The sequence below is a fragment of the Colossoma macropomum genome, unplaced genomic scaffold (genome assembly GCF_904425465.1).
Source record: "Colossoma macropomum unplaced genomic scaffold, Colossoma_macropomum, whole genome shotgun sequence".
Classification (NCBI taxonomy): Eukaryota; Metazoa; Chordata; class Actinopteri; order Characiformes; family Serrasalmidae; genus Colossoma; species Colossoma macropomum.
The window spans coordinates 31,211,018-31,347,278 of record NW_023494798.1 but is presented as its reverse complement, the minus strand read 5'-3'; the positions used below and the strand labels follow the sequence as shown (position 1 = coordinate 31,347,278).

Sequence of the window (136,261 nt, the reverse complement as noted above, 5' to 3'; positions counted from 1 at the left end):
CTGGACAGCACAAAATAAAAAAATAAACCTAATGCTAATTCAGGTTTAGGAGCTATATAAGAAAATTATCCTCCATCAGCTGAGCTGGAAGAGATCCTAGGCGTCTGCAGTTGAGTGAAGTGATCTGGATGGGCTGTAATGCTTCAGCAGTTTAGTGAAATATGCTGGAATTTGGCTATTAAAGGCTTTAAATGTCATCAGCATGTTCTTGCAGCCAATGCAGAACTTAACAGGAAGTCTGAATATGATAAGTATGAATAACACACTCCAATATTCAGGCTGCTGCATTCTGAGCCAACCAGCCAGTAACACATTACTATAGTCTGATCTAGTAGTTTATACACAGTCGAGTCACATTATTATGACCACTTCCTACTTTCGACGGCGGAGGCAGGGTTATGGTCTAGGGAATGTTTTTGTGGCACTCTGAACTGATTAGGGTATGAATCCATTCTTGCAGATCACGTACACCCATACATGCTGACTGTCTTCCCTGGGACGGATGGGATCTTCCAGCAAAACAATGCAAGATGTCACACGGCTAGAAATGTCTGACACTGGTTGGAAGAACATAACCAGGACTTCCCAGTACCACCCCGGCCCCCTAATTCCCCAGACTTGAACCCGATTGAGCATCTGTGTGACCACCTTGATCATCGTGTTAGCTCTATGGATCCGCCCCCACGCCCCCTCCAGCAGCTGTGGGATGCACTGCAGTCAGCAAGGCTCCAGATACCTGAGACAACCTACCAGGACTTTACTGAGCCACTCCCAGCCCGTCTGGCTGCTGTCCGTGCTGCACAGGGCGGTCACTCTGGATATTAGCTGGTGGTCATAATAATGACTCGATGGTGTAAAAGCCTGAACCCATTTCTCAGCATCTTGTACGGTTAGCATGTGTATATTTTTGTATATGTTTATTCTCCAGGGTATATTTTGGTTTGTCCATCTGAATTTACATGACCAAATCATAAGGCAAATTATTCAGTAACTGCATGAAATAAATGTACATTTTTATTTTATTATTTTTTTTTTGGTAAAAGCTCCCCTCAAATTTACAGAAAATGTGTTTTATGATCACACATATTGCTATATGCTTACAATTTACTGCTGAAAGCCAAAAATCTTAGACGCTCTTTGTATTTTTTTATAAAAATAATTTTTACAGAGCAGATCACTGAAGAGACGCCATCTGTTTATAGTTTACAGCCCAGATTTGTGAAAAATGGGTCGACTTTCAGTAGAAAAAAAAATTGTGAGTTCAGCTTTTTTTATTATAAGGGTTTAAAATTACATCACCCGTATATTTGACTGGAAAGAAGACAGTTACAGCTCTCATACGACCCCCACCTTTTGGATGTAGCTTATGAAATATGAAAGTTATGAAGAATATGACGAAAGTGCGCTATGGAACCACTGGTGATCTCAAGGAGTTGAAGAAGTTAAGTAATAAAACGCAGTCTTAGAGATATTACTGATATGAGACTCAAACTGAACTGGAAACCAGTGTCTTTAACTGTAGCTTTAGGTTACACTGAAAAACTATTAAAGTCAAGAATGAAATCTGCAACCCTATTTCAAGCGGACTTAGGACCCAACAGCAATACCTCTGTTTTATCAGAGTTTGGCAGGAGGTCATCCAGACATTTATGTCATTAACACAGTTGCAGTTTGTGCAACTGCGTCACTGAATCTGGCAGAACTGACACGTATAACTCATAAAAGTGAAAGCCAACACTGTGTTTATGGATTATGTATCCAGTGCCCATTTCATAATGGCTGATCATACTAAGTTCATACTTTCATTTACACTTCTATAGGGCTTTACTGGTGCATAGTGCAGTGTCTTATAAGTCATTCCCCAAGAATTATGTAAATGAAATGGACAATAAAATATTCTGAAAAGCTAGACATCCCCAAACTACTGACACGCAGTGTGTGTGTAAGTGTATGTTCATCTGTAAGAGTTTGCTACTCCAAGTTAGGTCTCTCTCTTACCTTAAGGAAAGTGTCAAACTTCTTGATGTCTCCACACAGCTGGGACAGATAAGAAACGAAGCAGAAGCCTTTCTCATAGGTGAACAGATTCATTAGACTACTGGGGTTAACACCTGGGTAGAGGGAGAGAGAACACAACGCATTACATGAATCAAAAGTTCAACACATTTGCAATGCCGTAAAAAAAAGTATTTGCCCTTGATTTTCTTCTGTTTTTGCACATCTGTCACACTTAATTGTTTTAGATTTTCAAAAACATAATGTAAGGACAAAGACAACACAAAGTAAACACAAAATACAGTTTTTATATCATCATCTCACTTATTAAAGAGGAAAAATAGTTATTCAACACCAACAAGCCCTGTGTAAAAAAAAATAATTGCCCATTTGGTTATTAACCATTCAGTTATTAAGACCACTGGGATCAATTAAACTAGACGCACAACGTCCCGACTTGAACCCCATCGAAATGTTAAGACAGATGCTCAAAAGCCCCCCAAATGTGGCTGAACTGAAGCAATTCTGAGTGGGCCTGAATTCCTCCATGGCGATGTGAAAGACTGATCTTCAGTTATGGGAAGCGACTGGTTGGAGCTGTTGCTGCTGAAGGTGGCACAACCAGCTATTAAGTTAAGGGGGCAATTATTTTTTCACACATCACATGGGTGATATCAGTGTTGCAAAACCATTTTCCTTCAATAAGTGACATGATTATGAATTAAAAACAGTTTTTTGTGTTTCCTTGTCTTTTTTTACATTCTGTATGATGTTCTGAACCCAAGGCGAAAATAGAGGGAAACAGGAGGGGTCAAATACTTTTTCACGGCATGGTATTATGAACCCCCTGGTGATGCGTTAGTGTTTTAAAAAATTCAGAATGGGATATTAGCATCTTCTCAAAGCCATTTCCGAAGTAGCTCAATATAAGATGAGTGAGAGTACGCCTCTCGGCGTAGTTAGGAAAGTTATGCATGGCTGAAGCTACCTGGCTCAAACTTGGCCTGCAGCTTGCTCACAGGGTTGTTGTCTCCTAGGAGACGCATCTGTCTGTGCAGAGCGTCTAGACGAAACACCGTCTCCAGACAGGTGAGGGCCTCTCCTGCAAAGACAAAAATCAATGAAGAGAAAAAGGGAAACTACTTTTGAAGAACTTCACTGTTTTTACGAGTTTGCGAACACCAGAACAGAACACAGCGCCCAAGAGCACTGGTGTGACTGTGTTTTAGGTACTTCAGGTTTTATCAGATGACTGACCGGTCACTAAACCACACCTGCTTGTTTCTACACTCCATACAGAAGCACTTTGTAGTTCTACAGTTACAGACTGTAGTCCATCTGTTTCTCTGCATACTTTGTTAGCCCCCTTTTACCCTGTTCTTCAGTGGTCAGGACCCCCATGGACCCTCACAGAGCAGGTACTATTTGGGTGGTGGATCATTCTCAGCACTGCAGTAACACTGACGTGGTGGTGGTGTGTTAGTGTGTGTTGTGCTGGTCTGAGTGGATCAGACACAGCAGTGCTGCTGGAGTTTTTAAACACCTCAGTGTCACTGCTGGACCGAGGATAGTCCACCAACCAAAAACATCCAGCCAACAGCGTCCTGTGACCACTAATGAAAGACTAGAGGATGACCAACACAAACTGTGCACCAACAGATGAGCTACTGTCTCTGACTTTACATCTACATTGTGGATCAACAAGGCAGGAGTGTCTAATAGAGTGGACAGTGAATGGACACAGTGTTTTAAAACTCCAGCAGCACTGCTGTGTCTGATCCACTCGTACCAGCGCAACACACACTAACACACCACCACCACATCAGTGTTACTGCAGTGCTGAGAATGATCCACCACCCAAATAGTACCTGCTCTGTGAGGGTCCATGGGGGTCCTGACCACTGAAGAACAGGGTAAAAGGGGGCTAACAAAGTATGCAGAGAAACAGATGGACTACAGTCTGTAACTGTAGAACTACAAAGTGCCCCTATATAGTAAGTGGAGCTGATAAAATGGACAAACAGCAGCAGATTCAGCACGTGTGTGCATGTGTTAAGGGGGCCTTTCAGCCTAAAAAAAAGAAAAAAGAGTTTAATATGTTATTTGTCATGTCATGAAGTTACACAGCATTGCATCTGTCTGCCTTTTCTGTCTGGCATAAATTAATGACTCATATAATATTCATTCATAAATGTTCTCTCACTACAATACTCAGCATGCATTACACAAATAAGTTACACAACAACTGACTGATAGTCTAGCCACTAAAAATATCTGTGTCTACAGTTGTTGAACAAAATGGTAAAGAAAGCATCAATTCTATCTGTGTTCAGCACGAAACGGATGTCAGAGACACATTTTTACCCTTTCAGACCGAGAAATGAAGTCAAACTGAGGTGTCTAGACTGCCATGTTGCTACTTTGCTAACTTTAGCTTTTAGCTTGTTGTCCTCTTCATCTGACCTTCATTTCTGTCATTTCAGTCGTCCATTCTATCCATCCTAATGATGATTTGAAGACCACAAGTAGATATTCAGCTTCCTAGCAGAAATCTGTCTTTCTTTTACATTCACCAGCTGATGAAAAAATTCCCCAAACATTTCAAACAGCCCCCAAAAATCCATCCCAAAGCAGCTGTGGTTTTTAAGTTCCTCCCACCTTCAAGATACACCTGAACAGGGGGTTTCCTAGGCTTTAAACTGGAAAATCCTCTGGAGACTATTGTGGCACCGCTGTAGGATGCGAGTAAGCATGTTTACAACAGATGTAGCGATGGTTTTGTTTTTCATTTTGGCCGGAACGCCCCTTAAAGTAAGAAAAACTACCCGCAAAAGTTCTGTTAGCTTAAGTCAGCATGGTACTCTGGGTATATTTAGCTTCAACGTTCAGCTTCATGTTCATCAAAGTGTCTACCACTGTATGAAGAGCAGGTTCTGCCTTTGTAAAACTTGTAAATTTAACGTGAGCTTTCTTTTCCAAACTATTACTAAAAGCACAGAACAAAACCTCGTATCTCCACAATGGTAACTTTACAGGAGGAAGAAAAAAAACATACTTTACTTTTAATGTAAGTCAATGGAACCAGAATTTTCTCCAAGCCATTTTGGGTCGTTTCTTTTGGTCTGTTTATCATGAAATTTACAAACAATGTAAAGAGCAACAGGTATTTTCAAATTATGTCAAAAACTGAAAAATGGAGATACGAGGCTTTGTTGCGACAGCAGCGATATGCTGAAACACAGACTGAACACCTGGAAGGTTTCAGTGCTGACGAGTGCCAACATCACAACATGTAAATAAAAATGCTTTTTTTTTTTATTTTATTTTTATGCCTGGCCTTTGCCATTATTGGTCTTTTTTTCTTTGCCAACTTTGGGCTTTTATCAGTCGTTCCTTCCGTTTTGCAGTTTTTGCAAATAAAAATGGTAAAAGCCAAACAACTTTTAATTTAATAGGTTAAAGCTGCACTACGTAAGATTAAGAGAATAAAAACAGGCTAAAATATGGTGAGCGTGTGCTGCTGAGAGTCGCCCCATAAAGCCTGAAATAATCATTTAAAAGTCAGAGGCATTGGGTCGGGGGTTCACGGACCACATCATACGTCTTTATGTCACACACACAGATTCAAAAAGAAGGTCTGGCTCGATGTTCAGGTCTCAAATGCAAAATCAACATTAAACTGATGAAGATGTGATGACAACAGTACATAATTCACTCACATCCTCAGAAAACACATCCTTCAAGTTTTGAGTTCTCTTTGAATTCTCTTTCAGTCATCAGATTCATCCGCTTGGGAAGGGGTCTGAAGCACAACCCACGATATAAAATGCTCTTCCGCACCTTGTGGGCCATTACACATTTCCCCCAGAGAGGTCTCCAACACCCCAAAACTTACATAGTGTAGCTTTAGGTTATTATTATTATTATTATTGTTGTGTTGTCGCAAATCAATAAAGAAAACATGACCAGGAAATCTAGCTGTCCTAAAACCTTTGATTAGTCGTGTATGCGTGTACCATAGGCCTCTGTAGTGATTCGTCTCTGTGCGTAGGTTGCCAGGCCCTCGCTGAGCCACATCTCCTCCCAGGTGGCGTTGGTGACGGCGTTCCCGAACCAGCCGTGAGCGATCTCGTGGATGACGTCGATCAGCAGGAACTCCTGACTCTCCAAGATGGAGGAGATGATGAAGGTCAGACATGGGTTCTCCATCGCCACGATGGGGAAAGAGGGGGGCAGGAACACAATGTCGTACCTGCAGGAGAGAAAGACAGGCTTTTTCACTGATAATACAGAGGGCTAAAGTACAGTAATACAACAATAACCGCACCTTTATAAGGTAACGATAAAATCTTTATTGAGTACTGGCACACCAATAGGTGCCAAATCCATTCAGGAAATACAGAAGCACAGTTCAATTCTGTAATCTTGTGTTCCAATAAACAAGCTGTAGTTGATCGTGTGTTAGAAACACGGATAGAAGGACACTGACCTCCCCCATACGTAAGGCCCAAACAGCTCCTCGGCCACATTGAGGCAGCGCTCCACACTGCCCCCGAGCTTACTGACCGCACAGGTCAGAACACAGCGCTCAGCCCACACACGGCTCCTGTAAAAAATCCCCACCAGGATTAAAGGAACAGTTTGAAAAATATATATATCTTACACAATTTCCTGTCACTCCAAAAGAAAAGTGTAGCTTCGAAATGCATTAAAAGCCTTTTTCATTGGGAGTGAGCTCTACAGTCACAAAACATTTCCGTACACACACATAAACATGGCATAGGTGAGAACATACGCTGTCATGAGTTGTCACAACAGATTATGTCCAGTAATATAACAATGCCATGTTACCGCTACCATTAATTATCATAGTAGGTGTCCTAGTGTTAACGTCATGACAGCTTCTGCTGCACAAGTACCCTAGTTAGCAGTCATAACATCAAACATTAAGACATCTGTCATGGCAATTACTGGAAATGGTGACATGGTTCCCCAAGTGACACTTGGCCCCTTGGAACTGAGTTACAAGGGGTAGTGGTTGAAATCTTCCCCTACGAAATGGGACCCTCACATAAAAGAGCATTACTTCATTAACAGCTGGTCTGTGTTTAGGTCAGTTCTTGTTTTTGATTGTGCTGCGGGAAAACATCTTTATAAAGCAAACGCTTCTTTATTAAGCCTTGCAATGAGTGAAATGTGTGGCTGGTGTTTGTTTATGCCAATTTGACGAAAATGAATCACACAAATTGGAGAAGTTGTTGATCTGAGAAGATCCATTTAAAATAGCTTTGTTTTTCCAATATCTTGAATAAATAACTCTCAGGATTAGTACAAAATCCTGTTGTATCAAAGAAGAGCTACCTGAGTTATCCACCCGGAAGTTCTTCGCTGTTGTGACGTTATGCTGATTTGTCCTTTTTATGGTTATGGCATGGTTATGTCAATGTTATGTAGCAAGTACTGTGTTACTGTAATTTCAGTGCTATATTATGACATTACAATAATTCTTCATTACAGTTTTTTTGTGTTAAATTGAGGTTTTATTAGAATTTTATGTGTAATAGCATTGTGCGTTTTGGAATGAAACTTCTCAAATGAAGCCTGAATTTTGTCTGTTCTGTGTTTACAGGTGACACTATTTAACGCAGTGTCAGAAACAACATAAGCAAATCTATTCGTTTGCTGAAAAACTTGACATGGTTTGAGGCACGAATGTGATGCAATTAGTACAGTGCTAATTGGTGGGGAACAAGCTTCCACTACTTGTTAGCAAAATCATTATTTTAAAATTATTTTTGGAATTATTTCAATCGCTGTTGTCAGTATAAACCACCAGTTCTGATTAGTTAATGATGGACCAATAGAAATGGTCAAAAAAACTCTTATAATAAAATATTTTTACATTAAAAGAAGTTTATTTCCCCCAACTCTTCTCTAAAGTTTCTATTTTGCTTTTGCTCCAACAGCATCATGACCTCCTCTTCACACTAACCTGGGCCCGATGTCAGCGTGCTGTAGGTCTCCGGCCACCAGGGCCACCAGGTATGCCGGGACAGGATACTCCATAGAGAACTGAAACAGCCGGTCCTGCTTAGAATACGCACTTCTGGAGGCACTCATCAACACTGTCACTCCATCTGGAACCTGTCAGGAAACGCCACACACACACACACACAAACACACAATACAGCAGAAACTGAGAGGATCGTATCAGCGCTCAGTGTGATGATATGAGAAGTGTGAGAAACACTGAGTAGGATGAGCCACTAAAAAGAGGTTGAAAAGTTGAAAGGAGATCAAAAAAGAAGACGACGCATTAAGAAAGTGAAACTTAAGATGTGGTTTAGTTATTTACAGTAAATAAAATGCTGTCTTGCAGGGCTGCACAAATAATCATATTTTCATATTTTCATCTGAAGATTTCTGGCTTCTTCAGTTAAAACAGTTGACTGCAATATTGGTGCACTTAACTTTGTTAGCTTAGTTAGCAGTTAGCTAACTGCCCAACGTTAAGATATTGTTATTTTACTGGCTGTTAACTTTATTGATTTTTTTTTACATCATATTTTTGCATTTCTGGCTAAATCTTAAGGCATAATGTGACTGTCTTTACTGTGTATGACTAATCTTTTCTATTTGCATGCTGTGGTGGCCTTTATTTATTTTGAGTCTCATTTTGTTTGCATTCAGCATTCAAATAACACACAACATTAATATGATTTCATTTATATATTTGATGGACTATATGAAAAATAAATTGTTGATATAAAAGGATGAAGTACAAATAAAACTATTTTGTTTAAAATGAAGCTGAATAACTACGATAAATAATTTCAATATTGAGCAAGACAATCATTATCATTTTGAGCATCTCTGCTAGATTAGGAGTTTTATTAAAAAGAAATTTCAGATTTTTTCATTGCTGAGATATAAATAAAATAATTAAGTGGTTTAATGTGAAACGCTCCAATTATGGTACCTGCACTACTTTACCATCTTCAACACTACATACAAAAACTCGTGTAGGTTCACTGGTGGTTTTGGATCGTAAATAAAATGGATATATTTGTGTTGTAGTCATGGTGACCCCTGGTTTCTATCATCACGACTGAGTCAGTAAATGTCTCTACAATGAACCACATCAAACCACTCTGAATGACTTTGTTTACATCTCAATAATTTATGCAGAAATTTTGAATAAAACAGTGGATTTCCCCTTTAATGATTAGTTAAAAGTGAGATAAATAAAAAAATACATAATAGATGTGATCATCTTTTAATTGTACTCACCCTGACGGTGGCCGAATAGGTGCTTTTGACAGCCGGAGTGTCGAAGCAGGGAAAAAAGGAGCGATTGCACACGGAGTGACCCTGAGTGAAAACCAATGGTCGTGTCTGCCCGCATGTTAGCTCTGTGTCCAGCCACCAAATCTGAAAGAAAGACCAGGAGAGGATTAGAATAGGAAGGAACTAATCAAACTACTGTCAACTGCACAGATATCTCAGGACACTGTAATATGCAAATGAGCCACCTCACAACGTTAATGTTTACTGTGTGCTCTGAGCGTCCTGACCAATCAGTTCCAGACGAGCTTCTGTGCCTGTTTTGATGAATCGAGTCATTAATCTGATCCAACAAATGTAAATTATGGTTTAAATTAAGGTTTTCACTATGAAATGCATATGAAATTGTGATGAACAATCATATACACACAATTTCTAACAGCAAACATTTAACTGTACTTGATCTACTCAAATTCTGTAGCTACAAATACGTGTGCATTAGTGAGCTCCTGCTGGTGTGGGTTTCCTCTCTTTCAGTGATTCATGCAAAAGCAATCTGAGTGCTAATAACTCCCCCTTGTGGAGAACATTGTTACTGCAGATCACAGCTGTATAACAACCTGCAGATCGCTATAAAATTAAAAATCACTGTTTTAAAAAATCAAGTAATGAATTTAAATCAAGACACCTTGACAGCCCTAGTTAAAATAATGAAGGCCAACATTTAACCCTTATACTTTTGCAAGGTACACTTGCATAAAGGGCTCTAGATAGTACCAAAAAGTTTTTTTGGCTCATGACAAGAGCAGAACTCTTTTTAAAGGGTTCTTTAACGAACCTTGTACAACAGTTTTCCATCACAGAGACGAACCATTTAAGCATGCAAAGAACTATTTATGCATTCAAAAGGTTTCGTCACGCTTCTACAGTCATATGCAAACTTCTGAACGTGCTCTGGTCAAATTACATTTTGTTGACTTATAAATGAAAATGAGTTCACTCGTCCTCTACAGGGAAGGAAAGCGGTATTTTTATGCTAATGTTATGCACAATTTATATTTATTTGCTTTGATTAGGAAAAATATTGGAAAAAATGAAGGCATAAAACATGGGCCATAACTGGAAGTGGGCGATACAGCAAAAATGTAATATCACGATACCTGTAAGTTTTCACAATACTCGATATGACACGATATATGTTTTTTTCTGACATCTGATAAGTTAGAACACACAGGTAATGCCATGTTTTAAAAAAAAAACCTAACAAAAACTATAATTACAATAGATTATATTCATCATTTCACATATTGGGCTGCACCAAATCCAATTAAATGACTACTTTTGCTCTCTTTCTAATGAGACAATATCCACAATATGCTCAGAAAGGCATATTATGACATATTGTGACATATTTATCACAATCACAATGAATATTGTCATACTGCCCAGCCCTAGCCTTGTCTTCTGCCACATTTTTGTTTTATTTTTGTACCAATATGCTAAATTAAGCACATAATCATTGTGCCTTACAATATGCAGAAGTGTGTTCTCTGTAGAGGACGTGTTCACTTTTTTGCACACGACTGCAAGTAAGTAAGAACCAAAGCGTAATTAAGCCTAATCTACTGCAGTGCTAATGGTGCTTCACCAGCGAAAAGTATTTTATTTTATTTTGAAAAGTATTTTATTTTATTTCAGTTCAGTTTAATCCAGTCCTGGGAAACCACAAGGAAAACAAGTAAAGCAGATATTTGGCTCGTAATTCAGCTCTACAGAGAGACGAAAGACTCCGCAGTCTTTTTGAGGGAACGGTTGTGGTCTGTATGCGGAGAGAGACAGGGGGGCACAAAGAGGGAGCCCACAGTAAATATGAGCTGGTGCCTCCCTGGCAGTCCCTTCAGTGTTTTTCTATGTCACTTTTCAAGCTTTTTTTTTTTAACACTGAGTTCTAATTGGTTAGTGCCTTTTTAAGCCCAGCCCCAGGACTGACCCTGAAACTAGGTCGACTTAGCTTTCCAGGAATGCGTTGGTGTCGTCAAAATCACGGCCTGAGCAGCTCAGTTCTCAGTAATTTGCTAAAGGAACACGTCAATCCAACTCACCCTGCTGTCAAACATGGAACCTTATCTACAAGCCTGTATTTGTTGTTCTGAGTCTAAATGCTGTGCCACCTGAAATATTAAGATCAGAATGACACTAACTGTTCTTTTTAAAGGTTAGTGTGAGCTACATTTAGTCGTGGGATGAAACCTTGCACTGACTGATACGCTCTGAACAATAGCCATGTGCCACGCTGTTATTAATAGCAGGCATTAATGTCACATTGTCCGCCATGCAGCTGTCTCCCCTTCGCCCTTACCGCAGGCCCATCTGTGGTAGTGTAGCGAATGGTGACCCGGAAAGCCCGGTGCGGCCGGATCACGGCAGCAGGTAGGGTGATGTTTAGGGAGGAACCGTAGTCGGTGAAGGGTTCGACCCGGTAAGAGAGGGAGAGGAAGTGATCGGGGCCGCCGGACGCCCCAGGCACTTTGCAGTCAATGGAATGGATCAATAAAGAGGGGTGCGTGTCCAGTATCAGCGACCGGACGCCCGGCTGAACGGGCACCAGCTCCAGGACCTGCCAACCGGTCATCCTCTTTAGAGCGAAGTTGATGTTGAGGTCCAGGTGGAAATGCCTCAGTCTGAAGCTGTGGAAGTTGGAGGCAGAGGCCACATCCACCAGGTGACACTGGCCCAAAGCCCGGGGCGCCTCAGTGGGCTTAGTGGGCACGGTCAGCACCTTCCGACAGCAGCACAGTGTCGGGCGCTGCAGATCGGCCATGGCGGTTCTGAGTGGGCCAAGAAAGGGTCGAAAAAACAACCAATAATGATAATATGTGTTAAAGAAAAAAGGTCACACAAAAAAGCAAAGTCACAGATTCAGTCATAGTCAAGTGGAAAGATTCCTATGGACTTTCTGCATGGCTGCTTTGGTTAAAAAGTGGTCGAGCTCAGCCTGTGAAAGTAGAAAAGATGTTCCAGAGATGTTCCAGAGACGTTCCAGTAAAAAAACACAGCCACAAACAAGCAAACAGGCAAACAAGCAAACAAATCTACGTGAAATCCATCGAGTTCAAGTGAGTCCAGCGGCTGATCCCCCATTAAAAGCGTGTATAAAAACGCAGAAATACGTTTCCAATAAGATGTCCCGCCGGTTTGGTGCGAAACTAAAGAAAAGCGAGAGAAAGAGAGCAAAACCGAAATGAAAAAGTGTGTTAAAGACCTCCTCAGAAAACAGGAAGTGAACAGTCGGGGAGGAAAGCAAAGTTTGGCAGCCGCTAGAGGCGCTGCGGAGCCAGCCGGGGCAGAGTGAACCCAGCCGGGCTGCAAACCGGGGCAAAACAGGGACAAAATAGGAACAAAACTGGACCAAAAAGCCACAAAACACCACGAATCTACAAATATAGAGGCTAAAGTAGAGCCCCTCCGAACGGACGCGTCCCAATCGTAATCATAGTGCACTAAGTGAGTTGGCCACGTTAGGAATCCGGCACTGACACTGTGAGCTAGGTTAACTATGCTAGTCAGTCAAAAGTCTCTTCACAACTCCGCCGCTGCACGTAAAAAAACGGGCCACCGCCGTCTGTCACACTGCTCCTCTAGTCGTGTTTTGTTTCCCTTACTGTCCTGGACCTGTTCGGACTGTCCTTCACTCGTCCACAGGCAGAGAAGTGTTGTTGTTTGGGAAGGGAGGAGTCTGTTGCTACGAATTGGTCGGTTTCCGGGGCGGTGTTCCGAATCGCGCTCGGTCAGAGCAGTAGTGCACTATAAAGGCTGCCTGCTGTTGACCATGGATATACATACCTAGATGCCGCGTTGAGTCCAGGCAGGCACGTCAACGGCACCGCCATTTTAGGGCGGTCATCGTCGCTGCTGTACTGCATTCAGTACCGTTACAGAGCGGCAGTTTGAGAAAGATACTGTCCAAAATTACACTGTTTCAAGAATATTGCTCTCAGAAAGTAGGATAGGATTATATAACGGAGGGAACGCAGTGATCCACACTCATATTTGTGTGATGCGTATTGTTTGTGTGATGTTCAGATATGGCCGTGTGGTTGGTGACGCGCAGAGAACCTGTTAATGTGATTGTTTTTCCTCTGGATTTATATTAAGCTTATTTCATTTAATAAGCCTTAAACTCCTTAATCCGTGTAGATATTCATAATAGATTAGCACCTTATTGCACAAACCTGAAGTTAGGTTCTTATTTGCCATCTTCTTGTTCAAATCTTCCCGTTCCACCTTAAATGGTGCAGCTTCAGGCACCCGAAAGTGACTGCTGCACCATTTAAGGTGGAACGGGAAGCCAACTTCAGCTTCGTCGTTCTGTGTGTAAAGATTAGAAGTGATTCACACATTGATGGATTTGCTGATTGTGTTTTTACCGGAGCGCTAAACTCACGTCAGGTTCAGACTGAATACTTTCCTGCTGGTCCGGACGGCTAATTAGCACGATCAGTTAATAAAAAAAAATAAAGGCTACCCAGAGCAGATCCGTGCAGCCTGGATTAATCTGTGTTTGAGGATTATAACAAAACAAATTCGGTAAAAATCGTTTGAGTAATAAGGAGGTTGTGGCTGATTTAATCCTGAGACTCATCATTTTTCAATACAAGTGAATTTGTTCACAAGTGGATCTCGACCGCTCCAACATGGCGGACGTGCAGACGTATCACCTCAGATAGAGAACAACAGGCAACGCGGCATCTAGATGTATATCTTTGGTGTTGACGGCCGCAAATGTAAATGGAGTGATAAACGACCGGTCAGCGTTTATATCTAAGCTGAATTTGAGCATTACATGGTTGCTTTGTGTTCTTCTTGTAACAAATCAGCACTTAAACTGCTGAACGTGTACAATGAGATTGTTAGCTAATATTTTCATACTTGTTTTTTAAACCCCTGAACGTTATTTCTTTTAATTGGTTGCTGCCCATTACGTCTTTGTATAGTGTGTGTCGATGGGTTAATATAAAAAAGGGGTCAAATTCTCTAGTGTAGCAGTGAGGAGCAGTAAAGCTGACTCCCCTTTAGTCCCACAGTGACCTGCGAATTGTACCACATGTTCACACCGGTGGTTTTGGTGGGTTTGTAAGCACCTCCATTACCAAACACTGCGGTACAACTTATATCCCGCAGTTCATTTTGGAAATATTGGGCAAGAATCATAACAAAGTCTGTAATTCAAAGATATGATACACATCTGCACACCCGCAGTCTTTTCCTAAATTGTATAAATAATATGTCACACAAGTGAGCACTTCAGAGAAAAGCACAACCCACAAGTGTGCATCGTGCTACAGACGATGGCTGTGCTCCAATATGTGCACTTGTGTATAGAATACTTTGCCAATGCATGTTTGTGTTCTAGAATGCATTGCTAGTGCTTGTTTGTGGTCTAGAATAATTTGCAATTGCATGCTTGAGTTTTAGAATGCATCCCTAATGCATGTTTGTGTTCTAGAATCATTTCCTAGTGCATGTGTGTTCTAGAATGCTTTGCTAGTGCATGCATGAGTTGTAGAATGCATCGCTAGTGCATGTTTGTATTCTAGAATGCATTGCTGGTGCCTGCTTGTATTCTAGAATCATTTGCTAGTGCATGCCTGAGTTCTAGAATGCACCACTAGTGCACGTTTGTGGTCTAGAATGCATTGCTAGTGTATGCATGTGTTCTAGAATGCATTGCTGGTGCATGCTTGTATTCTAGAATCATTTCCTAGTGCATGCTTGAGTTCTAGAATGCATCGCTAGTGTATGTTTGTGTTCTAGAATGCATTGCTGATGCATGCTTGTATTCAAGAATCATTTGCTATGCATATGTGTTCTAGAATGCTTTGCTAGAGCACACGTGTTCTAGAATGCATTGCTAGTGCATGTGTTCTAGAATCATTTGCTAGCGCACGCTTGTGTTCTAGAATGCATTGCTAGAGCACACGTGTTCTAGAATGCATTGCTGGTGCATGCTGTGTTCTAGAATCATTTGCTAGCGCACGCTTGTGTTCTAGAATGCATTGCTAGAGCACACGTGTTCTAGAATGCATTGCTGGTGCATGCTGTGTTCTAGAATCATTTGCTAGCGCACGCTTGTGTTCTAGAATGCATTGCTGGTGCATGCTTGTGTAAGCAGTAATCCTCAGTTGATGTTTTTATTTACCAGTTTGTTTCTCCACTGTATTCTGCTGGTTCTTGGTCCATTTGGACTTTAACTCGCCACTTTATTGTGACTTGTTAATAAAATATCGAATTCATCTGTAAGTCGTAGTTTTGCCTCCCTCGCCGGGTCATTGCTGGGTTACTGAGACGGATTAATCTGGAGTGTAGCATACAAACCTGTGTTGTTTCATTGGCCGAGTTAGCTAGATAGGGCATAGGGAGGGAGTGAACGAGTGAGCCATTCGGTATACAGCCTGGAACCCAGAAGGCGGGGTTTAATGAAACGCCCGCCTCCAAAGGCGAGCATGTGAGCTCACGGTCATCCGCGACGAATGAGGTGAGAGAGAAAACGCTGAATGTACATCCATCATATTATCGCTCACTTATGCAGAATATAAAATAAATAAATAATTAAACAGCCTTATTTCAAATTCGGCACCTCTGCAAAGGTGCAGTCCAGCTTATTGAACCCCCAGAGGTGAGTATTTACTCAGTTATATAAAATTATATATATATTTGAGTGCATTCAAATGGTGAATACATACATACATCTTAAAGGGTTCTTCATTAAAATTAATGGTTCTGTTTAGAACCATGACTAATACACAGAGCATGCAAGCATGAAATGGTTCTGTATAGGACTTAACCATTCTGTTTCTAAAGAACCCTTGAAGTAACATCTTTAAGAGTGTATATTTGCTAGGAAATGCTAACACTTTCTGTGCAGCTACATTTTCCCAAACTAATTCCTTTTTTAGGTTTAGTTTTGTTCTGTTGTCTGTTCCGCTTTGCTGTTGCTCTCACTTCTCATTTTGGAGCTTCGACATTTTATTTTAGACCAACAATGTCCCAAGAAAGGGGAAAGTAGGGCCTGATAAACCTCACTTCCTGTGCTGATAGATGCTGGATGCATGAAGAAGCTCCATTATAGTTCTGTAGGGGAATTTAGAACTTTTTAGCTGGTGTTTTTGAGTTTAGACCGTGCCTTTAACATGGCGGTGGTAGTATGAGGGAGGACTGATTGAGGGAGGGGGAGAACTCTGAGAACTTGGGCTGGAGTTCTGGGCAGCTCCTGACTGTATCTAGAAGGCCGGACCCTCATAGCTGATGTAGGACTGAGGAACAGGGATGAGATGGGTTGGTGGTGGGGATTGCGAACACTTCGTCACAGGAACGGAAGATGAGGATGTGAATTTATAGGGCGATAGATTGGAAGCAGGAGGGGTTTCAGCCATGCTCCTCCCCCAAACTTCAGTTCTAACTACATTTGCTTTGATTTTGAGCTGGATTTTGGTACTTCAGTCGTTAACCCACTGCAATGACAGCACATTGTATTTTGTATCTACTCTATTATTTGCTGGATTCCACAGAAGAACCAATTTTAGTTCCCTCAATGCAAAAAATAGTATCTTGTCAAGAAGAATTATCTTAAATCTAGTCGATATATCCAGTATGTCTCCTGTTGAGATTGTTGTAAGCTTATTTTAAGATTATTAAACTTTACAAACATTTTTACTCATTTTAAGTGATTTTGTTAAGTAAAATTGTCACTATATTGGCAGATAATTGTGCTCGTTTTAAGAAGTGAGCGTAGCCTCTTATACCCCTTGAGACCACCGTTGGTGCCAAAACACACTTCGTCATATTGTTTACTTCACAACTTTCATATTTCATAAGCTACATTCAGAAGGTGGGGGTCGTATGAGAGCTGTAACTGTCTTCTTTCCAGTCAAATAGATGGGTGATGTAATTTTAAACCCTTATAATAAAAGAAGCTGAACTCAGTTTTTTTTTCTACTGAAAGTCGACCCATTTTTCCACAAATCTGGGCTGTAAACTATAAACAGATGGCGTCTCTTCAGTGATCTGCTCTGTAAACATTATTTTTATAAAATAATACAAAGAGCGTCTAAGATTTTTGGCTTTCAGCAGTAAATTGTAAGCATATAGCGATATGTGTATGATCATAAAACACACTGAGGGGAGCTTTTACCAAAAAAAATAAATAACATAAAAATTTACATTTATTTCATGCAGTTACTGAATAATTTGCCTTACAATTTGGTCATGTAAATTCAGATGGACAAACCAAAATATACCCCGGAGCATAAGAGGTTAAAACAAGCTGAACTGTCTGCCAGTTTAGTTTATAATATAATAATTTTACTTAATAAAGTTACTTAAAACAGGTAAATACTGTCTAGAAATGGGCTAAATAATATTATAATAAGGACACAACCTTCTCAAAATAAGAAATATTACATAAATTCACTAGAATTAAGAATTTCACTTGACAAGACACTATTTTTTGCAGTGCTGAAAACCCTTCAGTGGATGTTCTTTCAGTGGAGAACCAATGTCAAGTTCTCTGAATTAGTCATGAAGCCCTTGCCGACTAGCTGACGAGTAGCGTTCAATGAGGCGGACCGAAGTCTGCAGTGCACGAGGACTAGAGTGTGACACGTGTTCTGTGGCGTCACTCAAAGGAGCCTTTGTGGAACCTTTTTAGGAGTGTAGTGTGATGTTCAGGGCCTGAGGCTGTGAAAACTTAAGAGACTGTAAAAGACGCGCTAGTAAGAGCCAGTTATTTTAAGACAGGGCCGAGGACTGCAGTGTGGGGGATGGAAAGCAAATAATTCTGTGGTTAAGGACTCGAGGGAGCGCACTATTTAGTGACTAATGTAGGCATCACTCTCATCTTTGCTCATAATTCATAAGGAGCAAACACACAAACAGAAGTGATAAACCTAAAATATTTATTTTATTGACACAACAGAGAGTTTTATCCTCTCCTCTGCTCATCAAGGCAATTAAGAAATCATGCTAAGGCTATGGAAAGTAATGGAAACGACAGATTGACAGACTTTTCTCCAGGATCTGCTGAGGAGGCATGTACAAAAACTGATTCACCTTCAACCAGACAACAGATGACCTTCACCACCTGATACAGGAGTTTCATTCTGATTCATTCAGAGGGGTCACTTTTCACAGCTTTGCTGTGATGGACCCATATTAAGGAGGCAAAAAAAAGAAGAAAAAAAGAAAAAGCGTGCTCTGACCAAAAAGAACTTGGTCCATTATAGATACACAGATTGTGCTTAAAAGCATCTTTAAAAGAGGGGAAAAAGGAAGAAAACAGTCAGAGATGCACCAACAGAGGGGGCTGGTGAGTCTTCTTTCTGTGTGAAAGTGCAAAGACAAGCCAAAAAACATCCGGGATGATAAAAATAGGTACATCATCGGATAAAATGATAATAATACTAATAATAATAATAAAAATAATAATAATAAACAAAAAAATCAGAAGGTAGAGGCAAAATGTAACAGTGGAAATAGGCTGTACATGTACAAGGCCTCTTTGCTAAAAATGAGACTGTATCCTTGTTGTGTGAAGCAAGGATTCAGCGAATAAGCAGCACTGTTTTAATTCTACTTAAAAGTCCCGTCTACTCAGTGCCATCGAACTAAAATATCAAAATATCCCATGGACAAAATCAGAGGTTCAAGTCACGAGATGTCACACACGTACTGAAGTCAAGTAGGCAAAAATAAAGTTTCTTAACATTAATGGTTATGATACAGTGTACATGAGACGTTACATACACAAACAGAGCCAGTGCAAAAAAGAAGGACTCTGCGTACACCCTTTTTCCCCCAGTGTAAATATAGAATCATATATGTATAGATATATATACTCTATGAAACAACACCAGTTCGCATGAATGGAGCTACATGAAAACCGATGTCCTCGTTTATATATATATATAATGCAAAACATTATTACAGTATCAGTGTTTGGTGACCTGACCATTTCAGCTGACGATTAGTACGTTTGAACAGACATGTTCAGCGGACAGTCTATGACTCAGTCTCCATGGAGACACAATATTGCCCCTCCGCAGACTAGAGGGGGTGACAGTGAAGCACCAATGGCTGGACTATTCAGTGAAGTATGTTCCCCTCTATCCTAATGAGCGCGTGCTTTCAGCCTCTCACGGAAATCTTGTTCTCCACCGCGGCCAGCATGGCGCAAAATCTGGAGTTCTCGTTGGCCAGCAGTCTGGACGGCTCGTCGAATTCCACCACCTGCGTCGAAACAGGACAGATTCGGTGTTAAAAATGACTCTTAGGAAATCCTTTAATCCTATTAACTGGGGAAAAAGCTGCCCCAACTGTGAGATGGTGAAGAGCTTTACTAATACAAATCAGCTGAATTTTAAATTGGGACTCAAAATCTGTGATTCAGGGCAAAATATACACAAGTTCCAGGTTACCTGGCCCTGGTTGAGCACCATAATGCGGTCACAACTGAGCACGGTGTGTAGCCTGTGTGCGATGGTTAATGTAGTGCAGTCTTGGAATGAATTACGAATCGTCTCCTGGATCAGAGAATCCGTCTCTGTGTCCATAGCAGCGGTTGCCTCGTCTAGGATCAGGACCTGGAGGGCAGAGGTCAAAGTCAGTATGAAGGTAAAAGGGGGAAGTGGAAAATGACATTCTTGGTGGCGAAATCAAAAATCAGAAGATTACAGGCGAAATTCTTTGTCTTTTAAAATATATATAAGACATGAGATGACATATAATCCATCCATCCATCCATCCATCATCTAAACCGCTTATCCTTCTGGGTCACGCTGGGGTGCTGGAGCCTATCCCAGCTGTCACTGGGCGGAAGGCAGGATACACCCTGGACAGGTCGCCAGTCCATCGCAGGGCATGACATATAATATGCCAGTCAAATCAATTATCAACCTTTATTTAAACTCATACAGTGTACACTGTATGAGAGTATATTGAGGGAGACTCTCGTTTACAATGTCACAGTGCCAGTTCAGAGATCAGGGATCAAGAAGTTACATAGTAAAAACATAACAAATGCTAAAAAGTAATAATAATCAAAGTAACAAGTAAAAAAAATTCAAATCAATCAACTATTAAAATTCCAATAATATAGTAACTTAATAAATAAGATAAAATAAGGATAAATAAACATATAATTAATGAAATAAATAAAGAAATAATAGATGTAAAACAATAACTGTGCTTAATATGGCCACACATGAAGTAACAGGGATAAAAAAATTCAGTATTGATTTGAAATGTCTTAAAAAGAGCACACAGGGGTTCTGAGGAATGACACTGTGATTATCACAGAGGTACTCACTATTTGTGTGATCACCATCCAGACGTCTGGAGATCTACCTTCCCACAGAACTGAGTTTCAAACTGATTGTTCCAAATAATAATTCTGGGTTTCGGCAGGAAAGCAGATCTCCAAAAGAGGAGGATTGATTTATACCGCTATACGTCATGACATAATCCCTGGTGGCCCCACAGAAGGACTTCAGGTTGACAAAACAAGGTAAACTCTGTTTATTAAAAACAGGGGGATATGATGGGATTTTTGAAAAAGCTCACCTTGCACTGTCTAAGCAGCACTCTCGCCACACACAGCAGCTGCCTCTCGCCCACCGAGAAATTCTCCCCGTTCTCTACAACCTCAGACTCCAACTTCAAGGGCAACTGAGACACCTGCACATGGAAAAGTGGACAAAAAATTACATATATGGACAGAGGAGAAAGAGAGAGGGTCCATTCATTGACTATGGAGGGTCTGAGTTTTGCCTGGTGACTTACACACTCCTTCATGTGCGTCTTCTCCAAAGCATCCCAGATCTGCTCCTCTGAATACTGGTTGAACGGATCAAGGTTTGATCTGATGGGAAAAAAAAATATCACAATATTTATATTGACTGAAAATTGTATAACAAACATACGAATAACATCAAATTACAACAAGAGGGAAATGGAGTATTTAACCCCCTAGGCAGGGGTTCTCAACCTTTTCCACCCCAAGGCCCACCTGTTTGTAACCGTACAGCATAGCGGCCCACAAAAACACTAAAATCAACTTTTTTTAAAATATTTTTTTTTCTTAATTGCTCACACTGAAAACCTGTGAATTAGCACCTAAAAAGATCAGATCGTCGATTTTACTTCAGTCACAAAAACCTAAATTTGTAGTCATGTTAAAAAACCTTATATTTGCAGAGATGTCAAAAAAGAAGAAAAAGAAAAAAGATGGATTGTGATTTAGAGCTGCAGTCCATTGCGTTTTCACTGCAAACACTCTTGTGGCTCCCACAGGAGTCACTGTTTGGTCTGGAGTCTCTTTAGTTTTGAGGGTTTTAGGGCCTCATTTGAAATAAACCCACTCCACTCAGTGGGCTTTTGGATCAGCGTCATCACAATCAACAATAATAATAATAATGATCCTTACATGATATCTGCTTCCGAGACCCACGGGTTTTGCCTAACTGGCATCTGATGCAGACCCGAATACGTGTGGAGTGTTTAAACACATCGAAACGGAGCGAACTAAAGAAAAAAAACCAGTCCACAGCGAACAAAGTAGGAGAAACACCCTGAGGAACCTCTCCATCTCTGGCTAACTCTGCACTGTGCGCCCGCGGCTGCGTCGTCTCAAACTGATGACGTTTAATTATCTTGCGACTGCGGTGTTTTATTTATACATCTCTACCAGCCCACTACGAACGACTGTCTCCCCCTGAGTTCAGGCCCACGGACCTCTAGAAGGTGCTCCACGGCCCACTGATGGTCCGCGGCCCACAGGTTGAGAAACCCTGCCCTAGACTACAGATTCATTAAGTTATCAATCTTTAGACTTATTATTTAGCAACTACAGTGGCGCGAGGTTAAGGTTAGGGTTAGGAGTAGGGCCAGGGTGAGGGTTAGGATCAGGTTTTGGGTTGAGGTTAAGGTTAGGGTTAGGATTAGGGCCAGGGTGAGGGTTAGGTTTTGCGTAATGGGAGTAACATATTAACAAAACATCTAATTAATGTAAGTAATGTATCAACAGAACATCTACAAGATATTTACTTCAATGTATTCAGGTGCTTCACTGCTGCTACTTCACTAATATGTTGTTGATGTGTTACTGATAATCTGTTAAGAGTTTATTAATCACCTACAAAGGACACTCCAGATAAAGTGTTACCATAACTACTATGAATTACTCGGTAAGTACTATCCTATGAGCAACTGAAATGGGGACCCACATATGGTCTAAAGGGGCTCATGTAGTTCTAAAACTGTAACAACTCCTCAGAGGATGAATGGACAAAAAGAAAAGTAGAGCACTTACCTTACAGTACCACTAAAAAGCACTGGTTCCTGCGGTATGATGGAGAGCTTGCTGCGTAAGTCAGCGAGGCCAATGTCACAGATGTTGACACCATCGATCTTAATGCTGCCGCCACATGGCTCCACCAGACGGAAGAGAACCACTCCTAATGAGGACTTCCCTGAAGGATAGATCAGACACGAGAGCTTACGTAACATACAGCAGCATGGGCTTTGTGTCTGGGCTAGAGACACTGACTGCAGACTAATAAGGGACCGCAGACTAATAAGGGAAGACATCTCCACTGTTTTCGCTAGACCTGTCATCATCATGAAATATTAGCTGACAAATAATTGCCATATGAATAACTGTAACTTTATCTGAAGGACAATTAAATCGTATTAAAGTATAAGTCAAAAGTGGCCAAATTGGCTAATCTTAATTAACTAACTGCTGTAACTTATTAGCTCCAAACTGACGACAGAAACAGCTCAAGCTAAAATAAACAAACATAACTCACCCCAGCCCTCTAAAGGTGTTACAGCGCCAGTCAGACGTTTTAATGTAATCTGCTTTCTTTTAGGTACACGCAACCAGAGCTGGGCAATTCAACTATATTTATTGTTTTCATGATAAATCACAATATGTCATAATATGCTTTTCATACTGCATATTGTGAGTATGGTCAGTACTTAAAAAACACTTCCCAACTGCATGTTTGATTAAAAAGAAAACATAATTAGTCCTGTTTAATTAGATTTAGTGCAGCACAGTGTGTCAAGTGTTGAATACAAGTAATTGGACTCATATCTGTTGGTGGTATTTTAAAATGTGGGACTACTTTTTCTGATCTAACTTGTCAGATGTAAGAAAAAAAAAATTTGTGACATATCGTGTGGCGTAAAAACTTCCTAAAACATTATATTTTGCCATATCGCCCAACCCAAAACTGCACCCAATTCACACTCTGCGACAGAAACATATAACCGGGAAAGCTAACAACTGTGGAAAATAGTTGCGGTCATCTTAAATAATTGCAATCATCTCAAATATCAGGCAGGCAGCACAGACAGATACAAAGGCTCAGCTTCAGTCCTCATATCTTGAATCTCAAATTTAAACAGGTAATATTAAAGCTACAAATCAAACTCCCCAAATTACAGTTGATCAGCTAATGTACAAAACATACTGATGCCTAAATTTGGTCTCTACTTTTGTCCGGTAGACGGTATGTCATACAGTTTCAGAAAACACCTGAGCTACACATCTATTTGAGATTACTTAACAACTCGACCTGGATTGACACAACTGTGTGATGATTTAGGCACACAGTGTTGACTGGTGCGGTGTAAGCTTCTATTACTTGTTCGCTACGTTGGCCTTGTAGCTCCACCACAAAACTAAATAAGCAGGACACCAAACATGTCCGAAATGAGAGATCCACTGACCTGAGCCTGTTCGTCCCACAATCCCAACCTTCTCCTTGGGCCGTATTGTGCAGGACAGTTTCTTCAGTACCAGTGGAAGGTTCTCTCTGTACCTCATCTCTACCCCATCAAACACCACCTCACCCTCTTGTGGCCATTCTGGAGGGGGGGCCTTGTTCTTGACCCTTGCAGGGGCTTCAAGTGACAGAGACTGTGGAGATAAAGGGGACAAAAGAATGATGTTCCGTTCCGAAGTCTGTCACCTGAAAGGACAATTCTGGACAATCGTCATCAGGAGATGGTATGTAAATTAATAAGAAGTCCCATTCAGCATTAAACAATACGACGGCGTTTTAGGGCCACTGTTAATAAAAATAAGTCGTAATATTTTGAGAAAAAAAGTCATAATAGTTGGAGGATTAAGTGGGCTAACTATAGGGGGGCTGCCATAACGCGTTGGGGTCTCGGTTGCTGTACTGGCGACGGAGTTCCACTCACTCCTGTCTCTCTGTGGATCATTTTGATCATCATTCTCACTGTCTGTGAAACTTCATGCCCTTTTTGAATGGGGGGAGATGTAGCCCCCGATAGCCGTGTAGACGACCCTGCCTGAGATTCTCCTTCAACAACACAGACAGACAGTTTCCTCCGAGTCCGTCTGGCTCTTTATTCTAGATAAACACAGTTTCCTGCTCAGCCGTTGGTGCTGATGTGCAGGAGAGACAGGGAGACTGAGTGTTTCTTTATGGGTGAATTGAGATGAAAGTGTAACTCCACCAACTCAACACCCCTCATTTAACACGAGGAGGGGCTGCCTTCACTTTGCAAAGCCTTTGGCCACAACATTACGACTTTTTTCTCAAAATATTCCGACTTTATTCTCAAAGTCTACTATTTTTATTTTTATTAACAGTTGCTCTAAAACGCCATCGTAAAATGAGGACTCCAGAGATGTCAATAAAGATTAGTACCTTGATGTAGTGGTGGATCCTCTCAACTGAGGTGAAGCGAGCTTCAGTCTCAGAGGCCAGACGGACGGTGAACTGGAACAGTCCTGTCAGCTATGAAAGAGGGAAGAAAGTGTTCTTTTCATGTGTCAGCGACGTTAACCCCTTAACCCCTTAAAAGGCCATGTTATTACACACTTCTATAGAATAGCTCAACCAGTTTGCATTGAAGCCCCTGTAGTTACTGAATAATAAGCCTTAGTATGTAATAAGCCTGGGATTTATGGGGTTAAACGTAGTGGAATCCAGTGGTTTTGTGCTTTAACACTCTGGCAACTCCGGGAGAGGACAGAAGAGGACAAAAAAATGGATTCACTTACTAATACTGACAATGAATTTATAATTTTTCTGTTAAGTATTGCGACTAAAAGGTGCACACAGTGAGTACACACTATTCTACAAAATGACTGCACATCAACAGATCATATCTATGGGCTCCTAGATAACCAAAAACAGTTGCTGTGTCATTTGATCATCATTCCCAGCCTTCCAGCTGTGATCTTCCATATATTTTCTTTACTCTCTGCATTTGTATAGTCAACGTTTTGCATGGTTTCTAAGTTTTTGTGCCCTGCCATGACCAAAATGAGCTTTTATGCTGCCATTTGTTTGGACTGCAACCATGACAACAGAGCTGTGATTGGTCAGCATGATTTTTAATGCATGCATACAACACAGAATACAGTAATAAAATGTTGTGCATCATTTTTGACTCAACATAAAAGACAGCATTAATATCTGCATGTTCATTTTTTTAATCTGTAAAAAACAGACTCTGTACTCCATTAAGTATCATAATATTGCAGAGTAAAACAACATGGCGTTTACAAAAGAAGACAAAAAACCTGACTAACATGTTTACCCAAGTACACAGATACTGAAGCTGATATATACTGAACCATCCCCCTTTTGCCCTCACCTGCACAGCGTAAGATATCGCCAGGCCTGCGTAGGCAGGGGGGATTTTTCCATGCATGAGAACGATCATCAGAGCCGTGATGCTGATGAGAGCCACGCTGATCACATCTAGACGCACAGCCAGCCAGCGCATTGCACAGCTGAACAGGTAAAAAGGAGCCTGGTTCTGATCCAGCAGCTCCTGATATCTGGAAAACAAGCAAACACACGAAATGGATTCAGGCAACTTGCTTACGTGGGTATTCATTACAAAACACTGCAATTTTGGAAAGACTTGTATGTACATAGGGAATAGACTACTATAGACTATAAGTGTTCCAGGAGAGCCAATTGTTTTCAGTGCTCTACTACACCTGGTTACAGTCATGAAAGACTTCAGATCATTAGATGCTGAAATGATCCAGGTGTATTGTCATAAAAGCAGAAGCTACACTGAAATACAATGGCCTTCCAGGAATTCAGTAATGGGACAGAAAATGTGCTAAAAAACACCAAATTATTACTAATAATGTGCTATTATTATTATTATTATTATTATAGGCTATATATTATTATTACATAACACCAGGGCTATAATCCTCGAATCCGGGCAATCTGTGGGAATTTGCCCGATACTTTATTCTATACCAATTGGTCAGCCAAATGCCGACAAATGACATTACTGGACCTCCCCTGGTAAAATGAATCCAACTCCAATAGTGCTCAAGTCTAACCTGCGGAGGAACTCGTCTCCTTTCCCATAGGCGTGCACTGTGTTCAGGCCCTGGATGCTGGAGGCGATGTGGGAGAGGAAGGGTGACTGTGTGATGTTATCCAGCCGTTTTAGCTCCCGTATGAAGACTCGTGAGACGGCGTGCAGCAGTGTGAAGAGGAGCACCAGCGGCCCCACGGCCACCAAGAACCAAGGAAACACACTGCCGATCACCCCCAGACAGAAGAGCACCAGGATTACATTCTGGATGAACATCTCTGCTTGGAATGGCAGACGCGTGTCCACTGAGACGTGAGAGGAGACAAAACAGAGACGTTAAATGACGAGACAGAAGAGTGCAGGACAGTATTTCTCAATTTTGTGGCTATATTTTCCAACATAAATAAAATAGCTTTGCCCTGCCTTAGACCACAAAATACATAAAATACATAGTAATTCCATTGCATACTAACCACCATACTCCTGCAAGTCCTAGAGCAGAGGTCTTTAATTAAAATTCAGTAAGGTCCAGTCAAAGAAAATTTCCTCTAGCAAAGGTCCGGAACAGCATAATGTCTAACTTGCATAATGATTCAGTGCCATATACTGTTTACTGAAGTAGTAGTTATACCAACATCAGCAGTCAACAACTGAATGTCGAATCAAATAAAGTACAATTCAGTAATATTTCAACAACATTTATAGTCATTGTCAAAATGATTTCTTTTTAGGTCGCAACATGTAAAATAATCTGGCTCACTTTCTTCTCCGACTGCTGTTTTTCGCCTCGTCCCACCCCTGTGTGTGCGCCACTCACTCAAGTCTCAGTGCTCAACGTAATGCACAGATCTGATTGGCTGAGTAGCGTCACGGGTGATTTTTACAACGCATGCGATTGGTCTGTGAGTTTTCCGGGCCGCTAAAGCGAAACCGTAAAGGCTATAAAAGCTACGATGATTAAAATAGGACCACCTGGTCTAAATTAAATAATTCTCCTTAGTTTATCGCTTACAGGTCCAGGTCCGCATAGGCCAGCGTCTGGGTCCGGACTCGGACCACGGTCCGCCTATTAGTGACCTCTGTCCTAGAGGCTCCCCAACCAGTCCACATTTTTATTTCATGGTGGTGGTAGCACAATAGTCAGAGCAACTGGTTAGTCAGAGGCTTGAGGCCTAGCTCTGCTAGCCACACTGCAAAAAATGGTATCTTGTCAATTATCTTAATTTTATTCGAAATATCTAATATTACTCATTTTGAGATGGTTGTGCACTTATTATAAGATTATTTATTTATTTTTTTTACCTGTTTTAATTAATTTAATTAAGTAAAATTCTCTCACTATACTGGCAGATAATTAATAAACATTTCTTAAAACAAGCAAAATTATCTGCCAATACAGTGAGGTGGTTTTACTTCATAAAATTACTTAAAACAAGTTAAAAATGTTTGAAAATAAGATAATAATCTTAATTATTAAAAGTTAATAATCTTAAAATAAACTCAACAGGAGAAGAATTGGATATACTGACTAGATTTAAGATAATTTTACTTGACAAGATACTGTTTTTTTTTGCAGTGCAACAAGCACCCAGAGCTCCAGGTCAAAGCTGGGCCAAGACTACACAATTTTTTTCATGATTTATAACTCTGATTTGCCGCTTCTGTCAAATTTTCTCCATCAAAGTGATTTTCCAAGCTGGAAGCTTGATCGGAAGCAACTGACAGCATAGATGATCTGGTAGTGAGAGGGGAGATAAGGTCATCTTTAGCCATCAGATCTATCTCCGAAGTGCTCAGAGGCCTTCATTCGATCTTTAGGACTCAAAATGGCCCTGTAGTGTGTGATGGTTAGTGACATAACTGAATGAGTGATTCAGACAACAGCCAATGAGAGGTCAAAGAAAGAGGAGCTGGATGCTAAACACAGGCAAATAAGAGCCTTTGTCATGTTCCTAATGTACAGATTCAGACGTCTAGACACTCTCTTTACAAGTCAGTCAGATGCCTGTTGGTAATAAAATATTTCTCCAGCTCACACTGTGATATTTGAATTTCTCAATCAAATATTCATCCACAATGTGTGTTTTCACTGGGCTGAAACTTTAAAGAAGATGCCCGGTGCTGATGTGCTCCAGTGATCACGTACTCTGACCCCTCCTTCTGTCTAAATATATACAAGAGTGCTTATTCAAATAAGTCAGGGTTGAAGAATTACAAGCTGTGACAGAACCCTGTACAAGCCTAAAGGTGATGATGACTGCAGAGTAAGGGAGGAGCAGTGGAATGGAAGCCAAGGATGCTGATTCACGCTGTACCTTCATCCATGTCCTTGGCGAATCGGTTGAGGATACGGGCTGTGGGTGTGGTGTCAAAGAACTTCATAGGGCTGCGAAGAATCTTCCGGAAGAGTTCCTCGTGAAGCCTAGAGGAGGCACGCAGGGTTCCCTAAGAACAAATACATGCAAATTAGTATCAAATACAGATGGACAGAGAAGATAAACCTGAATGACGGTGAAATAATGTGTCTCTTTATTGTAAAATGACTGATTTCAGTGTAGTCTTATTTGTGCAAGTCATAATTATATAATATAATTATATATATGTGTATATATATATATATATATATATATATATACACACACACACACACACATACCAAGCACATATAAAAACAGACTTATGTGATCATAAGTACACCCCCACCTTGAAGATATTCTTAAGCCACAGTCACACTAAATATTTGCAGTTTCTGTTCCGTTATGAAATGGTTGAATGGAGACGAGACCAGAAGACTGGTGACAAAAATCCTCTGTAGCTAACTCGCTAACCATAAACTGAACAAAATGATACACTCAAAAGACCATAAGGCTGATCTGTAGCAAAAAAATGCACAGACATAGTTGGTGACACTGGAGTGATGTGTGCAGCTGTGGTTAGCCAGGGAGTTAACATAGGAGTTAACAAGCTGACTAACTCGCCCACCATAAACAGTAAAAATACCAAAGTGAGCATAATTATATCAGATATGTAAATACTTGCCAGTGCTGCACCCTTGATGTAGCACAAAAGTGTAGGTAACTACATGGTTGGTGGCAGTGGGGTGGCTGCGTTTAGCCAACAAGCTAACATCGCAGTTAGGAAGCTAATCCGCCTACTAAAAACAGTAAAACCACAAAAGTAAAGAAAATAATACAGTCTACCCACTGACTGCGTGTTACGCAGACTCTCTTTCAAGGCTTTTTTATAGCCAGCGAGAGAGAAATGTTAAGGTTCCCGTGTATATATGGAACATGGTCACTGCGTCGTCACATCCAGCTGTAAATAGTAGTGTTATTGAACTTCCGCCTGCACCGTTTAACAGAGTGGCAGTAGAGGGTCTCCGGTGTTCAGCATCCCTCAAAAATCGTCCTTCGGTCCAGCTCGGTTAATAGAAGAGCAGTTTGCATGTCTGGTAGTTCCTCTAACGTGAGCAGAAAGGCTAGTCTGACGTGGCTAAAGCACCTCACGCAAAACTTAAAACCATTTGAGCTCTGTATGAATCTGCGCATCTGCTGCTGTGGGCTGTTTTACCACTGTGTGGAGCTCAGGGGGAGTCCGGCAAACATAGTATGCTGCAGCAGAGAACGGGGCCACGCATCCCACACCTGAAAGCGCATCTCCATGTCAAAGCAGGTGTATTTAGTGTATTTGTGGAATGTGTTCCACAAAAATCTGCGTCGGAACCGTGAGGAATTTGCCTGAGACGGGTTTTGCAAAGTGGAGAAGGTGCGGATTATTATGTTCAACACCTCATCAGACATCCCTAAACAGATCTGCACTCACTGTGCTTTGGAGGGGAAAAAGTCCAGCAGGTTTAGTTTTTCCTACTCGGTCCATGTAAACATTAGCAACATTAGAGAGTGTCCTGAACACCATAACCAGCTCAGAGACACAGCATCGAGAGTTTCTCAGTTTCTCAGGGTTTTTAATCAAACCTCTGTGACGACCATCTCCAGGATTTTAAACACAGCAGTGAATGAATGTCTGTCTTGGAGCTGAGGAGCATTTTTAATCACAAAAGTGAGTAAATCTGCCCTACTGTGTAGCCTGTATTCACTCTACAGCTCAGTTTTACTCTCTTTTTGATCAGCTACCTCGTTAAAAGTGACACATGACGACACTTAATCGAGTGGAAATTCAGCTGAGGCTGTTTAGTTGAATTATTGGTGCATTAGGAACGCAGCAATGATTTCAGGCAGTATCAGCCACTGTTTACAGTGCAACCAGAAGCTGTTTAACACTACTATTTATTCTTCTGCATTAACGAACACGGAAGTGTGAAAATGGTCTTTTAGTCTTTACCTCTATTTCGGAGGTCTGTTGCCGCTATAAGAAGCCCCTTCAGAGGTTAAAACAGTAGTGCTTCTGGTCAAAGACATACATTTGCGTGCCAAACGTCACCAAAGTTGAATTTGAAATGAAATTACACACACGAAACATATTCGCCCTGAACTTAGGGACATGGAAGTGTTTACTGTGGCGAATCCCATTGAAATTAATGTCATTTTGTTACATTTTTGGCAAATGCTAGTGTGACTGGGCCTTCAGTCCAGATCAACCGAATCTCACCTTCACAAAGACGATGCCTCTCAGCAGTTTGAGTAAGAGCGTAATGCCCATGGACATGGTGTAGACAGCAGCGTAGTACTGCATCAGAGGATTGTCCCGCATGCTGTCGCTCACCATTGAGCTGTTCCCCACCAACACTGTGGTGTTCTGCACACAATGGAAGAGATCAAGTTGCACAAACACACCACACATCGTAGTGGTGATTACATTCTGTAAAGCTCGTTACTTTTTTCAATAAGCATAAATTACACATCCCCCACTCAGGTGTACTACAGAAACTATGGCAACAGTAATGCCAGTGTTTACACAATAGAAAGGAACATCCACGACATGCCTGAACATATTTTCCTCTGCATTGTTCTGTAATGAAGACGTAATCCAAGCTGTAATGAAGTAGAGGTGGGTGATATGGCAAAAATGTAAGGCTATGATATTTCAAGACGTTATTACGATACGTAGAGCTGGGCGATACGGCCAAAAACGTTATCACGATAAACAAAATTCATATCGTTCGATGGCGATACATTTCGCGATAAATGTCAAATCATGATTTCTTTCACGTTTGAAGGCTGATTTTGCTCCTGGGTGGTTAACTGTGGTTTTAAACTATCACTTATGGTACGATCATGACAAACACTCGGCAAACAGTGGAACATTTCACTAATCTGTCTTGGGACAGTGGGAGAAAGTTTCTGAGCTGTTTTTATCAGCTTGAAAAGCACAGCTGCAATTTTTGTAATAGTCATAATTTAAGAAAGAAAACAGATTATTTTAGCTGTCTGGTGTCGAGCGCTCGGCTACCCCGCTACAAATGATAAACAAGTGGCCAACAACAGAGCTAAACTCTTTAGTTTCTCAACAACGTCAACTCGGTTCGGGTGGTCACTGCGGTCACTCCTACCACATCCATGTCAGAGCATATCACAGTATTCAGACACCAGCTAGACGACTGGGTTTCTCTATGCTACCGTAGTAGTTTAAGGGGTGAACCGCAGTGTATCTGACGTTCGCTGTGTAAAAGCATTAACTGCAGTGTGAATCTCTCACTCCAGACACAGAGTCCTCCTTTTAGGTATGTTTAAACTGAAAGCGGTGATTTTGTGTCTTGTTTGATCTACCGTATCATCAATTCACCGTGTTGTGCCGGAGCGCTGCTTCAAGTTAGCCAGCAGCTAAAAACAGCTAGCCTGGAAAGATAGCTAGCGCTCTCCCGCTTCCCAATGCCTCACAGCTTCCTCAGTTTACTTTCGTTTAAATCAGGGCTGTAATTTACATTAACCCACTTCTTTCTTTCACTTTCGTTGCTCGAGAACACACTAATACTAAAATATGACGGTTTGGCGCTGTAACACGGCGCTGCAGTCGTGATTTAACACCGCTAAAGTTGTTAGGATGTTAGGAAAGAGGTGAGTTCACCGTAGGGCAGTACAGTTACGTCACTGACCTCGTCACTCGGTCACAGGAGAACAGATCGCCGGCCGCTCCACTCAAACAGGGACTGTATAACTCCGCGTTTCAGCCGTTGCTAAAGTATATTTGGCGACCCTTTTTTTACTCGTGGCCCCCTCCCTCTCTAATCAAGTCGAAAAACTCGGAAGTGCGCCCTCTCCTGGCGACAGCAGAGTAGTGTCGCTTTCCTTGCAGTAGAAAACGCCACCGGGGCTTTCGGTAAAACGTGGAAGTGTGAGAACGGTGTATTATATCGAACATTTATCGAACCTGTCTTATCGCTCTATCGAGGAAAAGTTATATTGCGATACTTATCGCTATCGTTTTATCGCCCAGCCCTAACAATACGCAATACACTATATGAACAAACGTATAGGGACACACCTCTTAATCATTACATTCAGGTGTTTCATTCAGTCCCAGTTCCACAGGTGTATAAAATCAAGCACCTAGCCATGCAGTCTGCCTTTACAAACAATTGTGAAAGAATGGGTCGTTCTAAAGAGCTCAATGAATTCCAGCGTGAATTGTGTGCTTCCAACTTTGTGGGAACAGTTTGGGGAAGGCCCTTTTCTGTTCCAGCATGACTGAGCCCCAAGGTCCATAAAGGCATGACTGGGTGAGTTTGGTGTGAAAGTACTTGAGTGGCCCTCACAGAGCCCTGACCTCAACCCCATCCAGAAAGCTCCCCAGAAGAGTGGAAGCTGTTATAGCTGCAAAGAGGGACCAACTCCATATTAATGCCTATGGACTTAAGTTGAAACAGACTAAGTATTGCCACATTTACAAAAATACTAACAAAAACTACAAACAATGATTTATATTCAACATTTCACTCCCTGCTGCACTAAACCCGATTAAACAGGACTAATCATCCTCTCTTTGTAATCAAACATGCGGTTGGGAAGTGCTGTTTAAATACTGATGAAACTCAGAGATACTCAGAGAAGCATAGTGACATTTGTCACAATTAATGATAATTATTGTCATACTGCTCAGCCTATGCTAGCACTTCTCAAAGCTTCACACAAACCACAAGTAAAGGACTTTACACATTAAAAATGTACATGACCTTCTCTCCTTACACCTCCTCTTAGATCTCAGCAGCTTCTCTTCTTCACACAACAAAAGCTGTTTAAAAAACCCCATCTGAACAGCTATATTTAGCAACGTCTTAAAAATGGGCTAGGAGACTAAATATGGACTGTGTGATGATATTCACAGCATGTTGTCAGCTTCTTCATACCCTTAAAAGGAGAGCAAGGAGAATAATACATCACTCATGGACATTAACCCCCTCCAACTGCTAGTGTTCTCTTACCCCACTGCCCTGTTTGATCCAGTAGCTCAGCCACCAGTTACTGAACGCAGTGCTGCCCACATTAAGCATGAAGAGGGCCAGGATGAAGAGGAAGACGGGCAGGCCGCCTAAGGCTTGGATATAGACTCCGTACACGGCACAGGGCACTGAGCCTTTACCCCGCTCTTCAACCTGCATCAGCTGACCTGGAGGGGGGAGAGAAGGAGATGCCCAATCCAGACACATTCATTTTAATACTTTAATAATGCTTTGCATAAAAGACTGGCAATCGTTTTTGATAGGAAATCAACAGTGACATACTGTTTAATCTTTATAGATATGTCATATCATATGTAATATCATCCAGGAAACATACTGAAAATGTTGCATTTTGGGATAAGACTGCCTTCTTTCAGTCTAGATTGTGGACTGAATACAGAGGAAAGGGACCCTTGAGACGTGCGGCTAATTTTCAGCGTCGTGTGTGGAAGCGGGCAGTTAACCAGCACAGTGTGGACAGAAGCAGGACGACACTTGCGTGTAAATCCCACAAACAAATGAATAGCCAAAATAAAACTATAACAATCACTTGATGAATGGCATTTATAAATAACATCTAACAACAAAATAGCAAAAAGTAATAAATTCTAAACACAACAAGTCATAAACTAGTTCTAAACAGAAGCAACCAATCACAGGAACAATCAAATGATTGGCTTTCTTGTAGGCTGCAGAAATGCCGGAGCCGGACAGGCAGACGGCCAAAGCTGTGGAAAACGCTCTTAATAAAGGCTAATCCACGACAATAAAGCAGACTAAAGGCAAGTCTATCATGTGGCAGTCATTTTTAGTCATGACTAACGCAGATGGAAACCAGTTGTACAGGTCTGCGGGCGGGAGCGGGACAAACATTGCAGATTTTTCTGTGGGAGTGGGATGAAGTTTTCAAGAGTGGGACTAAAAAATAGGTCCCATGCAGACCTCTAATACTCAGAGGTTTTGAGAAGAGGGCTGGCACCTAATCCGCAAAGTTTCATGAAGAACAAATATAAAATACAATAAAATGTAGCATCTGGCTGTATTCCTCTGTCTTGTGACATCACTGTATTCACTTTGTGAATGGAAATATTAAAATACACTCTGTGTACTTTCCAGTTTCATGAGAGATCAGCCATCATAAACCATAGATGAAACATTCTGCTGTATTCCTGTGTAAGCTTACTGACTTGAAGATGATCAATAACTTTAATGTGATCACTAATATTAACTGTGTAAAAGTGCATAGACTAATACAATCGCCACACACAACCCTGCAGCTGGAAAGCGTCACATGACTGAAACAGATGAATATTCATGTAGGACGCACAGACAAAACCTACCGTCTTCCTTGCTGGGAGGTTTCTCCTTTTTCCCAGATCCTGCCTTGGTGTTGTCAGAGGGTTTCTTAAGGGAACTCCCAGAGGTCTTGTTTGGTACCTATTAAGGCACAAGATAAATGAATGTCAATATGTGAAAACGTTTTAGCGTAATTTATACAGCTGTCACTGTGTGTTTTATAATAATCATATCGCTGCTATCAGGACAAAATCTTATATCTCAGTTTTTTGTCATTTTTCATTTTTTGACCTAATTTGAAACGACCAGTTGCCCTTTATGTTGTGTCAAAATTTCATGAGGAACGGACGACCAGAAAAGCTCCAAAATTACATGGAAAAAATATTTCTCCATTTACTTCCATTAGAAGTCAAGAACATTTTTTCTTTCTCCTGTAAAGTTACCTTTTTGGGGATATGAGGTTTTGTTCCGACAGCAGCGATATGCTTAAAGGGCCCATATCTTATATTTTTCTTGTATTTTATTTTTCCCCTGATATTCTTTTATAATCTTTGTGGCTTTATATACTAAAAACGGCCATAATTCATTTATACATGATGATTTTTCAACATTTCTTCGTTCCTTAAAATTACATGGGCTGTTTTTGTTCCTGTGCCTTTAAGGCAGATATATGCAAATGAACTCTTCTCTTATAGGCCTCCCTTTATTGTCTCTTATTGTTCTTCAGGCCCCATTACTTCAACGAGAATGCTAAACTGCTGTAGGCTGAAAAGGTGGATGTATGTAAGCAAGTTGGTTCTTGTAACATCACAGAACCAGTGAGTTCAAAACAGGCTGCTTTTGCAGCTTCCTCTCTATTTATGGTCTGTATAGACTGAATATCATTTATTCGTTGAATGAATATTTAAAGAGAGGGAGGTTTGGTTTTCCATGGTATGGAGCCTTTAAACTTTGTCACAGGTTTCTCTCTTCATCTCGATCCTACCTCGATCAAAGGAGCTTCTCCAAGCTGTAGGTTGTTGAACATGGCCGCATAGTCTCCGTTCAGGTTCATCAGGTCCTCGTGGCTGCCTTGCTCCGTGATACTTCCCTCCCGCATGAAGATTACGTCATCACAGTCCACCAAGTACTTCACACAAACAACACAGTCACAATTATAATTAATACGCTGCATACCTGTAATTAAAAGATATCAAACTGGACATCCTGAACTGTTGGGGAAATATCTGGAAGATCTATTCTTTGTGTATACTTGCGTATGTCGAACAGGGAATTCTGAACGTCTTCCATACCTGCAGCTGGTGAGTGACGAAGATGATGGTTCTGCCGCGCAGTTGCTTCCTGATGGCGTTGTTAAAGATGTGGTTTCCCACATGGGCGTCCAGAGCACTCAGAGGGTCATCCAGGACGTAGATGTCTCTGTTACTGTACAAGGCACGGGCTAGACTTATCCGCTGGCGCTGGCCACCGCTCAGATTAGCTCCTCGTTCACCAATCTAGAGGTAAAGGACGACGATGCTTTTCAAAATCAGGTTTTTATTTCATTGACGTGTTTGTGAATCGAGGGAGCGCAGATTTGATTCCCTTTTCTCCTCCACAATATTCTAAATTCTTTAGCAAATCAAATGAATTTTACAATCTGAAAAAAATACTGGGCTATTTTTTAACTATGACCAGCAATGGGCTACTCACTGCATCTCATTATTACTGTAGGGGGGTTCAAACTGTTGTAAAATGATCTTAATACACAAAAGGTTTAAATGAGGAATGCGTATGGGTGGCCTACCTCAGTCAGGTCAGCATTAGGAAGTATGGCCAAGTCTGGTCTCAGACAGCAGGCGCTCAGAACTGTCTGGTACCTATAGGAACCATAAAAGGAGAATTTACTATGAGATGGAGAGGTGCTAACATACAACACTACATCTCTACCTCTACAGAAACACTGCAGAGTTTGTGGACCTTCTTGAGATCTTCTGTATTTGTCCTCAATGTGATTTTAAGTACTAAAGGTATCTTAAACTTAGTCTATATATCTAATATTTCTCATGTTGAGACTGTTGTAAGCTTTTTACTGAGTTATAATGAATGACAAGAATGCCTAATAGTTTAATTATTGTGAATGGCATTTATAAATCAATATATTTGAAGAATTTTATGTACACTGCAAAAAATGATGATTATCTGAAATCTAGTAGATATATCTAATCTTTCTCATATTGAGATTGTTATTAGCTTTTTATAAGATTATTTATATTTTTACATATTTTAGGTGAGTTTAGAAAGGCAAATTATCTCACTATGCTGGCAGATCATTTTGGCAGGTCATATATGCTTAAAACAAGCCAAATGATCTACAGTGAGACAAATAAAAATAAAACAAATAAAAAGTCTAGAAATGATCTGCCAATATAGATAATCTGACTTTCTAAAATCAAAAATCACCTAAAACATGCAAAAATATAAACATAAATATATATATTTAAAAAAAGCCAATAACAATCTCAACATGAGAGATATTATATATATCTACTACATTTAAATTAATTTCACTTGCCATGACACCATTTTTTGCAGTGTACATAAAATTCTTCAAATATATATATATATTATGAATGTCACTTACCATAATTAAGCTATTTGTTTTAGAGTGTTATAGCCTTGACTGACCAACTGACTAATGTTTTGAGACGATTTTAGCCCCAATTTTGGTCGCAGACAAATTTTTGAGATCTGCGACAAATCGCTGCGCACATCTGTGACGACTGCTCAGGTGAAATTCTCTCCGATTAATCTAGTACAACAAACAGTAGGAGGAGCGATGAGCAGCAGCCAACGAGAGGGCGAGAGAAATCTCTCAGGGAGTGAGGAAAAACCAACAAAAGCAAACATGGCAAAGGAGTTAGACAAAAAAAATCGGCAAGTATAGCCCAAGGCTGCTGCTCTCTGCCACTTCAGCCGTGTCTGGAGCAGCCTCCGAGTGAATGTTCATGGCAGTTTTCTCCTCTGTGCTGGCCATGTTTCACCAAATGTGTTGTCTGCAACCTCCCACAGTCTGTTTGGATTATCACAAACCAGTGTCACAGACACCACACCACACATCACACAGAGGACTGGTGAGTTTCCAGCTCCAATACTCAACCTGGTAATTAACCAGTTCACCAGTTCATTCTGGTGAAAATCAAAACAAAAACTACACAGCACCGGACCCCAGCCCTACACTAAAACTCACCTCTCTTCCTCATAATCCTTCCCGAACAGAATGTTGTCACGTAGTGTGGCATTGAGGATCCAAGCCTGTTGGGCCACATAAGCAAAATCTCCATCGACAGCCACCGTGCCCTCCAGAAGAGTCATCTGAGAGACAGACAGGACTCGGTTAAGCAGTGTCTTACTCAAATCCTCAATACATACAACAAAAGCAGCCTTTATGGCTCATTTTTAGTATTATTACATCTTGTTCCTGTTATTCTGTACCGTTAAGTCCCTCTGAACCACTGGAAAACAGGTGAATTGTCCGTGCCTTACCTGGCCAAGGATGGCTGAGATGAGGGAGGTTTTTCCACTGCCCACACTACCGCAGATACCGACCAGCTTACCCTGTAGGAAAGAGGAGAAAGATTAAAAATAAAACACCTCAGTGGAAGGCTCTGTAGTCTAAGTTGCTTTGAAAGATGTTGCATTTAACATGGAAATAAGGTCTTGTTTGCTATAAACCTCTTATCTAATCTTTTAAATAATCATAACGGCTCATATGCTGATGCAAAAACTACAGTTACTGCTACAGAAACAGCCCCTAAACAATCTACAAACAGTTGGACAATCAAACTACTCATCTACATGACTCGTCTTGATTCATATTGGCGCTCTGTTCACATCAAACTATCAGCAGGTACGCTTTACTGCACCTTTGTCCTCTTCTTTTTCTGTTAAATGTTTCTGTATAAATAGAACATACTATTATAACTTTCATTATTATGTTGATTTGAACCTTTTCTATGGAGAGGTCAATGCAGTGCAAGGTCCTTTGCAGCCGTTGGCTAATGGTGGGCACGTGAAGGGTGTGGTCTTCTGCACTTGAGGGCGTGTCCTCAGAGTTGTCAGTCAACAAATGCCCGTGCTGCATTTCTGCCATATCACAATGCCTTGTGTCCCCCTGCTGGTGCCGTTTCTTGCGTGCCACTCTCTGACTCCGCCCCACGTAAGGCGTCCCGCGGGGCGTGGGCTGCGCGCTGTTGCCCGTTGTGTCCCAGGCGAAACTCGCCCCACTCAGCTCCACGGCCAGACTGGGATTCCGTGGCTTCTCGTGAATCGTCTTAACCTCCGCCATCAGGAGCACACTCTAAAACACAGGAGAGATGAAGAGCGCAGAAACATTAGGGACTTGAAGCATTGATAGCCGCAGGGACGCTAAAGTGACCGCAAAGAAAATGTACTATTTTGTGCTGATTTAATTTAGCTAACTAGTAACTACATTTTTAATGAAGTTGAATTAAAACTTAATTTACAACACTATTTTTTCAATTCATTCATAGCAAAATAGATACTAAAAAATAAATAAATAAATAAATAATTAAGACACTGGCTTATTAAATTAATTTTCCCATTTTTACATTTACATAAACATCATTTGCTTGTAATGTTATAAAAATTATCTGAAGCTTGATATTCTCTAGACATTTATATCCGTTTATAAGCACTTCGTTATTTAATTTATAGGGTCCTTATTCTACATATTTCTTGTATTTTATTTTTTTATTTTTAATCATTTACATATATCAGTCGAAAAGGTACAGTAACAAAATCAGCCTGTTTAATAGTAAGAAATAAAAAAGAGGAAACCTCAGAAACTTTCAGGGAAACGTTTCTGATTGGCTGCCCTGTGTTATGCACTGTTCAAAAAGCAGTCCGGGTTGAAACACTTCTTATAACTTCACAGCAAATGGGTGGGGCTAAAGTGATGTAAGCCAAATAGGAGAATATACATAAAAATGTGTTTGTTTTTATGACATCTTGAAAACAGTGAACTCAAAATGGGCTGTTAGTGCAGCTTCGTTTCCATTTATAAACTGTTTGGATTGGGGTTTTAACATTTTCAACCAGTTTTAAAACTTTAGCAACATTTACATACTAAACCAACTCTTGTTTTAAAAACGTGAGAAAATGTGGTCTTCAATCATAAAAGCCCCCTAAAAGAAAACAGTAAACATATTTGATTGCAAAAGACTTACTTCCTCAAAAGCTAACTAGATAGTTGGTTAACAAAAGATTATCGAGAGGACAAAAGAACATAATGTGGTTCTTTGTAGATTTTTTTTTTAATTGAATTTTTGTTAGAATAAGCTGTAAATGCTCTCTCCTGTCATTGTCCTAGAGGTATTAGGTGTCACTACAGCTGTCAACATTTAAAGTCCCTGCTAGCTGGCTACTAGAGAGATACAGGACATCTTGTTCTACAAAGTCCCAGTACATTCTGAGATTTGACTGTCATCCATCTAACCAGCTATGCTCTGAAATATCATCACCGTCGTTTGTACATTTCTATCAATTGAATCCCCAGAGAATCCCCACCACCCCTCGCTGCCATGGCAAACTGAGCAGTCAGCACTGGCATTAGCGGACCCTCTCCTTTCGACGTTTGCGTATGGACAGGGTGTGTACAGTGCGTGTGCGAACTGGAGGGGGACTGGCAGGTCTTCGAGTTCGAGACGAAGCCCCTCCGAGCTTATTCAGCACATTCCCGAGAGTCACCAGCCTAAACCAGAACAAATACGCAGCTCTCCAACACTACCTGCCCAATCCAAGGATTTAGGGGACAGGATGACCGACAAAGAGGGGCTGCCAGCAATCCCAAACCCTAAACTAACACGGGACAGGCAGCAGAGCAGAAACTGGGCCAGACCCAGAGGAAAATTTTATTTGTCAAATGTTGCTCTTTGAGGTCTCAGGAGACTCAAATATGATTCTCCTAAAATTCCTTAGAAGAAAAACCTAGAAATGAGATACAGAGAGATAAAGGAGTGGCAGGAAGTGGAGAAGGGGTCAGTGAGGAGCAGATTATTCAGAAGGAATGCGCTCTCACTCCGTAGGTTAGCCTCAGGGAGCTAACTGGCTAGCCATGCAAACTTTGCAAGTAGTTCATACGTCATTAAAGTCGGTCAAATCGGCGCCACTCTGATGAATAAGCGCCAGTGTGAAGCTTTATTGAGCTCTCTACTAAAACTCAAGCGGAGACGTGTGAGATTACTGGGCTCTTCTCTCAGGAGAAACATCTGAGCAGCAGGAGAGATTTAAAATTCTAGATTGTCTTTCCATCTGACCTCACTGGCTGTGTTTACATGCAAAGATTTTTGCTAATCCCATTGAATAAATTCCGATTATAGATCAAGACTGAGCTGTTTATTCTCACTCTACTCAACAATCTAATGGAAATCTCCGTTTACATGCTCACTACAAGTAATCCAATCCAAAATTACACGCATGTGTAGAGAATCACTTAGTGTAGACGTTACCATGACAACCAGCAGCAGTGAGCAGTGCTTGTGTTTTTAATTGCTTTAAAATGATGTCAGACTCAGGAAAACGTCCTTCACATGTCCTTATTAAAGAAGGCAGAGAGGAAGACGTCGTGTTCTGAGACACATAAGATGGACGTCCGTCCCACCGCCGTCTTTTAAAGATCAGAGCATAAACTTCGTCTCCTCTGCAGACCAGTTTCTGCTCCGCCATGTTGAACGGTATAAACTTTCACTATGACGTGACGAACATGATCAGAACGGATTTAAACTTTCCGATAGGGAATGTAATCAGATACAGGCGTTTACATAGATATTATTCTTCTATTTAACAGATTATTTACTGGATTACCCACCTCGATCAGTCAGATAGAAATTGCGTTCTGAATGGCCTCAATTGGACTAGACTATTCCGACTGATGTGTTTACATGGACGTATTCTATTCCAATTGAGCTATTAGTCGGATTATTAACGGATTATTATGCTGCATGTAAATGTGGCTACTGAGCTATTAAGGAGATTTTTCAATGGGGAATTTAAGATTAGTGATACGAGGTGGTAGGAATTTGCATAAAAGATTAAAAGATAAAGACTTGTGTAGCAAAAAAGAGGTGACTGCACTCACCCTGAACCTCTCCATAGCCACGGACGCTTCAGAAAGAGACTTGACTGAGAAGGGGGTGACCTTTAGGGCAAAGGTCATGGCATTGAACACAGTCACGACAGTAAATGCCTGGAGAAAGACAAATGTCCAACATTACTGCATAATCACTACAAGTATTCAGGACTATGGCTGTGAAATTGTATATACTGACACCAAGTGAAGGAGCTGACCTGCGCAGCAGTGAGGTCATAACCCAGCAACATATGGGTGGAGAAGGTGGCCACACTAGCAATCACCACAACGATGGGAGCAATGCCCACGGTTATGCTTTGGAAATATCCTGTGCGCTCCAGGATCTGGCGCTCTTCATCTCTTATTCCTGCCAGATAACATTCAACAATTTACACAGGCGCCAACAGGGGTCAGTTCAAAGGGGAACTCCACTGATTTTTTAAATTTCTGCCTAATTAAATGATTAAGATGTAAACAAAGTCATTCAGAGTTTTTTTTTATGTGAAACACTCCATTCTAAAGGAACTTAGACAGTCAGAATTGTTCACAGTGGTGGTGGTAGGAACCAGACGTCTCAAGAGTTTAATGCCTCTGAAATCTCCCTCACAGAAATGTGTTACATGTACACTGTTTGATGTCTGAGACATAGTTTTTGGCCTAAAGCATATTTTTCATCCGTTCATGGCGGAGGAGTACATGCAGAATTTACCACTATTTTACCATCATCAACATCACATATAAAATCTCAGAAGACACACGTAGGTGGTTTTAGATAGTAAATAAAAATGGCTGTATTTGTGTCGTAGACATCGCGATCCCTGGTTCCCATCACCACCACTGTAAAGAAGTGTCTCTACAAAGAGCCATTTCACATCAAACCACTCTGAATGACTTTGTTTACAACTCTGAATTGTGCAGAATTTTGAAAAATTTGTGGAATCCCCCTTAACAATTTTAGGCACAGACATTTGTAACAAAATGGAATAGTCCACTATAGGCAGGGTGGTGCTGCACTGACATTCCTGAGAGTAATTACTATAATAGTCCATTACAACCAATTTGGTATGTTTAATATATCCTTATAGGTTATTTCACATAAATACATACATTAAAGTTATAATGTTACGAGACTTCTTGGGTGCCTATTGTACAGCTCACCCCTAAGCATGAAATACTCTCAACCACAAATCTAAACACAGACAAAAAGACACACCAAACTAAAACAGGCCCTTACTTCGCACGGCTTGTGAGAAAGCCTTGACCCAGGCGTACATCTTGATGAACTTAATGTAGTTCAAGATCTCATTCATCTTTTGAACGCGCTGGTCGGTAACAGCTACTCCCTTCCTCCTGAAGTAGGCCGTCAGTCTGGAACTGAACATCTAAGAGTGCAGGAGAGACAGTTGAGCCACTGTGCAAAACTCCATTAAAGAAGTAATTTAGTCGAATTGTGAAACTGCTTGAAAGCGAAAAGCCACCTATTAGATTTATGGAAACAGAACCATGCTAACTGGTGGCTGCTGCTGGCTTGCATTCATAGTTGTCACATTAGCAGGTTTGGTAAAGCTGTTAATCAACGACACCACATTTAAAAGTGAGTTATATGCAGAGCTGCTTACCATAGTAGGGTAGAAGAGAATGAACACAGCAGAGCCTAACAGAGAAGTGGGTCCCAGTACGGAGAGATTGTAGACCATCCCCAACACGGCCACTAGGGGGCCTCCTGCCAGCAGACTGCCCACTGCTGCAGCCTCAAACATGCGCTGTCCGTCAGTCGAACACATGTTGATCAGCTGGACACAAGAGTGGATGAAGTTGCATTTTCTCAGTATCAACATAAATTGTGTATATGTACAGAACTAAATCCACAATTGCTGATGTTGCTGTATTCAAGTGTAACAACTAATTCCTGTCTTCAATTTATCAATTTATCATTACAACTACCTCTGAATAGTCCACCTATTCACAATTCCAGGCAGCTCAAACCCAGCTCAGATGTTTATTTGAAAAATGTTTCTTTTCAAAAAAAAGAGATGTGTGATACTATTGATTTTCTACAAATCTGCCTGGGTTTTCTTGATTGCAGTGAATGTTTACTGGCTCCGCCCAGCACAATCCAATAGAGTCTGGCTGCAGACGTGCACTCTCAGACAGAGGCACTCTCAGACAGAGGCACTCTCAGACAGAGGCAATCTCAGTCAGATGCACTCTCAGACAGAGGCACTCTCAGACAGATGCACTCTCAGACAGAGGCACTCTCAGACAGAGGCACTCTCAGACAGAGGCAATCTCAGTCAGATGCACTCTCAGACAGAGGCACTCTCAGTCAGAGGCACTCTCAGTCAGAGGCACTCTCAGACAGAGGCAATCTCAGTCAGATGCACTCTCAGACAGAGGCACTCTCAGACAGAGGCAATCTCAGTCAGATGCACTCTCAGACAGAGGCACTCTCAGTCAGATGCACTCTCAGTCAGAGGCACTCTCAGTCAGAGGCACTCTCAGACAGAGGCACTCTCAGACAGAGGCACTCTCAGCCCCAGTGACGTCACATGCACTCTCTGCCACAACAGCAGAAGCAGCCCATTAACTTTTGACTGCTGTTGCTGAGCGATACCATCACTTAATCCATTTTTCGTCCATAGCACAACTAGAGGATTACATTTAACAGACTTCCTGTTGAAAAAAGTCATGGAAAACATTAAAAGTGTCTGTTGGTTCCTGGTGGTTTTCAGTAGTCCCTAATGGTATTCTGTGTTTTCCTACTGGATTCATATCACAGTTTAAAGGATTCTGAACGTTTAATCAGGTGTTTTGGGACTGATACCACATACATTTGATTGTGTCCTAATGGTATCTAACGGCAACCATCAACCCAATTCCCGCTAGGAAGCAAAACCATCAGGTTTTATTCCTAACAGCTCTAATCGTCTTCAGCATGGCTTTAATGAGTTTCAGCCGTAGCCTGTTTTTTTTTCTTCTTCTGCGAATAAACCTGGCATAAACCAATAACCTGGAATAAACCAATATATGTTCAGTGTAGCCCTTGTTGGCCGGCAGTACGTGGTTCGCTGTTTTTCCTCATTAAACTGACAAAAACACTCGTTGCAGAGCAGCACTGACATCATTAATAGGCAGGCGGTGCATGTCAGGCTGAGAGTGCATGTCTGCAGCCAGACACTTCTCGCACAATCAGGCCACAGCACTGAAACCAGGGCATATTTTCAGCACAATCAATCCTTTAATTAACAGATATCCAGCTCTACCAAGCAGCTGAGCTGTTAGAAAGTGTGCCTAAAGGACAAAAAGGTGAAACAGGCTACATTATCAGCAAAATCCAGATCTATTTTGTCATTTCGGTGTTACCCAATCTGCAACTGGCTGCAAATCAGCAGCAGAAAACCATTTTTTCTACTCTTACAAAATTATGGTTCTTCAAGGGTTCTTCAGTGAATGAACACTCAAAGAACCTTTTGCATGATTAAAGTGTTCTTCAAGTTGATGGAGAATGTGCTGTAGATGGTTCTATATAGAACCTTTTTGAAAATGGTCCTATACAGCACCAGAAAGGGTTCTTTTATTATCCAGATGTCAAGCCTGTAACAATAGAAGAACCCATTCTGATGCTAAATAGAACCCTTTTCAAAAAGGTTGTATATAGAACCATCTACAGCACATTCTCCATCAACCTGAAGAGCCCTTTAATCACGCAAAGGGTTCTTTGAGTGTTCATGGTTCTATATAGAACCATTTTCTTTCTTGACGAACCCTTTAATCATTTTTAAGTGTGAACACAAACGGGGTCTGCTTCTCATCAGCACCACAGCTCTGGACGATACAGTGATTTAAACAGTTTTTGTTACTTCATGTACAATAATGGACAATGTCGTTTTTATTTGATAAATTAAGGATTTTAGATGTTTAGTTAAATATATTTAATTTAATATGTTTCAGGCATCTTCATTCTCGATTATAGTGTCTTTTTAGACTCATCTACAGCAGGGGTGCACAGCTCCGGTCCTGGGGGGGAGTTGGGGGGCAGTGTCCAGCACAATCTGGTGGTTCCACCACTCAAACACACCCACTAGACATGGCAGTTAACAGATGAGTGTGATTAGCTGTGTTTCAGCAGGTAAATCACCAAACCGTGCTGGACACTGGCCCTCCAGGACCGGAGTTGTGCACCCCTGATCTACAGCTTCCTGGACAATTATTCTAACCAGTGAAACTACACAGGACTTATAAGGCATATTAATCCTTGTGTGGTGTTCGATGTGATTTTCAATGTTTACCAAAAGAGAAAATTATCCAATATATTATTATTTCAACCTCAGATTCTTGGCCTTTGCTCATTTTCTGTGAAGAACATATAAAATAACCCATTTTCAGGGTCTTCACTCTGTTCACCCCCCACACATTTATATTACACATGTGGTGCTGGGTGAACCCGCAGGGAATAAAAGTGTGGAGGTGCTGTGTCCTTCACTCTGTTCTCCTCCTACATGGCCTGCTGTTAGTGTGTGTATGTGTTTGCATATGTGTGTGTGTGTGTGTGAGGGTGGACAACATGGACAGGCTGCTGACTGGCTACAGCTGCTAAAGGAGAACCCTACGCTGGACACTTGTGGTATTTTAAACATATGGTATTTGTACATAAATTGTTATGGCTGTATTGTATAAAAAAACAGTAATTCGAGGGGTCAACCAGACCACTGAGTAACAACAACATGAACACCACACAAGGGTTAAAATTATTTTACAATTTAATTTACATATTCATATCACTGAAAAAAGGGCACTTTTGAACATTAGTAAGATCAGTATGAAATGCCGCTCACCTCTCCGATGGACTTCTCGCGCAGGCTGCGCAGCCGCAGGATCTTGTGGAAGGCCATGGTGAGGATGGCTCCACGCAGGCGCGTACCAGTGCGGTAGTTGAGGGCCCAGGTGAGGGCCAGGGACCAGGAGCGGACCATCTCAGTGGTCAGCAGGCCCAGCACCAGCAGCAGGCCGAATGGCAGGTCCGGCTCGCTCCGCTGCGTGTACTCCAGCAACCGCCTGACCACAAACGCCTGCGGAGAGGGAGGACGAGCAAGGGGGGCGACAGGACACAAGCACGCGTGACTGAGGGCACACACACACACACATGCCTGCAGCACTGCGAAATCATCGACAGCCCTACCATCATCATCATCATCATCATCATGATCATTACGATCATCATCCTCATCTCTAACTATTATATCCGAGAGCAGGAAGGGTACAGGAATGCAAATCACTGAGTGCACTAAGATGCAAGATTCTGCATGATAATTGTTTAAAAAAGGCAGTGAGCGAATAGCAACTTCTACTGAGAAGAAAACTGCAGCCATTTTTTTTGAAATTGTGTTCTAATCGTTTACCTTAGGTGGCCCTTTTCTCTACCCTTTGAAAAGAACAAGAGAGACAATGAAATAGTACCAACAGCGCCATTTCTGGGACAAATAAGAGAGACAATGCACTGCTAACAACATGTATCACAGACATCCCCTTGGCGGATGCAAAGACATTTTACCTACAGTCACATCAGGGTGGGATACGGGACGGAGACGCACTTTTGTTTTAACACCTGAAAATCGATATTAATTAAATCAGTAATTAGGAGCAAAGAGCAAAAAAAAGCATAGGACACACATACAAAGAGAGAAAACCACCAGAACAGCCAAGGATACACTTCATTAAATGATATAAGCACCACACGCGCACACGCGCACACGCACACCCACTCGTACAGGCGCACTTAACGCTCTCAAATACATGCACATAGTCAGGAAATCTTCTCACACAAAACTGGGAACATTCGCGACCATTCAACACAGCAGTAACATTTTATTTCGTCAAAAATGTGGATATTCAAGTGTCGGGTAAATGTTCAGCCATTGCACACATTCATGTAAAAGAATAAAAAAAGAATATGCAGCAGGAAAACAAACAACATACAGGATGCAAAGAATGTAAACAAAAACGATGCATTACTTTCTTAACACGGACCTAAATCAGGTCATTCTTATTTATCGTGAGCGAGAGTCCTCTGTACGTTGACATCATGTGCACTTTCTGTCTGGTGGGACAATAAAACAAAACACAGTTCTAACAAAATTTTAAGTAAATGAACCGTTTATTTATGTAGCCACTGAAATGTGTCCATCAACGTGGTCAAAAATCCAGTGACATGCAGAGAAAAAGAGAAACGAGGTTCAAAAAAGAAAAAAAAATTCTCCAAACAGTCCGAACAAGACATAAATATGAAAACACCATCAGTCCAGTTTTCCTCGGTCATCAGGGTGTCAATGTGAACTTGACAAAGCCCTGCGGTTGTTGGATCGATAGTCCTTTGGCACACAGCTCAGAGATGGACACGCTGTCCACTTCTATTACAAAATATACATTAGACAATTTGAAGAGCAAATCATTTCGCCGACCTTTAGCTGGATCAAATCAAAAGACATTGTGCATGAGAGAGCAGGGAGAACAAAACAGAGATGAAAGAGAAGTACAGGCAGAGACAAAGCAGAGAAAAGGACAAATCGAGAGAGAGAGAGAGAGAGAGAGACTGACAGAGAGGGAGGAGAGAGAGAGAGAGAGAGAGGAGGAGGGGGGGGATATAAAACAGCAGTAAGTCTTGATCCAGCCCTGCATAAGAAACGTGCCCTTACCTCCCGGGCGTCATCACGGCTCTGTCTGCCAGTGCTCTCTCCTCAGGTAAAATGGACACCCTGTGAAATCTAAAGAATAGCCTCTGTCACATGTCTCTCACAGGGGGCCGCAGCCACCTCGGACCCTAGAACAGCTTTAACCCCACACCCACCCAAACTACGGCCTAAACCCCACCAAAAAAGTCCAAACAAAAGGGAAAGGATGGGCGATTATTCCTAAAGTTGACCTGATCTGCTCTGTGTGGAGAAGCTTGTGGGCAAGTGGTCAGTGTGAGCTACTCCAGAGGGTGAGAGGGTCAGAGACTTGCTGAGTCACCCACGGAGAGACAGTGACAGAAGCTCTCCTTGAAAAAATGATTAGCCTAGCCTGGTGCCGCACCTACAGGACAGCTCTCTCTCTCACTAGTGTTTACGCGTCAGTGAGGCAGAATCCAAATTTGCGACAGTAGTGCTTCATGACGCGGCATCTGATCACTTAAGAAAACGGCAGCCTGCCTTGTGCTCTGCTTGTTGTATTTCACTTCTGTGGACTTCATAACACTCACTTGGTGGTTTGTAGTCTGGATACCTCAGATATTTAGATGTATGCCAGTGAAACTCACTCTCCTAGTTCTCATTTAAAGCATTTAGTTTCCCTTCGGGGGCCAAAATCTATATTTCAGTCTTAGGCAGAAAATATGTGCATATTTTTTTTTTTTCTTGGTTCCTCTCAAGGTTTCTTCCTCTTGCTCTTAGGGAGTTTTTCCTTCCCGCTGTCACCATTGGCAACGCCCTTAGGGGCTTGGACCCAGATTTTTCTGTAAAGCTGCTTTGTGATAACACCTGTTGTAAAAAGCGCTACATAAATAAACATTATATATATATATATATATATATATATATATATATATATATATATATAATGTGGCTGGCCCAAATCGCATTTTACATTGTTGATTTTTCCAAATGAGTACTCAAATAATCAAAATCACCCATAAAAACAATAATATTTGAAGCAGCTTTTAGTCGTTTGTCTGACCGAACAGATACGTTTCCATTTTAATACGTGGTTTAGTCACACCAGCTGCGCTAGACTCCCGTCTTACGTCCTTCAAAACACGTGAGTGAAGCTATACTATACTAAACTATATTCAAAGCACCACTATGTAAAAGTTGGTGATTTGGAGACCTCTCTGGTGGAAACGTGTAATAGCAAGTAGTGGTCTGCGCAGAACTGTTTTTCAGTCCCGCTCCCGCATGGTTTCATCCGTTCCCACCCGCTCCCGCAGAGACAGAATCATTTGTCCCGCTCCTGCCCACAACCGAAACGTTTTGGCCCGCCTCCGCCTGCGCAGTTCTGTCAAGGTGAACTGACACCCAAATAACACGGAAATCATGGTCATCAGGCTCACTGTGAAGTGGCTTTACCGAACGCCATTTATTTCCAGTAAACACAAAACAGGAATTAAACAACAGAGCGGGTCTTTTTGATATTTTGGTGGCTCTGCAGCTGTGGCCATCGGACTGAAGGCTCTGCCGTCTCTGTAAGCTACGAGAAGGCGGGTGTTAACATAATCGGTTGCCTCGCAACTCTTTATAAAAACTTCATTCATTTTAAATGTTTCACTGTTACCCTTTTATACTGTTTATACATGGTTTAGTGATCATCCTATTTTACTTAGTCTATTCATTAATTTGCGGGATTTCCCACCTGCAGTGGGCTGGTTTCCTGCCCGCTCCTGTGCACAGCACTAAAAATTTGTGGTGGGTCCTGCGGGAATCTGCGGGAGTGCAGACCTCTAATAGCAAGCAAGCTTCCGACCCCTTCCTTGAGCGAATGAATCTGATGATTGTGCGCATGATGAAAGAGCATTCAAAGAGAACTCAGTCAAAACTTGGTGAAGGACGTATCTTCTGAGGATCTGAGTAAATTATCTACTATTGTCATCATATCTTCATCATTATAATGTTGATTTTGCATTTGAGACCTAAACTTCAAACCGGACCTTCTTTTTGAGCCTTTTCTTGTGACGTTATTACGTAAATACGTTAATACGTAAAGACGTATGACGTGGTCAAGCTTTAAAATAATAATTTACTAAAATGTGCTGATATTGTTGGTGTTTGGTAGTTTAGAGAAGCACCTGCACTGTACTAATAGTGGGGTATGAAGGAGACTTCTCTCTACTAAAAAAAAAAACATTTTGATTGCAATAAACCTAAAACTAAATTGCGATAAACCTGAAACCTTCCCCTAAAACATCTGAGGTGCTCACCAGTGCCCCAACAAGTGCTATGAAGAAACTCAGAAGTGAAATAAAATCAAACTGTCCTTGAAGGAATAGGTGCGGCCTCCTTAAAAACATAAGAAAGCACATCTAAGGGGGAAAAAAAAACGGAAACCTTTCCAGAAATGTCATATAATTCCAAATACATGAGGACAAACAGTTGCATGAAATTCCTGTCACCTTTGGGCACAACATCAGGCTTTTTTCACTTAATAAAATAAAATTACTATTCCAGCTACTTTAAGTCTAAACATTTCAGGTGTAAACATTTGATGACCTTAATACAAGTGCATCTTTGGTGGTACTACGTAAATAGGTTTAGAACCTTTGATGGCGGAGAACGTAGGGTTTGGAACCTTTGAATGAAATGTGTAAAGAAATATAAGAAAACGATAAAAAATAAAGACCCCAAGGATTCCTATTCTAGTTCATTTTCAGAATTAGGGAGAACTAAAGCTCATCACACAGGTTATTGTCTTCTTGGATGTGGAATGTCACTTTTAAGGCACTAAATGAGTAGCACTACAGATAAAATGATACATTAAGTAATCATATTTATATTAGCAGGAACACTTCATCACAGAAACTGGTAACAAAGGTAAATCTCATAAGACAAAGTTGCTTAGGCACATTTTCTTACTGACTTCACCTTCCATGCCCCAAAAAACACACTCACCTTCATGTATGACAAGAAGGGGCAGGCCGGTCAACAGAACTAACAATATACAGAAAGAGAGAGTGATAGATAGCGAGAGGAAGAGAGAGGAGAGAGAGAGAGAAAAAGAGAGGCAGAAGCTGAGATGGTGTTACTTACTGGGCCGCTGAAGCCGGCAAGCTGAGTGACCATGAGGCACAGGATGGACAGCAGTAGACGGGTTCGGCAAAAGAGCCAGACAACGCGGTGAAGAGAGGCCTGGTCACCTTTCAGCCTCAGCTCCTCCTCCCACAGCCCTGCCAGCCTGCACACACATATGCATATCGCATTCGTTCATCTATATTCTTTAAAAGTTTGGAAGCACCACTCAAAAGTCTGGAATTACAGTCTGCAGTAATATGAAAAATGTATAATATGCTCGTTCGGTGCAACTGCATGGATTTTAAATAATCACCATGAAGCTGCATAAAGTAAAATAAAGTTCTAGATGTGTCCTGAATGAGTTGTAGATGATTTTGAAATGACTGAGAAAGCTCACATTTCAAAAGTGGTGATCTTAAGCTGTGTAATTTGACAGGGAATGCTTGTAAATATATACAGTGGTGCTTGAAAGTTTGTGAACCCTTTAGAATTTTCTATATTTCTGCATAAATTTGACCTAAAACTTCATCAGATTTTCACACAGGCCCTAATTGTAGATAAAGAGGACCAAATTAAACAAATGAGACAAAAATATTAGACTTGGTCATTTATATATTGAGGAAAATGCCAATATTACATATCTGTGAGTGGCAAAAGTATGTGAACCTTCGCTTGAGGAACATTAACATTAGCCACTGTGAGTCAGGTCTTTAGTTGCTTAGAAGTTACCCTGGGTTCCTTTGTGACCTCGCTGGCTATTACATGTCTTGCTCTTGGTGTGATCTTTGTTGGTCGACCACTCCTGGGGACTGTAACTGTGGTCGTAAATTTCCTCCATTTGTACACAATCTGTCTGACTGTGACTGGTGGAGTCCAAACTCTTTAGAACTGGTGTTGTAACCTTTTCCAGCCTGATGAGCAACAGCAGCTCTTCTTCTGAGTTCCTCAGAAGTCTCCTTTGTTTGTGCCACGATACACTTCCAAAACCATGTGTTGTGAAGATCAGACTGTGATAGATCTCTGTTCTTTAAATAAAGCAGGGTGGTCACTCACACCTGATTGCCATCCCACTGATTGAAAACACCCGACTCTAATTTCACCTTCAAATTATCTGCTAATCCTAAAGGTTCACATACTTTCGCCACTCACAGATATGCAAAGTTGGATCTTTTTTCTCAATAAATTAATGACCAAGTCTAATATTTTTATCTCATTTAATTTGGTTCTCTTTATCTACTATTAGGACATCTGATGAAGAAAATCTGATGAAGTTTTAGATCAAATTTATGGAGAAATTTAGAAAATTCTAAAGGGTTCACAAAATTTCAAGCACTGTATCTAAAACATGCTATTTATCTTATAATAACCAATCGTTGTACCCAAGATGCATTGGGTGCCTGGATATAATAATTAAAATCACACCGTATAAGTTATAAATTACTTACACAATGTGTTTGTATACAATACGGTTTTCAAAACTTTATATGAAATTTCTGTAGCTGACCCCAAAATTTTAAGTCTTGTGCAATACAGACCGTCTGCGATTGGTCTCGCAGCTCTCCCAACGTGACACAGCCCACACGTCTTCCAGGAACAGCTGACCTTTCTTGTGAGCAAGCAAGGCCAGTGGAGTGAGCCAGCTGAAAGTCATAAAGGAGAAGAGGCCGGCGTTGTCCACCGGGTGCTGATGCCTGGGACGCACGAGAGGATAAATAACAATAGTGTAAGTTTTTAAATTTGCTCAAAGAAGCAAACTGGTGGAAAAGATTGTTAAACAGATCATCCTAAAGAGAGCATTTAGCTCTCTGAATCAAATGCTTAATATTTAGTCATTAATCCTCAGACTTAATATCAAGTATCAACTACCATAAATTGCCCAGTACTATGAAAAAATCAGTGTAGAACTTTGGTGTGAGCGCACATATAGTAGGGTTTAACCCTTGTGTGGTGTCGATGTGTTTGTTACTCGGTGGTCTGCTGGACCCACCACATTATTGTTTTTTTAATCCATACAGCCATAACAATTTACGTAAAAATACCAGATGTTTAAAATATCACAAGTGTCCAGCGTAGGGTTCTCAATTAGCAGCTGTAGCCAGTCAGCAGCCTGTCCATGTTGTCCACCCTCACACACACACACACACACACACACACACTAACAGCAGGACATGTAGGAGGAGAACAGAGTGAAGGGACACCTCCACACTTTTACTCCCCGCGGGTTCACCGAACACCACATGTGTAATATTAATGTGTGGGGGGTGAACAGAGTGAAGGCACTGAAAATGGGTTATTTATATGTTCTTCATAGAAAATGAGCAAAGGCCAAGAATCTGAGGCTGAATCGGTCCCACAGACCCCAACACCACACAAGGGTTAAGGGGTTAATCTGCATGTTCACAACTAGAGTTAAAGGTACTGTAGCATCAACCTGTGAGCTACATTTTCTAACACATTTTCAACAGTTACTGTGGAAAGCTTACTTGCTGGTTGACCGGAAAGGCTTAAGGACGCCCACACTGTGGTGATATTTGCTTCGGCCTGCGTCCTCCTCCAGCTCTTTAGTGTGAGAAACACTCCCTCCGTCCAGCGGGAAGCCGCCCTCAGCCCTGCCTGCTGTCTCCAGAGCATCCTGACCACAAGAGTGACACAGAACCATGAGCTAAGCATTTCTAAAAGACAGAGACTTTATCGGTGCAAAGATGAAAAAGGGAATTGAAACTGTGTATTTTCCTTTTGTTCGCAAGTGAGAGGTCATCTCTGCGCTCACATGATTCATTCCCTGTGAAGAAACATCTCACATGGCCGAGAGGAACGCTTAGTCAGAGCTCGCTCACGTTTTAAATTCCACACGCATGTTCTAGGCAAGTTCTGTCTGGTTGAAACAGAGAAAAACATGTACACCACTACATTCTCATCTCTGTTTTTCAGACTATCTACAAAGATATACATATAATCAACACCCATATTCTTCTAGTTTTCAGCCCTGATGAATTCTGGCTGCACTAACCTTAACCTTAACCTTATTGACCAGGGTATATTTTGGTTTGTCTATCTGAATTTACATGGCAAATTATTCAGTAACTTCATGAAATAACTTTTTTTATTTTACTTATTTATTTATTTTTTGTAAAAGCTTTTTTTGGTATTTTTTTTTGTAAAACACATGTTATGATCATACACGTATTACTATATGCTTACAATTTACTGCTTAAAGTCAAAAATCTTAGACGCTCTTTGTATTATTTTATAAAAATAATTTTTACAGAGCAGATCACTGAAGAAATGCCATCTGCTTACAGTTTATATCCCAGATTTGTGGAAAAATGGGTCGACTTTCAGTAGAAAAAAAAATTGTTGAGTTCAGCTTCTTTTATTATAAGGGTTTAAAATTACATCACCCATCTATTTGACTGGAAAGCAGACAGTTACAGCTCTCATACGACCCCCACCTTTAGAATGTAGCTTATGAAATATGAAAGTTATGAAGAATATGAAAAAAGCATAAAAGCATTCATCTTTAAGACAGTTTGTCTGTGTAAACTCTACCAGCACCACCACTAGGACTGAACGATTCTGGGAGAATTTCTAATTGTGATTTTTCTGACTGATTCTGCGATTTAAATGCAGTAATTTTCTATACATTAATTTCCAGTCTTGTTTTTTTGCCCAGGAAGACCAGAATATCCCCTTTTTTGGCACGAAGCCTGAACGCTGAGTGTGCCAGACTACCAGTTGGCTGTGATGGCTGTGATGTCACACATACAGAACATGGGTATTTTGCTGCTTCTGATTGGTCTCATCTACAGGCAGCTTACAGGCTGTGTTATTAGTTCAATTTTTACCACTTGAAGCTTAAGACAACATTATTGATAATGCATAATCAAAATTGCAGCTCTTGCGATTTGAAAATTGCAATCTTTCAAAGTGCAGTTTGATATAAAAACGATTCATCTTTCAGCTCTAAACAACACCACTTACTTTGGATCATTCTAAGTTTTCGTCTCTACATTGCTGAGCACTCTGGTGAGGTTTTACCTCGTCTTTCCTCGCTCTTCTCTTTATAACTGATTATGCCAACAGCTCTTATGTCTTTTTGTTTGTTGAGGCTGAGGTGGAGTTCACTGTAAGAGACGGATCTGGGTGTAAATCCAACACTAAACATTCACAGTTTTGTTTTACTGTAAGATGTACGGGCATAAAATTTTCCTTTCATGGTAATTCTCTGTAAAGTTAATGGATAATTCCTTTATTCTTTAATAACTGTATATTCCATGTACATAGAGGACAGTTCCCTGACTTCATACTTGGGACAGAACTGAAAAAAATATAGCAGTGTTTCTTCATATACATATATATAAGATTAAAGTACAGTTGGTTAAGAGTATAGTTATATAGTTGAAACATTATATATATGTAAGATTAAAGACTTTGCTAACAGGCCTAGTTAGCCTAGATGATGAATCTTAAACCTTTTTTGCTAGTAGAAAACTTTATATAACACAACTGTGTGTAAAAAACAATGAAACAAGAAAAAGTGTCTTTTATTTGTATCGGTGGAGATTTGACCTCAAGTGACTTAATCTATTTTGCCTTCAGCAAAACAGTGGAAAAGTTTGCTGTAAGATTAAAGATGCTAAGGTGCTTCATCCTATATATATGCCTGTGTGTGTGTGTGTGTGTGTGTATATATACATATATATATATATATATATATATACACACACACATATATATATATATACACACACACACACACAGGCATATATATAGGATGAAGCACCTTAGCATCTTTAATCTTACAGCAAACTTTTCCACTGTAAAATAGATTAAGTCACTAGAGGTCAAATCTCCACCGATACAAATAAAAGACACTTTTTCTTGTTTCATTGTTTTTTACACACAGTTGTGTTATATAAAGTTTTCTACTAGCAAAAAAGGTTTTAGATTCATCATCTAGGCTAACTAGGCCTGTTAGCAAAGTCAGCTAGTTGGCTATCATGCGCATGAATTCCATTTATTACACAACCAACATCAAAACACTGCTATAAAAATTAAAAGCCAAATCAAAGAATCTCAAGTCTAGCTAGCTAGTTCACATTATGCTAGCCCGTTCGCTAACTACCATAATAGCCAACGTTCACTTAAATATATTTAAAGTCAACATAAAGCTATAAATATATATCTCATATTTTATATATCCTTAAGCTATATCTCTTATTTGCTTTTCTCTTTTACTTATTTGGCAGAATCGCTTTATAAAAACAACCGAAATATTCAACTATATAACTACACTCCAAACCAACTGTACTATTCTAGTATATACAACTATTAAGCCATTAGTACTGTAGTACTGTTCAATATTACTGCTTTAATAACACACACTCTCTCGCTCTCGTGCTCTCACACACACATACTTTCACGTAGAGCTGGGCGATATGGCCAAAAATGTTATCATGATAAACAAAATTCATATTGTTCGATATCGATACATACGCGCGATAAATGTCAAATCATTATTTCTTTCAAGTTTGAAGGCTGGTTTTTGCTCCTGGGGGGGTTAATTTCTGTTTTAAACTATCCTTTATGGTCTGAACACGACGAACACTCAAACAGTGGAACATTTCACAGATCTGCCATGGGAGAGTGGGAGAAAGTGTCTGGTCAGCTGTTTTTACCAGCTGGAAAAGCACGGTCAATAATTATAATAGTCATAATTTAAGAAAGAGAACAGATTATTTTAGCTGTCTGGTGACGAGCGCTCGGCTACCTCGCTACAAATGCTAAACAAGTGGCCAACAACAGTGCTGAACTGCTTAGTTTCTCAACAACGTCAACTTAGTACGAACAGCAAAGACTAGCTGGCTCGGTGGGTCAGTGATGGACCACACCGCCTCACTGCCGTCCCTCCTACCACATCCATGTCAGAGCATATCACAGTATTCAAACACCAGTTAGCAGACGACTGGGTTTCTCTATTCTATTGTAGTAGTTTAAGGGGTGAACCGCAGTATATCTGACTCTCGCTGTGGAAAACTGCAGTGTGAATCTGTGGGAGTCCTCCTTTTAGGTACGTTCAAACTGAAAGCGGTGCTTTTGTGTCGTGTTTGATCTACAGTATCATCAGTTCACCGTGTTGTGGAGTGACAGAGCTGCTCAAGTTACCCAGCTGCTAAAAACAGCTAGCCTGGAAAGACAGCGCTCTCCCGCTCTCCAATGCCTCACAGCTTCCTCAGTTTACTTTCGTTTAAATCAGGGCTGTAATTTACATGAACCCACTTCTTTCTTTCACTTTTATTGCTTGGGAATGCGCTAATACTAAAATATGACTGAGCGCTGTAACAGTGCTGTAGTTGAGAGGAGCAGGCGTGATTTAACGCTGCTAAAGCTGGTTAGGATGTTAGTAAAGAGGTGAGCTCGCTGTAGGACAGTACAGTTACACCACTGACCTCGTCACTCACACTCGATCACAGGAGAACAGATCGCCGGTCGCTCCACTCAAACAGGGAATGTATAACTCCACGTTTCAGATGTTGCTAAAGTATATTTGGCAACCCTTTTTTTACTCGCCGCCCCCTCCCTCTTTAATCATCAATCATGTCGATAAACTCGGAAGTGCGCCCTCTCTCTGGCGCCCTCTCCTGGCGACAGAGTAGTGTCACTTTCCTTGCAGGAGAAAATGCGACCAACCCATGCGAGAACGTGGAAGTGTGAGAATGGTGTATTATATCAAACATTTATCTAACATTTCTTATCGCTCAATCAAGTAAAAGTTATTACGCGATAATTATCGTTATCGTTTTATCGCCCAGCCCTACTTTCACGCATACACATGCTTCTCTCATAACGACAAACAAGTCTGACAACAGGCAGAGAACCACTGAAGTTGGTTTTCCTCCGAGGTAGCTGAGACAACAGTCTCTCATACAGGCTGTTGGCCTTGGCGACCTGCACTGCGGAGCATCCTGCTGACGACACGGCTAAACGCTCAGACCAGCGGGCAAACCGTGAGTGTCTGCACGTGTATACAAGTGAGGATTGGGACGTGCTGGATCTCTGAAACATTTTAAAACCCAGAGAGGCAGAAAAGAGCCAGCGGGATTAGACCACTAAAGTGAACACCATGTTCTTTAAAGCGCCTCACAGTCAGATTAAAGGCAGCGTCTTCAACTGCCAACAGCACCATCAACAGCTCACGGCAAACAGATCAGACTCCACTAATCGAGATAAACTGAGTTACATAATTAACGTTATGCAAACTTCTTGACCAGCCTCAGTCTTGAAACTACACTTTATTATGATGCTCCACTGCAGATGTTCATTCAACTGATGTTCAACTAAATATATATTAAGCTCACTTTATCCTTTGCTCTAACACTAAACTTAAAGGCCTCATATCATGGAAAACCTTTAACAATTTTAAATGTTTAAAATGTATGAAAACTAAGTCAGTCTGTTTTAGATTGTTTTTGTGATGTCACAAAACCAGCACATTTACCTATACCTGCCTATTCAGCCTAGACCCGCCCACTCACAGTGAAGTTATAAGGAGTGTTTCAGACCACACTGTTTTATCAAAAAGCCACATTACAGGGCTGATCAGAACAGGGGCCATTTAGGCTACGTTCACATTACAAGCCTCATTGCTCAAATCCGATTTTTTGCTCAGGTCCAATCTCTCAGACACGATGGTTCACGCTCATTTAGGTAAGCGATTCAAATCTGTCATTAATGTGAACGAACCGGCGTCCTGAAACGACCCGCATGAACACATCCTACTCAGTAACGTCACGTGAATGAATCACGTTCATCATCAGCACAAACTAACGAGCAGAACGAGCTTCGCTGAGAAGATAATTAACTCTGATCAGCTCTCAGCTTCATTATTAGAGCGAGACGAAGGAGAAAAAGGTGAGATGTGTTTCTTTTCCATCGTTTACAGGCTTTAACTTCTGTTCGGCGCTGCTGCCATGGTAACGCTGAATGATGGCGCAGTGGAAAAAAAAGCACATGAATTCAGATCTGAGTGTCTCATTAAGGTTGCATGGCCACAAATCGGATACGTATCCAATCTAGGACCACATATGAAAGTGGCTCAGGTCGGATTTGAAAAGATCAGATTTGTGTGTCCACACAGCCCTGAAAACATCAGATCAGAGTCACATTAGGGTAAAAAATCGGATTTGTGCCACTTCAACCTGGTAATGTGAACTTAGCCTTAGATGTATCAGTCTTAATGTGACAAAACAGCCTGGGAATAAAGTGAGGCTGGAAAAAGGTCATGAAAAATGTAATTAGGAATGTTTTGGGTCCACAAACTCAAACAAATGGAATAAGGCAGAATAAAATAGATTGGAAAAAAAAAAAACTGTAGGATACGGGCCCCCTGTTATTCCCTCTATCATTACCTTGACTACAAAACAAAACGTGAAGCTAACCCTAAACAAAGCAGTGTTGACAATTAACTGAGGTGTATCAGACAGTAAAGGGGAGTGGCAAAAAAAAATGAAAACCACAGCTGCACAACATATCATTTATTGCAGTGCTTGCTTTTGGAATTCTGATATCACAGAAGGCTGTGATATGCAAATGAGTCCTAAAAACAACCACTGATTTTTTACTGTGTGCTGTGAGCATCCTGACCAATCACAGTTCTGGACGAGAGGTTTTGATGTTATCATTCATGGTATTGATTCACCTTTGCGTTGTAATGCGTTACGGTAAGTATTGCAAGCAAAAAATGTGGCAATATACCTGCACTATAACTGCAATACTAGTAGTCTCGCTATATTGTGCAGGCCCCCTAGTGGCTATTCCACCAGCAGAATGGAAACTGACTTAGAAATTTTTTATTAATTTATATTTTTTTTCCCGTAACTCTATTATGGATGATCTAGGACACTGTCGTCTCTCTGTGTGTGAAATGTTGTTGAGCTGCTAGTGAGCAATGAGGGGTGAAAGAGGAGGGGTGAGAACCCCCTGCTGTCAAAACAATCCACACCTCTCCACAAAGATGACCATGTCGAGATAAAACAGACAGTACAACCGCAACTTTATATCAAACAATCTTGCATAACTGCTACAATAAAATAAAAATAAAATAAAATAAAATAACCATTTAAATACAATAATTACACTTCAATAAATGCTGAAGTGCTTATTTACCTATAAAGATGAAATCCAGTTTGCTTCTGGTTTTGGAAATCACACACAATGTCAAAGTTACTGGGGAAGAAATGCATAGTTGAACTGAAATTCCTCCAAAACAGGCGTAAATAGGATTTTATGAAAAAGGGTTAATGAACACTGATGTATTTCATACCTTCCCCCTCTAAACGATAATCCTTAACTATGTTATGCCAAAAATTCAGTAATGTGTCTTCAGTATATTGGAAGGTATACTGCAGTTGCAATATTTAGAAATAATTTTGTAATATAGTATTTTGTCCATATCATTTAGGCCCAACCAGAACACTGAACTACTGCCTTAGTTCCACCCCAATCATGCCCGTTAATTAAGTAGATTAATTTAGGAGGAGTTTATCTGAGAAAATGTTTGTTTTTTTTCCCAAATATTGTAATATTGCTGGCAAAAACCTAAAATATAAAATTCAGCCTTTCCATATCTTCCTCTCCTGAGTGTGTACACAAAGGACGTATGAATCATACAGAAATCCATGAGTCATACTGGCATCTCAATCTGAACTGCTGCCAGACACCTTAAACACGACAGGCCAATATGAATACTTCATTTAAAAGCTCAGTTTATGCACTGAGGCCAATTGTATAGAGCTGAGAACCTCACTGTACGGCAGACAATGTGTTAACTGTGCAGACGAGTCGGCGTGTTTAATTGGTTTTGCGTGATAAAGCTGTACGGCGTGTGACTCTCTGGTATTTGTTGTCTAAACCCACGACTTCGTTCCCCTCAGCGGACGGGAAACGTTTCAAGTCACACGCGACCTCCTCCTCCAGTCTGAAACCTCCAATTATTCCAGCAACTGAAGGGCAATTATACAATGACAGCCCTCCCCATCTTATATAAGCAATAAATGACATCAGCCAAGCATGACATGCATACATTTCCGCTAGACAGTTTATAAAAGGCATGAATAGTTCAGCATACATAACATAAGATAAGCTGTGTCAGAAATCTGACATGAGCCTGCGGATCAGCCCAGTGTCGGTAAATCTGTCACTGGCTTGGTTAGGCGACAAAGGGTGAGTGCAGCAGTCTTCTGAAAGCGATCAGCAGGAGGGGCTCTGACGCAGAGGACGAAACGATCGATAAAGACTGACAACCAACCTCAGTCGTGACAAACAGCTCAATAGAAGTGATATGACATAAGAGGGCTGACAGAAATAGATCAAATGTACACATTTAGACGACAAGAATGAATTAAAGAGTAGCTCCACCCCAAGACCTTTTTCATTAACAGCTGTAATGCACAGCTCTGTAATAATAAAATACACCTTGATTAAAATGTGGACACATCTTTCCAAACTGTGATCATTTTTATTGTGGTCAGTTCCGCCTCTGCAGCACCCCCTCTGGTTCAACTCTGCTATAGGCGCGGAGGACGTGTCTTGGTATCAAAGTACGATGACGCGTCACAGTATGCAAATCAGTCAACCAACGTTACCGCCCCCTGATGACACCCTACTCGTGCCGCGCCCCTAAATATAAGAACCGTTTGAGGCTAGATAGAGTGAGAACTTTTGGATCTTGGCGCCGTTTCGGATCTTTTTCTATACGTTTCGTCTCATCGCATTTAGTTTGTTATTCAGTGCTCTAGTTCATTATTATTGCTAGTTCGGAGTTATTGTGTTTGTAGATATTGTAGTTTTTCGTTTTTTTCGTCTTAGCTAGGTTATGTTAGCTAAAGTTAGCCAGTCAGCTGGCTATATTAACTATTTAGTCTTTTTTTCCCCTCAATTTTTCCCCAATATAGTTGTCTCCAATTCTACCCACTAGTTAGGACTCCCCCAATCACACAATACCATCAGTGCTGGGAGGGCGAAGGCTGACACAGGCTTCCTCCGAGACCTGTGAAGCGCCACCACATCTTTTCGAACTGCTGCTCACGCAACGTCACTGGACAGCTGAACATGCTCAGAAGAAAAGTGCCAAGCGCCAGTTCTGTTACGTCAGCTAACAGACGCCTGCACTGACTAGTATCGCGTTGAGTGATGAAGGAGACGGGGTGCCATCCTACCCACCCAGAGAGAGCGAGGCCAATTGTGGTGTCCTAGCCACGGACAGCTGTGGCATCACCAAGAATCTCCTGATGATGGAGCCAACACTTAGTTTTTGAAATTGTTTAGCATTTTTGAATGTAGCGTGTTCTTACAACAGATGTAGGTATTTCCCACTAATTCAGCCAGCAAGTGGTTACACATGATCGGTCTACATCCCAGTACCAAGACCGTCAGCAAGCATGTTTGCAACGCACACTTTGATGAAGGGAGCTTCGCCAGCTTTATGGAGGTGAAAATAGGTTATGCCCCCAATAGTGCGGCAAAAAATCCAATCTGTATGAACAAAATTTAGTCTTTGAGACAGATGCCGCTGTACTTTTGTCCGTTTTTAGTTTAAAAAGTAGTAGCAGCCATCTTAAAGGGGCACTCCAGCCAAAATGAAAAATGTATCCATCGTTACATCTGCTGTAAACATGCCTACTCGCCTCCCACAGTGGTAACCGAACAGTCCCACAACTGAGATCTTCTGCTTTAAAGGCGAGGAAACACCCCCTTCTTATGACGTCACTAGAAGGTTGGCGTAAGCTCTTTCTTGGATGGCTAAAGCAGAAGATAGCTAATGTTACTTCTATTAAGCTGAAATCACGTCTGCATTTATTAGCCTCCTTGTCATTAGATGTCTTTATCAATGTTGTGTAATGTATTTGCACGATGCATTCTGGGTGTTGTAGTGAGAGAATACTGATGAACAAAAATGCAAAAAAAGACACAAAATCGTGGGTTCTGTCAAAGCAGTGAGGCTGAGGGAAGCAAAGCTGTGCTACAGAAAATTAGATAACATAAAGAACATCATAAATGCTAAATTTGTCTGTACTTTTGTCCATTTGTGATTGAAATTAGTACAACGGTATGTCACATGGTGTCAGACACCACATAAAGAAGTCTTGAGACTACCTAACAAATGTATGTGCTTAGACGAGTGTGATGGTTTAAGCCTGGAGTTTGCACAATGCTAATTGGTGTACATAAGCTTCCAGTGCAGTTAACTGCAGTGCAAAATTAAAGAAACTTCAGACACCAAACATGTCTTTGCTGATCGACTAAATCTGGGGTAAAGGGCAAAACTGTGCACCATTGATTTCCTCCCAAACTATTCCTGTAACTGTCACAGCTGCCTTTGCATAACATGCATGCCTTGAAGCAAAGCACATCCGACAAAAATGGAAAAATGAGAAAGTGGGGCGCACTTTATTTCTGGCCCTTGTGAATGAAAAAGATTTGCATGCTCCGGAGGTTTCTGCAGTGCTGCTCAGCATGTGCAAGGACGCCCCCCCCGCCTCCTTTCACCATCATCCGTCCTCACTCCTTCCTCTTAGCTCTCACGTTTCTCAAAACGCGGTCACGTTGCACGAACGCACAGCCTGCCCAGACACTGAGGGGGGTTGTCAGCCAAGGCTGCTGTTAGCATCACCGGAACCAAGAGCCACAATTGGCTGGCTGTGCCAGAGTGGGCGGGCTTAGATTATGTAAACAATTCAAGCTTATGCGTGCAGGAGGAAGCAAAGAGCCAATCAGGGGGGCCCAGCGTCCATGCCGGGCAGCCTCAGTGGAATACTGAGCGGTAGGTAGACAGAGAGAGAGGGAGAGAGGGAGAGAGACGGGGCTGACAGTGAAAGACAAAGGGAAACGGAGGGCAACAGAAGACCCTTTCCTAACATGCTGACAAAACGCTGACGGTGAGAGGAAAAGGGGACAAAAAAGGGGGGGGGCAATACAAAAACAAAGCAGGACAACACCATGTCCAAGCGCAAAACAACAGCTGTGGCCATTTGGTTCTTTAGTACTCCAGTGTATGACTATGTCAGCACTATCGCATATTCCAAAAACGGACAGTCTTAGAAACTGGTTCACATTTTAAGATCTGAACCACGACCTTACAGATACCTTGATGGGATCATTCCTAAGGTCATATTAGCATGTTTAATATTCTCATAACTGAGCAGACGCATTTGCATACATGGCAACCATCATTTTTCTATTGTGTAATTATTTTTGTTAATCCAGCATTTTATAAGCCTTTACAGCCTCCTTATTATCGCCAATCCTTCCTCGACTGTTTTCACAGACCTTTAACAGAATTCAGAATCTTTCAGACTGACCTGGACGTTGGAGAGCTGATAGTGGTCCACTTCGTTTCCAGGTAAGACGTCTCTGGAAGGAACGGCCCTGTAGCCAGAACCAGCGGCCAGGCAGTCCTTTCCCAAATCATGCTCTTTCATCTTCTTTTACCAACATAGGAGCGCCTTATCTGAGCTTTATCTGTCATCAGATCCACAAAGACCACAACAAAGAGAGGTTACGCTAGACACCTGCAAAGATTATTCTGATATCTGCCTTATCTTTCAGAAATCCACACAATTATGACATGCGCACACTTTGAGCCAATGCCCATGTAAAATACCAGTGAAGAGAATCAGCGCTGGAATATCATTTTAAAGCCGCAATAAAAAGCTGTAAATTGAATTTAACGGTCATCATCATCATGAAGGGAATGAATATTGTTGGTGATATTATTTAGACATATACACTTAAAAAAAGGGTTCTTCAAGGGTTCTTTAGTAAACGGAATGGCTCTTTTTAGAACCATGAGTTCTATATAGAACTATTCCATGCTTAAATGGTTCTTTGCCTGGTGAAATGGCTCTTCAGATTGACGGAGAATGTGTTGTACATGGTTCTATATAGAACCTTTTTGAAAGGGTTTCTTCTGTTGTAACAAGCTTGACATCGAAACAACAGAAGAACCAAAAGAACACATTCTCCATCAGTCCGAAGGACCATTTCACCATGCAAAGAACCCTTTAACCCATTCTCTTTGCTAAAGAACCTTGAAGGACCCACTTGTTTAAGTGTATAGGATTATTTCCTCTAATGTTAGAGTCTTTTATTAGTAAGAATGCATAACAATCATATTAGTACGCTGGGTTTAATGTGAGCTTATTCTTTAAAAAGGAAAAAAAGATTTAAAAAAATAGTAAAAACATAACTGAATAATTGTAACATCATTATAAAGCGAATTAATATTATTATTACTCAGACAGATGTACAATATTACACTTCTATGGGACTTTGTATTATTACAAATGTCTAGTAATCCACTAGTATGATTATATTTGCCTTCTGATCAGCTCTGAACTGAACAAGCACCTCCAAAAAACACTATTTCCATAAGCCCAAGTGAACTGACACCAGATATATCCTGTTTTTCATCACTCTACTTAACGCTTCCCTGTTAAACCACTCTCACCCCCTCATCCTGATCATCTGAAGGGTACAAACAGTTCCGGATGTCCAGAAGAACAGGTCTGTAAAAAGCAGCAGCGGCAGAGAGGAGAACCATTCAGCGCTGGCCCTTTTCACCCAGACTGCGTTATCTAAAGCAAACTGATCGTCTGCTATTCAGCTTATCCTGTCTGTGATGATTTCCAATCAGGGAGACAAAAATCAGATCAGCCTGTTTACCTCCCGATCACACAAAAGGCGTCACAGAAAAACAGCCCCTTTATTTGTACGAAGCTCTGGTTCCCTTTCTGCTCTCCGGCTTCTTGTTCGAATTTTCCCGTTCCACCTTAAATGGTGCAGCAGTTCCATTCTGGCGTCTGAGGCTCGAATGTAACTGCGGCAGCATTTAAGGTGGAACGGGAAAATTCGAACAAGAAGAAAGGATAGGAAGCCGAATTCATCTCGATTTTATTCGTCTTTTAAGACGTTTTTTCTTTTACAGAAACTAGAGACGTTTCTGAGCGACTGCTCGTCTTCCTTCACAGAGCAGTCATCAGTTTACGTTAAAGGGAACTGCTATGTTTCAAATGCCTAAATGTCAAGATACAGAAGGCTAATATATGCACATAATCTGGTCTACCGTAGCTGTATTACCCCTGGTTATCTCTGTATTCTTGCATAATTCAAATTTTCCACATCTGATGTTCAAATCTGAAATAAATTCAGATTTCACTGGACTGATTAAGATGCTGGTGCCGGTCTCCCAACAATCGTCTAATATGTAAGTCTAGTATAAACATAACAATTCTGTATTTAAGCACAGATAAAACCCATCATCTGTTACCTGTGTCTTTTCTTGTTGGTCCGCAGATCCTCAACAAGCAGGATGAAGCAAAACAACTTCGTTATAAACCATCTATTTGCGCTAACCAGCTACGAGCGCTTGTGGGAATTGTAGTTTCTCTTGTCACTCGCTGCTCTGCCGCGCGTACTGTAAAGAACTACACTACCCACAAAGCCCTGACGTGCGTAGAGGATGAACGGTGAACGGGCGGAGCTTGACTCAAAGAAGAAAAAATCTCTCTTCCTTTACTTAAAATGTGTTTTTCTGGTTTGCTGCATGTCCCGACACGTTTCTGTATCTCTTACAGGTTTTCTTTTGCATTTTCACATTTTAAAAATGGCCATAAAAGATATTATTATCGCATAGTACTTTTATAGGTGTCTGTAACGGCTATAAATCGATCCTGCTCCTGAGTGAAACCCCTTTACAGCACATTTTAATGCTTTAACCACATTTATTTCAACGTTATGAAAAGAATAACCATAATAATTTACAATAATAAGTCAGTACTGCTCCTGTATTAATCTCTGCTTCACAAATTTTGCCATTTCCTGTTCCAACACACCCATTTTTATCTGATGACAGGCTTGGCAGTTGGTTTCTATGAGTGAAGTGGTTCCCAGTAGTACTGTCTTAGGACATGTCCTACATACTTCACTGTTTCCCGGCTTTAATGCACCTGACTTAACCCAGCTCACTACCAAATACTTAATGAGTTTCAAATGACTGTCAGATCAAGCAAAACAAATATGCACAGTGAAAGGCTGTAGAAGCAAGACTGACGAGTCAGTGAGCCACACCAGCTTGTTGCCTCAGCCTCACAGATTAGCACGTTACGTAAGCCTGTTATACCCCACAGAAAAGTTAAATCCCAGGCTGAACATTTTAAGCACTAACAAATGAAATATCTATAGCTTTGACAAAAGCCATAAAGCAATTTTGCAAATACAATGTTGAAACTGCACCACAATATAATTTTAATGTTAAACAAGCTCCCCTAAAACTAAACTATGATCAAAATCAACCTAATTGTGACCTCCATTCCTCACCCCCTCCCACTAATGTGACAAGCTCACCGAAAAATTATAGATTGCATTTTAATGTATTATTATAATATGGAAGGCACTACAATCACTGTTACTTCATGAGACTACAGGTATCATTTTAATGCATCAATGCCCATAATGTGCTGTGTTGACCCAATACTGGGCTAATATTTAATAATTCATACTGCATAAATGTTAAAAGAAAGCAGACTTCAATTATTTCCTTTGTAGTTAAATACTCAACGCGAGACAGTAGTGTGACCAACATTTTTTTATTGTATGTACACAAAAGCACATTAGACGCGGGATGGGTACAGCATCTGAAAAACAAAGAGAAAAACAATTTAGTATTACACTGATGAGAACTTTTGAAATAAATAGTTGCATGATTAACAAGGTCAACTGACAGACTTGGTACAATGTAATTCAAAAAAATTACAATTCAAGTTCAAAGCTAAATCGTTCCCCTTTACATATGCGTATGGCAAAGCTACTGAAGACAGAAAAAGCACTCAGCGCTTAAGTGATGCAAATGCAGACTGCTCCCATCAACGCAAAGACGTGACCTGCAACATCTATCAACTTACTGCTGAATGAATTAGGGATTTAGGTGACAATATCAGCCCACAATAACCAAGAATATGTTCCACATAATACTACTACAGACAAAATCAATGCATCCTTATTGATGCAATGGAATGCAATACTATCCTGTGTGGATTTACAATACGCCTCCATTTCTCTCCAGCTTGGATGCAGAATTGTGCCTTTTATGGAAAAAAAAAACAGCCTACAATAGTTTCAGCACTTTCTTTACAGCTCCAAATGGAATATGCATGGCTAATTAATTTAACCTTCAGCTAAACGTTTACCTCTTACTCACAAACAATCCACAATAAGCATTTTTTACACTTAAAATAAGTTTTTTAATAAAAGAGTTTGTCAAATATATGATCTGCAGTGAATTTAGGAAATTGTGCTGTCAATTTTGACCAACAAAACAAAACAGTTGGGGTAAATCCATTTCAACAGCTTATAACTGGACTCCAACTCAATTTTAGCACCATAAGTAATAAATTCAATGGTTACTGTTTATGGCGGCATGTTTTTTTTTAAAAATATTTTTAGGTTTTAATTTAAAAAAAGATGCTTAATGATAAACATGTAGGAGCGTGCATCTTCACACAAACCCATACGAACTAGGAAACAGAATGTGGCACCTTTGGCCAAAGCCGACTTACCACTCGTACTCTGTGCCCAATAGCCTTTGAAGGCAGGTTGCTGCTGAACTTGGCACGCACCATCCCACTGTTGCCATGAGCACGTGTGACTTTACCCCAGATGCAGCGAGTCTTGTTGGGTTTGCCTCCAGGAGTCACTGTGTTCCTACGGAGACAGTAACAAAGAAATCCCCATTAGAACAGAACAGGTACAGACAAACGTTTCAGCCTTGGCAAAATGTCCTGTACTTCAGCGAGTAAACAAGCAAACTGTCTGTTCGCTGCTTGCAAGCTTTGCGAAAGGACGTTTGGTATGCAGAGAAATTGATACACAATCCATGCGACCCAAAATTATACAAATCCACACTGAAGTCTACACAGAATTTTTTGATTCTGCTACAAACAGTGAGCTTAAATCTAAATCACTGAATCAGAGTCTGTCTGAATTTACTGAAGACTTGTCTACAGTTCTATACGAAGGACAGCGCCAACACATTTAACCCCTATCCCACCCAGAATCCTCTCTTTTGTCTTCAAACCACAAGGTGCCTCTTTAACACTAACTTCATCCGAAGCTCCACAATACACAACCACTCCCGTGACAAAAAGGGCAAAAGCTGATGTCTTATAATGGACCTAATTGGTTAAAATACAACATACAAAAGTTTAAATGTGAACCTGTCACTCGGGAGCTGGGATAGTCTTACAAAACACATCATTAAATAACACAAAGCCTAAATTAACCACGACAATTAACCAAACCAATAACAAAGAAATGTTGGGGAGGGAGCAACTGCCTCTTAAACAGCCTCTCCAGAAACCAGGGGGTAAGTTGAGAAGTGTCCAGTATTAATGCTCCTCAGTTCTTCTGCTATTAGAAAGGCTTTTAGTCCAAGTTATCAGACCAAGTCTGCTTTGAACAATGAGGTCCAAAAGTTTAAAACCTGTTTCTTTCACAGAGACTAGCGTTCCAATTCAATTAACATCAATATTTATGTTAAGCTGTTGGGACTGCATATTATCCACAATGACTGTTTTGTGTAATACTTGCAAAAGCATTGTGTAACAACTACTTACAAGGCAACTGTGCACCACAAACAGGTAGGAACTGTTAATTTGGGCAATTTTAGCCCTCGCTTACTGAAAGTCAGGGACATTTTATGCACTGACGGGGACACTATGTTTAAAGTAACATCTGAAAATGAAGAGAAGTAACAGAAGCATCATAACTACAACATTAATCAACAGATGATCTACACATTAAGTAGTGTATACAGACATGTCAATAAACAATGGTGGAAAAATACACAATTAGTGGCTGAACGCTCTTGGGTTGAGACGATTGCTGCAGCTCCATAATGTAGTGATTCTTTTTATCTATGAAAGAGTGCATTCATGCTGTCAGGTCAAGAGCGATAGTGACAGTGTAATCACCCAAACTGATTTACTACATTCAGAAGTTCTTTCATACTGACTTGCTGCATCTGTAACAAGTTATTTTGGTTCATTTTTTTCTATATTTGTGTTTCGATGACATTGAAAACGGGTGCATTTTTGTTCTTCACCTATCTTTGTTCTAAACCTATAACATTAAGTGATACTTAAAGGACACTAGATCATCTTAGTGTGACCGAAACCATCCCTGAATTTGGCCTGATTTGACTATGAAAGACGCCAGATCACAGATGTGCATGTCAACCATGTAAAACCTGTCAAGAAAAACTGTTTCAGCAAACTAAAACAAGAACCATGAGAATATTCTCAAGTCCCTGGACAGATGTTCTGTTCCTCCACAGTGCCTGCATTGTTTATGAATAGGCTGTATAAGGGTCATATAAAAATGAACTATGGCTGGTTTTATTACATAAAGCCACACAAATGTCATGGACCTCAAGGAAAAATAAATACAAGAAAAACATAGGAAATATGCCCTTTAAGAAGAACTTATCCATCTGTTTTACAGTGCAAGGAGCAACTGCTGTATAAAATGAGGCATCTAGACAAACCTCAACCTTGCCCCAGGATAGCAGACCCCTTGTGTCAACGAGACAGCTAAATTACATTAACGCAACACTCCACATGAACTACTTACTTCTTTGCCTTGTAGACATAGGCACAGCGCTTGCCCAGGTAGTAGTCAACCTCCTGACGGGTGTACACTCCCTCTATCTTCAGCAGGGCAGTGTGTTCGCGCTGGTTCCTCAGACCACGCTTGTATCCAGAAAAGATAGCCTTGCACCACAACCTTGAAAGAGAAGCAACCACAGCAAGATGTTACCAGCAGCATCAGTACAAGTTCAAAATCAGCGGTGGATCATAACTAGAAACATTTATACTGAGAGGCTTTTATTTCTAAGAATATTCATGAAAAAAATAATCTACTTTTCACTCCTTATACCCCTTATACACCTTATACCTTAATCACTAATATTTAGTTACTATTCCTACTGTGCTGAATTTCAATCTGCTATGTTGACAGTATCTGTAGTCTTGCAAATGGTCAAACTTCTCAAACATTTTCTTTTAGACCAAAAGGATCCAAAAAGAGACTTCAGCTCCCATGCTGACAGATGTTGAATATACTAAGAAGCTCTGAATTTCTCCAAGTTACCCAGTAATCAGGCACTGTTAATCTGACTTTTGTACTAACACTAGTTATTTTTGAGAAACTCTTGCTTTTGTTACTATTTCACAGAAGCTGCCAATCTTCTACCCAAGTATGGATGAAGACCAGTGTTTCTCAGCCCTGGTCCTGGAGGCCCACTGCCTTGCACTTCTTACTGTTTCCCCTGCTCCCAACACACCTGATTCAACTAACAAGGTTATTAACAGTCCATTATTGAGTTAAAGTAGGTGTGTTAAAGCAGGAACAGCACTAAGATGTAGTGAAGCCTCCAGGACCAGGGTTAAAAAACACAGGTTTAGACTACTCTGTCCACCCCTGACAATAATGAACAAAGTCTCCATTCACATTCACTGCAATCTCCAAATTACAGCTTTAAAAGCTACTAACCTTCCAGGCATTGTGATCTCTTTTGCCCAGGCTCAGAAAACCTTTAGAAAACAAAAAATCATAATGATAGAACATTAACGGTGGGCGATACAGCAAAAACACAGCATGACAATATTATGTTCTTGATAAGTGGAATGGATATCGCTGCTGTCGGAACCTCGTATCCCCAAAACAGTAAATTTACAGAAGGAGGAAAATGCACACTTTACTTTTAATGCAAGGCAATGGAACCAGACTTTTTCCCCAAATAATTTAGGGTAGTTTCTTTTCTTCCATTCGTCATGAAATTTACACACAATGTTAAGAGCAACAGGTATTTTCAAATGATGTCAAAAACTGAAAAACGACAAAAATGGAGATATAAGGTTTTGTTCCAACAGCAGCGATGTTTGATAAACTTGAACAGACAAAAAGCCCCAGCAGTGCCACAAAAACAGAGATCATTATAAATATGAATGATTATACAGTGATTTTCATTCAACATCAGACCATGCCCTGCACTAAATCCCATTAACCAGGACTAATTATGCACTCTGTGTAAAAACACAGGCTGTTGGTGCGGCTTAGGTTCTAGAAATCTTCACAATATACTCAGAAATGCAAACTGTAGTACTATTTATCTCGATAACGATTAAATATTGCCTTATTTCTCATTCAGAGAGAAGACACGGGATGCAATATGACTAGAAAGTGCCTCACTTTGCCAGAAACAGGCAAATAAAGCCAGCAGTTTACCAGCCAACCACATTCTTAACTCTTATGCCACCAAAACTTCACTTTAAAGCTGATTAATCTGAATACATGACGGGTATAACGTAGTTACTAGCATTTATAACACATTTCGGCGCATGTTAATAAGCGTTAGCCGACGCTACACTATCAGCCATGTGTAGCGATAGCTACGTCTAGCCCAAGCATTATATAACCTGCTCCTTTTAAATCAAAGAAATGTACGAGTTTAACTATGAAGAGGAGAATAATATTCAGAGTTTTTAAATTTAGTGACGGTTTGTTGCCGAGAAAGGAAACCAGTCTCGGCTTGGCTCGGCTCGGCTCAGCTCAGCTCAACAATCCTCTACAAATCTATGGCATCGCGTGTTTACACGCAACAGAACTCGGTCGTATATGAAATATGAACGTTTAACTATAAGTTTTCATAAATATTAGACTCCATTATTCTTCGTATTTTGTTAAAAAGTGATTTTTTTAAACCGGGTCGGAAATTACCTGCCTGATACGATAACAAAGATGGAGGAAAAGGGCGGCCGAACGGCATCCTGGGAACATAACGGCCGACGGAGTCTAAAAAAGAGCCTGATTGAAAATAATAAAGTAAAACCTTTGTTTTGTTTTGTTTTTGACAAACTGTTGCGATATAGTGGCTTATTTATCTCGAACATATTCATATTAAATTGCCTTTACTTTTAAATTTTTAATGCACAAATTACATTTATGTTCGGGGAACAGGAATACATTTGTATCATTATTAATTTACAATTTCTCAATTTAGTAACAATAAGTAGAACTGAAAAAAATCAAAAATAAAAATGTTCAACAGTTAATGGGAAATATATTGTTAAAACAGTCAAACATGCGCAAAAGTTTATGAACATTATATGTAATACGAAATAATAAAAAAATACAATAATATTTTTAAATGACCAAATGTAACATTAATAAAAAAAAATCAAAGCTGTAGGTTAAAAACGATTAGTAGTTAATGACGAACTCTGCTATTTAAATGAAAAACAGTCAAGCAGGCACAAACTAAGTACTCACGATAGTAAATATGTACGAAAAGAAGCTTGAAAGATGCTTAAAAATGAAAAAGCAATATACAAAAAAATGATATTTTGATAGATGCTGTTTCAAAAATATAGAGGCTAAAATTAATTTAATTTGTATACATGCGATGCATTTTTCAGTCATTTTTTCTTTTAACTGGACTTTTACGAACGCAGTCAGTTGATCTACACAACATGCTCACACGGAGTTTCTGGTGCGGGATGATTTGAAGATCAGGTCCTCAACGCAGACTATGCGTTATTTAACGATCTGTTATCAGTTGTTGATGTTGTTGCAGGTACCTACTGCTACTGATATTGCTTTATTTAAAGTAACTTAATCTTTAAAGTTACATTAATTTTTTTAAATGAGAAAAAAAAATCTTTAAAAAAGGAAAAGAGCAGACTCTTTTTAAAAAAGCGCCAGAGAAACAGCAGAGTTTTCATTGATCTTCAAAACAGTGTCTCTGACTGACTCTGCCGGTTTATGATGTGTAGATCTGCGCTAGTTAAAAGTCGTCAGGATTTGTTGTAAAGCTTACACTCTAAGTGCGTCTTATTTGAGTAGTTTTTTGTATTTTTCTTGCGCTTTAAGTCACTTTACTACATCTGGAACAAGGGGTCGATTTGAGGCACAAGATAAATCGAGCTGAGATTAAATAAACAAATAAACGCCCTGTCACCTCGCACACTTCCTGAGGCAGCGGAAGTGGGCGAGCTCGCCATTTTAGGGGAGCCTCTGAAGAGCAGGAGGCTGGAAATCTCTCAAATAATAAAACATAGAGATTAATAATGTCCGCGGAAGGCGCCCCAGACCAGGTAAAACACACATATATATATTGTTTATATGCTGTAATAAGCTGCATTAAATGTGTGCGTTTGTGGGCTGGATAACGGCAGCGTTGTTGTGGTGCAAGTTAGCAAGCAAGCTAATAATGAGCTCAGCGCGAGTAACTAATCACCGTCACGGTGGATTATTGGCTGTTTTTTGGTTAATTTTGTAATATTAAGATGTCAAAAATGTGCCAGGACGTAAGAAATCTGTCTGACTGCTAAAAATAGCCGTGTTTGGATGAGGCAGCTGAGCTCGTTTGCCAGGTTAACAGCGGAGTCGATAAACACGCTGTTGTCGGGCTTCATTGCGATCCGGCGATGTTTTGATGTTTTTCACGGTTCGAAGCAAAGATTAATGATATTAATATTAATGCAGATTTTCACACTCTTTCTCCTACAGAGCACCTAAGGTGACATGGTGATGATTTTTTCTTTAATAAGGCGGTGACCACACTATTTTGAGGCCACGAGTTAAGTTTCTCATAACTTGTGGCCTCAGTAAAGTAAATTGTGCTCAATATAGTAACTCGTGGCCTCAGTATATTAGTTCATGGCCACGCCTTGTTAAAAATAATCACAATGTCTCCTTAGGGGCTGCATACTCAGGATCATTGCACATCTCAGCTGCCTCGTCTCAGCTGTGTTAAACTGCCTGTAGCTTCGTTGTGTTAAAGCGAGCTCATGTCAAAAAAGGCCATGATGAGCGATGTAAACTCCTCAGTCTTAGAAATGACATTGTAATGTGTCACATTGGTAGATTCCTGGCTGGCTTGTCATTTTATTTAGCCCCTGTTGGCTAAAGAGAAACTCTGTTGTAGTCTGTGTTGTTGGCCTTCTAGCTGTGTATTGTGGTGTCTGTGCTGGTTCAGTGCAATACTGCTCACGTTTTTTGCAGTGGCAGGCAGTGAGCTGTTAAAGTTTAAACCTGATTTTGGCTCCTGCATGCTTCCTCGCTTTGTTTATTGGCCCCAGTCCGAGCACTGGGCAGTTTAGAGCAGGATAGCTCATGTTTAGTCATAGAAATCTCCATTCATTGGTTTCCTCACAGAGAGTTGAATGAGGCCTTCAACATAAGTCATCCAGTGGTTTGACCTCCAAACCTTTAGGCTTGCTGAATTGGCTTATCATGAGAGGCAAATGAGTGAGTTTAGATTTTGTGGACTAGGATTGAGTGTAGAGATCAACACAGAAAGCATACTTTCTCTCACTTTTTAATTTGCCCTATTTATGGTCTTTATGCGCAAAGAGACACGACTATTAGATTACATGGTCTGTCCTGCTTGGGTTTCTCCCTGCAGGTAGGAAATTGATCTGTACCGGATAGAAGTGTGTGTGGCTTGTATGTTTTGTGCTGTGTTGTTCATGTACTGATTTAATTTTTGGCCTCTTTTTGTTACAGGCTGCGGAATACATCCCAGAAAAGGTGAAGAAGGCCGAGAAGAAGTTGGAAGAAAACCCATATGACCTCGACGCATGGAGCATACTGATTCGAGAAGCACAGGTTTAGTGACACAGGGTTGCATTCATTTTTACCTGGGGTAACATATATTTTGGGGGAGAGTTGGCGTTGGGATGGTGGGGTGGGGTCGTTATGTAAACTCATCTCTGGGACTGACCGTTCCCTTACTGTGTATGTAAATGCTTTTTAACTTCTTTTAGAACCAACCTATAGACAAAGCAAGGAAGACATATGAAAGACTTGTCGCCCAGTTCCCCAGTTCGGGCAGATTCTGGAAACTATACATTGAAGCTGAGGTTCAATTCAATTTTTTTTATTACTTTCATGTGTGCAAGAGTACATCTCCCAATTGGATCAACAGTGTGACTTTCACACCCCTCGTGAAGGTTTCAAACTAGTGGTAGTCACTTTTGTCACAGCTTGTACTACTTGGTGGGGTGGGAGGGGGTTGAATTCATTCTTTTTTTTTATTATTATTTTTTCAGTTTTATAAGGTTAAGTTCATATTGTTGCATGTTTTATCTGCAACAGCATTAAAACTATTTTAATAGTATTGAAGTGCTTTAGCCTTTTATTCACTTGTTGTGTCAATTTCTTGCCTCCTGTGTCATTTCTTTGAGGTCATTGTGGATTATATGTGTGAACACTGCAAATAGATCTGTCCCTATTAACACTTTATTTGTTCCTTGGCCTATTTCAGTATATATGGCCAATTTGCAGTATATATTTTATATTAGTGTCAGGAGCTATTTTCAGTAGTGTCTGCTCTCAGTTCTCCCAACATGTAAGATTGGAGTCAGATCATTGTCCGTTCCACACATTGTAGATGTGAGGTACATGGCAGTTTTGAACCACACAACACTGATTTGAAGTGAAGCCGTTAATTTTAAGGGCCCTTAATGCCACAGAGATAGTCAACACTTGGCCAGGCTTAAAACGAGTGTTCATTACAGCAGTAAGTTGTTGCTTCCAAAGAATGGAGCTTAAAATGGTAAGTATGTCACAACTAACATCGAACATGCATGGTTTGTACATTTTACCCTCAGTTTAATTTGTGCTCCAGGTTGGAACAGAAATTTTTCATTAAAATACTTGTTTAAATATTAATTCGGCCTCAGGCAGAACTTTGTCCTGTGAACATACCGCTATCTCATTTTGGAATCTGAATTATGAAGCAGCAGAGACTCAGCGGGTCAGGGCGCTGTGCCAGGAACCAAAATATGTTTTGTATATTTATTTTATTAAAAAAAATAATAAAAAGGCTGGACCATTCCTGGTTCACCAGGGGCAAATGGGCTGTGTTCAAATCTCATGAGCGAGATCCTAAACCAGAAATTGCTCGAGGAATAGACTTTTTTTTTCCAGATTTTTATGCAAAGTTGAGTTCACTACTGCAGTGGTTCTCAAACGATTCCTCAGGGACTCCACATTTTTTGCTCTGTCACTGTTTGGGAGTCATAATAGAAGAGCTTAAGTTCCACAGATGTTGGGGTCTTAAAAAAAGTATGGTTCTTCAAGGATACTTCATGAAAAATAAAATGGTTCTATATAGAACCATGAACACTCAAAGGATTGAAAGGGTTCTTTGCATCATGAAATGGTTCTTCCGATTGATGGCGAATGTCCTGTGGTCCTTTTTATATCTATATAGCAGCCAAACGGGTTCTGTTATGATTGCAAGCTTGTAACAGTAGAAGAACCCTTTTCAAAAAGGTTCTGTATAGCACATTCATACACATTTTCCATCAATCTGAAGAACCATTTGATGATGCCAAGAACCCTTTAATCATGAAAAGGGTTCTTTGAGTGTTCATGGTTCTGTACAGAACCATTTTCTTTACTAAAGAACCCTTGAAGCGCCATCTATTTTAAGAGCATAGCTTATGTTTGACTGACAACACTAAATAAACAACACTAAACTCTTTAGGAGAGGAGTGACAAACTGGGTCACAAACCAGGTCGCAGCTCTGTAGAGATTAGCGTTTTTCCTCTTCTGATAACTCTAGAAGGTCTGCAGTGCCGTTGCTTGGAGGCCTGGAGTCTGATATATGCTTTAGGACATAAATGTATTAATCCAGTGAGTCAGTTATTAGGAAAACATAGACAGGCAAAGTTGGATGTACTTGGAGGGGAGAGGCCGATGCCACACTTGATATTTAAAAACCATAGGCTGCTCAGGGGTCCTGTTATGACTCTCAGAGCCGGTTTCCCAGACCCAGATTAAGCCCAATCGTAGACTAAAAAGCATCGGCTGCTCAGCGGTCCTGTTATGTCTCTGAGAGCCGGTTTCCCAGACCCAGATTAAGCCCAATCCTACACTAAAAAGAATTGACATTGGTGCCTCAATTTAGGCTACGCTTAATCCATGAGTGGAAATTAGAGGTGGAGGACTGCTGTCCAGCACGCTTTGGTTATTTTCGTACTCACTTGATTCAAATCAGCAGATAAGTGGCATTAAATCATTCTAGACGCCGGCCTTCCTGGACAAATTCGCCACTCCCGGGTTAATCAGTCTCCGAGAAAGCCCAAAAAGTCAGTCCAGTGCAGTCTGCACTTTTCTGTATGATAAAGTGTGGAAAGATGGCATAGCTGAATTGTTAGGTTTAGAGATGGCACGGAACCAATTTTGCTTTTCCAATATTGGAAACTTGAGTGTTGACCAATGCCAATAATATTCAGTATTTCTTATTTAAAATGAAGTTTTACCTACCTTGTAATTGAAGCTGTTTACTTAAGATGAGCATCGACAAATACTGTCACTCTTCTACCCCACGGGAAGAACCTCATGGCTAACATCACATCACACAGTGTGAGTGAGCGCTATGTCAGGATTTTTTACAGAATTGGCCTGCATTCATTCTTTTATCTGATCTTTTGATCCAACATTTTCTGCCAATATCAACCCAAGACCGATTTTCATCTGTGCCGTCTGTATTTAGGTTTTCATGACCTTTATCTTCTGGACTTTGTATCACCATCCAGAAAGTTATGATTTCTGTCCTCATGTTGATTTGTTGTTTTGGCCTAATCCAGATGCACTTTGCCTGTTGTTGATTTGTACAACTACCCCGATTTATAGAAATACTAAAACAACCCAACTATTAATACCAAATAGGAAATAAAGATAGCTTATACCCTCTGGCCTGGCTTTGTGGGTGTTTTTGAAAGTATAGAATCCAGAATGCTCTTTAGTTGTGTGTTTTATTATTATTTTGCATATTTGCATGCTTGTTTTTTCAAATTTGCCTTGACAGCTTTTTTCCACTATCATTCGATAGCATTGTCTGTTTCAATCTGTCTTTGATTCTTCATTAATATCCCAGACACGCACATTCTAACACACGAGGTGGTGTCATACGTCATGTTTTGGGAAGTTATGGAGTTAATTCAGCAGTCGACAGGCTGTAAATCACTCTGATTGATGATACTTGTCCCCCTCATGTACACAACTGTTAGTGTAACTCAGACTGTCTGAGCTTGCGTCATTGAAATATGCACTTTTGCATTGGTGCAAATGCACATGACCTGTAATGTTAGAGAAAGACCAATATGTCTGGAAAAATTGAACACATTTAGATAAAATTTGAGGCATGTTTTTAGTGGCTGATCATGTGTTTAACCTCACCTGCTCTGCAACCCATTCAGCTGCTTCCACACTTCTGTCAGAACCATGTGTTTGACTCACTGAATTAACTTCTTTTTCTTTTCAGTAATAAAATTGGTTGACAATCAATACAAATTTGTTTAATCATTGGGTAATTTTGTGTCTGTGGGGCTGCGTGCGAGTGTGTGAGAGCACATTTGACAAAGTGTGACTGGTGACTTTGTGTTTATTCCTCAGGTTTACACTTTATCCCACTCTCTTGGGTGACATTAGTGTTAATTAAGAAGTAAATATGATTTACTTTTGTGCTTTACTTTTGAGTTCAATAGGGAATATTGAACTGTTTACCTGCCCTTCTGTATTTAGGAGCTATGAGTGTCCATAAACTGTGCTTTCACAGCTCTCAGGCTCAAATTAGTCTGACTAAACTTCAGAAAATGAGAGCTTTGAATCTCAGAAATCTTGGCTTTGTAGCTTTTCCACAACAATTCACATAAATAATGTGCTCCCTTTTTTCAGAGAGAGAGAGAGATTTGTTAAAGTGGATGAGGCCCAGATAAAACGCTCCCCTCATCAGCATTGCGTAGATAACATCTAATCAGATCTCATCTTCATAATCAGACACTGTTTTGGGTGCTTTTTGGTGATTATTCTGTTAGTTGGTCTTTTTAGTGAATACTACAGTGTTTTGCTTTATTTGTGATGAATACTGTGTGCTCACTTTTAGTTGAGGAATGCTGGAAGAGGGTGCCGAGTGACGTCAGGTCCTCGGGTATTTGTGGCTATAAAGTGCTGGAGGGTTTGTCTCTTTTTGTTTGTTTGTGCTATTTTTAGAGGGAACTGAACGATGGAGTCTCAGATTTCAGTTGAAGTGGTCTTATTTGGGAAAATTGCTGGCGCACATTCACTCACTGATCCAAAAGCATTTACTCTGGAACTTTGCAACAGTGCAGTACACACTGAAAAAGGTTCTTCAAGGGTTCTTTAGTAAAGAAAGTGGTTCTAAGTAGAGCCATGAACACTCAATGAACCCTTTGCATGATTAAATGGTTATTTGCGTGGTGAAAGGGTTCTTACGATTGAGGGACAATATGCTGTATAGGGCTCTATATGGCACCAAAAATGGTTCTTCTGTCACTACAAGCTTAACATTAAAACAATAACAGAGCCCTTTTTTTTAGTGCTATATAGAGCCCTTTTCCAAAAGGTTCTGTATAGAACCATCTACAGCACATCAGTCTGAAGAACCCTGTCACAATGCAAAGAAACTTTTAATTATGAAAAGAGTTCTTTTGAGTGTTTATGGTTCTTTATAGAACCATTTTCTTTACTAAAGAACCCTTGAAGAACTTTTTTTAAAGTGCAGGTTGATGAAAAGACATGTGCTTGTGTGCTGATAGCATTTATTCATAGGGATACAGGATGATACTGGAATCTGTGTTGGTATTTCAAAACTGGACAGGTACACTCTTAAAAATGGTTCTTCAAGGGTTCTTTAGTAAAGAAAATGTTTCTATAAAGAACCATGAACACTCAAAGAACTCCTGGCACTATTAAAGGTTTCTTTGCATCATAAAAGGTTTCTTCAGAATGTGCAGTAGATGGTTCGATATAGAACATTTTGAAAAACGTTCTGTGTAGCACCCAAAAGTGTTCTTCTGTTGTTACGATGTTAAGCGTGTAACAGTAGAAGAACCCTTTATGGTGCTATATAGAACCCTTTTTCAAAAAGGTTCTTTATAGAACCATCTACAGCACATTCTTCATCAATCTGAAGAATGCTTTCACAATGATGATCTTTTAATCATTAAGAGGGTTCTTTGAGTGTTCATGGTTCTTTATAGAACCATTTTCTTGTCTGAAGAACCCTTGAAGAACCATCTTTTTAAGAGTGTAGAGTGTTTAGACCACATTGAGCTGCTCATGCATTTTATTAATTTTACTACATTCGTCTCTCTCTTTAGACAGTGTTACCCAGCTTGGTCCTCAGGGCCGCCCAGACGGTCCACATTTTTGTTCCAGCCAAACTCACAACACACTGGGATAGAGGGAAAATGTGGACAGTCTTGAGAGCCCTGAGGACCGGATTGGGAAACACTGGTCTACAAATAAATGTTTAAACGCATCTCGTCCCAATTTCCACATTTCATAAATCAGTAATTTAGGGGTTGGCGATACACAATACTTGAAACAGTTGTCATGATGCATGATATATATCATGATATTTAATTTGTCTAAGGTTTGATATGCTGGTATTAGTAGTGCACCAGCAGTTTTGCATTTTTAAAAAAAATTATTAAATGATATTCAGTAATGCGCTACACTAAATCCAGATGAATAGGACTAATGCTCACTTGGTAAAGACATGCAGTTAGTCAGATAGTTGTAATTACCACAAAATACCCAGAGAAGCGTATTGTGGCATATTGTGATGTCATGATACAATAAAATATTGTCCTATTTCCCACTCCTAGTGTGTAAATTGGCATCTGCATCAACATACGCATATGGAAATGATCCAATATAAGCACTGGCCCATACTGATGTTTTCTTATTTGTTTTTAGTGCTTAGTCACATTTCCTTTAAAGCTTTGTGATGCACCAAGGTGATATAAAAGTGAAACACCAATAAAATATAAATTCCTTTTTACTGGTGAAATTGTATCCTGGCTCATCAGATTGTGATTATGATGTTGGGCTTTGAATTAACGCTGTTTAGCACTATAATGTAATAAAATATTACACATAATCTCTTGTATGCTGCCTCGCAGATGGTGTCTTGATTTGTATTGTAGAGATTGATAAGGAGCATGTTCAGACCTTCTGTTCCACAGGCTTTCTAAGGGGGCTTCCTGCCACAGTTCCAGCTTTTATGCTGTTTTTACCCCCACCGCATATGCATGCATGAATACTTGCATCATCTTTGACTTCTCTGAACTGTGCACTTTCCTCAGTTTTCAGATGTGTGAACACATGGAAGTATGAATTATGATGAAATGGATTCAGATGGGTACCTCATTTCCAAGGGAATAAAATATATAGATTGTTATTGCCAAAAGTAATATATATTATTTATGTGGAAATGAGGTACGTGTTTGAATCAAGTAAATTTAATGCATTGCTTTTGTCACCATACTCTTGACAGCAGCGTGTCCCTATTTCTTTAATGTAAAGAAGAAAAAACCTGCCCTGACTGTGCTGTACAGTTTAGTTTTGTGACCCACTTAAACAATCCAGCACATTTGGCAGCATAATGTACTCAAACATGTTGAGTTCATTAGTGAAGCCCCTCCAGGCGTCACCTACTGTCATTTTAATATGGCTAGGCTGGGTCTGAAAAATGTTTTTACATTGTTCACACGTTGTTTTGAGGGGAGCTGCAAAGTTCTGGGTCCCGCTTCCTATTTTTAACAGCTGTAAGTTTCACAAAGTTGCGTCAGCAAAGCACAAAAAAGACTGTATCTTACTGTTCCTGCTATTATTGGCTGTGAAATCGAGGGATTATCCTGGGAGAAAAATGGGGAAGGGAGAAGAACCTTGCATCTTTATGCAGGGCAAGGTTTTATAATGCGTGATAATGAGGTTTTGTATGAATTTCACATTGTTGATCTTAAAGGGAGTCTGTGAGAGTGTGCGCATGTGTGCTTTTGAATGCTTGTGTCATAATCAATGACTTTTCTCATACTGTACCCAACTCTGTACACAGTTCTATGTTTTATTAATGGTGGTTTTGAAATCTGTCCACAGATCAAGGCTAAAAACTATGACAAGGTTGAAAAGGTAAGTTTTCACCACTGTAATAGAAACACCTACATTATACTTAAACTCCCTGACCTTTTATTACAGACACTCTGTACAGTACGGTGCTAAAGTCACCTAAGCACATTAAAATCACTTATCTTGGCAATAATTGTGTTTATGCTTGTAAGAAAACCATATCAGTAGAATAAATGCAAATAAACACAAATATAGTAAAAAGTTAGCAGGATTTCTTGTTTTCAAAAAAATAAATAGCTTTTGTTATATTGGGTTTGGTCCCAGATGTCCCAGATGAATTTTGAAGCAAACAAAACATAAAAAGTGGCCTATATATATATATATATATATATATATATATATATATATATATATATATATATATATATGTATATATATGTGTATATGTGTGTGTGTGTGAATATATGCATATACACAAATAATATTAATACAATATTAGTGATTATACACCGATCAGGCATAACATTCTGACCACCTCCTTGTTTCTACGCTCATTGTCCATTTTATCAGCTCCACTTACTACATTAAGTGACGTGATGCAGTGGACTTCAGAGGAGCTAAAGTAATGTTTTTATCTAGTAATGATGATTTGCTGTCTTCTGTATCCTGAACAGTGTGGATCAAGCATAACGTCTGTCCAGGAAAACAAAATAGACATTTTTTGCAAAATTCATAGAATTATTAATTTGTTGACTGATGGAGAAACTGTTGTTAGAAGATCTCACCTGGGAGTGTCTTGGCCAGTTTTGTGTGAAATTCCACTTGGTCACAATATTCCCCTCCATCCAGCCTCGGTATGATGGAGGTGCTATTTGGCACAAAACAATAAATCTGCTTACTCAAGTGGAAAAGCCTGTTTTGGAAAGAGCAAAATCTATTTAAACTATGGGGAAAATAAGAAGTGTTTGATTTCTTCTCATAAAATAATGTAAAATCAGCATGTGCATTCACTCAGTCGTATGCAGAAGTTTGGGCGCCCTTGGTTAAACTACATATTTTGCTGATTTTCTAAGTGAAAATAAGTTGGTTCCCTTTAGAGGACGTGGTCACTTATTTCCACCTAGAAAATCAACAAAACGTCATTTAACTGGGGTGTTCAAACTTTTGCATATCACTGTACCTGGTTATAGCAAATCTGTTGCTACTTTGTTTATTAACTGCCCTCTGCACCATTCATCATTGGAAAGAGACCACCACAGGACCACCGCTGACTTTATATTAGTTGGGTGATGGACTCACAGCAGTGAGAGGCTCATTCTCATGAAACCGCCTCAAAAAATGTGTAGAAATATTTGAGTGTCATTAATCATTGCACAGATGAACAATATAAGTTTCATATATTGTGATATATTTAATATAATATTTAGTAGATCAGTTGGAGCTCAATATGATACAGCAAAAAAAAGTTAGTTTTTCTTATTTTTCTACTTTTTTGGCATTTTTTACACTACCGCAATCTGTCAACGTCTTTCTCAGTACTGATGTATAATTTTCTCCTTTTTTAATAAGAGAAAAAAAAAAACAGGCTGTATTGCTTTTAACTGTTAAATCTCTTTACTTTAATATTTTCCTTGTAAGCTTTAAGGAAGGCAACCAAAAGCAAAATGTTGTCAAGTACAAAGAGAAACCTGGCTGTTGCGGGAATGACACAATTTCAAAAACTTATTAATGTTTTAATAATTAGCTTTAAAGTGCATAGTCTGACAGCAGTATGCTGATTGTGAAAAGAAAAGGCTGGGGGGGGCATTATTTATGTATTTATCTTCAAATTGTGTTGTAGTGATGAGAATTTGGTCACTGAAATTAGAAAATGTTGCAAAAAATCAATTTAAAATCAATTCAGAATCTTTTTGCAACCTTGGGTTTGAGAAAGGCACTAAATAAGTTCAACATTATTATTATTATTATTAATTATTTAATTCATTCAGCCAGGGATCATTGTTTGTAAATCGAAAAAAAGAAAACCTTAAACATTTGTTTCATGTCTCAGTCCTTATGTTCGTGAGAGTAACCCGACACTGACATGCAGGGCTGTGGTAGTGTGTGTGTGTCACAGCAGCATTAAATGCTGCTTAGGTGGTGTTTGAGCTGGAACGGGCGTCATGTGGGCTGCATTTGTCCGTGAGGAGGTACTGATTGTGCTGTGAGGCGAACTGTGAACCTGTTGTGTCAGTGCTGATGTCATTTTCCTCACAGTGCGACTCTCCAGTCTGCACTCAATCACTGTCAGTCCAGGATGGTCAGGATGCTTGGTGTTTTACAGCAAACAGCACCTAACTTTATATTTTACTGATTTTAAATCGATAAAAAAGTGCCAATAAGTGCCAATGTGTAAACCAAATACAGAGAGATTAGTAACCCAATGTTCCTTTGATGTGTTAACTGTGTAGCTGTGCATGTTAAACACATTTTGCTTCCTTTTCTTGTCCAGCTGTTTCAGAGATGCCTCATGAAGGTCCTGCACATTGACCTGTGGAAATGCTACCTTTCATATGTTCGCGAAACCAAAGGAAAACTGCCCAGCTACAAGTATGTGGTTTCTTTAGCAGAGTTTGCTTATATACTGAAGGTTGTTTGTTAAGGAAGGTGTCATCGCTGTTGGAGCGAAACCTCATATCTCCAAAATGATGTCTTCACAGGAAAAGGGAAAACATTGCAATTTAAGTTAATTTAACAATATTTTTTCCAAGTAATTTTGGTCCATTTTAATTGGTATATTCATCTACATTGCAAGTCGCCTGCCCCAACACATTCTCTTTGGATTAGGGATGCACTTCACCATGCTACCCTTGAACGTGTTCGATGGACCTTAAAAGGTTCCACTCTAAGATTTAATGAAATATTGCAAACCCTTTTTATCTACGTGAAAAAACTGGCTAACTTTACATTGACCACATCGACTGACATCTAACATTAGGGCTATCTATCTAGAATATAGAATAACATTATGACCACCTCCTTGTTGTGTCACTACTGGACTGAGAATAGTCCACCAACCAAAAATATCCAGCCAACAGCGTCTTGTGGGCAGCATCCTGTGACCACAGATAAAGGACTAGAGGATGACCAACACAAACTGTACAGCAGCAGATGAGCTATCGTCTCTGACTTTACATCTACAAGGTGGACTGACAAGGTAGGAGAGTCTAATAGAGTGGACAGTGAGTGGACACAGTGTTTAAAAACTCCAGCAGCACTGCTGTGTCTGATCCACTCGTACCAGCACAACACACCATCAACCACATCAGTGTTACAGCAGTGCTGAGAATGATCCACCACCCAAATAATACCTGCTCTGTGAGGGTCCATGGGGGTCCTGACCACTGAAGAACAGGGTAAAAGGGGGCTAACAAAGTATGCAGAGAAACAGATGGACTACAGTCTGTAACTGTAGAACTACAAAGTGCACCTATATAGTAAGTAGAGCTAAAAAAATGGACAATGAGTGTAGAAACAAGGAGGTGGTCATAATGTTATGCCTGATCGGTGTATTAGAGCATTCAACATAAGTAATGAGTTGTTAGGGGGCCCCCTGGTGGCTGTGGGGCCCTAAGAAGTTGCTTGTGTAGTTTATTAGGTAGAACCTGCACTGACGTTGCACTACAGTGAGCTTTATTGATACACTCCTAGTATGCAATGACAAGCATGTGACTTTTGCATACTTTGTTAAAGAATTTTGGGATTGGGTGTCTTTATAATCAAATTTGCATTATTTAGGGAAAAGATGGCTCAGGCATACGATTTTGCCTTGGACAAAATTGGAATGGAGATCATGTCATACCAGGTAAGTACTGCATTGTCAATATTGATACCTCATATTTCACAGCTGTTACGTCTCAGTCACATTCTCGTTCTCTCTTTTCTTTCAGATTTGGGTGGACTACATCAACTTTCTTAAAGGAGTGTAAGTAATGAGTCATTCCAAATACAGTTTCAGCATTTTTACATCACCTAGCGTGTTAGCTGTGCTTCCAGTTATGGACATTTTGAGTTACCTTTAATATGACCAGTGTGTATTATTGCACGTGTTCAGATTTTTTGTGCCATAAAGGTACAAATTACGCAATTTGCATTGAAGATATGCCATGTTCTTGTGGCCTGACACAGAATGTGTTAAAATAGTGAAAACACAGAATGTATTGTTAATTAACTTGCTATTTTTGAAAGTGTACTTTATCTCCACTTTGTCTGTTAGCGAGGCAGTGGGGTCATATGCAGAAAACCAGCGAATCACAGCCGTGCGGCGGGTTTACCAAAGGGGCTGCGTCAACCCCATGATCAACATCGAACAGCTGTGGAGAGATTACAGCAAATATGAGGAGGTAAGAGGAGGAGAAGTCATGAAAATAGAAAATACAGATTTTGCTGTGTACAGTATGATGAACGAAGTTGTAGATGCTTATAAAATTCCAGAGAAAGCTCAACAATGAATAGCAATAAATATTTTAAATAGATAATTACAGTACGTTTATTAAAAATACTTGCAGAATAATTACACATTTTTTTCAGCCACTTTCTTCTGGAAGTGAGAGGTTTTGCTTTAGTTTCCTTGAGCTTTTGAAAGAGGTTTTGCTTCAGGTTCCTTTGACATGATGTTCATCTGTGTTGTTATATTAAGTGCTAAACTCCTTTTCCCTTTTTTAAGGGTATCAATATTCACCTGGCTAAAAAGATGATAGAAGATCGAAGCAGAGACTACATGAATGCTAGAAGGGTTGCTAAGGTAAGAGCCTCACCTGTTTTCACTCTTACTGATTTTCACCCAGAGTTTCCACCACTGCTATACTGCAGATAACTCTGAATAAAAATGATCACATCTGGTATTTAATTAGGCATTTGATATTATTTGATACATCTGAAACAGTGAGTTCACTTGTCAGTACATTAAAAACTGAAAGATCTTGTGTGACTGTTTCAGTATGTGACATTTGCTAACTGGCTTTGTAACTCTGATGATGTGATTTCTTTTTTGTTTTTTTTTGTTTTTTTTTAACCTTTATTCAAACAGGGTAATCACACTAATTAAGATTAAAAATCTCTTTTACAAGTGAGCCCTGGCCAAGAAGGTAGCACACAAAACAATCAACAAAGAAACAGCACGACCACAATCAGTGATACAATTCTTTAACAGTTATCTTGAAATCATTCAAGGAAATAATTTGCTCCAATTTCAAATGTTTCTGCAGATCATTCCATGCAGATGGAGCACTGTAACTAAAAGCTGCCTTGCCGTATTCCAGCCGTGTGTGTGTGTGTGTATGTGTGTGTGTATATATATATATATATAGTATATATATATATATATATATATATATAATAATATATATATATATAGTCTTAATGCAGAATGATAAACAGAGTCCAGTGAATGTAATGTTCTCTTTGAAGTATACCTATAAAATATATCGCCATAATCGTGCTCTGTTGTAGGAGTATGAGACAGTGATGAAGGGTTTGGACCGGAACGCGCCCTCAGTGCCTCCACAGAACTCTCCTCAGGAGGCCCAGCAGGTGGAGATGTGGAAGAAGTACATCCAGTGGGAGAAGAGCAACCCTCTGCGCACAGAAGACCAAACGCTCATCACTAAGAGAGGTGACTGGGCCTGTAACATAAAACAGTGTTTCTCAAAAAAGTATTGATTCACTGAATTTACTTGATTCAAATGTGTACCTCATTTACACATTAAATAAATATGTATAAAGATATGGACCATTTCTATTGGCCCATTCACTATGACATTTGACCACAATGTTAAGGGGAATTGGCATTTTAATTTGTGAAGGACAAATTAAGGAAGGAAATTGAATCCTGTGTTAGAGCAAAAAACACTGACGTGCAGGGCAGATATGCTACAGAACCAGGATGTGGAAATATTGACTAAGGATAACTCAACCAGAATGACTGTAATTTCTCCTTATAATGTCAGTCCACTTAACTAAAGGACCAGTTTTACAAATTAGCTTTTGTGTGGTGTTTGTTTTTGTTAGCAGCTGTAGCCAGTCAGCAGCCTGTCCATGTTGTCCACCCTCGCGCACACACACACACACACACACACACACACACACACACACAGCAGGCCAAGTAGGAGGAGAACAGAGTGAAGGGCACAGCACCTCCACACTTTTACTTCCTGTGGGTTCAGCCCAACACCACATGTGTAATATAAATGTGTGGGGGGTGAACAGAGTGAAGACACTGAAAATGTGGTATATGTTCTTCACAGAAAATGAGCAACGGCCAAGGAATGTGAGGCTGAAATAATAATAATTCACATAATTTTTTCTTTTGGTAAACATTGAAAATGGGTTCCACACACCTGAACACCACACAAGAGTTAAAGAGGATTTTATGGAGATTCAAAATGCTGACCTTTATCAAACTGTGTAAAATTAATAAGTTTAGCACCAAAACAAATCCTTATCCTTCTTATCCAGACTCCTTATATTGTATGAGATTTCAGTATCCAGGATAGTCAGAGAGTCCCCAAGCTGTGGTCTGAATAGAGAGAGCTTGCTGGCGGAACATGTTGCTGTTTTTGTTGCTGAAGTCTGTATGTTCTTGCTCCTGCAGTGATGTTTGCCTACGAGCAGTGCCTTTTGGTGCTCGGCCATCATCCTGACGTGTGGTACGAGGCTGCTCAGTATCTGGAGCAGTCCAGCAAGCTGCTGGCAGAGAAAGGGGTTTGTCTTTCATCTCAGATATTTTCAGCTGTGCGAGTGTTTGTTGCCGTTTCATTTTATTTGTTTAATTATGTTGTAAAGTGTTGAAAAAAATTACTGTTATTCAATTTTGTGAATGAATTTAAATGTATGATTTTCTTAATCTTTAATATGTTTTAATTATTATTAGGGTGAGGTTGAGGTTGTAGAAACTCACATGATCATTTATCTTCACTGTTAAAACTAAAGGTGCCCAAAATGGCTTTTTGTGCGATGCAATGAAAGCACCACTTTTGGCTACCAAGAGAACCCATCCATTGATGGTTTTTAAAGTTTAAAGAGCCTCCACATAACCTAAAGGTTCTTATTTTAATAAGGAACATTTTCAGTATGTGAAGGTTCTTTTAAACCCATTAGAAGCTTCTTCACACTTACAAATCTCGTTTTCAAACAAATCCTTTAGGGAACCAAAAGTGGTTCTTCTATGACATCACTTTCAGAACCCTTTGTGGCACATTTATATTATTTTTAGGAGCATTTAGTTCTGTCTGTTTGCTTGGTAATGTCTCATAATGCAAATGCCTTGAACCACTCACTCTCATTTGTTTGGTTTTTTTTTAAACATCTTTATTTAGGACATGAACAACGCTAAGCTATTCAGCGATGAGGCTGCTAACATCTATGAGCGTGCCATCTCAACTCTACTGAAGAAGAACATGCTGCTATATTTCTCCTTTGCAGACTACGAGGAGGTGAGGCTTTCAGCACTGATACGAATGAATAATTTGTATACTATAAATGATCAGTTCATATTTTGATTTATCAGTAATCCAAATACTAATATACACATTTTGCTCTTTGTATTAACTATTAAAAGTCAACCTAAAATTATTTTTCTTACCTTAATAGTATGTCATGTTAAGCATTAATTATCATATCGTATATTTAAAAAACAAAATTCTTGTTTTCCTGTAATCTTCCATCAAAATCCTCCTTTTAGGTCTTTTTTGATCATATCTCTGTGCACCAGTAGAAGCAGAAAAATAATATTAATTTAATAATATCATGCCCCCTCCCCCCAACAGTCATCGAGAGAAAACGTTCAGCTAGCTCAGACACTCTCCCTGACACCGTGATTCACTCGTAATTATGGAAGACAAATGCATAATGATTTCTCTTTCACTTTGGCCATTATTTGTCAAAGTTATGTACAGTCAACTGTACTGGAGTGGTAGTTTAACAGCCTGAAATAAACTTGATTTGCGGTTTATGAACCAAAACTGTTATCAATATCATCTAAAATACTACTAATAAGAATAAAAATAGAAAATAACAATAATGTTAATAACAATATGTGCACATGGCGATCCAATACAAAAGTAGATGTGCTTATTTTACGTGCACGTTGATATAAGCAAATGCTGCAAATATTCCATGTTCCTTTTAAAGACATTACATACACTACTGACTCCTCCCATAATTTAAGCAGTGCAAAACACAGCTACTGCAGAAGCATCTCACACTGCAGTACTGCAGCATTTAAATATGTTATTTAAAAAAAAAATCGCACTACAGTCACATCATTCTACCGTTTAATTCACATTTTATTCTTTCCAATGTTATTCTTTATAATTTTAACACTATAAAATTTGGTCAGTAGGGGGAGCAGTGCAGTCACCACTCAACCTCAAAACTCTGCCTACGAGCACAGCCATTGGCTTACAAGCCGCTGAATGCTGTCGTTTTATTGGCTCCCTACCAAAACATCTGCATGAATTAGGGTGTGCTTCCTGAGGACTGGCGCTTGATTTCACGCACTAAAGCAGGTTCATCATCAAATCTCAAATCTCCACTTATTTCCACGTTGCACTAAAGTTTCATGAAAAAGATGCAGAGTAATTTGTCGGACGATCAAATCTTTGCTCTTTTTAATGCAACTGTTATGATTAATAAGGCCCAACGTTATGTATCAGATATTCAGGTCTAATTTCAGGTAATGAATCATGAAATATATTGATATTAATAATGTAAACAAAATTCCCTTACGCTGTTATGCTGATCCTTATAAAGCTGCTCTGGATGAGGAGGTGTGATTAATGGGTTGCAGCTGGACTGATTTTCTAGCTGTCATATCATTAAGCCTATGAAATCTTGATTTTCTGGAGTTTAAAAAGCACCTCCTAACTTGCGACTTGTGTTCCTCAGAGTCGTATGAAATATGAGAAAGTGCACAGCATATACAACCGCCTGCTGGCCATAGAGGATATCGACCCGACCTTGGTGAGGCTCATTTTATGCATGGCAATTATTTATTAGCATTAGTTTTCATAAAGAATAACTGTTAACTCCTGCTTCAGTGCCCTATTATGACGCTGACTTTCTCTTCTTTTGCCCACTGTTTAGGTTTACATCCAGTACATGAAGTTTGCCAGGAGGGCGGAGGGCATTAAGTCAGGTCGTGCCATCTTTAAGAAGGCCAGAGAAGACGTTCGAACACGGCACCATGTTTACGTCACAGCCGCTCTTATGGAATACTACTGCAGCAAGGTAATAGCTCCTGGGATGAGAGACTGTTCTACATTTAGGGGGTAGTTTGAAGAGACTGCATACTATTACTTTTTATTAAAGATGCTAAAACATTTTCAGGGTTGGGATGTAACAGAATAACTAGGAATACATACTCAGAATACAGAAATTAAGTATCTGTATTCAGTCCAAGTTACATTTTGTAAAGGTGTTTTTCAGAATGTAGTTACCTTTTAATTTTTTAGGAGAACTTTCAAAGTACTTATCCCAGTAAATTTAAAATAAATACTAAGGCCTGAATAGACTGATAAACCATTGTGATAATCAGTTATTAATCTTGGTGTTGCTGACCTGTGTGTCATCAACTAAAATCACTTTATAGTCAAACTTGTAAGATTTTGTTATTGTGATATTATTTGTGGGATTGTGGGAGCAGCAGTGGACTGAAGAAGGTGATGAGAGACAAAATAATGTTGATAAGTTTGTCATTTTACTGAAATAAGTGAATTTTTTCATCAAAATATATACAAATTCAGAATTACATACTGCTAACAGAGAGGAACATTATGAACATAACTAGGAACATAAATAAAAAATACAAAAGCAGTGTTTTTCCATCTGCTTTATCAGTGTGTATTCTAAATGTATTCTGAATATCTTTTAAATGTATTGTGAAATATTGATTCTTTCTTACTTTATTCATATATACATATATATATATATATATATATATATATATATACTTCTTTCTCTTCTCTTTTTTATTTTACTTTATTTTTATCTTTATTTTCTTATCTTTATCTATCTTCTATTTTTTTAGAATGTATTCTGAACATTTATTCTAAATGTATTCTGAATATTTTGTATCGTGAACACTTTACTTTACTGAACACATTTAAGGCAGTGTATTAGTATTCAGCCATCACTACTTTTTCATGGTATTTTGACCCACTTCTGAATATTTTATCTAGGTTACTAGGACTAAGTGGAACCATGGGGATAGGTTAATTAGTGTTCTTAAGCAATATATAAGGCTACACATGCACACACTGCTATGGTGCTTTTTCATATTGTTGGCGAAGTGTGTTTTCCAGTTATGTCTGGTCAGCATCCATGTTGCTGGTAGTTTTTAAAGTGTCCAGTGTCAGAGCTCTTCTAATGCTCTTTGTAAGCTGGTTCCATTTAAGAGCAGCATAGTAGCTAAACGCTGCTTCTCTATGTTTAGTCTTCACCTTCGGCAGGACTAACTGACTAGTTCCTAATGATCTGAGAGACCTGCTCGCCTCATATTGCTGCAGCATATGAAATAAATATGCTGGTTCTGCACCATTGAGCGATTTGTAGACCAGTAATAGTCCCATTAAGTCTATTGTGTAACAGATTGGTAGCCAGTGTAAGGATTTAAGAATGGGTGGGTGACGTGTTCCCTTCTTTTCCTCCTAGTGAGACTCTGGCAGCTGAATTCTGAATCAGCTGAAGCTGTCTGATTGTCTTTTTTGGGAGGTCAGTTAGGAGACCATTACAGTGATCAATTCTGCTAGAAATAAAGGCGTGGATGAGTTTCTGCAGGTCTGCTTAAGTGCTTTAGTCAGAACATCTCTGATCTTGTTGATGTTCTTAAGGTGATAAAAAGCTGATGTAGTAACTGCTTTGACACGACTGCTAAAACTAGTCCATTTGTGCACCAAGGTTACTTGCTAGTTCTTTAGATTTTAGGGCTCTTGAATCCAGATGAGCAGCTAGTCTTTGCCTCTTATTGCTATTCCCAAATAAAATAATCTGTTTTATCTTAATTCAACTGCAATTATTTAATTTTAAGCATATCTACAGTTGTAAGCAATTTTTTTTTTTAAATTTCAATTTTTGAAAATTAAAAAAAAAAAATTAAAAGTTAACACATCCTCTACAGAGAACACACTTTAATATGACAGTTCTGCAAATTTTAGTGAAATATATTAGAAAAGCATAAACTATAAAACATGCCATAACTTTTCCACAGGCCACATTTTATGTTTTAGTTTTTTTCAACAAGTTAGATTAATTAAGTAAACAGTAATTATGCATTAAAATTTAAAAGTGTGTTCTCTGTAGAGGTGGTGTTGGAATTATTTCCACTTTAAAAAATTACTACAACATAATTTGGCCAGAAGCCCAAAACTTTTCCCGTGACTGTATTTTTAAGCGTTGTGTGGTGCAAATGATAAATTAAAGAATAACATCTATTGTTCAGATTTGTGAATGAAGAAAGTCAGAGAGTGTCTCTAACAGCCTGAGAAGTGTGGGATACGATGCTAATAAATTAGGCTAATCAGTAATAATCATTTCAATTGTTTGCTTAAAAACATTGATAGAGGTTTTGCCCAGTTGTTAATTTTAAGTGTAGTTCTTTTTCCAGGTCAATATCATATCTGTTTTAAGGTGATTTATGATATTTCCCCTGTGCTGAACACTGTAAAGCTCTCCGGAAGCAGTAGGTGTGGTTCACATGTTGGCTTCAACTCATAAAATGGGGTTTGTATCATTTCTCCATCAGGACAAATCAGTGGCCTTTAAGATCTTTGAGCTGGGTCTGAAGAAGTACGGAGACATCCCAGAGTACATACTGGCATATATTGATTATCTCTCTCATCTCAATGGTAAGATCGTTTTCTTTTCTAGCTCTGTGGAAAAGCTCACAGATCTAATTTGTATTACATGATTTAGAAATTCTCTTTATTTTAGAACTTTGGATTTAATAAATCTGTTTAAAACTTTTACCAAGATAAAAAGACTAACAGCACTGGAATAAAAATTACAGTTAAGATTACAACCTTAGATGTCACACAATTTATTTGTCAGATTACAGATGATGATGATATAACCCCCCCCCCCACCACCCCAATTGTGCTTTTACTATCTAATAGTAAGTCATAAACTATTTAAAATCTTATTTTCCATGTCTAACCATTTTCCCTCCATATCTGTTTCCCCCAATTGTCGCCTTACTGGCTGTCAAAAAGCTTTTCAACAAAGAAAAAAATTGTTACTCATATTCCTGTCATCAGTTATTTGAGTGTAATAAATGTCGGCCTGTTTCAGAATCGCAAAGTTCCTCTTTCTGTCCTGTGCAGCTGTTAAACTTGCAAAGAGAAAGTCTGACGTTCTCTCCAACAGCAGTGTCACAAATTGGTCTTTTGACCTAGATTTTAGGAGATAGATGTCCTCAGGGACAAACCGTGGTCTTGCGAGGCCCCTGATAGGCCTGTCACGATCATAAAACTTTTAGCCAGTGATTAATTGCCATATTAATAATAGCGATTAACAGTCTAACTGCCTTTTTTGTTCATTGTATGCAACTATTATATCGCTGCTGTCGGAACAAAACCTTGTACCTCTAAAATGGTAACTTTACAGGAGAAGGAAAAAGCATACTCTACTTGTAATGTAAGTTAATGCAACCAGACATTTTTCCAAGCATTTCTGGGCCACTTCTTTTGGTCCATTCATCTTAAAATTTATATACAATATAAAGGACAGTAGGTTTTTTCAAATTATGTCAAAAACTGAAAAATGACGAATATGGAGATACGAGGTTTTGATCCGACAGCATCAATAACATTAAACCTTATGTGGCCGTACTGGCTTATTAGCAGTCTTGATTTCTCTAAGTGTACTATAGCACTAACTCAGAAGTTAGAACTTATGTTTATGTTCCAACAAACGTCACAGGTCGAAAAAAGAAATGTTTGTGGAAAAATAACATCTGTGGAAAATAATTGTGACAAGCTGAAATATTCACGATTACCTCAAATAATTGTGGAGCCCGCACAATATGTAATTTGGGGGAAAAGGAGGAAAAAAACAAGACCTGAAAAATGAGCTTATTTCATGTTTGTGTTCATGTCCATTTTAAGCAACACTATAAATATTAGCAAAATTAGCCTTATTAATATGCAATAGCCTATTGTGCCTACATTATAACTATTTGTGTAAGATTAAAATATTGTTGTGTAACATTTGTATCATGCTGTTGTTTTTTTTCAAGCCAAACCAAGTCGTCCCATTTGGCTGATAATTAAAACAGAAAACAGACCTCCGAACAGAAAACATTTATTATTTTTTTCAGTCATTCAGTCATTTGTACGTATTAAAGGGCTACTTCTTCATCTAATGTTTACATCTTCAATGAATTGTGACAGAGGTGAATTTTTGAGCCACCTCAAGCTTTGTGGTTTGAGACCCCTGGTTGTCAGAGGCTCCTGAACACTGACTCTACTGGCCCGATCAGTAATCCATCCCTGGATGTCCTCTTTTTGACCAAATTATGTTTACAAAACAGTTCTAAAATCTGATTGGCTGAGCCACGTTCAGATTTGTGGTCCTAAAACACACTATATTTACACGAGACCACACGGATATGTTGAATTTTGTATTAATGTGGCAAGTTTTTAAAAAAACATTTTGTTATTATAATAATATGAAATAATCTTTTACTATTTATGTTGCTTAGCAGTTAGTGTTAATGAACTACACTGCTTGGCAGAAGAATAGTTGTTATTTATAAAATCACTGTAAAGCACAGCTTCTTGTGGCTTATTTACCAAAAAACATTTTAGTAATTCATACTAACCACTTTTTATATTCGTATTTGTGACCCTCCCCTGCGATGACCCTGTACCTATCTCAGCTCGGCTGTTTACTCACAGTGAGTGATGATGGAATATGTGTCAAAAGGCCTCTTATCAAACCACACAGACAATATAACTCTCCTTCACAGTGGATAGCGTGTTGACAGTGTTTGCCATGCAGTAAATACAGGGCCGTCGCTAGGCTATTACTTTATCATCAAGTTTATTTCTGCTTTGTCCTGAAAAATGTTGCCGTGAGAGAGTCTGAGGGACATCCTGAATGAATGACTGATTTTCCATTTAACTCTATCTCGCTTTCTTCACAGAGGACAACAACACACGAGTCCTTTTTGAGAGAGTTCTGACTTCTGGAAGTCTTTCTCCTGAAAAATCAGGGTTAGAAAGTTTTTTTTTTTTTTCAAATTTGTATGTTGTAGTAAATGCCTTACATGTTTAGGTTTATGAACTAACAGTGCTTACATTTGTCTCCTGCTAAATACGCAGGCATAACATTATGATCACCTCCTTGATCTATGCTCATTGTCCATTTTAAACACTGTGTCCACTCACTGTCCACTGTATTAGACACTCCTACCTTGTCAGTCCACCTTGTAGATGTAAAGTCAGAGGCGATAGCTCATCTGCTGCTGCACAGTTTGTGTTGGTCATCCTCTAGTCCTTCATCAGTGGTCACAGGACGCTGTTGGCTGAATATTTTTGGTTGGTGGACTATTCTCAGTCCAGCAGTGACACTGAGGTGTTTAAAAACTCCAGCAGCACTGCTGTGTCTGATCCACTCCTACCAGCACAACACACACTAACACACCACCACCACATCAGTGTTACTGCAGTGCTGAGAATGATCCACCACCCAAATAGTACCTGCTCTGTGAGGGTCCATGGGGGTCCTGACCACTGAAGAACAGGGTAAAAGGGGGCTAACAAAGTATGCAGAGAAACAGATGGACTACAGTCTGTAACTGTAGAACTACAAAGTGCACCTATGTAGTAAGTGGAGCTGATAAAATGGACAATGAGTGTAGAAACAAGGAGGTGGTCATAATGTTATGCCTGATCGGTGTAGTTTCACTGCTAATATCTGCATTTCTTTACATAAGTGAAATGATGTACCTTCAAAGAAATAATATTATAAATATAAGTTGCAAGTGAAATATTTCTGCATCATATATACTCAGAATTGTATGTAGAGTTAAGCAAGGAGTATGTTCTTTACAAAAAGCAAAAAGGAAACACCCATTCAGCTAAAATGTTAGAATTGACTACCTAGCTAGCTGACAAGTAAACAAACGTTACTCAGCGCTGTCCTCTAAACATGTTAAAGCACCAGGTTAGAAGTTAGAACTATTGTTTTATCCCCATGATGTCTCAGTGGATGTATTTACTGCTTTCTTTTATTTACCTTAATTTGTCTTAACCCAGCAGACTCAAATCACAGTTAGCTTGTTTTGCGTCAAGTTTAATGCGTGTGCGTGTTTTACAGTGAGATCTGGGCTCGCTTCTTAGCATTTGAGAGCAACATTGGAGACCTGGCCAGTATCCTGAAGGTGGAGCGGAGGCGTTTTATGGCGTTTAAAGACGAATACGAGGGCAAGGAGACGGCCCTGCTTGTGGACAGATATAAGTTCATGGATCTGTACCCCTGCTCCACCAGTGAACTCAAAGCCCTTGGATACAAGGTGAGATTAAAAATATATAGTATATAAATCTCAGGTTGTTAGTCATTGGCTATGTTTATCTGCCACCACAATGTTTTTACCTTAATAAAAAACATTTATTCTGAACTTTTGAGCTCTAGTGTGTATCATGCACACCTAGTAGTAGCTACATTAGGTAATCCCACATCCTTCTGTCCCCTTTTGTCTCTGTACTGTTGAATGACAGGACGTGTCCCGTGCCAAATATGCTGCACTGATCCCAGAGGCAGTCGTCGCCCCTTCAGCCCCCGCTCTGAAGGATGAGACTGACCGTAAGCCGGAGTATCCAAAACCGGACACCAACCAGATGATACCCTTCCAGCCTCGACACCTCGCTCGTAAGTATCTGTCTGTTAGGACTAGAGATGTCTACCTTGCTAATTTTAGCTTTAATCTTGTTGTCCTCATCTGACGAGCCACTTCTTTCATTTGAGTAATTAATTCCTCCTGTTTGAAGACAGTTACTTCAGGTATACAGTTGCAACAAGATATTCAGCTTCCTAGGAATGACATTAGTTATCCAAAAAAAGAGCTCCTAAAAATGCACCCCAGAGCACTTTTTCAAAAGTTTTTTTTTCTTTTCCTGCATGCATTATGTTTATAGTGGTATTAGATGTATGTGGGATAAGAATAATTGGGATGTATTTAAATACAATATATATTACATTGTCTGTAAATTTCATGAAGAATGGACCAAAACAAATCACCCAAAATGACTTGCAAATCCATTGACTTACATTAAAAGTAAAGTATGTTTTTTCCGTCTCCTGTAAACTTATCATTTCAGAGATAAAGGGTTTTGTTTCAATAGCAGTGATATATATATATATATATATATATATATATATATATATATATATATATATATATATATATATATATATACACACACCTACATACATACACACACACCGTCTCTTAATCATAATCATCTCTAAGCCAGAATCAGACATTCCTAACTTTTCTGAAACTTTCTCATATACAAGCCAAAACCCAGAGTCCCTAAAGAATTGCTGCTGTTGTAGTTCAGCCCTGATGGACCAAAGCAGATATTTATATCTGTGAGATGACGTTCAGAAAGCGAATTAGAGAAGTCTGCGTCAGGATGCTCCAGTTCAGACAGAAACTAGGACTAACCTACTGAAGTTTCAGTGTCAAAAATGGCAATAAAGGCAAGTGACAGCCTGATGTTCGGTTCTTCATCAACCCAGATGTTATGATCAGCCTAAGAGAACATACGCCCTGGATCTAATGCATTCACAATGTAGGACAAGCAGCAGTGACAGGATGTATTATTTCTTTGAAGGATTAGAATTAGCAGCCAGAACATGTTTGCGGTGTTGTAGTAAGAACAGCACAGAGAGAAATACAGCGACTTGACTGAATGAGGACGTCTGTATCTACTCATATGATGCTTTTATTATAATCTGGCTGCGAAATAAAGGCGGCACAAAATGCAGCGAATAAAGACCTGGCATGTCATTTGCTGTTGACGCTATGCTGTGAGCAGTTATGACAAACATTTCTTCACGATCTTTGGGAAAATGAATTTAAGAAGAATTCCCATTTAAGGAAATCTTACAAAACTTTCACAAAGCTCACCTTTCTACACAGGCTTTTGTGCTTAAAAAGAGTGCAAGACTCTCATAGTCTTCTATCTGGAATAACAATAATAGTAACCTCATGCAGTATTGTAAAAACCTCAAAGCCTTTATTAGTTTAATTTCCAAGATACGTTTAATCATTTTTCATTTTTCAGAGCCATAAAAAAAAGAAATAAAGCGTAATTCATGAAAAATTACACAGAAGCCTCAGCCTCAACAACTGAATAAATTGTTCAGTGTTTAGTTTGTCCACTTTTTGCTTTCATTACCATACTGTGTAAAAGTCAGAGACCCCTCATTTAAAGTGCATAATATCATCATAACTTTGCATAAAGGACGATGCTGAAAACCACACATGAACAGCACTGCATTAAAAACAGTTAGCAGGTAACTTGTTTATCCGTTAAAACGGCATTAACGCTAAACACATTTTGGAGCAACATGTGCTGCCTTTTAGATGCCGTCTTTTTCAGGGACGTCAGTGCTTATTTCAACACGACACTGAGCCACATTCTGTACATGCTACACTAGCCTGGCTGCATAATCAGGGTGCTAGACTGGCCTGCCTGCAGTCCAGAACCGTCCCTTATTAAAAGTGTGTGTTTATTAGGCTCAGAATATGACAACAAAGGCCCTGTATGGTTGTACTAGTATAATAGAAAAACTCTGCTTTCGAAACTAGATCATTGTCTTCAGTCCCCAAATGTTTAAGTGCTGTTAAAAGGAAAGGTGATGTAACATTAGTAAACATGCTCATGTCCTAACTTTTTTGGAGCATGTTGCAAGCAGCAAATTTGGAATGAGCTTACCTTTACAAAAAACAATGAGGTTCATAAGGTAAAACACCAAATAATGTGTTTTTATTGAATGTAGGCCAAACAGAACTTACTGATCACTGCTGTCTGTTTTTAATAGCATTTCATTTACCTCCCCAGCTTTTTTGGAATTGGTTTTGTACTAAATGGCTGTTATTTGACTGGAACTTAAATAAATGATGTATGGTGACGACTCTTGCACAATACTGTATACACATTTAATAAGTAATGCTTGTAATATTAAGCCATATGTATCTGTGACGCAGCCCCCGGCCTGCACCCTGTTCCTGGAGGAGTGTTTCCTGTCCCTCCCGCTGCTGTTGTACTCATGAAGCTGCTGCCTCCTCCAACTTGTTTTACGGTCAGTATTACAGGCCACTATACCACTATCTATGACTAAGAGCGTTCTGTTAGTTAGACCCTGTTGTTTAAGAACAATGGGCCTCATTCACCAACCGTTCAAAAGAAATAATCTCTTCTTAAATCCCACTTACGTAGTTTTCACAAAGAACCTGACGTTCACCAATGTTTTCTTATTTGGGATTTGTTCTTAGGTAAGAACAGAATCTACGCACACTCAACACTGTGCAAACAGTCCTGTGGTTTAAAAACACGTCATTAATCTGGCGTAGACTTTTTCTTAGGACCTTTCTCAAGAACATATTTAACAAAATACTTGGGAAAATATTGGTGAATAAGGCCCAGTGATGTTTATCTAAAGCATGCTTCCTAGTTGAGGCTCTTCTGGAATATCTCTCTGTTGTTGAAATTGAGAGTTCTTATCAGAGATGCATGATGATGTGTATCAGCAGATGTTAAATTATATGTTTAGGTGATGCTGGTTTACTGCACTAAAATCTTAGTATTTTAAAAATTTTACTGTGTTCATTATTTTACAAAATTCAGTGTTATATTTCTCATTGTAATCCTGGTAGATCTAGTCTGATTTTCTACATTTTATAAGTGTTACTGAATCAGCATCAGCACTTGTGCTGCATAAGCAGATATGTACATGAAAAAATACTAGATATCAGCATTGGCCTGCGACTCCCATATTGGTGCGTCCCTAATCCTTACTGTTGTTTTGCTATTATTTAAGCATAACAATTACATTCTGTATCAGTGTTTCTGTGGAGTGCCGTTGTTTGCAAGTTTGAATCGAAGCTCGCCTGCTGTCGGAGACTTTTATAGCCCACTTCCACTCCCTGTAAATGACTCGGAGAGAGCCCTTAATATGGCAAACCCTTCATGTGAACTTGCAGTGAGAGGCAGAGTGGACAGGCTGAAGGGGTGGAGGCCAGAATGAGACAGTTCTTCCAGAATAGTTCATGTGAAAACTTTTTGTTTCCACTCTTCCTCTGCAGGGTCCGTTTGTGAAAGTGGATGAGCTGATGGAGTCGTTTAGAAGATGCACGCTGCCAGAGAGTATGTATCCCACACTGGCCCTGAGGCTCTTTAAAGCTCAGAGCACACCACCCAAAATTCTCCAGAAGACAAACTCATGTAAATCTAAACACTGGGTGGGAGAGACTGCAGGGAGACTTTAGAGTGTTCTTCCTCTTTCTCACCAGTTCCTTTAGCTATAGCCCGACAGTATTACAACAGTGGTGTTTGTAGGATGTTGTCCCTGTCAGGACAATACCTCATATCTCCAAAAAAGGTAACTTTACAGTAAAAAGAAGAAATTGTCTTAACTTTGAATGGAAGTTGACAGTAACAGGATTTTTTCCAAGAAATGTTGAACCATTTCTGTCGGTCAGTTGGTCAAAACACAATGTAAACATCAACTGGCATTTTCAAATTAGAATTCAAACTAAAAACTTTAAGATTTTGTCCTGACAGCGACGAAATGTTAGGTTGTGGCTTTACATCTCTCCTAGAACTTGACCGTTTACATTCTTTACATAGTTCTGTACATTGTTTCTTATCCTTTTCACCAGCACATCTCCATTAGACTGTTTGAAGTTAAAGAGACTTTAATTTGCCTCTTTAAATTTTCACTGGAGCTATAAGGCTAATGTAGCCAACAAGAAATGGAAGCTTAAGCACCGGAGGCAGTATGTGCAATGCCTGCCCACTTCCTGCTTCTCCCATTATATCAGAAACATGACTGCAGAACGCTAGAGGGTGCCCACCTAAGTGGCTAAAAACAATCTTTAAACATGTAACTAACCATTTGTCCAGGACCTTCATTTAATTTTGGAAAGTAGAAGGATGGATTCAATCAAAAAATCAAAGAAACTTAGCGGTATCTTTGTTTTTCTAACAGCAAAAAGGTTTTAAAATGGAACAAAATATGTTGTGTGGCTAATAGTAGTAGTAAGTCATCTTGAAGCCTGATTTTTTTTATTTATTTTTTTTTGGGTCCGTGTATATATATGACAGTGTGTCATACAGTATCAGAAACCACATAATCAAGTCTGCTAGAGATTTCTTAACAATTACACATGGTGTGAGGCAAGTGTGTGATTGTTTCGGCATGTAGTTTGAACAGTGCTAAATTGTGTGCATAAACTTCCATTACTTGTTATCTACACTCTCAGACAAAAAGGTACTAAACTGTCACTGGGGCAGGACCCTCAAGGGTACATCTCAGTACCTTTAGTCAGGGAACATAACTGAACCATAATCCACAGAAATTATATTTCCTAAGTTGTACTGACTCCACACACCCCGTCTCGTCTCCAGGCTTTTAGTTTACTGTTCTGTTTTAAAACATTCGGTTATAAAAAGGTACAAATACGAACTTTTCACCTGGAAAAACTTATTTAAGGTTCACAATCAGACGTTACAACCACTGTTGTACCTTTGAGGGAACATTTACACTGTTTGTACCTTGATGAACAAAAAATGTACCTGCACAGAACCTTTATTTCTAACAGCGTAGATTTGTCTCATAGCTCCAGTGCAAAACTAAAGAAGCCAAAAGTGTTCATACTATTGCCTTACAATTATTTATTTCTTCAAAATCTGGTTGCTATGGTAACTTTGCTGTGGTTGGTATGGTGTTCTTAGTGTTCTTTTGCTCTCTGTCCATTGTGTAGCTGTGGAAGCTGCTGTGGAACTGATTACAGGCAGTCGTCCTGACGCGACCAGCGAGGGGAACGGGCCCATAGAGAATCACGCTGTGGCCAATAAGGCCCTGAAGAGGCCCAACGCCGACTCAGACGAGGAGGAAGACAAAGGGGCCATCGCCCCACCGGTTAACGATATTTACCGAGCAAGGCAGCAGAAGAGGATTCGATGAGCCCTGCCCAAAACCACGCACACTGATCTGCTCTCTGTTCAGCACTGCTTCATCAGTGCCCACTACGGACACTTAAACCCTAACTGTTAACATAACTGCTCCCTCTCTCTCTCTCTCTCTCTCTCTCCAGTGATGACTTCTTAGCTTCCCTCTCAATGGATGGTTTTTCTGTGAGTGCGCATGAACACGCACGTCCACTGAGTTGAGGACCGGAATGTATCACTTTACTGTTGACCTCTTTTTCCAAAGCAGAGGTTTTGTTATTTTGACTCGTCGTGATTGGCTCGTCACTTAAGATCCTTCGAGTCTCTTTGCTGTTTCCCATCTTTATCATTCTTGTTCGTTTTTGTCTTTGAGTTTGTGTTTCTTAAAAAAAAACAGTTTTATTTTTAAAACTGAGTGGCTTATATTGTACAAAGTTTTTATTCTGGATGTTGATATGACACATAGTTTGGAGCTTGCCATGTGTAGTCTCGGTGGATGGAGGAATCAAAAACATCAGAAACGTCATTTTGTAGTCAAATGGAAATTAAACAACTTCACTTCCAATAAAACAGTAAAAAAAACAAAAGTCTGGTGAATTTTTGTTTTTTCATTTGAAAAATGTTTTGAAAGCTTTAATTTGAATGTTTTACAGTTCTGTGTAAAAAAGTCAGACACCACTCTTTAAAACTGCAATAAAGTTAATACTTTTCTAAAGCTTTTTCTGAGAAAATGTACAACAGTCCACTTGCATAATGAAGAAGGAAGTCAAAGAAAATAAGTGAAAAAATGATTAAACGCTACAGAGAAAATGGGCCTCCTAACAACCACCTGGAAGACCTGGTAGACACCAAAACTGCCCCCATCAGATAAACAGCACTTATAGCTTTCATCTTTGAGAGAGAGGAGAAAATCAAGCTGCTTCAGATCTGAAAACATCCACAGGTGTTTCTGTCCATCCTTCCACTGTGAGAAGACGACTCAGCGCTGTGGGTCTGAAAGGATGTGTAGCTGTCAAGAAGAACCTCACTGAGAAAAGGAGACGGACACATCAATCAAAGAAGCTGAACGATGGACTGACCACCCCAGAGTCCAGACCTCAACACCACTGAATGTGTTTGATTACTTCAGAAAATGATCAGCCAACTTCTAAGACTGAACTTTGGAGGTGTTTCTGCAGGTTTCTTTGAGAAACTGAAAGTGGGTCTCCTGAAAAGAGTGGAAGCTGTAATAAAGGTAGAGAGTGGACACAGTAAATATGGAAAATGTTGATATTTATGGTGTTTTCACCCTTGACACTAAAAAATGAATAACTTGTATTTAATGGCTACAGTAATGTATTCACCTTGTATTTACGACAATTCAGCATTTCAGAAAGCAGAATTTTCTCAGTGGGATGGGTAACTTTGATACAAAAGTCAAGACTGTCCCATAGGGGGAGCTCCAGTTCACATTTCCACTGGACAGTCCTCAATTCCCAGTAAAACTGACCAGCTGAGAACTCTTGCTTTTGTGAAATCACCTCCTGTTGTGGAGATCTTCAACGTCTCAGTGGACACCCTGTGCTTGGTCTCTGATCACCACTAGAATGCGCTCTGGAGCTGCACATACTGCAGCGCAGTGAGAATGTTGGCCATCAAAAGTACACTGATCAGGCATAACATTATGACCACCTCCTTGTTTCTATGCTCATTGTCCATTTTATCAGCTCCACTTACTATATAGGTGCACTTTGTAGTTCTACAGTTACAGACTGTAGTCCATCTGTTTCTCTGCATACTTTGTTAGCCCCCTTTTACCCTGTTCTTCAGTGGTCAGGACCCCCATGGACCCTCACAGAGCAGGTACTATTTGGGTGGTGGGTCATTCTCAGCACTGCAGTAACACTGACGTGGTGGTGGTGTGTTAGTGTGTGTTGCGCTGGTAGGAGTGGATCAGACACAGCAGTGCTGCCGGTGTTTTTAAACACCTCAGTGTCACTGCTGGACTGAGAATAGTCCACCAACCAAAAACATCCAGCCAACAGCGTCCTGTGGGCAGTGTCCTGTGACCACTGATGAAGGACTAGAGGATAACCAACACAAACTGTGCAGCAGCAGATGAGCTATCGTCTCAGACTTTACATCTACAAGGTGGACTGACAAGGTAGGAGTGTCTAATAGAGTGGACAGTGAGTGGACACAGTGTTTAAAAACTCCAGCAGCACTGCTGTGTCTGATCCACTCGTACCAGCACAACACACCACCACCACATCAGTGTTACTGCAGTGCTGAGAATGATCCACCACCCAAATAGTACCTGCTCTGTGAGGGTCCATGGGGGTCCTGACCACAACAGAGAAACAGATGGACTACAGTCTGTAACTGTAGAACTACAAAGTGCACCTATATAGTAAGTGGAGCTGATAAAATGGACAACGAGCGTAGAAACAAGGAGGTGGTCATAATGTTATGCCTGATCAGTGTAGCTGCAACTAAAAAGTCCATTGTATTGTCATAAAAACAACTGCAGCAGCAATTACTGTGAAAATGTGTTGATACAGACGGTAGAAAATGGATTTCAGACCTGCTTCTGAACACGTAACGTTCAAACTGTACTGCGCTGCTGAGCGTCACACCTGCTTGACTTTGGCCCTAGTTAAGTGCACAGGTCTGAATGCGCTTCTCATCCTTGTTTTATGGGCATCTATCACTTTTACATAAAACTTAATGTAGCATTCCCTTGTGAACAGCCACTTCTATAAAAAATGCTCCTGTCTCGCAATATTGCAATATTTATAATATTTATAATATTTATCCACACTTTATTTTTCCTGTTAGTCTGTTTGCCTCACCTTTCACTTTATCACACACTCCTACCTTGTACTTCCACTCGTTTGCAACTTTATAAGCTACAATTACAGACTGTCGTACATCTGTTGCTGCACAGTTTATCAGCCCCCATCTACCCCATCCATCATTGGTCAGTTTTTGACCACAAGACTCCATGGTCTATGTTTGTGTGTGGTGCTGGTACGAGTGCTGGAGTTTTTAAACTCGTCAAAGTGGTCAAATATCCAGCTGAGAGCGGCTCTGTGGTCAGAATCTGGGCCCAGTTTCCCAAAAGCATGTAGGGTTAAGATAACTTGTAGAGAGAGTGTTCGGTGTAATGCTTGCTCTGCTATTTAACCTTTAGAACCCTAGAATTTTTTTGGTATTTTGGGTCAATTACGATTGCAATTATAAAGTATTTACATGGGACGGTCACACAGGCCATATGTTGCTATTTTCAGGAGACTCTGGGCTATTCAGATATGCTATTGTTTGACATGTAAATGCAAAGAGAAATTTGATATCTTTATGAATTTGGGTCATTTCTGATCAAAAATTCACCTAGCACCTGCAAAATTTAATAATTTTTTGCTTATAGAGATCTTGAAAACAAGTTGCACCTCAGATAGCTTTTCAGACATTGTTAGTCTGGAGTGTTTGTGAGCTGAAAGTGCAAGAATTTTGATGGTGATTCATTCTATTGGTTATTATGAGCAAAAAAAACAATTAGCATAAGGCAGATATGTTTTTATTGATTTTCTGTCCTCTTGGATTCATGCTGAGTGCTAAAACTGATACATAGCAAGACAGGCTTTATTTTTAATTACAAACCGAGTTGCAAATTTAATATCAGATATTTTTAATACTCAAAATCAATGTAAATTGAAAGACAGAGCTAAATATAGTTAATTTTACAATAATATTTGTCATGTGTAATATAACAGTAGCGAGCAGGGGTTTGGGTGATTTTGGAGCTGGATCTCTGGCTGATGGATGGTCACAGGTGGATGAGATCACTCTGGATGATGAGGTCAGAGTCTAATGTGTGAATCATGTCGCTGTTTTAACCCTTTGCTGGAATATAAAGGCCAAAAAAGCAGAGCATTAATATCAGGATTTTAGGTGATTTTCGAGCCGAGTTACCCACTGATGCTGATGTCACAGCTCGATGCCGTCATGCTTGCTAGTTGGGGGCAGGTCTGCTGAATGTCCTGATATGTGGATCATGTTTGTACCTTAAACCGTTCTGAAGTTAGGAAGGCTAGAAGTGACCTACCGTTTTGCAAATTGCGGGCTCTGAGTCCTAATCACCTTTGTGGCTAAGATGCTTTCAGGAAACCAAGCCCTGACCACTGGGTGAGAGGATGGCTTGTTGATTGTGCATCAACCTATCAAAGTCATATCAGCCAGAGAGAGACATGCAGGCCACTGTAAGGCAAAATAGTCCCAAAAGGAAACTAATTTATTTCAGATTTATCACTGTTTTATCATCAACATTACACATAGAAACTCAGAAGACTCGTGTAGGTTCACTGGTCATTTCAGATAATAAATAAAATGTCTATATTTGTGTTGTAGTCATGGTGACCCCTGGTTCAACACCACTGTACAGAAATCAGAGTGGGTAAGTTTCTAAAATGAGCTGTTTCACATCAAACCACTCGGAATAACTTTGTTTACATCTCAACCTTTGAATTACATAGACATGTTGAAAAATCGATGGAATTTCCTTTTAAAAAGCCACAGAAATCACTGCTAATAATCCGTTCATGCAGCTTATATTTGCTGCCTAAAATAAACCAGTTTATGCTGATACAGATCTACAGAACTGGATCTTCTGGATATACATGGCCTGGATTGTCACTTCTCTTCTGAACTGGTGAGTGGATTCTTCAACAACCCAGATAGTGAGCATATATCGGTCCGCTGGCTCGATAAGGTCGGCACCCTGCTGACTGTATGCCCCTGCTGGTCCACCCTCAGACCACCCTGATTACTGTCCTCCATACAAGGTCTAACTAGTTTTTAATCCCCTCAGACAAAATATTGGTGACCCTGTGCTAGATTAAAATTACTATTACTATTAAGCTAATTTACAAAGTATAACTAAAGAACGAGGGAAGGAAAAAACAGTAAATTGGACTATGAGTGGAAAATGAGTGACAATAAGTGGAATTTTGTCTAATACTCTGCTTGACCACCGGTGGGCAGCCTGGAAAACACTGAGCAAAATGCCAATGGACCACCAGCTTTGCCATCAGTGGGCCAACAGTGGCCCACTGTCCTCTTGCTATCAGGGAAGCTGCTTATTGAGGTTTGGGATGATCATAACATATATAAACATATTTTGGGGTGAGTTTCCCTCTTGAAGTAAGCCTGGTTTTGGGCTTGTGTGCAGTGCCAGTAGTGAATCACCACTGGAAATTGTTTTCAGTCAAGGATTAGGCTTAATCCGGCTCTGGGAATCTGGCCCCTAAAGTATTTTAGGCGGGTGTCTATTTATTGAAAGAGCCAGAATGGTGCACTGACCATTTCTGGACATGCATTTCTAAAATGTGTAGCTAAGCATTTCTGATACTGTAGTATTTACTGTGCTGAACTGGCTCAGGCCTGAGCAACAAGCAGAAAACATCTTTGCCAGCTGTTGCTGAATTGATAAAAAATGAACACTCGCCTCGTTTCCTCGAATATTCACATTCCGAACAACATCTCAGTTACAAAGCGACAAAGAATATATTCATCTGCAGAACTTCTGACCTTTTCTTTACTGACGACAGTCGGCTATTTGTCTGGATAGAATACACGAGCTGTGTACATGTAGGGTTTTTCACACTTTGTTTCTCTGCTAAGTGCTCTGTTTGTTGGGGTCTCTATAGGGATGCTCTCTGACGTAACGTCTGGGCTGTCCTCTCAGTTCTCATGTGTCTGGAGTCATTTTGCAAATGTCATCCAAGTATAACAGAGTGAATCCAGTTCCAGCTGAAGACTCACCCCAGCAATAACATTAAAGTGACACCACGTCCTGTTGTGGTGTACATGACCCTGTAAAGTATTTGGCTCTGATCTGTCAGGTCATTGATTTCTGACTCTGAGTGATATGCAATACTATTATCTGCAAGAATCTGCAAGACAGTTCAGACGTCAAGAAGGCTGCGACAACTATGTAACTAGCTATGGAACTTGAGGATTTTTTAAGGATAACCACATAAGCCTATTAGAGATTACTTAATACATGGGTGCAAATCTGGTCTGACTAGTTGGGGGGATTAATATCAGGAGGCTACAGGTTACATAGAATTCCCATGTAACACTGGGTAAACAAATATGCCTGCAGTAACACCCACATATTGATATTGCTGCTGTCGGAAGTTTTTCAGTTTATGACATAATTTAAACATGCCTGTTGCTCTTTACGTTGTGTGTAAATTTAATGATGAATGGACCAAAAGAATCGGCCCAAAATTACTTGGAAAAAAGTCTGATTCCATTGACTTACATTGAAAGTAAAGTAGGTTTTTTCCTTCTCCTGTAAAGTTATCATTTTGGATCCATGAGGTTTTGTTCTGACTTGGCTGTAGTGTTTTAAACTGTAGTTGACCAGCTATAATTGATATCTAACAGCTCCTTTGCAGCTCAGCTGTGTATTTTTTTCAACAACTCCCAAAATTATCTTGCCTAATTTCAAAAACTGTGTGTTTGTGTTGTGTCTCAATTCATTGTGGTTGTGATGTCACAGCCATGAACACATTTAACCCATTCCCTTTGAAGTGGTGCAAAGTTTTGTGCCTACAGGCAGATTAAACGTTGTGCTGTTCATGACTGTCAGGAAGCAGGGACAGCATTGCAGCCCTCCAAAAGATCCACACATCTCAAAGAAGTTTTTCCTCATCCTTGAGGATTTCAGTCTAAATGTAATAGTTTGTTCTGTACATTTTAGCCTGGACTGCTTTTTGAACAAGGCACAGCCAATCAGAGCAGAGGCAATTTACATATTTCAGTCTTAAAGGTGCAGTAACAAAAAAACTTAAATGCTAAGGTATAAAGAGAGGTTCGAAAATACTCATGTAACAAAGGACTTATGGCCGTTCTTAGTGCATAAAACCACAAAAGTGCATAAATACACAAAAAAAACTCAAACACTGATAAGAACACAACTACTCTGACGCAGTGTTACTCTGGATAGAGCGTTTATTCAGAATGGGACTCTGTGTCACGACGTCACACAGTTTGAGAACAAGTTTCAGTCTTATCAGAACAAAACATTCAAGTCAGGTAAGTTAAAAAAAAGGATCGACATTAACATTCTCACATTATATTTGAACACAGACTTCAAAAATCTGCATGACTGGACTCTTTGACCTTTCTGTTAGCACATGCTTACAAGCATGCAAAGTAAATAACATTTACAGGTTCGTTTTTTTTTACAATATTTACACTTTTTACAGCATTTACATGACACTTTCTACATCTTGTGCAATGGCGTTTCACTATAGCAACCTGCTACAAATAAGCACTGGAGATCTGCTTTCCAAAATACTGCACGAATATTTCCGGGTGGCCTCTGTAGAACTGTCCCAGCAGCCTTCTCTTCTCTTTCACGGAGAGTCTGGTGTTCTTGTGAATGGTTCGGAGTAAAGTCCACAGCTCCTCTTTGGTGGTCTTCTGAACTGTCTCCATGTACGCGTTCCCTGTAATGCGTCTACAGTACGTTGTACCTACAGAAGAAAAGAGTTTGCTGTTACTTTTCTCCTTAGTGGACACAGTTACGTCCTTCACATACATGCAGTATCCTTTCCTACCTCGCAGGTCGTAGGTGATAACATGAATGTGTGACAAGGCCATTTAGAATTGAAGCAGCAGTTAAAAACTCTTAATGGTTCTAGCACCTTTGGAAACTGCTCGTTTCCTGACCGAATATCAAACCCAAGACAACGACACAACAGTGTTTGGTTATTTACGGAATGCACATTTTAATGCACAATTACTGTTTATTTGCTAATTTTAACATATTGGACTTATTAGATTATAAACATGTTTTCCATTATTTATCTGCTGTTATCCTTTTTAAAAACTTGTCATATCCACAATTACGATTTACTGCATTTTGGAATGAAACTCTTCAAATCATTACATGAAGTGGCAAAGTATGCACTGTTTATTGCAGGAGGCATGTCTTTTCTGAAATCCATTCATGGTGGAGGGGTACATGCACGATGTTATAAGGCAAAACAGCTCCCAGAGAAACTTTATATTTTCAGAAATTCATATTTTCCACTATTTTAATATCATCAACATTCCATATAAAAGCTCAGAAGACATGTGTAGGTTCACGGTAGGGTTTGGATAGTAAATAAATGGTCATATCTGTGTTGTAGTTATCATGACCTCTGGTTCCCATCATGACCACTGTAAAGAAATCTGAGTCTGTAAGTTTCTCAGTTTTTAACTATTTTTAAATTCACAATTTCACATCAAACCACTCTGAATGACTTTGAGAAAATCAGAAACTTCGAAAAATCATTGAAATTCCCCTTAAAGGAAGATAGTTTTGCCCTTCCCTTGATTACCGCAGCTTAATGCAGCTCTGCCTGGTAAACCTCGGAAAACATTAGTTATCAAGCACTCACCCGTAATGATATCTGGATCTTTTCCTTTGATGATGCTGGCCAATTTGTCACCAACAAGCTTGTGTAGTGATGCAGGAATCTGGAAAAAACAATCACAAATTTGCATTGTGTTTTCATCCCAGAGAAGTAGCATCTATGAAGAAGGAGTGGACTTGAGCAACTGTGCACAAATCTGAACAGCACTAAGAGACAGTTTGGGTCTACCCCAAACATAGGTGATCAGACACATAATGTTTGGTGTCTGAAGTTTGCTTCTTTAGCTTTGCACTAGAGCTACAGGGCTAATGTAGCTATCAAATAATGGAATTTAATTCCCCAGCATTTAGCATTGTGCTGTATGACTAAATCATAAAATCGCCTCAAACCGTGCTGATTAGTTATGTGATCTCAAATGATTGTTAAACAGAGTTTTAGATAAAATGCCACTTTTCAGTGCTCGTTTTACACTTACAGTCCAATTTACTGATTCTTCCTTCATTTCTTTATTTCGTTCTCCTTTGTAAATTAGTTTAGTGAATAATTTTAACAGCAATATCATAAATAAAACCGGTTATACAGCTGCCACCACAAATCTACCACAACATTTTCAACAAAATCATTTTATATTAGACTTAGTCATTAATTATTTTTTCTCTCACTTGTTTGTGATATTTGTCTTAGTTTGTTCTCCAAAATAAAAGTCTGTGTGCAATCAAAATCTGTTTGAGGAGATAAAAACTAGTTAGAGCTTGTATGCAGGACAATAATCTGGGTGGTCCAAAGGTAGACCAGCAGTGGCAAACAGTCAGCAGGGTGCCAGTCTTATCAAGCCAGTGGACCGATATATGCTCGCTATCTGGGAGCATGGACAAACCTCATGCCTCAAGATGGCTACTACTGTTTTTAGCAAGGCAGTGTGCTTTTGTCCATTTTAATAGTGAGTCATACAGCGTCAGAAACCAGATAAGACTATCTGCATAATGCTAATTTATGGGGTATAAGCTTCCATTACTTACTACATCAGCCTTCAGTGCAAAATTACAAAAGCAAATTTCATACATCAAACTTCTCTTGGCTTTTTGACTATATTTGGGCCAAGAGGGAAATTATGTACGTTCAGATTGGCCATTTTAAGACTCACCTTGAAAAGGTCCAAGTGGTTGTCTATCATGAAGAGCACCAGAAGATCCACTTTTCCCTTGGCTAGTCTGGCACTGTATACGATAGCACTGGAGAACGCTCTCTTTACCGCCATCCTGTTCTCTATCTGAGGAACAAAACAATACCAGGATGTAGTAAATGTCATCAGAATTATATCCACAGATAATACCTACATTTACATAATGTAGGTCACTCGTGTGTGTTTGTAAAGTGTGCCCATAAAAGCTCTAAAAAGCCGCTTGGCTGCTTAATCTGAAGTTTCCATGATTGCTTACAACGATCCTTTTGTAGATATTTTGCAGCAGCTTCCGTTGTAATTTTCAGCTAATTTTTCCATACTTTGCAAATGGAGGCCATTATACTGATGCTAGCTGATAGAGAGAGAACTGAATCAGAATATTCATGCTGAGGACATTTTTCCATTCGCTGGAACAGCTGCTTAGCAGTGAATATAGCGGGCAGTCTTGTACAACAGTGCCTCACAGTGCACGTTCTGTTTCCTTTATCCAGAGCATAAGGAACGTGGTAAACGTGGTGCAGCGTAAAAGACCTCGTGTGACCTTTCGACTACATCATTCATCCTGCTCTGAGGCCGTATCACTGCAATCATGACTAATTCTCTGATGACTAATGGCTTGGCGAGTAAGACCGAGCAGTATCCCTATACAAACACACCTGATTACATAACAGAGCTCCTGAGCAGCATTTGTCAAATATTATTAAGTGTGTTGGAAACAAAGCTGACATGCATATGTTCTGGATGTAGCCTACTTTTGGATTAAATTACACGGCCAATATGTGCTCTCCACTGAGAATTTACTTTAGTCTGTGTTGAGGATATACGAGTCCAAAAACTGAGCTCTGGCATGCTTGGATGTTTTAAAGTGACAGTCCAGTGAAAATTCAAAGTTGGACATTTTTCTCCTTATTCCAGATGTTGCTGATCAGACATGTTTACCGTCTTCGCTTACAAAAAAGGTCATATATACACCGATCAGGCATAACATTATGACCTTGTTTCTACACTCATTGTCCATTTTATCAGCTCCACTTACTATATAGGTGCACTTTGTAGTTCTACAGTTACAGACTGTAGTCTAGTAGTACCCTGTTCTTCAGTGGTCAGGACCCCCATGGACCCTCACAGAGCAGGTACTATTGGGTGGTGGGTCATTCTCAGCACTGCAGTGACACTGACGTGGTGTTGGTGTGTTAGTGTGTGTTGCGCTGGTCTGAGTGGATCAGACACAGCAGGGCTGCTGGAGTTTTTAAACACCTCAGTGTCACTGCTGGACTGAGAATAGTCCACCAACCAAAAATATCCAGCCAACAGCGTCCTGTGGGCAGCGTTCTCGTGACCACTGATGAAGGACTAGAGGATGACCAACACAAACTGTGCAGCAGCAGATGAGCTATCGTCTCTGACTTTACATCTACAAGGTGGACCAACAAGGTAGGAGTGTCTAATAGAGTGGACAGTGAGTGGACACAGTGTTTAAAAACTCCAGCAGCACTGCTGTGTCTGATCCACTCAGACCAGCACAACACACACTAACTCACCACCACCACGCCAGTGTTACTGCAGTGCTGAGAATGATCCACCACCCAAATAATACCTGCTCTGTGAGGGTCCATGGGGGTCCTGACCAATGCAGAACAGGGTAAAAGGGGGCTAACAAAGTATCAGAGAAACAGATGGACTACAGTCTGTAACTGTAGATCTACAAAGTGCACCTATATAGTAAGGGGAGCTGATAAAATGGACAATGAGCGTAGAAACAAGGAGGTGGTCAAAATGTTATGCCTGATCGGTGTATATCATGTGACGTTTTTATAAGGGTCTTTAGTTTTGCACCAATTAGCACTCCACTAATTAGCATCATGCTAAACTGCATGCTTAACCCTCTGGGGTCCACAAACTCACCTACGAGTCAAATTCCCATTTATGTTTCTCTCTCTTTGTGATAATACAGCGCAGAAATACAGTTCAAACGTTTCCTGAATCTGTAGAGTCGCCCTTTCCATTCCCTCTTATCACGAGATCGTATGTGACTCACATCCAGAGTTATGAGGCTATGAAGAGGGGCTGAGATACACGTCATCTGCCTCAAACCGCATGGAACTGGTGGATCCGTGTGTCCAGTTACATTTTATGTGAAACTGACCAATGGACACTCAGGAAATCACTAAGCACTGACTCATCACACCCTTCATTCTTCATTCAGTCCACATCGGAGACACATGTGAAATGGCGTGCAGAGAGTTTACAGCTGCTGAAGTTGCTGCAGCGGTTTTGGAAAGTAGTGATGAAGATAACGGAGCGTTTTGATATGAAACATATGAGTATCTTGTTATATGCAAGTGCTTTTAAAGGAGAGTTTAAGAAGATATGCACAAAATGAGAAAATGCCCTCAGACCCCAGAGGGTTACATCATCACACACTTGCCACAAACTGTGTGGAGTTGTTCGGTAATAGACTTGATTATGCGGTTTCTGACTCTGTATGACACACTGTTATCTATAAACATGGACAAAAGTATAATAGCATAGCTTAAAACATTTAAATATTTTTGGCCATTTTCACAAACTTACAAAGACGACACAGCTTGGCTGCTGGACTATGTTTGGGGTAAGGTGAAAATTGTGTAAAGTGTTTTTTCGCTGCTCCTATTCATGTTTGCTCAAAGTGGTACTTTCTAAAATTTTTAAATAAATACAACAGTTTGATTTTTCAGCTTTGTTAGTCTGTTTTCTTTACCCATTACAGATTACAAGGCAGAAGTAACTGTGTTTTTGCTTGTGCGCTAAACGTTTAATGCAGTATTTAGTTCATACAGTTCATAGTGTACAGTACTGTGCAGAGGTCAGAGACCCTTCATTTATTACATTTCCAGACAAGCCGGCAAGTTACTAATTTTTCAGCATCAGGAAAAAAAGCTGCAAATGCAGAAAATGTGCATTTAACAGAAAATTACACAACAACTACATGTAATTGCAAAGTTCAGTCTTAGACGTTGGTTGCACTTTCTGCTTCTCATGATCCAAGTCATCCAAACACATTCAGTGATGTTGAGGTCTGGACTCCTGGGTGGTCAGTCCATTGTTCAGCTTCTCTGTTTGATGTGTCCGTCTCCTTTTCTCAGTGAGGTTCTTCTTGACAGCTACACATCCTTTCAGACCCACAGCGCTGAGTCGTCTTCTCACAGTGGAAGGATGGACAGAAACACCTGTGGATGTTTTCAGATCTGAAGCAGCTTGATTTTCTCCTCTCTCTCAAAGATGAAAGCTTTAAGTGCTGTTTATCTGATGGGGGCTGTTTTGGTGTCTACCAGGTCTTCCAGGTGGTTGTTAGGAGTTGCATCTTCTCTATAGCTTTTAATCATTTTTTGAACTCCAGTTTTGGAAACTCCTGTTTTTTTCACTTATTTTCCTTTGATTTTCTCCTTCCTTATGCAAGCAGATCATAAATCTAACCTCCTCAAATTTCTCCTGAAACTGAATAATTTGTGTGTGATGGCTGTTTTGCCTGGAAATGAACTGAAGTGTGGTCTCTGACTTTTGCGCAGTACTGTACAGTTTTTGTTGTATATAGCGTGTTTGCTCAGTTTTACCTCTTTGTGCAGTTTGAGCTCTTGTGGGCGAGCGGCGACAGCCATGAAGCGAAGCAGTCTGCGTAGCTCCTCTCTGCTGCGCGAGTCCTGGAGCTTCAGACACAGCTGCAGAGCCTCCAGAGCCTGCTCCCGCTTTCCATTAACTACACACACAAACACACACGCTCATTAACATACACTGTGGGCTGCACAGATTGGCCTGTATTGTCTCAGCTTTATGGCTTTACAGGGAATTTGCTCAAGAATTTATCTCCAGCTTTGCAGTTAACAGTTTTTAAACACCTCTGTTTACACTGCATAAGCATTTCAGTGAAGAAACACTTTGCTGAAGGAGATCCAGAGAAGTTCCCATGGTGGGAACCAAACTCTTCTGCTGCTGGTATTTATCACGTGGCCTGGAGCCCCAAAGCCTCATTCAACAGCTCTTACTCAGCTCCTCACAAACACAATAAAATTCTCAGTACAATAAAACCATCAACTTGGTTAATGTTACACAACTGCATTTAAGGACTAAGGTATTAGATACGGCTTCATAGTGCTTGTTTGGGATTCCTGAAGACTCACAAATTCCATTATACAATAGTAAGAGTGAGGGTTTACACTGGTCAACAAAAGTTTGGGGACACCTTGCCTTCTTTTGAGTCATATCTGATTTTCGCTGCTACTTTACAAATATATAATAAGAGAAAAGCTCTGCAAAGGTTTCATTTGAAAAAAAAATCAGTTAAGTTCTAATCTTTTACTTATATGTATCTTAAAACGTAAGCTTCATGTTTATGTCTTCCTTGGTTTGATTATTGTTAAAAGCACATTTACTCTTATAACTTGTAACACAACTCTTTTGGTGCAAAGGTGGTTTAGACACGTATTACAGAAGCTTCCAGAATCTTTTTATCTTAACTAAGATCTGACAGGACAAGACAAGATTTCTCACAAATTCGTATTACAGAAGCAAATCTGATCTTAATTTTATTAATCTCACAGCATCTAATCTCAAGTTAGGAAATCTTAATGTACTCAATCGAAATTGACAATCAACTGCCAGGTCTTTTATCTAGCAACCTATCATACGTGCACAGCTGAAGCGTCAATACGTAATCAAATTAGTTAGCCAGACAGCTAACGTTAGCTACCGTTACTGAGGTAAAAAAGGTCAAACAAAACCGAAGTACGGAAACCTTAAATTTTGTGTCAGCGCTTCGTGCTGTTTTTCAGAGCGTCACCGCTCTACAGTTTCAGTTTCAGTTTCCCAAACGCTTTAGCTGAGCGCGCTAACGTTATTCCTTCTAATAAACAGATACTCGTTCAGCTCTGTCTCCTCATTATTCACCACTGTACAAAGGTAAGAAGAGCGGACAGTGGAGATCGAGTCTGCAGTGTCTGGGGTTTTAAAACACTGTTAGAAAAAGTCAAAAGTCAAAGCACCGTTTTTGATGTAGATGCCAGTTATAGTGAAATTTGCTGCCTGTTACTGCATAAAACAATAGAAACAGATGGTTAAAACAGAAGTAAAGTCTCTTCTGTGGTTTATCTTAAAGTTAGGACAGTATTTAAGAGTTTTAGTCTAGTTAGGATGTTTCTGTTATACTGTTTTCTTGTCTGGAGTTAATGATAAGATTAACTACTGCTGTTCTGTAATAGCTTCTGTCCTAAATTCAGTCCTAACTGAAGTTGTCGTGGTGACTAAACAGATAAGATTTCAGACTGAAGAAGTTTCTGTAATACAGTCCTGATGAGTGCTGACATCACAACAAGGGGATAAAATGCACAGGCTTTTGTAACCTTGATAAGCTTCTGACAGGAATGTATTATCATTAGAGAGGAAGGAATGGAGAACGTCCATTAAAAGTGTGTATCATCAAAAACATCACCTGAATCACAGTGACCCCTAAACTAACACTGCCTGTTAAACGTTTAGTGACATCTGCATTTTGCACGTTTTTATTGGAGTTGCACAATGTATGAAAACTTATGTTTTCGTAACGTTTCAAACAATGCAAATATATATGGATCACTTTACTAAATTAGTTCAAACTGCAGTCCCACGATCAAAACAAGTGAAATTTTCAGACGTTCGATTTTTACAAGGCTTATGTTCCGATCTAATTAAACCCAAAGCTTTAAACCCAATTCTTCTCCGCTCTTTCTTACCTAACAGTTCGGAGATGCCGGTGTGTATGTCGAATACGTGGTTGCTGAGGAGCGGAAGATGCTCCGTGTGCCCGTAATGCTGAATGAGGACGCTATAGAGAAGCCGCTTATACTGGGACGTTTCTTCTGCGCACTTAGCCAGACCCCTGCTCACCTCCACTACCAGCTGATCGGGCAGAAACTCCAGACAGTCCACCGCAGCCGAGAGCCAGTCATCAGCCCTGAGAGAGAGACAGAGGGATAAAAAGGGAAAAAACATAAATAGAGGAAGATGACAAAGAGGGAAAGCATGGGCACAAGGAAAGAAACAGAGAAAGAAACAAACAAAGAGATGCGGTCATACTCTTGCCTTTCAGACTGTTGGCCATGTGGTGGTAGAAACCGCACAGCCTGAGGCTGAGGCCTTCAAACGGAGCTCATTACATAATGACCAGCCTCCATTTGTCTGGACGCAATATCTCAGCTCTACGCACGCGAGGGGTGATGTGTTTTGTATTCGAGTCGAGTAAACATGCCTGATTCATCAGCCTTCCAGATTTTAGTACTTTCCTGGTTTGCCATAAACTATAGCAAGTAGCAGGATGTTTTAGATACGTCCACTCCATGAACAATTTCTGATTAGAGGTAGATATTTATTGTTATCATAACAAATTTTGTTTTTGTGATAAAATGCCTTTCTTAGCATATCGCTAATAACACTCCTACTTAAAGAACGCTGATCAACCAAGTGTTTCATTACAAAGAGAGCTCGATTAGCCCTGTTTGCTGAACAAAAGTTATAGTATATAGAGCTAATTGATGTTTTAAATATGGTATTGCTAGTGAAGCTGGGTTCGATTCCCCGGCCAGGTAACCAGGGTCCTTTCTGTGTAGAGTTTGCATGTTCTCTCCATGTCTGTGTGAGTTTCCTCCGGGTGCTCCGGTTTCCACCCACAGTCCAAAGACATGCAGTCGGGCCAATGGGATGCACTAAACTGCCCCTAGCTGTGAATGTGTGTGTAACTGTGTATCTTGTATATCTATGTCTTAATGGCTGCCCTGCAATAGACTGGCGACCTGTCCATGGTGTTTCTTGCCTTCTGCCCAATGACCGCTGGGACAGGCTCCAGCAACCCCAGGACCCAGAAGGATAAGCGGTTAAGATAATGTGTGTGTGTGTATGCGCAGTCCATTGTGTCTGTGTCAGAATATTGCAATATGTATCATGTATTGTGAAAATGATATTTTTGCCATATCACCCAGCCCTATCTCCAAGAAGATCAATTAAAATTGCAGTGTTTCCCTGCAACCCTGCAGCTTTTCATCTTTTTAACCCTTCCAAGCCTGTGGAAAGTGTGCATTCTGAACTTTTAATCCATATCACATTTGTGTTCGTATGTAGAAGAGGAGATAATGAATGTGAATCAAAACGGCAATAACAACTCTAGATTTCTAAGGACTGTCTGCTTTGACATTCTGAGATGGAGAGAGCAGAAAACAAAGAAGAAGAAGATGAAAGCAGAAAACACACAGGAATAAGATGTGGAAGAAGCAGAAGAAGGTGATGAAGGAGAAAAAGAAGCAGAGGAAGAAGAAGCAGAGGGTAAAACACGTACTGAGCTTCACTGAAGGCTTTGAGGATCTCTCGGTCCAGGTAGTTGCTGGTGTAGAGGAGGTCAGGATCGCTGTCCATTCCGTGCAGGTGGGGACGAGGGGCTCTCTCTGCCTTCTAGAAGACTCTCCAGCAAAGGCAACTCTATCAACTGCAGGAGCCTCAACGTGGTCTGCTGCTGCCAGACTTCGTCCACCACTGAGAAGAGACAGGTCATATATCCTCACATATCCTTTAGGATCTTTTCTATGGGAAATGCCCGTAACACTTAAAGGAACACTCTAGCATTTTTGCAGCTCTATCTCTGTTTGCTGCCTCTGTTTCTGTCCACTAACATGGACAAAGATAATGTCAAATCCAAAAATCCAGATTTCTAATAATATTCTATCTATTCTATTCTATTCTATTCTATTCAGTTCAATAATGTTCTGTTCTAAGTGTCATTTGAGGACTATAGACTATATAGTCTATAGTCCTACTATGCAAAGACTTTTAAAGAATTCAACATACTTTACTTAAAAAAAGTTTAAAAAAGAAACACTTGACAATATTTTGTTAAAAGGCAAAACAAAAAAATATTTGATTCACTTTTCTTGCATAAAATGGACCTGAATAATAAATATCAAAACATTTTTTTAAAAATAATGTGTGCAGGGGTCGTGTGGGGGGTATGGTGCCTTAAAGCAACATTGTGCAACGATGGGAATAAAAGATATCAGTGTTCCCTGATTCCCAGTGTTCCTTGTGACTGTGCAACTGTAGAATGGATTTGAACAATGTTGCTTCTAGGCAACGAACATATTTCTGGAAATTCTCAAAAAAAAAATTATATTGCTTGTAAAAAAGAGGTTTAAAAGTGCCCACTAAGAGATCGTATGACCAGGAACATGCTTTTTATTGACATACTCAAACTGTTCCCTTTATTGTTAACCCTGCCATTGTCTTTAAATATGGATAATGTTATTGTAAAGTGAGGAAGAAATGGGTTTGTTACCCTGAGGCAACATTGTGCAATAGAGGGTTAAAATGGACAGCAGCACAACTGAAAACATGTGGTAGTTTACATTCACTTTTCAGGTTTAATACTTCTTAGACAGCTCTAACTAAACATGGATATCTGAATTACTTGAACCTTTAAAAGCCTCTCAAAGGGCAAATTCTTAACTATGTTGCAGTTTTACATCCTTCAATAAAGCCTAATATTTTTTGAGGAGCCTCTTAGCCTGTTTGACATCCTGTTCAGTCTAGCCCAAGTTAAAAAAACCCTTTACTTCAGACACAGACAAACATTTAATTGTACTTTATACACACGTAATTTGTAACTACAAACATACATGCATTTGTGAGATCCTGCTGGTGTGGGTTTCCTCTCTTTCAGTGAAGCATACAAAAATGCATACAAATTATTTGAGTACTAACAGCTCCGCCTTGTAGAGAGTTATCAGTCTGCCAAACATGGCTTTATAATAACTGGCATATGCCATGTATTTCATTCACACTGCAGGCTTATCACAATTGATACAGTTTTAATAATCAGTTTTAATTGAGTAATCATGACAGCCCTAGTGTTCATACTGTCAATTGGCACAATAATTGTAACCAGTTTCTCTGTACTTATTAAAATAACAGAAAGCACAACTATAATACAAGCCAATGTTTAGGTTTTCTGTTCTTTTACTAAGTAAAAAAAGAAAAGTACAAATTATTCCGTGTAGAAACCAACTGAATGTGACAGATACAGCAAACGGAGATTAGGCTGAAAAACGCTGACTTACACTCCTGTGATAGGCCCAGGTTCATCAGCTGGGGTGTGATGGTGGTAATGGAGTTCAGGTTGCCCAAAACATCCTCCAGAGATTTATCCGTTTTGACTGGTGAGCTGTTTGAATACTCCTGTTCCTCTTCCCTATGGATATGGATTAGATTAGAATCAGATCATGATGTTACACGAGGTGGAACTGGAACGTCACACATTTGCATTACATAAATACATAAGACACCCAATCACATCAAACGTGAAAGGGAATTCCACTGATTTTTCTGAACTTCTGCATAATTAAATGGTTAAGATGTAAACAAAGTCATTCAGAGTGGTTTGGTGTGAAATGCTCTGTTATCAAGTCAGAATCGTTCACAGTGGATGTGATGGGAACCAGACGTCCAAAGCACTTAAAAGCTCCTTTACAGAACGTTATTACACGAAATGGTTATAAATATTCTGCCTGATGTCTAAAACATGGTTTTATGATTGTTTTGAGAAAGTTCTGGCATAAAATATATTTTTAAATATCCATTTAATGCAAAGAGGTGCATGGTTCAATGCTGATTTTGGACACTTAATAAAATGGCTATATTTGTGTTGTAGACTTGGTGACCCCTGCTTCCTGTCACCACCACTGTAAAGAAATCTGAGTTAGTGAGTTTCTCTACTATTTCACATCAAACCACTCTGGATGACTCTGTTTACATCTTAACGATTGAATTATGCATAAATTCTGAACAGTTAGTGGAATTCCCTTTAACAAACACCAAGAACAGAGTTCTGCGGACTACATCAAATCCTTCATGTTAAAATTTCATTGAAGTTTGTTGATGATTACTCCATTATTACAAGCTCAGCCAAAAAACATAAACTAAACCAGAGGGCAAAAACCGCTTTGGAAAAATAATTCAGAGCAAACTGTGCTTGAACATCCGTTAATTATATACAACACTGTTTCATGCTTCCATGCATCGGTGTGAAAAACAACTAGTGTGCTTTTCCACCGGCCATGATTCACAAAAGGTTTGGAAAGTGCTCATTTTTAAAGCTGTAAGGCTTGTTTTAAAGGTACTTCTTACTAACATAAAGCAACATGCTTATGAAAGCCGCAGGCAGAAATAATAAAAAGATTATTCCATGAACAGGACAATGTCTTAAAGATTATTGACATTAATCTGATGGTACATGATCTGAAGTGTTCCACCATGTTTATACTTTTCTTCTTGATATTATTTTAGTGTTTTTTTGATCTACTGAACCATAAAACCACAATCGTTTTCAACCCTTAAATATGATAGTAAACATTAAATATGAATAAAAAAGGGAATAATAAAGAACTGCTACAAAACATGTACATTATGTAATGATGACAGGGACAAAACTAAAGTGTAGGCCCACATATCTGACTGCAGCAAATGTGGCAGATAGAGATTAAGATGAACTTTAAAACTGCTTCAAAACCTTTTGAGAAAAAGTGTGCAATGATTCCAGCAAGCAAGCATATTTCCACATTTCATACCTTTAAGAAATTTATCATAATATATCAAAGGCATAGAATTATGCACTCCTTTGTCTTGCAAGTATCCTGACTATTGTCTGAAGAGAGACAATCTGGTGTCTTTTGTTGCTCAATATGACCAAGAACCACCTACTTCGACTGCCTTCAACTGACCACAAACCAGTGGTGGCCCTAAGATTGGGCCCACCTATTTATCATTGTCCCAACTGTTTGTTTTCAATATTAAAACCGTATGAATAAACTGATGAAATGAAAACGCACTTGGTGAATACATACTCGAAATTATATACTTTAACCAACTATGACAGTGAGGCGTTTTCTAAGTGCCGCCACCTCCCGAGCCACAAACACGTCCTCAGACGCCCAGCTACAGTTTATGCCCCTGAATTTATGCACCTCTCATGCGTTTATGAGAGGTTTATGAGATTATGAGGTTCCGTTTATCGAGTTTCGCATTTCAGTGTGAGCATTTTAAAGACAAATGTAAACTGGAAGGGCATAAATACTGCCTTCTTAAAGCATGAAAGCAGGTAAGCTCACAATACAGTATTAGATAAATACAAATAAGAAATGGGATTGGGTCTTTGTGTACATCTGTGGGTAGAGCATCTGGGGCTGACACCATGAACTACTACAGACTGTTTTTGCAGATAAAAGCTGGTACCTTTTGGAGGCTTCGTTCCTCTGGATGCGCGGTGGGCTGTATACAGTGTCTATTGTATCTTTCTTGGGAACTGGTGTATTGAGGAACCTGTACAGGCTACAGCTGCTGTCCTCAAACTTGCCCTGCCTCTTCTCCTTCCCAAACACTTTAGTGTCCACCGCTTCAAACACCCGCGAGTCCATAAGGGCCTGACAGAGGCGCACAGCTTTAGAACGAGGAACCTCCTCATCTCCACAGAATTTGTTCTGGATGATGTGGGCCAGCACCACGTCCACTCGCCTCCGAGCCCTAGGAAGCAGTCATGGTAGGACTTGAGGTTGTGCCGTCGTCTCTTCACCTCCACCTGCGTCTGGAGGTTGTTGATGATGCTGCTCCAGATGAAGGTGGCCCGGAATGGCTTCCCAGCCATACCGTTATCTAATTTAGAGAAGGAGAGAGGGGAAGATGAGGTGTGGGTGACTGCTGGACTTGAAAAAAGACAAAACTTTGATGAAACTGGACTAAATCCCATAATTTCCCTATCTGTCATACTTCAATTTCTTTTTCTAATACAGCCACAGCTCTGTGCAAATTCAGGTTTATACAGTTTACCTCTTACCTCAAATGTAGTTGATCAGCCAAGACATGATTGGTGAAGCTTACTTTGTTAGTTTTGCACAGGGGCTATTAACTATTCATTTAACAGATTTTTACAGATTTATAGATTTTACTGCAACCAACCTCATACAAAGTCTAGACTTCTACAAATCGGTCAGAGAGTCTGGAGCGTTTTGTCGCTTAACCTGGCCTACTTTGACAGGAACGGGCTGTTTGGCTGACATGCAAAACAACCCATCACAGACTGTTGTTTCTGTATACCATATAGAGGAGGACAATTTGTAAAATGGTGCTACAACAAAAACACACCCACAAGAAACAAAGTGGTATGCGTCAGCAAATGTGTGAGCATGTCTCGCTACTAGCTTCTACATTCTTCAAAGAAAACACTTGAATGGCCATTTTCAGAAGGCCCTCTGTTGTTGAGCTGCTAGCGAGCAATGAGGGGTAAAAGGGAAGCACAAAGAACTCCCTGCTGTGCAAATAATTCACACCTCTATACAAAGACAGCTGTGCAGACAAAACAGACAGCGCAACTGCAACATCTTTATTTCAAACAGTCCTGTACACCTGACACAAGAGAAAAAAATAAAACACTATTATAAATATTGACTTGCATGATCACCTTCAAAGAAGAAAGTCTGGTTCACTTCTGATTTTGTAAACCATTACCATCTAAATATATTCCATCGACGAAAAAAAAATTGCATAGTTTAACTGAGGGACCTCAAAAACAGGCAGGGTTAGCTTTTTTGTGAATGGAGGATTAAGAAAGTAAGAAATTCACTGCACAGTGTAACTGCCCGTTTTACTGTGCATATGACAAAAAACAAAAACTCTTGAATCCTGAATCTTGAATCTTTTATGGCTACTGTGAAAAGGGCTTCACACACATTTTTCAAACTATCACTACACCATCATGGTGCGCACAGGGGATGACTGCAAAACTGAGTTTCCCATTGGAAAGATTAAAACATGGACATCTGGATGGTCAATCAGAACACATCTGACAAAATCCTAGTAGTTGTGACTAGATTAGCGCAGATATAAGATCTGAGGCAGAAAATAAATGTTACCTGTACTCTGTGATACTAATCTGGGTGTTTCCAGTCTCAGTCTCTACAGTATATAAGCAGCATTTGCTCCAACAGATATTAAATACTGTCATCAGCCCAGAACCCATATTACTGCATCCCTATAAAAATAGACCAAAGTTTGGACAAAATTCAGGCCTCAGCTTGTCTCCTACTACTGTTTTTAGCTTTGTGATGCACTTTTTGTCCATTTTTATAGAGAACACTAAGTTAGAAACCCCTTAAGCAAGTCTATTAGGGGTTCCTTATCAGCTCTACAAGGTTTGAGGCAAATTTGTGGTGACCTAGGCCTGCAGTTAGCACAATGCTAATTGGTGAGGTATGAGCTTATTGTGGTTGTTAGCTGCATTAGCCTCGTAGCTCCAGCACAAAACTAAAGAAGCAAACTTCAGACACCAAAGATGTCTACGCTGATTGACTACACTTGGGTTAAGTGGGAAACTTACATAAATGACAAAAAATGACTTTTTCGCCAAACTATCACGCTTAAAAATATCTCTAATAAACACAAGAATGGGTGAAGTCAAGAAAAGGAAGGCTCCTCAGAGAACTGGAAATGGGCCATCAACATTCTTTGTTTATTTAACGTCTGATTCAGCTCTTTAATCATCAGAGTGACCATGACCGATGTAGTGTATGAAGTTTCCCATGTTTTATGCCCAAGATTGCAGTCGTAGAACACAGAGAGCTTTAAGAGAGTTTAGGCTCCAATATAAAGAGCATCTCTGGCCAAAGTCAATATGAAGTGAGCTTTGTAAATCACACCAGCGGGAATAATCATTTCTCACAAACTGTACTTCCTCTCCGGGCACCACGTCCAGCTCTGAAGCAGTGATGAAGGTGTGTGTGGTTCCTCAGGGATCTCCCACCCTGATCTTTAGCGAGAAGGGCCAGAACTCCACACCAAGACCGCTTAACACATGCAGATTTAATTATCTCAAAGCACCCCTCCCTTACTACGCCTACTCATCAATGGAAGCCCCCCAATCTGAATAGACAATTGTTGGCTGCAAGATAAAGGATTTTTTTCACAATTTTTTTCCCATCTCCCATCCCAAGATAAGTAGACTGGATCGATGTCTCAGACACTGTGGCAACGTAGAGAATGAATGGTAACATTTTGCTTGAATTCTGCTACATAACACTGACATAAGCATGTTGTAACAGATGTCATATGTTGTCATGACAGATTTTGTTCAGTGAGATAACAGTGTCAGGTTACCACACTGCAAAAATGGTGGCATCTTGGCAAGTTTAATTATCTTAAATCTAGTCAATATTTCTAGTATTTCTCATTTTGAGATTGCTGTAAGCAAAAGATGATTTAACTTATTTCTAGACATTTTATTTGTCTTAAGTCATTCTATTACGTCAAATTATCTCACTTTATTGGCAGACAATTTTGCTTGTCGCAAGAAATATGCTTAATATAATAATAATAATTGTCATGACAATTCATGACAGCATATAACATCTGCCATGACATATTTTGGGATGGTGATGTCAAGCAGGGTAAGTAAAATGTTACCAATTAATATGTAATTAAAACAAACAGAAAAAGTCATCAGTGTACTTTACGGAATGTAAATCGAAGCTAAACGCAATTCATCGCATAACTATCTGGGCTGGAAACGCTTGAGTGCTTGCTAGAATGAACTTTCTCCAAAGTGAGTGAAGTTTCAGCTGATGGAATCAGATTCATCACTGATTGGAGGTCTAATCAGATGGTGAAGTAGCTGATAGTGTTGCTTCCTTATTGCTGCCTGATAAAGTAACAGCAATATGAAGCTCAATATGAAGCGAGCTTTGTAAATCACACCAGACTGTACAAACTGTACTTCCTCTCTGGGCACCATGTCCGGCTCTAAAGCAGTGATGAAGGTGTGTGTGGTTTCTCAGGGATCTCCCACCCTGACCTTTAGCATGAACAGCCAGACTCCCACGCCGAGACCGCTTTTAACACATTCAGATTTAATTATCTCAAAGCAGGTACAGTGATAGTTTGCATATCACCAAACAGTTACATAACACTGACACGTTTGCCCAAATGAAACGCAGATATTTCAGAGGAGGAGAGGGGTCAAGTGCATGTTAAGGGTTCCTGAACAATGTATAAAATCAAAGTCAATGCTTTAAAATACATTTTTAACACATTAACAAAAAAAAACTAATATGATTTCCACCACATGACAACACACACTAACTACACACAAACAGATACAGAAGCATTCAGACCAGAACCAGCTCAGGTCCAGCTTCTTTCCCTCCACCATCACCCTGCAGAACTTCACACCACACCACTCCACTAATACTCATACTTGTATGTTGCACACAACATTTATTTATTATTTATTGTCCCTTGCATTTCAATAAAACAGACTGTTTGCTGTATATAGAATACAACACATAACTGCTTACTGTAACAGTATGTAACATACCGTATATATTGTGTTTATATATATACATCATCTAAACCGCTTATCCTTCTGGGTCACAGTGGGGTGCTGGAGCCTATCCCAGCTGTCACTGGGCGGAAGGCAGGATACACCCTGGACAGGTCGCCAGTCCATCGCAGGGCATATATATATATATATATATATATATATGATATATATATATATATATATGATATATATATAATTATGAATATATGTAATTGTGTATATACTATTTATATAGTTATATATTTTATAGATATGTTATATTTATGCCTGTTATTGCACATTTGCATGTTTTAATTACAGACATACCAAAACCACTTTTTCACTTCCAATACCGATAGCTGATCCTTTAGTATTGGCCGATACTGGGTACCGATACTGATACTAACTCTATCTAACTTAACTCACCTATAATTCCTGATATTTATACAATTACATTTTTAAATATTTTATTTTGGTAAAATCTATGTTCTGCGTCACAAATAAAACACACTCAGCTTGGCTAGATGACATTTACGTGTTCGATTATATTTATTAGGCGCTTAAAAACTTATTTTTGTTTATTTACTGTATATATTTAGCATTTATTATTATATAATTAATAATAAGAACCATGTTTAACAACTTAAGTTAACATAAAATATCTTTATTGTGCAGAACAGTTAAAAACAGAACTGGACAGTAAACAGATAAACCTGTAATGTTTACACATCAACACACAGCAGCTCCTCTGACTCAAAACAGAGCTGAATGTTGTTTCACATCCAAATTCCTCAAGTCAGTTCAGTACATTTTACAGTCATACACGCTGTCAGTATTCGTGACTTTACAGATTCTACTGTGAGTGTTTTTACTGCTGCTTATCATTAAGTTCTCTCTACTGACATGCATGCACATCTCAGAGATTGCTTTGTGGTGTCAGTCATAGGTATCAGTATCCCCATAACCAATAGCAATACTGCGTTTAAGTTCCAGTATTGGCACCAATACCAACACAGTATCGGTGCAACATCAGTTTTAATGTATATCTAATTCAAACAGTGGCGAACACTGTTGGCTGGACATTTTTGGTTGAGGGAATATTCTGAAATAGTTTAATATCCTCACCTGCTAGCTAAGCCTAATCACACAACGCTACCAACCGGAGAGGGCGAAGGCTAGCATGTGCTTTCTCTGAGTTACATAAAGCACTAACTGCAGCTAACACACCATCACTGAACAGCTCAACACGCTTGGAGGAGAACACTAACTGCCAATTCTGTTACATCAGATAACAGACACCCATGTTGACTAGCATCATGCTGAGTGACGGCGAGAGAGATAGAGGACCCTTCGAATCCCAGACATGCATGGCTGTGGCATCAAACTCACAATCTACTGACGATACTGTGCCACTTAAGAGCCTCGCAGTGACCATTTTGTTCTTGGTCCTCAAGCATCATCTTTAACTTTAATCTCTAATAGTAAAAAAAGACATTTCACAGACATTTTATGACTTTAAATGTTTTAAAACCTATTTTACGGCTTTGTAAGACTTATAAGGATGAGCAGGAACCTGAATTTTGCCAGGCCTATTAGTAGCCTTCAGCTCTCCCACTTATAGTTCAACCTCTGACCACCGAACATTCTTTGGAATGAGCTGCACTCTCTGGCCACTCACCAGCAAAGCCAAACCAAGTCCTATCTACTTACAGAGCTCATTTAAAACAGCAGATGTTGACCAAAGTGCTGTGCAATCCAATAAAACAATTCAGTGCTAAAAGAGAAATCAGTCAGATAATAAATGCATGGAAATGAGCTCAGAACATTCACTCATACCAGATCATACGCTGCACCACACTTCGTCCTACGGCTTTAATATTATTGTCACCTTGGTTTCAATTGTATTACTGTGTGCAGTAACTGTTTGCTTATTATCTGTTGCACTGGGGCAAAAAAATACACAGTTTTTCATCCACTTATATACTTGTATATGAGCTGAATGACAATTGACTCACAGCACAATATCTTAGCCGATATTTAGAGTATATTTTGGTAGCTTTAAAGGCCACATCATTATTTGTTATAGAGTATGGTGTGGTAACTGACTGGCAACGCTTTGTTTTAAGCATATTCTTCACTGTTGCCCCCTGGATCAGCTTCAGGTGGGAATACCCAGTAGCAACACAGGCCGTTGTGTTTGCCCAACATTCAAGCAAATAATCACTGAGGGATTTGGGCGAAGCATGATCTGGTTCCCATTATGACCCAAGCTAGACACTGTGACAGGGACATTAAGCACTCTTCTATAATTAACCCCTATCAATAGTGTGACAGTGGTGACTGGCAAGCAAATTATTCCAAGAAACAACCTCAAAAACTAGGAGAATCTTCAAGCACAGACAGGTCTAACCGATATAGCCTCAGGTGAACGCTAACTGAGGGTCCGACTATTTGAATTTGAGCAGATGTTTGGAGCGGTTTGAGTCAGTGGTGTAAATTTTCAAAGTCTACGCCAACTTAATTTATAAAAATAGCACAACAACAACACGACTAGAATAGCAATCATAGACTACAGAGCAAGCTACATTCACAAACACTGTAAACATGATTAAACTTAAAAAAACTACAAAAATTTAGATTTAACTAATTTCTCATAATAAGCTGTAAACAGATTATATAACAAGTATATAAGTTTGGGATCATGCATGTATAGTCATATATTAATACAGTCACGTGTTATACAATAATAACTTACACAGTTTAGACTGAATGTGATAAAATAAGAGCGCAATATATGCACAATTGAAAATATGCTGGGAACAACAAGAGGTTGTGACAAACATTAGTATATGTTATTAGGTAATAAGCTGCAGTTGTTTATTAGATTTGGTCACAGCTTTTCAAAAATAATCTGGATATATTCTCACAGATTTCTCAGTTTTTATGCCATCAGCCTCCTACATATTGTATGACAATATAAGACTATTAGCATCATTAGTATCTGCAAAAAATAGGTTTTATATGAGTAAAACAGTGATTCCAAAGGTTTAAAATGTAGTGTAACTTACTATTAGAGGTTCAATAAACTCAAAATATTAAGGCATTCAGGTTATGGACTTTGTTAAGTCTGAACAACAAAAACTTTTACAGTGCAGACAACTCTAATTTCCGTCTTTGTGGGGTTATTATCATGGGATTAGCTTCAACCAACCTCTTTTCTTTGAAAAACAAAACCTGAGAGAGCCATAAAAACGTGCAAACGTCCCTACAACATCCTGCGAACTTTTGGTGCCCACAAAGTGCCAAATACAAACGCCCGCACACACAAATCTCAACATATGTCTCCTTTTAAACGCACTTAAAGGCTCCGCACGCTTGTTTTTCTAACTACATGAGAACACAAGTCAATTCTTCAGCAGTGTTAGTTTCAAAGCTAAGGTAAAACTGAGGAAGACTGAGGAGGAAGATGCAGTACCTGGAGGTCGGTGCATGTCAGGATCGCCCCCAAACTCACTAAAGTGATTCAGCAGCAGAATGAAATAACTCGACGTCGACTCTGTTCACCGCATCGTCTCCTTGTAGCGGTGTGCTCTGAATGGCATGAGCGCCAAGCTCGGCTAAATCCGCCTACACTCGCTCTGCTCTGCCGTCTCAGCTGTAGCTACTGGGACGTGAAGAGACAGAAAACGGCCGCGCTGTTTTTTCCCCACCTGTATTCCGACAAAACCCACCCCTCCTGCGCAACGATTGGCTGGAAGCTAACACTCACCCCTCCCCCGGCCTTCGCTGCGTCACCATGACAACCATTGAAACCAGTGAAGCTAACGCCGGCTAAAAACACTAAAAACAGAACCTTTTTAAAGTTTTTAGCGGTTTTTATTTACGTTAACTTTCACACACTGGAGATTACAGGACAAGTTCGCCCAATAAAGAAACTGTGGTTTTATATAAGAGCTAAAACAGTAAAATAGTTCGAAATATATCGCTAATAGCCTCTGATTGTCCTGCGCAGGCAACACATTCAGTTATTTCTTACACCACCGAAGAATAAACAGTAAGGTTTTCGGTTACAATTCACACGTTGCATCAAAACATTTAGTTAACACGTTTAACATATATTAAAATATGTATTAACAAAGTATAAACCAGCTGTCCAATCATCGGGCAACATGGAAGGGTGAACTGCCAGCCAGTCAGAGTGCAGGGGGCGGGGGTTGTCTGAATACAGGTGGGAAAATAAATCCCGCCTGTTGTCTGTCACCCTCACGCTCTCCACTTGAAGCAGTTTACTACCGGTGAACCATAATTAGCATAACAATGCCTCAGTTAAGAAATGAGCCGTCGAAACGTCTTTTATCTGTTCTAAAAGAGTTTCAGTTACTCCTAACCAACTTAAAACAAAAGTGGGTGTTGGTAAAAACAGACACAGACTTCATAGTTTTACCTTTGCCTTCTGGTGCTAAAATACAAATCCACTAGGATGTATAAACACTTATCTAAATACAAGTTGGAAGAATCCCCCTTTAAATTATAAAATAATAATAATAAATTAATTAATTTCATGAGGATATTAAAGTTTTGTCTTTACATAAGAGAGCAGCCCTGTTGTGTGTTAGTACTGCGTTAACTTGACCAGGCAACAAAATTATTAAGTAAAAGGTAGAACTCTTTTAAAATCCCAGACTGAGTACAGCATATGTGTTATTACACAGTAATTACATGGAAGACAATTCAAACTGACTGAGTTATTCTTAAATTATAGAAGTGTGTAATAAAAGTCTGGACCTGTCAGCAGGCCCTGGCCATTTGATAGGCTAATTAAACTAGTTCTGAACGCTCTGATGGTTAAAACATTATGTAGAATATTTTTAGGCCACCTTTACTCATCATGATGTCAGCAGTTTTCCTCTTTGATTGTTGAAACTGCTCAGTGTTTACGTTAAGTGGCCATGCAGGTGATGAGCCTGTTTAATGCTGCCATTTGCCTGAGCGTGTGCCATCTGCTCATGCAGTTCATGACTTAAGTCAGCAGAAAGGCTAAGTATGGGCAGTGGAGGATAATAATGGACAGCAGGCCTTTTGGTGTGTAGCTGAAGGACAAGACCAGACCAACATTACTGAGCTCACTGCGAAATGTTCTTGAGTGCATGCTGAGTATCATCTCCAGAGTAGGAACTTCACACTAGAGAGGGCAAAAACACACCGCACTTTTCATGAAAGCTCATTTTAGACAGGTTTATTCCAGGTCATTTTGAAGCATTTATATTTGTCCATTCATCTTGAATTGTTGTACAAAGAGTAAAACTTTAAATAGAGATGCAGTCATAAGCAAAAGTTTGGGTGCCCCTGATGATTTGTTTTGTTGATTTTCTAGATGAAAATAAGTGAATACATCCTCTACAGACAACACACTTCTACACGGTTTAATGCACAATTTCTGTTCATCTGCTAAATTAAAAAAAAAAAATGACATAAAATGTGGCCTGTACAAAACGTTATGGCACATTTTATATTTTATGTTTCATTTTTTCAATATGTTAAACTAAATAAACAGAAATGTTGCACTGAAATTTGCAGGACAACTGCTATATTTAAGTTTTTATTTATTTAACATGTAAGGATTTTCATAGTGCTGTGAAAAGCAGATAAAATAAGTATATTACTTATAATAAAATAATTAGTAAGCATATTACTAGTGTATTACTTAGTTTATTACAATAATATTAAGGTGAGTTGTGGCCCAAATGTTTGCTTGTGATTTTAGACACATTTATGTACTAAACGTGACCAATTTAAACAAGTTTAACATTAAT

The 136,261-nt window shown here is 39.8% G+C and overlaps 5 protein-coding genes across 7 annotated transcripts in view; 1 reads left to right on the top strand and 4 right to left on the bottom strand.

Moving 5' to 3' along the window:
• Positions 1-12,996, bottom strand: part of rnpepl1 (arginyl aminopeptidase like 1) — a 27,102-nt gene extending 14,106 nt beyond the window's left edge. The window contains exons 1-7 of the mRNA XM_036585008.1: positions 11,639-12,996; positions 9,286-9,426; positions 7,988-8,139; positions 6,485-6,601; positions 6,012-6,247; positions 2,984-3,097; positions 1,999-2,111 (exon numbers count right to left, since the gene is read on the bottom strand). Coding sequence (XP_036440901.1) covers positions 1,999-2,111; positions 2,984-3,097; positions 6,012-6,247; positions 6,485-6,601; positions 7,988-8,139; positions 9,286-9,426; positions 11,639-12,100 — 1,335 coding nt within the window. The 5' untranslated portion in view covers positions 12,101-12,996. The remainder of the gene's footprint in view (positions 1-1,998; positions 2,112-2,983; positions 3,098-6,011; positions 6,248-6,484; positions 6,602-7,987; positions 8,140-9,285; positions 9,427-11,638) is intronic.
• Positions 12,997-18,595: 5,599 nt separating this feature from the next.
• abcc5 (ATP-binding cassette, sub-family C (CFTR/MRP), member 5) lies at positions 18,596-67,690 on the bottom strand. 2 transcript variants are annotated; one of them, XM_036584912.1, is made up of 30 exons: positions 67,566-67,603; positions 66,747-66,804; positions 65,599-65,758; positions 54,724-54,872; positions 53,776-53,931; positions 52,259-52,403; positions 47,321-47,554; positions 44,105-44,278; positions 43,720-43,867; positions 42,704-42,852; positions 42,495-42,602; positions 39,345-39,695; positions 38,882-38,953; positions 38,586-38,710; positions 37,143-37,215; positions 36,649-36,852; positions 36,342-36,485; positions 35,401-35,497; positions 34,043-34,227; positions 31,273-31,419; positions 28,980-29,109; positions 26,687-26,969; positions 25,975-26,161; positions 25,020-25,109; positions 24,070-24,259; positions 22,643-22,802; positions 21,115-21,193; positions 20,896-21,009; positions 19,752-19,916; positions 19,462-19,563 (listed from the first exon to the last, which is right to left on the bottom strand). In XM_036584912.1, the coding sequence occupies exons 3-30, from the start codon at positions 65,716-65,718 to the stop codon at positions 19,462-19,464; spliced, it is 4,281 nt and encodes a 1,426-aa protein (XP_036440805.1). In that variant the 5' UTR covers positions 65,719-65,758; positions 66,747-66,804; positions 67,566-67,603. The 2 variants fall into 2 exon arrangements, with proteins under 2 accessions (XP_036440804.1, XP_036440805.1); XM_036584911.1 differs by lacking the exon at positions 66,747-66,804 and having other exon boundaries at positions 18,596-19,563; positions 67,566-67,690.
• Positions 67,691-68,867: 1,177 nt separating this feature from the next.
• Positions 68,868-74,136, bottom strand: rpl35a (ribosomal protein L35a). 2 transcript variants are annotated; one of them, XM_036584913.1, is made up of 5 exons: positions 74,072-74,136; positions 72,845-72,885; positions 71,924-72,076; positions 69,853-69,997; positions 68,868-68,931 (listed from the first exon to the last, which is right to left on the bottom strand). In XM_036584913.1, the coding sequence occupies exons 2-5, from the start codon at positions 72,853-72,855 to the stop codon at positions 68,908-68,910; spliced, it is 333 nt and encodes a 110-aa protein (XP_036440806.1). In that variant the 5' UTR covers positions 72,856-72,885; positions 74,072-74,136; the 3' UTR covers positions 68,868-68,907. The 2 variants fall into 2 exon arrangements, with proteins under 2 accessions (XP_036440806.1, XP_036440807.1); XM_036584914.1 differs by having other exon boundaries at positions 74,076-74,100.
• Positions 74,137-75,312: 1,176 nt separating this feature from the next.
• On the top strand, positions 75,313-105,839 carry cstf3 (cleavage stimulation factor, 3' pre-RNA, subunit 3). Its single transcript, XM_036585154.1, has 21 exons — positions 75,313-75,447; positions 76,862-76,963; positions 77,122-77,217; positions 84,273-84,305; positions 86,734-86,831; positions 88,020-88,086; positions 88,172-88,206; positions 88,498-88,624; positions 88,948-89,025; positions 89,733-89,895; positions 90,874-90,983; positions 91,598-91,714; positions 93,168-93,242; positions 93,366-93,509; positions 96,022-96,124; positions 98,422-98,491; positions 99,597-99,792; positions 99,998-100,148; positions 102,496-102,590; positions 103,594-103,654; positions 105,274-105,839. Exons 1-21 carry the CDS (start codon positions 75,421-75,423, stop codon positions 105,474-105,476), a joined length of 2,151 nt encoding a protein of 716 aa, XP_036441047.1. The 5' UTR covers positions 75,313-75,420; the 3' UTR covers positions 105,477-105,839.
• A 6,599-nt stretch (positions 105,840-112,438) lies between these two features.
• depdc7a (DEP domain containing 7, paralog a) lies at positions 112,439-134,189 on the bottom strand. The gene is given in 11 exon segments (XM_036585501.1): positions 112,439-112,983; positions 113,896-113,974; positions 115,016-115,141; positions 118,648-118,790; positions 120,799-121,019; positions 122,394-122,491; positions 122,493-122,587; positions 124,165-124,295; positions 126,335-126,609; positions 126,612-126,751; positions 133,924-134,189. Coding segments are annotated over 11 exon segments (1,539 nt in total). The 5' UTR covers positions 133,940-134,189; the 3' UTR covers positions 112,439-112,768.
• Positions 134,190-136,261: the final 2,072 nt, after the last annotated feature.

Coding starts and splice junctions, on each gene's coding strand:
- abcc5 (XM_036584911.1), bottom strand. CDS start 65,718: ATGAAAGAGCATGATTTGGGAAAGGACTGCCTGGCCGCTGGTTCTGGC. Junction 26,970..28,979: donor CGCCAAGGACATGGATGAAG/GTACAGCGTGAA, acceptor CTCACGTCTCAG/TGGACACGCGTCTGCCATTC. Junction 21,010..21,114: donor AGACGCACATGAAGGAGTGT/GTAAGTCACCAG, acceptor TTCCATGTGCAG/GTGTCTCAGTTGCCCTTGAA.
- rpl35a (XM_036584913.1), bottom strand. Junction 69,998..71,923: donor TATGTCTACAAGGCAAAGAA/GTAAGTAGTTCA, acceptor CTGTCTCCGTAG/GAACACAGTGACTCCTGGAG. Junction 68,932..69,852: donor TTGGGCACAGAGTACGAGTG/GTAAGTCGGCTT, acceptor TTTGTTTTTCAG/ATGCTGTACCCATCCCGCGT.
- cstf3 (XM_036585154.1), top strand. CDS start 75,421: ATGTCCGCGGAAGGCGCCCCAGACCAG. Junction 86,832..88,019: donor GGAAAACTGCCCAGCTACAA/GTATGTGGTTTC, acceptor TGCATTATTTAG/GGAAAAGATGGCTCAGGCAT. Junction 103,655..105,273: donor AAGATGCACGCTGCCAGAGA/GTATGTATCCCA, acceptor TCCATTGTGTAG/CTGTGGAAGCTGCTGTGGAA.